Here is a 137,365-nt window from a genome sequence, read left to right as displayed (position 1 = left end):
ATGTGCATGACAGATTTTTTATTTCACCGAGGTGGGGTGGAGTGGTAATTTTGCACGCTCTTGTATCTAGGTGTAAGAGTCATGCGACCAGTCAACGCTCTTTTTCCTAATAAATAGGAATCGATTAACCATGGCATACGATAACAGTGTCAAAAATTGGTCTGTTTAGATAGTTAGCCTGTTTAAAGCCTGGTTACCTTGAGCTCGATTATGGTTCGTTAACCGATTGACTGAATAAAAACTATTCAGATAAGCCCAGTTACCTTGAGCTCATGGAGTCAAGCCTAACGATTTTTTTTAATTTAATATATATTGTTAAGTAGGGCAAAACTCATTTGAGTGGCAGTTCATCCTCATTTTGTCACGTGGAACCATGATGTGGCACATTTGATACATAATACAAAGTTTGGATTAGTCCCATCTTAGATTTCACAATCTAATTCAATCAAATACTCTAATATTTATTATGCATTCTCGTATATGTCCATGCAAACCTACAATACTCAAATAAATCCTATGTACACCTATTGTCTTGAATTTTCCTACCTCTAGTTTTGCCACTTGATAAAGTTTTATTTAGATTTAGATTTCACATGTGAGTATAGGATCTTATAGTATTTTTGTCCACAAAATTTGGGCTCACATCAAAGTTTCCTCATAATAGATATTTGGGCTATCTTGAAAAGTTTTATCGTGTTAAAAATTAGGGGGGAGGGTTTTTTTTTTTTTTTTTGGAATTGGAGAGCTTTAATAAGGGGGGGGGGGGGGATAGGGAATGGGGATAGGCCCCAAGGTGGTTTGATCTCATGACCTCTTATGTGAGGAATTGGTCTTTTGCCAACTGAACTGACCCCTTGGAGTAATTAGGGGAGAGGTTTTGTGCACGGCTGTGCTTTAAACTGTTGGATGGACATGATCGTGTAAAGTACATGACCCCTCATCCCCATCCAACAGTTGAAAGCACGATCGTATATCATACAAGGCTATGCACAAAACTTTTTATCTAAATATTATATAAAAGTATTAATGGGGGCAACAATACAGAATGCATGACACTTAAACATGGAAAAGGGGGTTGGGAAAGAAAAAGGATAAATCAAAACCATAGTTTGACTGAGCAAAACCGTGCAAGGAATTTAAACAACGAATAAAAAATAAGGGGAAGAAAAAACAATGCCTGGTTGCGTGGATCTTGTGTCCAAGCATAGGAGCATGTGAAATTATGGTCCTACCCTTAAAATAAAAAATCCCATCCATGTTGTTGTTCTTATATACGCTCTCATTTAGGCCCGTGCTGGTGCGGGACCACACAACCAGACATCAATCTCTTGTCCAAAACATAATTAGAGAGAGAATAATGCATTATGTACTATCAGAGGAAAGGCTTCTTGAACCGCTATCTAAATATCGGCCAAGTAAACCCCAATGTATCCTACTTACATATCAAATTTCAACCCAAATAGAATTTGTCAAATAGCAAAACAAAACTTTGAACATATAAGGACTGTGGGAGAATGCAATCGATATGCACAGACAACTATAAAATATAATGACACGTCGAAATACATGAGAGGGCATTAGGTCGAATCTAATTATAAAATTTGACACATGATTACTTCATAATATGTTCATTATTCAAATGGTTATTCGCTATAAATATTTGTCCACATGTCTCAAAATGGTGGATCATTCAGATAAGCTTATCTAAATGGAGCCATGAAAACAAACTATATTGTCCATCTAAAACTTGGCAAATTCTTTTGTGATATCGCCAATCCATTGTTTCATTGAAGTTTGCGACACTATTTACAAAAAAAAAAAAATACAAAAAAGTTTGGGAAAGACTTACGAATCATTATCCTCTACGGTTTGCTGATTGGTGCGGTTCCCTATTTCCTCTCACAAGAGGGGGTGTGGGACCCACCTGAGGTAGCTGACCAACACTCTGCTCGGGTGGGGTCCACTCCCCTCTTGTGAGAGGAACTAGGGAACCGCACCGGTCAGCAAACCGTAGAGGAAAAAAATTCAAGACTTACCTAGATTATTTTCATTTTTGGAAGCATGACCGATTCTCTTTAACTCTTGACTTGTCTTAAAGAAAACCAGGGACGATTTTAGTGAGTCAACTAAATCAAGCCTAGTTTTTCAACCATATTATTGTTTCTTTTATGGGTTAATTCACCAAACCCTTATTTTAAAGACCATGGAAAATTATCTTCCAAGTATATGAAACACAAGGGCATTTGTTTGTTCACAAGTCAAAATCTTTGTTTGGTATATTTATTTTTTCGGCTATTATAAATGTGAGTCTTAGTCAAAATTATGAACCACCATCAGCTAGATCTTGTTTGAAAACATATGTGGATCCAAATTTTGCTTACTTTCATTATCACAATTGTAAGTATTATCTTGTTTGTTGGGTGATGGGGAGCAAAGTCTTCTAATGCTAAATGGATCGTATAATATAAAATATATGGTTATCTTATTTATGACATATTTTTTTTAAACCAATGATTAGATTAGGGAAAATATCATCCTCCTCCCCTCTAAGTTTGCCTAATATCAATCAAATACCCAAGTTTTAAAAAATATCTACCCCCTCCCCTACTTTATAAAGATTATATCAACCGTACCCTAAGCATGTAACGGTATTAGTCTAACTTAGAGGGGAGGGGGAAGATTATTTTAGGGAAAATTTCCCGTACAATGCCAGATTACTATTTCCCTCTCATATGGTAAGGGGTTATATTTTTTTGGGTAATTTACACATAACACCCCTAAGGTTTAACGAAAGTATGATTTTCCCCTTTAATTTTGAAAAATTCTGCATACCTCTTGAGGTTTACAAACATTAACAAATAAACTCATTCTGTCAATTCATGACTATCAATGTTAAAATCCAAAGATAAAGTTATAAAAATACCCCTTCTAAAAAAACAAAAAACAAAACCTGCAACTCATCTTCCCCGATTTGGGGAAGATGAATTGCAGGTATCCTTCAGTCTTGAATGTGGTAGGGAAGGCATCTCTAACTGTTCAGCATATATTCCTATACAAATAAAAACCTGAGCCGTAAGGAAACTAGAAAGTGATAACCGCCTGAGGCCCTTGCATGACTGAACAATCGCTCCAAATCCTTCATCCAACTGCTGCAGAGGCTTAGGATCAGATAGGTTTGGCACAACGGTGGACAATCCGAAGCGGGTTACATTGGGACAGTTCTTCGCGACTGAAATTAGGGCTGCATTCATGTAACAAAGAATGAAGCTTCGGGCAACCCTTAGATATGATAATGAGGCCTTTTTCGTTTACAAGTGTATGTCCCGGCCCGTTCCCACCTTTGGGATTCAATGAAAACACCGTCAATTCCTACAGTTCTTTACAAGTAGAAGCTACAACTTTTAGCCCTTTGTTTCCAATATAATCCAATATCTGCAAAGGGGGCCTTCACAATACCCAAACCAAAACCCATTTCTACAAAGATTCCGATCAATGAAATCTATAGTTGGGAATTGGTGATTATGAGTCTCTTTTTTGGGATTTCAGGAACAGAAGGAGAAGAGGGTTGGGTGGCTTATGGATTTAGTTACCAACGAATTGACTGGAACAGAAGGCAGAGGTGGGTTGGCAGCCATGATTGGAGGTTGAGAGGGTATGAAATCGTTGCTGGGATTGAAACTTCAGTCAGTAGAGCTGTAGAGAAAGCACATGGGAAAAAGGTAGATTTGGGGAAGATCTCTCTCCCTTCTTCAACGTCGTTCTCTGCTTATATTTCCTTTGTTATTTAATGCTTAAATATCTCTCTCTCTCTCTCTCCTCTTCCTTGCTTCTCATCCGAAAAGGCAAAAAACATAGTTCTCTTCAAAACCCCTTTGCAGAAGAAGATTGACTGATCGAAAGCTCTCTTTCTGATCTAAGAGGATCTGAATTATCTGATAACGAAAAAATTATCTTTTTTTTGAATCATTCCATTTTTTGTAACTGGTTTTTTTTTTTCCTGGGGAAATTATACTATGACTTTTATGGTTCGCGGGGGAAACAGATTAATTGGCTTTGATAATTTTTGTTTTTGAAAACTATAAATTTTATTTCTTTAGTTGTATCTCATAAGGTTTAAAACCTAGGAATGAGTCGTAGAGTTTGTTTGTTTTTTTTTTTAAGGGGTATTTTTGTAACTTTATCCCTTGATTTTAATAGGATTAGTCATGAATTGACAGAATGAGTTTATTTGTTAACGTTTGTAAATCTCAAGGGTACGTAGAATTTTTCAAAACTGAAAGATAAAATCATATTTTCGTTAAACCTCAGGGATAATATGTGTAAATTACTTTATTTTCTCTCTCCTACTATAATTATATGGGTCCCATGTGGATGAATCTGTTATCACGTCACAATTGGTCTGACGTCCAAGTTCTCTCGCACTTTTTTTTTTTTTTTGTTAAACCCCTCTCGCCCTTCTGGTGTGGGTAAATCTCTCCTTGTTTTAGTTAGCAGATAGTTCTTTGAAAAATTCAATGGTTTGGGACAGTTCACCCTAGTATAGACATTTTAGTCAATGTCCACCATTTGACTATAATACACTAAAAGTTGAAGATATAGTATTTTTTTAGGGGATCTATTCAATAGTTGGGGAAACCATTTCTCAGAATATCTTTTTGTTCTCACTTTTTTTTTTTTTAAACTTCCCATAAGGAAGTGTCTTGTGTGGCCAAAATTATGTGGACAAGATCAATTCAAGTATTAATTTGGACCAAAATTATTATTATTATTATTATTTTGACTAAAAACGACTTCTCCATTATTGCATTTAAATGAGAAGAGTGTTATTATAATATTGAAAATTTGTTTGGAGAGGACAAAACTATTAGAAGCACAAAGGCCACACAACATTGTATAGATATAAATAACTAATAAAAAAGGAAATTTTGGCCATGGTGAACTATATAGTTGAAATGGACCATCAAAGTTTAAATTGAGTTTATCCAATGAATTTTCACACTATTTAATGCTCAAATTATCTATCCCGTGGCAAAGAAAAATCATGAGCTTATTGACATGCCCTAAGGTGTCAATAGCTTTGTAATCTTACATTTTTGCCCTTTGGTTATTCTCAAAAGTTATTTAACATAAGGATAAAAGATGAACAACTAAATGAAAGGTATCAAGTTTTAAAATTTAAATACACCAATAGAGGTGTCATTTAGACACTCTGAATATAAATTAAAATTTCTCTATTTTGTAAATACATTTAGGGAGAGGGTCCTATGAACAAGCTAAATAGGGGAGCACACCATTGCGATGCGATAAAACAGTTTCATACATAGAAGGGCAATGAGATCATTTCATGCAATGAACAAAAAGAAAGACATAGAGGTGCAAGCACACCCCGCTCCGTAGTGGCTAGAGAACCTTTTCCCATACATTTAATACATCAATAGTATTGAAAAAACAGGGGAAAAAGAAGATTGCTAGGCTTCGTGCCATCTGTGCCTAAACACAAGAAAGTTGAAGGTTGAAATGCCTACCCTTCTCCTTGTGAAAAGAAAAATCCCATCCCTGTTAGATATCTTTTTGTGCTCCCATTGGCCTCCATGCTGGTGCAGGAACCACACAGTTTGGCAGCAATCCCCCTCCCTATAACAAGTAAATTCCTTATAAGGGTAACCAGATTGTGTTTCAAAAAATTATTTCAATATTTTCCCTTGTGATTGTAAATCAGTAAATGTGATTATCTGTTGTTTTTGTTTATCTAATTATATTTAAAAAATAATTGTATAAGTATTTTACAATAAGGGTATAATCGGAATGGAAAAGAAATTTACATAGCCGACATTTTTTATTCGGCAAATATGAAATGGGGTTACATGTGATAACTGCACACAGGTTTCGGCGGTGGTTTGAGAGGGAGTTAAGAGTAACTCCCGGGAAAAGGCGCTTGGAACTTGGGTGTTGGGGTTCTTCGCCACTGTAGAGGAATTTTTCGCCGGAAAAAGTCTGTTTGATCGGAATAACCTCTACTTAGATATAAACATCTTTCGTTGCAGATTCATCGTTTTGTAAATGTGCTTATATATTGTTTGTTTATCAAGTTTCGTTGCGGATTCATTGAAGTAACCTCTTCGCACTTCTCATACAATCGATTAAGGAATTTTAGGATCACAAGCTTTCTTATCTGAGGAGCTCATTTGTCTGCGAATCTCCATCGAAGAGACGAAGTCGAGTATCTTTTTTACTCACCCCCGGAGCGCTGATAAATTTACTTTTTATAGCAGAAATTAGGATATGGAAGGTCCCGATCGAGTCGACGATCGAACATTTAGGGTTAATTTCAGCGGCGAGGGAGCGGCCGGGTTGCGTGAGAGAATCAAGGATAAGTTGAAAGAGTTTATGGGAGATTACACCGACGACATTCTTGTGGTATGTGTTCGCTTTTCTTTCTCTCTCTATCTTTTTCTATGCATCTATCCAATATATCGCCATTTCGGTTATACGAACTTTTGCTTTTTTGTTGAAATGAGAGTTCGAGTGTTTGATGGGATGGATGTTGTGGAATGTTAAGTTTTTGGGTTTAGAGAGGTTTTAGTTTATCGTATTGATGTTACTTTTGAGAGAAGTTGTCGGTTTGATTTCACCACTCACAGGAATTCACCCGGGGTTTCAGTAATCGGTATTGTTTCGGTTACTATTGCATCCATATAACGCGCGACAGACAGAGAAGACATCCAGCTCACGTGTCTGACATGCTAGCAGTAAATTAGCTCGCATTTCTCTCTCAGATTCGAAGTTCTTCTTCCCACTCATGAAGGAGATTTCACAAACTGGGTCAAGAAAACTGTTAAGGGGGTTAATAGATGCTCCTATAACTGTTATGGACATGTAAGCAGGCCTTCTGAATTGTAACACTTGAATCAGCTGTTCATATTTTAATCCTTAACTAGTGACTTTGCAGGCCTTCTGAATAGTAATGGTCTCCCATCCCCATTTAGGAAAATTGAACATGTAACACTTGAACTGAAAATTTTACTGCACTCTACACAAACATATGTGTGATACTAAGACTGAAAATTATATTGCTTTCTGAACGTCAATGCGTTACTATTTAGATTTGAGATCACTATAGGTGAAGTCTAATCTGTATAAGCTTCACAATTTGGGTTCTCAAAGGGTACATAGAAGGCCATAAATTTACTCATCCTGATTCTATGTCTGCTTGCGTGTGTTTTCTCCCTCCATCCTTTTTGACATCTATTCACTGATGGAGGTCTTTAGCTTCCAAAATCATTGTCCATGGATGTCTTTATGTCTTGAATCTTCTGTATTCTTGTACTCGCGTTCTAATGGTCAGAAGAAGAGCCTCAGCTATGAGGGTTGTAAATTGCAACAAATATTAGCAATAATAGTAGAAGAACAACATCGACAAAACTCAGCAATACCCACCTAATCGATGTCCTCTAGACAGCTCTATTCGAGGCCATACTTGAGACAAGGCCCAACCTTTGCATGTCTTTCCTCATTACTTCTACTAGGGTCATTATAGGCCTGCCCCTAGTTCTTTTAGGTCCTTCAATCTGAATCAAATCACTCCCTCGTACTAGTGCATCTCAAGGCCTCCGTTGGATATGACCATGCCGCCTCTAATGACTCTCTCGAAGCTTCTCATGTATAGGGGCTACCCTCAACTCAGCTCTAATCTGTTCATTCCTTACTTTATCCTTCTTAATCTTGATGTTTTTGCGCTGCTTCTTATAGAGGCTACTCCCAACTTGTCACATATCCATCTCAACATCCTCATCTCTGCCACACTTAGGTTATCTACGTGCTGCTTCTTAATTGCCCAGCAGTCCGCACCATACATAATGTTTTGGGGTGCATAACAACAACAACAACAACAACAACAACAACAACATCATAGCCCAACTAAATAGGGTCAGCCACATGGATCCTCCTTGCTCTCCAATCAGCTCTATTTGAAGTCATACATGGTACAAGGCTTAAGCTAAGCATGTCTTTTCTCACCACTTCTCCTATGGTTATTTTATATCTACCTCTGGCTCTTTTGGTTCCCTCAATTTAAATCAAGTCACTCCTTCGTACGGGGGCATCCAGAGGCCTTAGTTGAACATGGACATGCCACCTCAAACGACTCTGTCTAAGTTTATCATGGATCCGAGCTACTCCCAACCCAGCTCTAATATGGTCATTCGTTTATCCATCCTAGTTTCCCACTTATCCATTTTAGCATCCTCATCTCCGCTATGTGTAGTTTATTTATATGGCACTTCTTAACAGTCCAACATTCCGCACCATACATCATGGCTGGTTTAATGACAGTCCTATAAAATTTTCCTTTAAGCTTTAAAGGAATATGCCGATCGCACAAAACTCTGGACGCACCTCTCCACCAACAATCTTTGGTCTTCTTTTCTCTCGTTTTAGCTTTTTTATATATAGTTTTTTCCCCATCCTTTGAATTCAGATTATTATAGAGATCTTTATATTTCTTCGCCCTTGCTAAATAGTTGTCAAGGCATCCAGGTGCCTTGGTCGCTTAGTCGCCTAGACGCCGTGACAACTATGCCTTGCTTTCCCCACAATCTTCTTAGCTTAGTTTCTAGAGAGTTTGTATCTTTTTAGATCCTCTACCTCTTTAGACCTTTGCCATGTCTTAAAACAAGTTTTCTTAGCGATGTTGGTATTCAGCAATTGATCGCCAACTCCCCAACCTGAACTCTGTACTTTACTATGATGCATGTTTTTACTGAATTGAACCCTACTTGCATTCTGAAGTCTAAAACAGGCAAGTTGCCTCAAGTTGCTGGGATGGTTAACTAAATCCTATGCCCATCGGTGTCATGTTTTCACCAAAGAGGGATGAAGATGTTGGTATTCAGCAATTGATCGCCAAGAGAGTCTGTTACATATGTTTATAAGAAGATTGAAAAGCTGATTTTCAAAGAAAATAGTGGAACATTTAGCATTATTATTATATCAATTTCTCAATTTGCATTTGCAGGAATATGTCATCGTCTTACTGAGGAATGGCAAGCGCAAGGATGAGGCACAGAATGAGCTGAATGTATTTTTGGGGGATGACACCGATTCTTTTGTTTCATGGTAATTTCACTTCACTACATTCAGCTCATAAAACTATTGCTAGCTATAAGTTGTCATCACCTGCTGTGCTATCTCTTTGCAGGCTTTGGGACCATCTCTCTTCAAATTTGCATTTGTATGCTCAACCTTCATTATGTAATCAAGATGAAATTGTCAAAGCAAAACCAATATTTGGGGAAGATGTGGCGAGAAATGATTCTCAGCAGTTGGATTCTGAATATGGAAGAGAAAAATATACTATGGAGTCTAGAAGCCGGCGGAATAGGGAATGGAAAGGACTGGTGAGGGATGTGGATGAACCTCCTCCTCTTCGAAGCTCTGAGATTGAAAGTTTCCATCTAGAGGAGAAAATTCATCAAAAGTCTGGTCGTGTGAAAAGATCTCGTTCTCCCAGGCCTTCGGTCCGGGAAAAAAGGAGTCGGCAAGAAGAACGACATCAAACAAAGGTTAGAATTTCTATTATTTTCTTTTAGTGAACAGCGGTTATATGCTTTGTTCCTCATGATGTTCAACATTGCTTTTTTCATTAAATACCTTTCAAATCTTGGAAACTTTTACTGGTGAATGGATTCTAAGTAACTTTATGCCCAAGTTTTTGCTGATGTTTAAAAGGGTTTGGAGTTCTTACCTGAAAATGTCTCGACTTGGTTGTATTATGTATTTCTTTTTAAATAATTTTATGTGTTGTTTTAATTCTTTCAAACTTGCATAGTTTTTGTCACTGGAAGTTCTATGTATTTAATTTCCACTATCGTATCTAGGGAGTTCTATGTATTTAATTTCTAAAAGTAAAATAACTGAGTGTTTTTTTTTTGGGGGGGGGGGGGGGGTATGCCATATGCCTACTGTATGACCGGCATTATAACAAAATTACCTAATTATTTTACTTCAAAAAGGAAGATGATCTTCCCCCTCCCTTTCATTTCTTTGGGACTCAGACGTCCAAAATATAGGGGGAAAAAGAAGAAAATATGGGAGATTTGAGAAAAATCTGGAGAGGGTCCAGGGAAATGCCATTGAAGATTTTGACATTGAAAAGGTTTAGGATTTGAACTTTTAAGATCTTGATTCTTTGATTAAAAAATAAAATAAAATGGAGGTCGCGGATTGTGAAATCAAACTTTCAGAACCTAAAAGAACAATAAAGAAAAAAGATGGACATCTATCAAAATAGAAAATTAATAAATAAAGAAGTAAGATGGATGCAGACCACATGGTCCATCAATCGGTGGACTGATGGATGGTGATCTGAAAACGGAAATGCAGTTTCTTCAATTCATATGGACATCAGGATTTCAAAAGTCAAATATCTATTGCAAAACTAGGCCAGGCTCAAAAGACCCAGGACCCTTTCCTGATAGAATATTGAATGCGGGATGATAAGATCTAGGATTTAACTAATGAAAACAATAAAATTAGAGGTTGTAGATTGTATTGTTATACTTTTCCAGAATTACAAGGAGCAGCAATAAATGAATAAGATTCACTCAGACCACATGAGCGGCAGTTAGATGGAGTAGCACCCCAATGAACCAATAGATAGAGACTTGAAAATAACAATGGAACTTACGTGGAGATCAAGACACCAAAAAATGTTAATTACAAAACAAGACCAGACATAAAAGACCCAGGACTCTCTTTTAGCATCTACTTCTTTTAGGGATACAAAACAAATGAAAATCTCTCCCTTGAGACCGCAATAATCCTTGTTAGAATGTTCAACATAAAAAGTACAAAATTAACCCTCTGCACTCTAAGCTAGAAGGACTACAGACAATAAAAGAACAAATACTAATGACCCTTCATTACCAGCCTACTGCAGTGATCCTGGACATTGTTTAAGTGACTCTTTGGAAAAACATGAATGTGGCTTTATTGAACAAACCCAAATCATAGTAAAAACGTGATGCATTACGACAGGAACAATGAGTCCTCTTATGCGAAGGAGCATAAGCATTGCAGAGGCTTTGGAATTTTTGAGAAAAAATTTGTAGCACAAAGAGGGGGCGGGGTAATCGTCTGGGTAAGTGGGTTATGGATTTTACTCCTAGGTGAAGTCATAAATTTTAACTGGAATCACATGCTTGAAATCAACGAAAATACAATACATTCTGAAAATTCTCTTCAACTTTTTTGGGTTAATGACCAAGACTTCTGCCTTAGATCAAGCTTTGGTAGATGCTGGTTCAGTCCCCTGGTTGATCCTATAGCTTTAAAAAAAAACTGCCAAGACTCCTGCCATTCTTTGTTTCCCTGTTCCATATCCGCCTTCCCACTTGGCCAATCCAAAAGAGAGAAAAAAAGAAACAGAAATTTCATTTTGCTTCCCCTCCCCCCCCGCATGGTCTTATAAAAAGAAGAGAGATATTCACAGAGCTGAGAGGTATTAGTCTGAGATGGAGGTTCCAGGCTGAAAAATAACTTAGGGCATACACAAAATTGCTGAAGGGAATACCTGTAATGCAGCTTTGCTCTTAGCTACTGACTCATCTGATATGTTGGTTGTCTTGGCTTCAATTATTTGCACAAGATGTTAGTACTAGAAGTAAAACCATCAGCTTCTCTGATTAATATCAGTTACTTTACATTTCTGTTCTTCCACCCCCGCTGCCCAAACAAAATGCACTCCTTTGCATGGTGATTGTGTTCCAGTTTGGGAAGATCACCAGCATAAAAAACAATGAAAAAGAAATTTCTGGCTCATTCCATCTTTGTCTACTGAATTTTGGTTGAATATCATTTTTTTTGCACTATAATATTTCATGTTTCTTATTTATCCATGGGCTGGATGACTCCTATGCTGGTTGTTCAATTAAAGAGGTCCCTTCTAGATTTATGGTGTCAGAATTAGCTACTCCTGGTGATTAATGCTAGCTGATGAGAGGAATAATATTCTAGATGATCCAGACAAGTCCTCCCATTTCATGTTTAAGATCATCTGGTTGGGATGATGTTTGTGTAAGGAAATCTCCAGTGATTGGACATGCATGTGTTGTGCCATATGAAGAATGTAATTCCATGGATTCCTTCTTTAAAATTTGCAAGTGAGGCTTAGTGTTTGTTTGGCAATGTTCTTTTTAAGTATTTCTTTTGTTTTTTTGGAACAAAAAAGAACAGAAATGTGTTTGGTGACACGGGTTCATTTTTCTGTTCTTTTGTAGTGAACTGGATAAAAAGAACGGAAAAGAACAAATCTAAATTTGCATTTTTTTGTTTAAAAACGAAAGTGAAGGGACAAAAATGGAAAGCCCCCCCCTCCCGATACCCAACACTTGTCTCTTCACGTTTCTCCTCCTCTCCCAACTCTCTCTCATCTCAACCCACTCTGAAGGTGGTGGTGGTGCCGGTGGCTTCGAACCCCAAGACCCTCCCTGTTCCAGTTAGCTCCGGTGATTTGGTTCAACTCTCTGCTTCAAAATGATGAGCTTCTTCCACAGAACCAATGCCTCTCTTAAGCTCCTGTGAACAGTTCAATGACATGCAATTTCGGAAACTCCGAAAATTACAGTTCTGCTGAGGATGACCATAATTTTATCCCTTATAAGCTATATTACACGAGCCATGACTACAAAACACTTACCAAGAGCTCTTGTAAGACATTCTAATCAATTTTGTTTTGGCAAAACCATCTTGTTTCCTTGTTTCTACATGCAAAAGCAACTCTAGTTTTGATTTCATCATCTTTTGGTGATTAACAACCTACAATCAAGGATCGAAACCAGATTTTTGCAAGAAACAGTTGTCTATCAAAACTTTGATTTTTTTGCTCAAATATTGATTTTAGTTTGAAATTATAGAGGCATAAAATTAATGGGTCATACTATGAAATTATAGAGGGTGGGCCTTGGTGCTACGGTAAAGGTTGTCCATTGTGACCAAGTGGTCACAGGTTCAAGTCTGGAAACAGCCTCTTTGCAAAAGCAGGGGTAAGGGCTGCTTACATTATATGACCTTCCCTAGACCCCTCAGTGGCGGGAGCCTCGTGCACTGGGTATGCCTTTTTTTCCCCTTTATTATGAAATTATGGGAGAGAGTTATTGAAGCCCATTTGAGAAGAAAAACTGTTGCATTATATTGGCCAGAATACTGTGGGGGGTATTCTGGACTTTTTACTGTTTTAATCTTGTTTCTATTATGTGGGTTTAGTCGTGCATTGTAATTCTGTCCTCTATTTTCAATAATATAAATAAAAAGCTTGGGGTGATCATTAATTATCCAAGCATTCACTCCTAATTCTAATCTCTCAACATGGTATCAGAGCAGGCAGGGGTTAGGGTATCAAGTCCCCTTGGGAGCGGGCAGGTGTTAAAATTAGGGAATTTCCTTCCATTCTTGATTTACCCCCTCCTCCCTTTCAATCTCGATCTCTTCTTTCCACCCCCTCTTTTGTTTTGATCTTCTCTCTCCATCATTCTCCCACTAGGGCAGCACTGATGGGGTGATCGATAGATCCAGTTGCTGCCCCCCTTTTACCTCATCCTATGATACAGTTTTTTGATCGATAGGGACAAGCTCTTGCTGCCTGTGATATTTGCTTCTTCAGTTTTTTTGGATTGCTTCCACTTCTTGCCAAGGGACCAATCTACCTCATTGAAGACTCAAGAACTGCGGCAATATTTATTTCTTTGGCTCAGTTTCTATCTCCAACAAGATTGAAGATCTAGATCGATTTCTTTTCATCAAATCAGGGTTTTCTCCAAAGTCCAAAACCCTGACAAATATCAATCTAGGAGTTTTAGGTTTCCATTGGGGCTGGTTTTTGGAGGAGTACTTCAGTCCTATTAGAAGCATACTCGATCCAAGTTTCAGCTCTATCTGGTGTTTTTTTGTCAGCAATCAGCCCTCCATCGATTTCACAAAAATCAGGGTTTTTTTTAAAACCCTGAAAAAGTTGATCTCAAGGTTTTCTCTGTTAGATGCTGGTGGTTTTTTGAGACATCTCTCCCTATATTATAAGAGGATTCTCCACCAAATTTCAGCCCTTACCTTGAAGGGATTCTGGGGTTTCTCATCACACCAACTTCTCTATGATCATGGGTGACTCAACTAATTCTACTATAACTTCTGTTGGTGATGGCTAAGGCAAATCAGAGTTTCGTGCCTTTTCTACTAATCCAATCAAAGTAGATGGTTCTAATTACTTGCTTTGGTCTCGGTCTGCTTCCTTTGCCATTACTGGCCGTGGCCTTACTGGTCACATTAATGGCACCACTGTTATACCAATTGAGACGGTCATGCTCAAGAAAGATGCTTGCCAACAATGGTGTTCTCATGTCCTACCTGATTGGTTCTATGACTTCAGATCTGCAACATAATTTTCTTCTCCTTGATACAGCCTCTCAGATTTGGGCTGCTTGCAAGGAAACTTACGGGCAGCTTGGTAATGATGCCCAAGTATATGAATTCAGGCAAAAGGTCCTCCACACTACTTAGGGAGAATTTTCAGTTTCCAAATATTATGCTACTCTACGCAGTCTGTGGCATCAATTGGACAACTTCTCTGATTTCCACCCTACTACAGTTGCTGACATTGCTTCATATAAGAAGCATGTGGCAAGATCAGGGTGTATGATTTTTTGGCTGGTTTAAATGTGGAGTATGACCAGATTCGTGTTCAAGTATTAGGCCGTAAGCCTTTTCCCACACTTGAACAATCCTATGCCTTGGTGTCCTCTGAGGAAAACCGTAGGGCTGCTATGCTGCACCCACCTATTACTGACAGATCAGCCCTCAAGGCTGCTGCCCCGGCTACTCTTGCAGCTGTTGGCACTACTTCTCTTGGTGATTCTACTACAGGGACTGTTGTTTGTGAGTGCTGTCACAAACCTTACCACACCAAAGAGAAGTGTTGGAAACTTCATGGGAAACCAGCTGACTTTGAAGCAAAAAGGGCTGCCAAGACAATGACAAAGCTAAAGAACAAGGCTCATCACACTGAGACTGACACTACAGCCTCTGCTACTGACATTGGTCTATCCCGGGATGATCTACAGGGCATTCCTACGTGTGCTAAGGACTTGATTCTTCTTGCCTCTACTACATCTGCGTCACACCCAACACATTTGCTCCTTGAGTTCACACTTTGCCCGGTCGGGTATTCCATTTGGTGGTCATTGTGCTTCTGTAGCTTTCCATCTTTGGATCATAGATTCTGGAGCTATAGATCACATGATCGATTCCTCTAGCTTGTTCCATCGTTATTCTCCCACTTCTGGGAAAGACAAGGTCAAAGTAGCTGATGGTTCCCTTTCCTCCATATCTGGAAACGGAATCATCAACTGTATTTCTTCTCTTCCTTTGTCCTCTGTTTTACATATTCCTAATTTTACTACTAACCTTCTTTCTGCTAGTTGTATTACTCGTGATCTTAATTGCAAAGTAATGTTTTTTCCTTCCCATTGTGTTTTTTAGGATCTGGGCTCTGGGAAGACGATTGGATTGGGTAAAGTACATGGTGGATTATACCTGCTTGAAGATGGTCGTCCCTCTCCACCACCATTACCTTCTCCACTACCTTAGAACTCCTTGGTCTCTTCTGAACTTTACCAATGACACTGTAGATTAGGTCACCCTCCATTAGGAATTTTAACACATTTATTTCCTAGTCTGGTCACCCCATGTACTAAGAATGACTTTTTTTGTGAGGCTTGTGTTCTGGCCAAACAGACACGATCAACTTATTCTTTATCAAATAAAAGGAGTTCTTCTTGTTTTTAATTGGTGCATTATGATGTTTGGGGTCCTAGTCGTAAAACATCTATTTCTGGTTGCCAATGGTTTGTTTCTTTTATTAACTGTCACTCTAGGCACACATGGGTATATCTTTTACACATAAAAAATCAGGTTTTTGAGTGTTTTCGGCATTTTCATAAAATGGTCCAAACTCCGTTCCAGGCTACTCTCAAAATATTGAGAAGTGATAATGGAACCGAGTATAAAGAATCTCAATTTCAAAACTATCTAGCTAACCATGGTATTGTTCACCAGACCAGTTGTGTTGATACCCCTGCCCAGAATGGTGTGGCAGAAAGGAAAAACCGCCACTTGTTAGAGGTGGCCAGGGCTTTGATGTTTGCTAGACATGTCCCATCTCAGTATTGGGGAGATGCTGTCCTCACTGCTGCCTATCTCATCAATAGGCTACCTTCCCGGGTTCTTGACTCCTGTAGTCCAGCTGACGTTTTGCTGGGGAATTCCTCCTTTGTTGTTACTCCCAAGGTGTTTAGTTGTGTGTGTTAGAGATACAAAATCTCCAGGAAAACTTGAACCTAGGGCGTTACGTTATATTTTCTTGGATTATTCTCCAACCCAGAAGGGTTACAAGTGCTACCACCTACCTTCCCGCCGTACTTTGGTCAGTATGGATGTTATTTTTCATGAGACTGTTTCCTATTATTCTTCACCACCTCTTCAGGGGGAGAGTTCCAGTGAAGATGTGCTGTCCTTTTAGGTTCCTCCTCTTGAGGTTCCTCCTTTTCTAACCCCTACGGGTGCTTTCCAGCCACCTACGGGTGCTGCCCAGCCTCCTTTGACTGTTGCCCAATCTCCCTTGGCTGCTGCCCAGCCTCCTCTGGCTGTTCCCCCCTCATCCGAAGGGAGTAATTTACTAGGGGAGACCATGGCAAAGAGTGTTACTGATGTTCCTATTCAGGGGGAGTTGACTCTTGTCCAGAGAACTATTGGTGAGTTTCAGAAGAAGATTGACAATTCCAATATGATCACCTATAAAAAGGGAGCACCAAAAGGGGGCCAGCTTCAATCCACTGTAGCACCGATACCCATCCAGTTGCTGGCTCAAGATCCAGATTCTTCGGTCCCGTTTGGTAACACTCCTGGAGAGTGCTTCTAGTGTTCTTTTGTTCTACGGAAGTGCATATAGAGTAGAAATGCGTTTGGCACACATGCTCCAATCTTGTGTTCTCACGGACTGAACCGGCTCAAAAAACATGAAAAGATCAGGAATTGAGAAATACCAATTAGAAGCTTCTTCGATTCTTCAGCTCAACTTAAAGATTAAAAAGGGAAAAAATAGAGTTGTGTTCCCGATAAAACTCTTCTCTCACGCAAAACGCAAAACCCACAAAACCCTTCTCTCTCACGCTATACCCTTCTCTCACGACTGAAACCCTCTGCAACTCCATGGCTGAGCTCGTCTCCCTCTCCCTGCAACTCCATCGATTCATTCACAAGGTACGATCCCCTTCTCTGTGTGTGTGTGTGTGTGTGTGTGTGTGTAACGAACAATAGGGGTAACCTGCAAAAATCCCCTTTGTTCGGTTGAGATCCTCTGTAATTTTTTTCAATCTCCAATACATAGACTACATATTTTCTTCTTCTTCTTCTTTTCTGTATTTTATAATAGGATGATTATCCATATAATTCTGTCTTAATTCTTGAAGTCAAAACTGAAAACATCCTTCATGGGACCCATCATATATATCCATTTTCCCATGGAAAATAAACATCCTTCATGCTCATACTAATTGAATGACAGGGTGAGTTATATCCAGAGGACTGTCTTACAAGGTGAACTATTAGACTTTCTCTTTATTACCTTTTTTTTGTCTTTTCATCCACACATGATCAGATTCCCCCTAAAACCTGTGTGTGGTTGTCTAATAAATATATTTGGGGCCTTTTCCTGCTTCCATATTGTACATGGGCCAACTTCATCATCATCATCATCAATATTCATGGTAGCTATATTGTTGGTAGGCCCCTCTACTTGTGAAGAACGACATTAATTAATGAATGGTGGGGTTGTACTCTTTTTTTAAGATGATTCCTCCACTGCTCCCAATCCATTGTTTCAAGTTTCAAACACATTGCACAGATGGTTGGTTGGTGGTTTTACAGCTTCGAGCAACCCAAGTAATATAATCATAATTATTATGGATTAAGAATGAACATAATGGCATTTATGTAATTTTTTTTGTACAAAAGAAGTGATTTTGTAAAATGTTTGTCAAACATTGTTTCTGTTCTTTTTCTGTTCATGGAGCACTTTTGGAACAGTTTTACCAAACGCTGTTTCTCTTCCATGAGAGTATTCTTGCAGCAAGGAATTGAAAAAGAGCACTTCTATAAAAAGAACATTCTCCCAGAACGGAAGTGTTACCAAACGGGACCTTCCTCTCCTGGTAAGCCCTCTTCCTCCGACCTACCTATTGCTCATTGCAAAGGTACTAGGACTTACACTCTGCATCCCATATCTCGTTTTGTTTCTTATAGTTCTCTTTCTCCTTCTTTTCGTGCATTTGTATCTTCTCTTCCTCCTGTTTCCATTCCTAAAAATTGGCAGGAAGTATCTACAAATGGAAAGTGGAAGGCAGCAATGTTGGAAGAAATGAGAGCACTATACAAAAATAATACGTGGGATCTTGTGGCTCTTCCTCCAGGGGTAAAACCAGTTGGATGTAAATGGGTTTTTATGGTCAAACAGAAGGCAGATGGGACAGTGGATCGGTATAAGGCACGACTGGTTGCAAAGGGGTTCACTCAAACTTATGGAGTTGACTATCAGGAGACTTTTGCACCAGTGGCGAAACTAAACACTGTAAGGGTGTTATTATCTTGTGCGGTAAATCTTGGGTGGGATCTTCAGCAGTTGGATGTAAAGAATGCCTTCCTCCTTGGGGAGCTTGAGGAAGAGGTATACATGGATGTTCCACCAGGTTTCTCTGATAACAGGACCAGGGGCAAGATCTGTAAATTGAAGTGTGCTCTTTATGGTTTGAAGCAGTCACCTAGAGCGTGGTTTGGCAGGTTTCAGAAGGCTATGATTTCAGCAGGATATAAGCAAAGGAATGTTGATCATACTTTGTTCATCAGACGAGTTGGTGACAAAGTAACTATTCTCATAGTCTATGTGGATGATATTGTGGTCACTGGTAATGATGGTGATGCTATCAAGAAATTGAAGCACTTCCTTGGCTGTGAGTTTAAAGTAAAGGATCTGGGGACTCTAAAATATTTTCTAGGGATAGAAGTTGTTCAATCTTCAAAGGGCATATTCCTTTCTCAAAGGAAATATATCCTAAATCTATTGTCTGAGACTGGGTTGCTAGGTTGTCATCCTTCAGATACTCCTATGGAAGCTTCTACAAGACTTAGGGAGAAAGAGGGTGAACCTGTCGATAAAGGCCGTTATCAGCGATTAGTGAGCAAACTAATTTATCTCTCTCACACACGACCTGACATAGCCATTGCTGAAGTTTGGTGAGCTAGTTTATGCATGATCCTTATTCCTCTCACATGGAGGCAGTCCTTCATATTTTCCGATATTTGAAGTCTGCTCCAGGAAAATGAATTCTTCTCTCTCCCAATGGTCATTTGAAGGTTGAAGCGTATACTGATGCCGATTGGGCTGGCTCTACTGACAGAAAATCAATTTCTGGCTATTGTTCTTTTGTGGGTGGAAACCTTGTCACGTGGCGTAGCAAGAAGCAGAATGTTGTGGCAAGGTCCAGTGTTGAAACAGAGTTCCGTGCAATGGCATGAGGAATCTGTGAACTTTTGTGACTTAGAGGATTGTTGCAGGATATTGGTGTTGCTGTCCATCTTCTCATGATGCTTTATTGTGATAATAAAGCAGCCATTAGCATTGCTCATAACCCTGTCCAGTATGATCGTACTAAGCATGTTGAGGTTGACCGACATTTCATCAAGGAGAAGCTCAAAGTCGGACTCATCTGTGTTCCCTTTGTGAAGTCTGCTGATCAGTTAGCCGATGTGTTCACCAAGGGGCTAAGTGGTAAAGTGTTTCTTCCTATCTTAGTCAAATTGGGCATGCACGACATATATGCTCCAACTTGAGGGGGAGTGTTGGATTATATGGGCCAGAATACCGTGGGAGGTATTCTGGACTTTTTATTGTTTTATTCTTGTTTCTATTATGTGGGTTTAGTCCCACATTGCTTGCTTGTAATTCTGTCCTCTATTTTCAATATAAATAAAGAGTTTGGGGTGATCATTAATCATCCAAGCATTCACTCCTAATTCTAATCTCTCAACAGAAACTACTGTCTCTGATAACCAATTTGGATTTATGCCTGGTAGATCCACGATGGAAGCCATTTACTTACTCTGGAGGCACATGGAAAGATTTAGAGTTTGCAAGAAGGATCTCCATATGGTCTTTATTGATATAGAAAAAGCATATGACAGTCTCTAGAGAGTTAATATGACAAGTATTAGAGAAGAGAAGGGTGTCAAGTAAGTATGCAGATATAATTAAAGATATGTATGATGAGGGTGTGGTCAGTAGTGTGAGAATAGTGGGAGGTCAAGGGAGTGATTTCCCAATCTCAATTGGCTTACATCAAGGATCAACTCTAAGCCTTTATTTGTTTGCACTTATCATGGACGACTTAACCAGGAACATTCAAGAGGAGGTTCCGTGGTGTATGCTTTTTGCTAATGATATTGTTTTGTTGGATGAGACAAAAGCAGGGATTAACGCTAAGTTGGAGTTATGGAGATCAACCCTGGAATCAAGAGGTTTTAAGATAAGTAGCTCGAAGACGAAGTATATGGTGTGTAACTTTAGCTCTACTAAGACGGATAATGAAATGGTGAATATTGAGGAGAGAGAGATACCCCAAAGTGATTAGTTTAGATATCTAGGGTCAATCTTAAAAAAAGGAGGTGGTATACAGGATGATGTTTTACATATAATTAAAGTAGAATGGATGAAGTGGAGAGGTATGTCTAGAGTGTTGTGTGATTGTCATCTTCCTTTAGAACTTAAAGGAAAATTCTATAGGACAGTCATACGACCGGCTATTATATACGTGGCGGTATGCTGGGCAGTTAAGAAACGGGATGTAGATAAACTAAGTGTAGTCGAGATGAGGATGTTGAGATGGATGTGCAGTAAAACAAGGAAGGATATATAGTAAGGAATGAACATATTAGAGCTGAGTTGGGAGTTACCTTGATACTTGATAAGCTGCGAAAAAGTCGTTTGAGGTGGCATGGCCATGTTCAAAGGAGGCCTTGGGATACCCCCAGTTCGGAGGAGTTATTTGATCCAGATCGAAGGAACCAAAAGAGGTGGGGGGGGGGGCGAAAATGAGCCTAGGAGAAGTAGTGAGGAAAGATATGCATAGCTTAGGCCTTGTATAAAGTATGACCTCGAATAGAGATGAGTGGAGGGAAAGGATTCATGTAGCCGACCCCATTTAGGTGTGTTTTTGCTGGGTTGTTATTGAGGTTATTGTGTTCCTTACAACTTCCTTTCTTTGTACTTGTATTATGGATCCATGTAGCCAACCCCATTCATTTGGGATAAAGGCTTAGTTGTTGTTGTTGTTGTTTTTTTGCAACGAAACACTAGATTAGTGAAATCAACCTGAATGATTGTATCAAATTAGTGTTTTTTTTTGGGCAATGATATGTGTATGTAAATCCTAAATCTTCCCCAAACTGAAGAAGACATTTTTCTTTGGTATTAGTACATCTAAGAAACCTCATCCTTTATACATAATCAATTGAATGCTCTTGTCTTCTTGTACTTTGTTCTCCTCTTTGTACATTATATATTTTACATATTACTTATAATGTTTTATGCTTCAAAACTGTATTTCGCGTGTATTCTAAGCATTTCCACGTGTATCTTTAACATATCTTGTGTCTCTCTGATACAATACGATATGTCTCTTAAAATCATCTTTCCGATACGATACCCGATACAGATACTTTAAGCCTTTGTGGTGATCTCCCTGTAATCCTACTGTATTTGATTTGATGATTAACTATTCCCCTTTCTTTGGCAGGATCTCTCATTGCTTGAACATATAAAATAATGAAGATGATGGATGACAACTCCCCCTTTCCTTACCACCTACTCTTCTCTTTCCCATTGATTGAATGTATAAAATAGTAAAAGATGATTAATGAGGCGATGGACAAGTGACAGCGAAATGGGAGAGAGAAGTGGAAGAAGAAAGAAGTGTTTTTTTTAACCAAACACATTACTAACTTGCAGAAATTCTTTTTAATGACAGAAGCAAAAATAAATACTTCTGACTAAAAAAATACTTATATGGAACAGAAACGTTGCCAAATAGATCCTAAATAACCTTTTTCCTTCAATAGATTTTGTTTTTTAATATTACCATACAAGCTGCCCACATAGCCTTTTATAATTCAATAAACTTAGTAGGTAAACTTGCTTGAATTAGAATTGAAAATACTTATTTAATTCAATAAACTAATAGGTAAAACTAATAGTATTCGAATTAAAACTACTTCCATTTTTAGGGATACCTTGATGTTGTCAAGAAAAATGTTGTACTCTTTCTTTATTCATTTGGCATATTCTACTTGTTGGTCAAGTAAAAATAATTACTCTGTGCCTTGCATTACTAATTAATTTTCCTAATCTTCTATGAACTTCTGGCAGAGAGATGTAATTTCCCATTCATCTATTGATGCTCCTCGTCGGCTGCTTCAATTTGCCGTAAGAGAAGCAGTGGGTACTTTACGGCCATCAAATTCAAGAACAGAAGCATCTTCGAAGCGTCTTCGGTCTGTGGTTTCTACATCAACAGTAGATTCATTAACTGATGAGCAACCTCAGAGGATAAAATCCGTTGCTAGAGTGCCAAATGCTATGACAACTGCAATCAAAGCTGCAGCAGAAGCTGCCGAAGATGTAGTTAAGGTTAGATGTTCGGGGACTGTATTTGACCGCTTGGGTCATAGTATGGATGTATCACGGGTGACCGGCCAATCTCCAGAATTGAGGCCATCAAACATGATGGAAACAGATTTTGATCCGACTCCAGGCTTGACCCACTCAGATTATGTACAAAGAGATGAATACAGTGAACTCAATAGAAATATGGCAACACTGGACAGGGAAAAAGACTTGGCTTCTGATTCTGCATCGGATAATGATGGATATGAAGATATCAATGTTATGGGTCGTGGGGTCACAGATGCTTCTCAGACTGGCACCTCTGGTGGAAACAAGGAGGGAGAATCACTAACGGTACAGTACAGTGTAGCCAAGAACAAGGATGAGGTTGCAAGAAAAAAATGCTTGCAAGATCAGGATTCTCCTAACACGGTCACAAACGCATCTCGCAAGATTGTGAATATCTCTGTGAATGTAAACACATGGAAACCACCACATTACCAGGCACCAAGGGAGGTTGCAGAAGTCAAGAATCGTAAAGCTGTTCAGGAGGGTGAAGTGGTTGCAGGCAGACCTGGTGTGCAGCTCTCGAAGGAGAATAACAGCACTGTGGCTGGTAATGAACATGTAAGTTACATGTCCTTGCTTAGTTTAATCATCTGATTACCAGAATTTTGCGATGGATGGAATCCTTTCTATTAATTCCTTTTCTATTTAGATTTATATTTTAGCTTCATTTCCTACTTTCGTGCTTATTCTTTGTACTGGATTACTGAAGTTGTGCTGATGTCCCGATTGTTGACAGGAATCATCCGCTGCACATACTCAGCGGGAGTTTCAAAAGATTTTGTTTGCTACCCCTGGTAAGAATGGATGCTGTTGTTTCTGGAGCTGCTAATCATTGCATCTCTGCTGTGTAATTGATTTAAAAGTAGTGTATACTATTGATTACACCGTATATTTGTTTTTCATAGATTTCTTCATTACTAAACCCTGAATTCCTTATCACATGATATTCTTAATTTGGTTATGAATATTCTTCTGGTTATTGTTTAGTAACGTTTTCTCCTGCTGTTTTGCTGGTTCATATTCTTCAGGTCGTCCTTTGGAGGATGTTGAATCTCGAACCATCTTTGTTAGCAATGTAATTATTCTTGATTCCAAACTCAGTTTACCAGCATGGAAAGGGCATCTTCTTGATTTCTGATGTTTTGTTGCACTATTGTTGGTTTTTGTAGGTTCATTTTGCAGCCACCAAGGACACCCTTTCCCGGCATTTCAATAAATTTGGGGAAGTTCTAAAAGTTGTTATTGTGACTGATGCCACAACTGGACAACCAACAGGGTGAGTTTTTACATTTACTGTTTCCGATATATTTTTACTTCAGATTGTTTTGTAATATGATAGCTGAAACATTTTTTCTGAGCAGGTCTGCCTATGTGGAGTTCATGCGCAAAGAATCAGCTGAGAATTCCTTATCTCTGAATGGAACCTCTTTTCTGTCACGCATTCTGAAGGTATATATAAATAAATAAAAATAAAATTGGTAGAAGTACTTTTTGATCCATATGGGTGTGTTTACTATTGATAAAGAATTTCCATGTGTTTTTAGCACTGTTGTAAGGGTCATTAGGATGAGTGATTCTGATAGGTCCGGTCATCTTGACTGTAGTAAACCTTCATTAATAATAGGCTTCTCCTTGTCTTAGGGTGTGTGTATGAATACAACTGGGGTGTAACTGCATACAAAGGCATGTCTGGTCAATTTTATTTTTTGACATCTTTTATTATGCTGAACAAAGTTGTGTTCTATTTTCGCTGCTTGCAGGTTGTCAAGAGAAACTCCACCCATCAAGAAACTGCTCCCCTGATGACTTGGCCTCGCATGGCCCGGGCATCTCCATATGCTGCTAGGCTTGCAAGAGTTCCTTTCCCAAGGGGCATCCCCCGTTCATTCAGGACCCGTCCACTGATCAAATCTGGTGCCCGGAGCTTGCAGTGGAAGAGAAATGCCCAATCCACAACAGCTGGGGAGGGCAGTGCCAGTGTGCAGAATGGTGCCGCACCCCCCAACAACAATTTTCCATCTGCTACCCGGAGTCTTACCTACATTCGGACAGGTCCCAAGCCAGAAGGGAATTCTGCTCCTGCTCCTGCTTAATTTATCTCTGTTTTCTGTGCTGCACAAACTGAGCGGAATGTTATTTCCATAGAAACTGGTCAAAACAAGAAGACAATTATCTGGAGCCTCATTTTATCAAAACCAGTTGCCTGGAAGATTTATACCAGGTATGATTTGTGTGATTGCCGACATCGATAGGTATTATCCGATTTGGTGGTCACTGAAGGAGGATGTGTCAAAGGTGGTAATGGTTCTTTTCTTCTTTGCTTTCTTAGTTTTTCGGGTACGAGGGTGTGGTGGACAGATAAGTAAAGGGAGGGGTGGAGGGCTGGATAGTTTCCTTGTTCATTCTTTTGCTACGGGAGTGTTTTCTTGTGCAGAGAAATGTTGAAAGCTGTGTCGAGAGAAATATGTGAATATGGAGATAAGTGGTATCCTGGGCGTTGAAGAGCTTTGCTGCTTTTGTTATTCCATAGTTGCATAATTTTTTTAAAAATTTCAATTAAATGTTTGCTTTCACTTGCTTAGGGAAGGAGAAAAACAAAGCTACAAAAGAATTTCACTCTGATAGTTTTTGTTGCAGTTATTATTGTCATAATTTTCATTGTATATTCTTGCATTCATATTTCTGTGGGATATCAAATTTTTATCCAAGGAGCACATAGCCATAGAGTCACTTGGAGACTGCCATGTTGTTAGATAGAGCTTCAAAAATATTTTGTATATCAATGCCTAATGAAAAAGGTCAGATGACTCTGGTAATACTAGAAAAAAAATGTAAAGCAACTTTTTTTTTTGGTAAATAAATAAAAAATGTAAACAATGGGTGACAATTTTAACTAGATGGATATCTAGACAATGGTCTAGATTGGTCACATTTTGGATTTTTAGATTCAGATTCAATGATATATTCTTCCATTTGTTGGACATGGAATAGCTTGGACATTTTGTTCTCCTCATCACTTGGATGAATTTTACAGAATTTGCTTTCAAGGTCCAGTCTCTCCAATCAATTTTCAATTCCTTATTCTCCCATGTTGCAAGACTTTTTAGATTTCATACTTGCAACTTAGGAGTAGTGACATGGAATATCTTGGACATTTTTTCTGTGTCACTTTGATGATTTGTACAAAACTAGCTTAAGGATCCAATCATTAGATCTGAAGGCAGCATTTTTACATGTTGAACCAGTTGATACTTTGCTAGGGGGATTAGTTCCCAAATCAAGGTTAACATCTCCATCTTTATCAATAATAGGGTAAAACATCACCTTCAAGAAAGACTACATTGCAAAGACCAATGAGCATTTTTTTTCTTTCTTCCCCACCCCCTCCCCTCCCCCCTACAAGGAGAAAATTTATCTGCGAGAGGTCAAAAAAAAGGTGCAGATACTAAAACCGTAACATACTGAATACAAATTGTATTTTCAATACCGATACCATACAATTTGTATTCGGTATTAAAAATGATTTTTATTCAGTATCAAAAACGGTTTCTATTCGGTATCAAATATGTATTTGATATAGATACGGGCATTGTCACAATCAAAATTTCATGAAAAATATGGGTAACAGATTTGGTCAAAGATTAAAAATGATTAAAATTCATATTCAGCAGGAGTAATGTACCCAAGATGTAAGTTATAGAATTCCAGTAGAGTGTGGAGAAGGGGAAAGACGAATTCTAGATAAAATTTGGTACGGTTTAGCCTCGGTTTGGTATAAATTCGGTACAATATTGGTACATGCCGATGGTTTTGTCTTAAAAATCGATACCATACCATACCAAGAGAGATTTTTTCCATACCGAAACCATACTGAATTTGTACTGGTACTGTTTTATAAGATCGGTTTTGATTCTGATATCCGGTTTCGCTTCCAAATTGATACCCTTAGTTATAAGAGGCAACTAATCCTAGGGAAAAGAAGACTCCTCATAACCCTAGATATTGGAAAAGAAAAAAAACTCGTTTTAAAACAATATGAGCCGACACATTTCTAACTCTGCATACATAAAAAAAAACAACACAAAAATCAAGATTGCTGCAAACATTTGATATCTCTGAAAAACACGGGATGTTATATTGAATAGTCAAAAGGGGTTAATGGTGAATCCTTGTTGATCTTTGGCACACAAATAGAATCGTTAAGAAGGATTTGCACCAATACCTTCGGTTGCCTCAATGTTAAGAATCAAATTCTGAATTCTTAAGTAACCAAGGTAATTCTAAAATACCACTTTTTTTCCTCTGTTTTTTTCCTCTGTAATTGCTCTAAATGAAAACTACTAAATACAATTGAGATGGCAGGGGAGGGGGTGGTTGGACCATTTCCTAATTATTCTCTTATTTTTTATTCTTTTATATATATAAATTATGGGAAAAAGAAGTCTGTCCAAGAGTGTCACGCCACACTCCCACGAGTCTCTCTCTCTCTCCTCACCATATGAAAAGACATCTTAGAGAGATAGACACATGTGAGTGCTGGCGTAGTAAAGAAAACTACTTCCAATAAATTATTGTATTTAGAAACAATACACACCAATATCTTTGGTTGCTTTAGTGGTTACAATCTTAAGATGTTTTATCTTTGGAACCAGGGATCAAGTATTGGTACCTTAAAGTCCAATGCCAACCCTTCTAAAGAGATATTCTAAAATACCTTATTTTTTTCAATCCTGTCCCCATCCTTGTTTGCCACATCAGCATACAAGGAAGTGTCTCCTTCTTCACATGTGGTTGTGAACTTTTTCTTGTTTGCCACATCAACTTTTTTCTTTCGTTCTAAATTTAAAAAATTTTGGCGCATCTGATTAGCCATATTTATCCTAATAATGAACTCAAACCAAATGGAAATTATTGTGTCTAATCTAAAGTCTCTAGAGCTCCCTAAAGAGGTATTCTATTCAGGTCATGCTTAGTGTACCTAGCACTAGTTACATGGAGCTGCCACCGAATAATAAGGCTGACGATTTTGTCTTAATTGGAATGAGATCCAATCTTTGTACGATAAAGGTAATTTAGATAACCAAGATTTCACTTATGTTAGCTTCTTGTCAACATCATAATGGTATTTTGTGGTTTCTATGCCACATAAATGGTGAATGCTCCATGTAACCAACAATGGTTATGTAGAGATTAACCCTATTCTATGTCATATTTTTTAATTCATTCAATTTTATTTTTATTTTTATTTGTTTCACATTTCCGATCCATTGGTTACCAAAACACCTATGTTGTAGTTAAGAGTTTCTAATTTCCATGTTTAACACATCAATTATAGCTTCTAGCATAGTTGATTTTAAGAGAGAGAGAGAGAGAGGGATCCTCTGTTTTTTTTTTTTTTTGGGGGGGGGGGGGGGTGGCTCTTTTGGGTTTCTCTCTTTGCTTCTAGGAGGGAGGTTCAAAGAAGAATAGGTGTTTCACTAGGCTTGGGCTGGACCAACTTTAGCTTAAGCCAACATAGCTTATACAACCTATGAGAGGACTTTGGATGAATTATTTTGGAGACAAATTATTTGTTTTAGAGAGAATATACACCAATACCCTTGGTTGCTCCAATGGTCAAAACCTTTGTGTGGTATCTTAAAAACCAAGGATCAAATATTGGCATAGTGAAAACCCTCTTCTCTCAAAACCTCATAAGAGGTATTCTAAAATACCTCATTTTTTAAATCCGTAGAACATGTTTTTTTTTTTTTTTTTGGGTGCAATTCAAGGGCCCATCAACTCCATTAGGGCCCCACAAGGAGGCAAGGAGAGGACCCACAAGGGGTCAAATATGGTTCCCATAGGCTCCACTTCTTGGAAAACAAATAAATGTGGACTAGATGTCACCAAGGAGACTTGAAACACCGATCAAGCTCCTGACGCAGTTCTCCCAAAGGAGTAGCGAACCACCAGGGCAAGCCCTGGATCGACCGTAGAACATGTTTGGGTAAGCTTCAAGGTGGCTTCAATTCTAGGTGCAGATTGTTGATCAAAATTATATTATAAAGCTTAATATTGGATTCATCTGGTTTTTTTTTTTTTTCGTGCTAAAGTATTTTATCTGCAATATTTTTTATTGATGATTAATATCTGCAATATTACCCCATCATAATCCTTACCAAGATTTACAGGGAAATGAAAATCCTAGTAACAAAACCCCAAGGGGCAGCTCAGTTGGCAAAGGATGAGGCCTAAGGTATTCTAAAATACCTCATTTTTTTTAAAAAATGCCTTAGAGGATGTTTGGGTAAGCTTCGAGGTGGCTTCAATTCTAGGCACCTAGATTTTTTTGTAGGTGCAGATTGTTGATCAAAATAATACTATAAAGCCTAATATTGGATTCATCTGGTTTTTTTTTCTGCTGAAGTATAAATATCTGCAATAGTTTTTTTTGGTGAATAATATCTGCAATATTACTCCATCATAATCCTTACAAAGATTTACAGGGAAATGAAAATCCTAGTAACATAATCCCAAGGGGCAGCTTAGTTGGCAAGGGACGAGGCCTAAGGAAGCTGAAGGTGCAGGGAGCCCCAGTATCTCCCACCTCGTGGTGTTGCAGGGTCATGCACGAGCTTGGTCACGGTGCAGGCTTCAAGATTGGTTAACCCCGGTTTGATCCGACCGATTGACACCCCTAACATAATTAAGATGCTCAAAAAACCGCTCTTGTGGGTTTATGATGCTTTGAACGTAAAAAAAATCCTAAAAAGGGCCAGTTTCTTGTCACCCATGTTACGGAGAGAATCTTTTCACCCACCCTACTTGGAAAAAAGGACTGAAATTAAACCGGGATTGGGCGGCTGCAGATTTTGCTTTAAGGAAACTAGTACAAAAATACAACTGACTAGATGGACCAAAACCAGGCCGAACCAATAAAAAACACTTGTTTGTTTTCATTATTTTATATCTATATAAATGAAAAACATAAAAACTAACCGGTACCAACCCAATAACGGACTGATAAGAGCCTTGTAAGCCAACCCGATAAAAATCACAATTGAATCGGAAAGAGACTTTATCTCGTCTTAACGGTTAAACTTCGTTTGGGTTGATGCGAAATAACTTTCGGACCGACTACCCCAAGGGGTCAGCTCAGTTGGCAAAAGACCAACTCCTTAAATAAGAGATCATGAGTTCAAACCACCTTGGGGCCTATTCATAGGACCCCATCCCCTAATTCCCCCTCCCCCCTATTATACAAACTCTTAATCCAAAAAAACAAAACCTTCTTGACCGACTAAAACTGGTACAAACTGACCATTTGACGCCCTTAGAGTGGAAGAATAATAATGAACCCATGGTCCAAACATTTGGCTTGGTAAAAAAATGGAAACGAACGGTAAGGGTTTTAAACAGTGTAAAATGCCGAACGGTATGATAAAAGAAACAGAGAACGTCAAAAAAACTGGAAACAAGGGCAAAAAATGTCTAAAAAAGATGGGTGATGGGGGTGGGGCATTCTTTTAGGTAGTTTTGTAATACTCATCTTTATTTTGGTAACTTAGTTAAATAAAATATTAGATGGGTAATTTGGTAAAACCACATCTTAGTAATCTTATAATTTTCCCTATTTTTCTTTCTTATATATAAAAGGACCGAGTTTTCCTTGAGCCACAGTCAATGGGGTATCCATTAACCGAGGCCTTCGATCAATGTCCATAGGGATCATGCACAATAAGGGTAAATTTTTATGAACATTGATGGGATGGTGATCCTTCTTCAAAAAGAAAACGTCTTTCTACATAAATTATAGGAGTGAGTTGGGTATGCAACCAACTTTCGATAAGCTAACAGCATGTACCAATCATAGGGGTTGATACACGAGGACAATGAAGCCTTTTCTAAAGGAGGAGAGAGAATGACATATGTTGGGTGCTTTCGCAGCGTGCTCATCATTTCTAATAATTTTTTTCTTCTAAAAACAATACACATCAATACCTTTGGTTGTCTCAATGGTCAAAATCTTCAAGTGTTGTACCAAGAGAACCAAGGATCAAGTATTGGTACCACAAAAGCCATCAGCATAACCCTAAAAAAGAGGTATTCTAAAATACCTTAGGTTTTTTTTTTAAGGTGTCTTATTCGGGTCATGCTTAGTGTATAACCAATGCTCTTGGTTATATGTAGTTGCCACCGAATAATTTGATTGATAGTTTTGCCTTAATTGGGTTGATCTTTTGAACACAAATATATTTGTTTAGGAACGATTTGCGCCAATGCCTTTGGTTGCCTAATCAAACTTTCAATTCCTGCTCCTCAGTAAATGGGATCCCAATCACCATGGGTGGTGGAAAACTCGATCCATGATCAAAATATTAAGATGTTTTATCTTTGGAACTAGGAATCAAGTATTGGTACCTTAAAGTCCTATAATAACCCTTCCGAAGAGGTATGCTAAAATACCTGAAATTTTATTTTTATCCTCTGCCAACCTTGTTTTCCACATCAGCGCACAAGGAATTGTCTTTTTGTTCACATTTGGTAGTGAACTTTTGGCGCATCTGATAAGTCATATTATCATATTAATCTTAATTATGAACTCAAGCCAATTGGAAATTATTGTGTCGAAAGTCTCTAGATCCCTAAAGATGTATTCTATTTGGGTCTTGCTTAGTGTGACCAATCATTGGTTACATGAAACTAACGGTTTTGTCATATTGGAATGATGGTTTGATTCGATCTTTGTACAGTAGAGGATAATTTAGGTAATCGAGATTTCATACTTATATCAACTTTATATCAACGTCATAATAGTATTTTGTCGTTTCTATGCCACATAGGTGGTGAATTCTCCATGTGACTAGTTATAATTACATGGAGAGTAACTCTATTCTAAAATACCTCGTGTTTTTTCATTGACCTTTTTTTTATGTTTCACTTTCCCATTGGTTACCAATACACTTATGTTTTGGCTAGAAGTTTCTAGGTTCATTGTTTAACACATCAGTTGTAGCTTCTAACATTGTTGATTTTAAGAGAGATGAAAAGGGTGGGGCATTGTTTTAGGTAGTTTTGTGATGGACCAAGTTTGTTTTGGGTAACTTTGGTAAACAAAACATTAGGTGGGTAATTTGGTAAAATCAAATCTTAGTAATCTTATAATTAACCGAGGCCTTTGATCGATGTCCATAGAGGGATCATACACAATACGGAGTCTGTTTAACGATTTGTAAATAAGGATAAAATTTTATGAACATTGATGGGGTGGTGATCCTTCGCCGAAAAGAAAATTTCTTTATATATGAATTCTGGGAGAGGGTTGGGTATGCCGTCAACTTTCGGTAAGCGAACAACATACACCAATCATAGGGCTTGATACAGGAGGACAATGAAGTCTTTTCCAAAAGAGGAGAGAGGGTGACACATGTTGGCAGCATGCCCATCATTTTCCGATAAAAATTTTCTTCTAGAAACAATACACATCAATACCTTTGATTGCTTCAATGGTCAGAATCTTAAGTTGCTGGACTTAGAGAACCAAGGATCAAGTATTGGTACTATAGAACCACTTGTCACAACCCAAACAAGAGGTATTATAAAATACCTCATTTTTTTTACGTGCAGTTACCATTGAACAATCGTATTGATAGTTTTGCCTTAATTAGATTGACGGTTTGATTCGAACTATATTTAATAGAAGGTATTTTAGATAATCAAGATTTCATATTTACTCCACTTTTATGTCAATTTCGATCATAATGATGTTTTATAGTTTCTATGCCACGTAAATATTGAATATTTCATGTAATCAGCCATGTTATATCTTCTCTCATCCATGTTTACACATTAACACACAATAAATTATCAGTGGTTGTGAACTTTTTCTTGTTTGCCACATCAACTTTTTTCTTATGTTAAAAATTTTAAAAATTGTGACCCATCTCATTTGCCATATGAAAATTATTTGTGTCTAAAGTCTCTAGAGTTCCCTAAAGAGGTGTTCTATTCAGGTTATACTCAATGTAACCAAGCATTGGTTACATGTAGTTGTCACTGAATAATCAGATTGATAGTTTTGCCCTAATTGGAATGACAATTTGATTCGAACTTTGTATAGTAGAAGGTAATTTGGATAATCAAGATTTCAACTTTATGTCAACTTTATGTCAATGTCATAATGATGTTTTATCTTTTCTTTGCCATGTAAATGACCTAATCTACACGACTCTTGACCAAGTTTTTTAAAATTTTGACTCGATTCGAACAACTCAGCCCTTTCCAAATATGATTCTAAAATGCCTTGTTTTCTAATCAACTATTTTTTATGTTTCACTTTTCTATGAATTTTAAGTGAGTGGGTTCTTAGGTTTTTTTGGGGGTTTTCTTTTTTATTCAAGCTAGGTCTAGCCTAAGCCAACATGGCTTATACAACTTCATAATTGGACTTTGGATGAATTACTTTACCGGCAAATTGTTTGTTTTAATGCGATTAGAAATACCTTTGGTTACTCTTTTAAGGGTCAAATCCTTGTTGTTTGTTCCTTGGAAACCTGAGGATCAAGTATTGGTATGGTGGAAACCCTCTTCTCAAACCCTCTTAAGAGGTATTCTAAAATACCTCATTTTTTTAAAAATAAAAATCCTTAGAGCTTTTCCTTGTTTGCCATGTCAGCCCCCAATAAAATTGTCTCTTTCTTAATTATATGGAGTCGGTAGCTTATCCTTGTTTGCCACATCAGCATTTCCTATTTTATTTGCCACATCAGAATTTCCCTGGCATATCAAACATGGTACATTAATAATCAATCTTACTATTACTTATTTGTTCTCTCTGTCAATCTTAATGTTTTTTTTAGACAGAGAAGGCGGAGAAACCCATTGACATCCCATCCAAAAAATTTGGATACATTGAGTGTTTTTCGTAAAGGACTATTGATACTATCGCCACTACTACCACCACCACCACCACCACCATCGACATATTTGTTTTTTTTTTTTTTTCCTTCTGGGTATTTAATGATGTTTTGTAAATTTATGGAAGTTTCAGACGTAGAAATTGCTGGACAAAATAAACACGTTTTTTTGCCCAAAAATTTAGCTCAAGAACAAAAATACCAAAAGTTATTTTGTAAAATAGAAACATGATCCAGAAACAAAAGTGTTATCATACAGGACTCTAGTTCACGGTATCAGACATTTTCGAAACCAATACTAATAGTAATATGTATCAATTTGTGTCGGCCATATCGTGTGTTTTTGCCCTCAAAGAGACCGATGCTAATATTATTTTGACCATTTTACCCTTTTTCGTACTGTACAATCGATTTGGTATTGGTATTGGTATTGGTGTCAGCCGATCTGATACCAATTCCTAAAACCATTGATTCAGCTGATTTCAGATCGATTCAAATTAGATCGGAGTGAAATCCAAGACTTTGGATGGACAACATGAAAGGCAATTATTTAGTGATTGTTTGGGTAAGCTTCTATGTGGCTTCTCTTGTGTGGCAACAGGATTATAACATGGGATGGAAAGAACCCAATTTACAAATTTGTGAACCGTCACATTCCTAACAGAAACTGAGTGAGTTTCCCTTCAGCCACGGTGAATATTTTCTTTCATTGAGGTGGGTTCAGATACGCATAGAGGTATGGGAGGGTATTTTGGGGAAAATACTCAAATCTATGAGGGGTTTGCCAACCCTAGGATGGTGGGAATCTATACATCTGGTGGTGGAGAGAAACTTAGACCTAAAAGAAAACACAAAAATCAAGATTGACTCAAACATTTGAAATCTCTGAAAAATACAAAGATTTTATGTTGAGTAGTCAAAGGGGGTTAATGGTGAATCCTTTTGATCTTTTGAACACAAATATATTAGTTTAGGAATGATTTGCACCAATACCTTCGGTTGCTTATAAATTCTTAAGCCACCGAAGTATTCTAAATACATCTTCCCCCCTTGGGTTTTAGTACTAATTATGTTCCAAAATATCCTTCCGATACCCATTCCCACCCTCTCCCGCCCCTCGGTGAATGGAATCCCAATCACCGTGGGTGAAGGGAAACTCGGTTCATGGTTAAAATCTTAAGGTATTTTATCTTTGGAACTAGGGATCAAGTATTGGTACCTTAAAGTCCTATGATAACCCTTCTAAAGAGGTATTTATCCTCTCCCAACCTTGTTCGCTACATCAAGACACAAGGAATTGTTTCTTTATTCACACGTGGTAGTGAACTTTTCCTTGTTTGCCACATCGGTTTTTTTAGTTAGCAATAACAAAAACGACAATGGTAACAGAAGCGGCAAAAAAAAGAACAGAGAACGATAAAAAACGAAAACCCAATCTTAATCTGGGGCAAAAAATGTTTACAAAAAGATAGGTGATGAGGGTGGGGCATTATTTTGGATAGTTTTGTAATACCGATCTTTGTTTTGGGTCACTTAATTAAACAAAACATTAGGTAGGTTTATATATATATTAGGGAGAATGTTCTCTCTGCCAGGGGCGCAGGTTGCGCCCAGACACATGGGGGTGGGCACAATGATCATCCTACCCCCCTGAGTGACAGGCCCATGTGTTTGGGCACAACCTATGCTACGGCACAGAGAACATGAACCCTATATAGTATTTCTTTTAGAAACAATACACACCATTACCTTTGGTTGCCTCAATGGTCAAATTCAATGTGCTCCTTTGAGGACCAGGGATCAAGAATTGGTACCAAGACCATCAATAACCCTTAAAAGAGGTATTATAAAATACCTCAATTTTTTAATCATTTTCCACCCTTATTTGCCACATTAGTATAGAAGGAATTGTCTCTTTCACATGTGGTGGTTGTCAATTTTTTTGTTCTTTGCCGCATCAATTCTTTTCTTTTGTTAAAAATTTAAAATTTTCGATGCATCTAAGTAGTCATATTTATTCTAATAATGAAATTAAGTCAAATGAAAATTATTTGTGTTTAAAGTCTCTACAGCTCCCTAAGAAAGGTTCTATTCGGGTCATGCTTACTATAACCAAGCACTGGTTACATGGAACTATTCTAAAATGCCTCTCACTTATTTTTGGGCCAACTTTAGCCAAAGTCAACATGGGTTATACAACTATATAACCGGACTTTGGAGACAAATTGTTTGCTTTAGGATTTTTACATACCAATACCCTTGGTTGCTCTAATGGAAAAAACCTTTGTTGTGCTCCCTTGGATTCCAAGGATCTAGTATTGGTATAGGTGCTCTTCCACAAGCTGAGGTATTACATAATACCTCTTATTTATTTATTTGTTTTTTAATTCCTACGGATATTATTTTGACCATTTTACCCTATGTCCGGTATCACTTAGGTATTGAAATATCTGTTGGTCAATCCAATATTGATTCCTAAAACCCTGAATTTAGCTGATTCCTTGGAAACGGGTGGGATCAATCTGGAAACCGATATTGATGTTTACAAACCTGAAAATCCAAGCCCTAGGATGGACTATGTGAGGATCGAAACCGAAAAACTGATCAAAACAAAATCGAACCAATAAAAGACTTGTTTGTTTCATTGTTTTATATCTTATCTATATAAATGGAAAAAACAAAAAAATAAAATAAAATGGGTACCAACCCCATAAGAGCCTGGTAAACCAAATCGATAAAAAATTCCAATTGAATAAGATCGAAACCAAATCTCACTTTAACGGTTTAGCTTCGATTTTGGTCGCGATGCATGCAAAAAACTTTACAACTGCCTAGCTCAGTTGGTGAGCCGTGGTGCGCTTCATGCCCATGCTCACTAGGAGGTCTCGAGTTTGAGTCTCCTGGTTGGTACCTTATCCCCTCCCTGATTCGATCCCCCCTCTATTCAAAATATATATATAAAGCTCTCAATTCCGAAAAAAAAACTTTTGAAATGATCAAAATCAGAAAGAAACTGATCATTTCACACCCTTAGAGTCGAGCAGAAACTGACAATATGGGTTATAAACGACGTAAAACGTCAAACAATATGGTACCAAAAAAAGAGAGAGAGAGAGAACGGCAAAAAACCGGAAACCCAACCTTGGTTAGGGGAAAAAATGTTTGAAAAAGATAGATGACAAGGGTGAGGCATAGTTTTGGGTAGTTTGTAACTCTCATCTTTGTTTTGAGTAATTTAGTTAAACAAAACATTAGGGAGTAATCTTTTTTTTGGTAAGAATTAGAGGGGTAATCTGATAAACTCAATCCTAATAATCTTGTAATTTTCCTTATTTAAGTCAAATGAAAATTATATTGTATGTTTAAAGTCTCTAAACTTCCCTAAAGAGGTGTTTTATTCAGGTGATCAGTGTAACCAAACACTAGTTACATGGAACTATTGATCACCAAATAATTGGACTGATGATTTTGCCCTAATTGGAATGAGAGTTTGGTTCGATCTTTGTACAATAGAAGATAGTTTGGGTAATTGAAATTTTAGACTTACGTCGATTTCATATCAATGTCATAATGGTGTTTTGTCGTTTCTATACCATGTAAGTGTTGAATGCTTCTTACAACAGGCCATGGTCATATGGAGATTAAACCTATTTTAAATACCTTAGTGTTTTTTCAGTCACCATTTTTTTGGGAAAAAAAACCCTATGGGATGGGGTGGGGGAGTGTAGTGTTTGAGCCCAAACACTGGGGGGAGGGGGCCTGTCCCACCCCATGAAAAGCAAGATGTCGCCCATGTTGATGCTTTCACATATATTCCCATTGGCCCCCGCGCACTCGGGTGCCACACTTCCCCACAGGAAACACTACCCGTTTTTTGTATGTTTAAGTTTTCCATTGGTTACCAGTATAATTGTGGTTGTGGTTAAGAGTTTATAATTTCCTTGTTTATCCATCTCAGGTGTAGTTTGTAGCACAGCAGTGATTTTAAGTAAAAGTGGATTTCTAATTTTTTTTTGGGAAGAGGGAGTGGGGTGGGGGGGGGGGGGGATTGGTCTGATGGATTTATCTCTTCGAATCTAGGAGAGAAGTTCAAAGAAGAATAGGTGTTTCAGTGGGCTTGGACTGGACCAACTTTAGCTTAAGCCAACATGGTTTGACTTTGGATTAATTACTTTGGAGACAAAGTGTTTGTTTTAAGGAGATGAAAACTAATAGATACCAATTCTAACGAACCGATAAGAATAATAATGAACTTAAATCAAACAGAAATTATTTATGTCATGTCTCTAAAGTCTCTAGAATTCTCTAAAGAGGTGTTCTATTTTGGTCATGCTCAGTCTAACCAATGGAGCTGTGATCAAATAATACGGCTGATAATTTTGCCCTAATTAGAATGAGAGTTTGGTTCGATCTTTGTATAATAGAAGGCAATTTGGATATTCGAAATTTCACACTCTAATATCTGTTTTTTATTTGTTCTTGGAGAAAAGCATTGTTGGACTTCGATCTTCTCACTCGCTACCGAATGTAAAGTTGGCTGATCCATGCCCTCCCTTGAGTATACCTTTGCATTGTGCTTGTGCTATTACTGATGGTACGTGGTCTGCCAGTTCTTCTAAAGGCTGGCGTGGGGTTATTCTGTTCGATTCTTCAGGAGTCTTTATGGTAGCTCGTTGCAGGTTGTTTGTCCACTGAAGTGTGTGGAGTGTTGTTGTCATTGTTGGCAACGTATTCAGTCATATTGGTATTGTGGCAGCAGCTATTGGTGGTTTGGTAGAGTTGGAATGGTCAAACGGGCTTCTACATAGTATCAATGGTAGTTTGATCTTTTGGTAGAGTTACAGCGGTATCCAAGCATGGAGGATGACTATTTTCAGTATATGTGGTCCCTAAGAAGTGTGTGGCAAAGGCTTGAAGCAGCAGGTGAAGGTTTCGTACATCAAAAGTTGTGATTTCATAGGATTGCACAACAGGGTCCACTTTGAAGCTATTTTTGAAAGTGATAATGGCAGAACTGGGTGAAGGACTCTTCATAAGATTTGTAGTTCGTCGAGTTACGGTTCTAACGCAACTAGTCTCGTATCATTTGGACGTCGTATGAGGAAGTTACATGAATTTTTACATTGTTGCGCGAAAACGGAGCAAATCTGAAGAAGAACGATTTTTCCATACTTAGCCAAAATTTTGGCTTATTTTTTTAAGTGGTATACTTTAAACAGTATTTTCCCTTTAATTTGGTGAAGTTCCAGAATGTTTCGGACCATTGGATCAAGATCTATGGGTCGGATTCCAATTTAAAGGCATATAGTTGGGCAAAGAAGGGTTGGCGCTAGAGATGCTTGCGCCTAGCTTTTTAGTGGCTCGGCACATGGTTTATTATTCACGTGCGTCACACCATAGTGATTTAAGTTTTGGTGTATATACAAGGTTCTACTCCAGTGTAAGATTCATATGGTTCACATGCGATTGAGATTCCATTTAGTACATTCTAAGTGGTTGAAGTTATAAGCACAATCTTTGCAATAAGGTAAAAATGCGTTTTTCAAAAACTTGTTGACATCAGCATGACATCATTGAGAGAAAATAATGCTCTAGCAACGTCAAAATGGGTTTCATTATGTTCTGTTTGTCACGAAAAATCCTCTTATTTACGGATTTGTCATCTATTTCCTAATTCGGAGCATCCATCTTCGGAAAGGCATATCTCGGCCATCTGAACTCGGATTTGGGTGCTGCAAAGTGCGTTGAATTCACAGAGAGGAGAACGTCCTTGTAAGAAGAAAAATGTCAAAAATTGCTCAGATGGAGAGGTGTGCACGAATAACCAGGAAGGTGGTGTTTTCATGAGTTCCGTGCTTGCTGTGAGTTGTGCGACTTTTTGAGGACGTTCTAGAGGAGGTGCTTGCTGTGCTATTACCCTGAAAGAGATAATCCTCTTTAGTAAATCCCAATATTTTGTTCTTGGTTGTTGTCTTTGAGTTGAAAGCCTATGGAATCTTTCTAAGTCTTGTTGGCAAAATTTTTGGGAAGGGATTTACATTGTTGAATTTTTTATGTTATTGTAACTCTATCAAGTGGGGGCTTGCATAGAGATTGGGGTTGTTGCCCTCGTTTGTGTGGTTGCACAAACTGAAACAGGGATTGGAGTTCCTGAGTGATTGAAGTCACTAAAATTAGTTGAGTATCGTGCAATATACGAAACCCTGATTAGGGTATTGCACCGTGAATGTAGGCACATTGCTGAACCACGTTAAATACTATATCTCTTCTTTGCTATTTTTACATATGTGGATTAGAGTGTTATCTGACTGTAGAATGGGTGTGTTTACCTGGGAGGCCTAGCCAATTCATTGGTTGTGAGGCAAGGTAACACACGTATTGTAGACTAGTAAAATTGGGGTGCCCCAAGCCAGTCGGTGTGTGCACAGGGCTGTAAAACAGAGATACAGGGATTGCAGTGTTTGTGTTTCAGAGAGCAGTGATAAAGAACTATCATTCAAGTTGGAAAAATTTTTATAGTGACCCTAATTCACCCCTCCTCTCAGCGTCAACCTGGGATCATCACAGGTCATCTTTTGGATGTTCGACTTCTATGTTAGAGGCTTTAGCCATTCGCGATGTTGTTACTCTTGCCAGCAGTCTTCAGCTACCTCAGTTGCAGATTTGTTCTGATTGCCTCCCGATTTTCCTTGCGCTTTAGAGGTCGTTAGCCACTTTGGATTGCGCATCACAGTTAGTAGTTGATGATATTTTAGTTCTTTGTACTACTTTTTCCTTTGTTTTTTTTTCCATGTTTCCCGAGACTATGTCAAAGGGGTCATTTCCTTGCTATGGGGGTTTCTAGGTTTGATTTGTCTCGTTTTTGGTGGTCTAACTCACCTTCTGTCCTTGTAAATCTTCCATCCGGCCAGAGTTTCTCTGTTGCCGATTTCTTTTAGTAAAATTTTTCTTCGTCCTTGAACAAAAATAAAATAAAATTTCATGTTAACGTCATAATAGTATTTTATCGTTTCTATTCCATTAAGTGTTGAATGCTTCATCTCTAACCATGATCATATGGAGATTAAACTTATTTTAAATACCTTGTGTTTTTTAGGGACAAAGAACTCTATGAGAGAGTGTGAAACTTGCACTCAGACAAAGAGAGGGGAGAGGGGAATAACCGCCCCACCCCATGAAAAGTGAAATATTGCTCAAGTTGATACTTCCACATGTGCTTCCATGCGCAGAGGCCACACTCCCCTACAGGAAACATTACCCCTTTTTTATGTTTCACTTTTCCATTGGTTACCACTATAATTATGTTGTGGTTAAGGATTTCTAATTTCCTTGTTTAACCACCTCAGTTGTAGTTTCTAGCATTGCAGTGATTTTAAGTGAGTGGGTTTCTAGTCTTTTCCCTCCCCCCCTCCCCTTTTTGGTGTTCTATTTGAATCTAAGACAGAGTTTCAAAGACGAGTGGAGTGTTTCACAAGGCTTAGACTAGGCCAACTTTGGCCTAAGCCAACATGAGTTATATGATTTTTGGTGAATTACTTTGGAGACAAATTATTTGTTTTTGGAAGATAAAGTACCAATAACTTTGGTTGGTCTAATGGTTAACATTACCTGTTGCTACCTTGGAAACCAAGGTTCAAGTATTGGTGCCTCTTGGCCCCTCTTCTCTACAATTGCTCATAATAAGAGGTATTTTAAAATACCTCATTTTTACAATATATTATGGTGTAAATCCTCTCTAAACCCTTCATAACATGTATTCTAAAATACATATTTTATTAGGAAAAAAGAATGCTACTTGATCGCATGCAACACACAGCTCTTGGTGCCTCCTCTCTTTACCTCCTCATAATAAGAGGTATTCTAAAATACCTCATTTTTGTATTGTTATAATGTAAATTCTCTCTAAAACCCCTCATAACAGGTATTCTAAAATACCTATTTTATTAGGGAAATGACCATCTCTGTCTTAAAAAATCTTCTAAATTCTTTTTCCTATTTTATTATTAGGAAGTAGTTTTCTGTTAGAGAGTGTAGCCAGCGCTATCTCTCTCCTCCTATTTTAGGGAGATGTTTTTAGGAGAGATAGAATAACATGAGAGTGTTGGTGTAGGCACACTCCCGAATAGAGAACAATTATTTCCTTATTTTGTTTTGAAATTGGAGAGCTTTAATAGAGGGGGATTGGGGTGTGGATAGGCTCCAAAGTGGTTTGAACTCTTAACCTCTCACCCTAGGGGTAGCTCCCATTTTATTATTAATACTTTAGTTTAACTTTTTAAGCCTTCCACCGTTCCACGTGGCAAAAAAATTTCTTGCGTGATGGGTCTACTTCCGTGTGATGGTAGAATCTTTTGGATTCACGTTTTTTCCAACTGGAAAATTGGGAAATTTATTAGAAACTCCTCCGGCTTAATTAAAGTTTAAATGCCCCAAAAAACCCCCTCTCACCGAAGCATTACGGCGGGAGAAATGAAGAAAATGGCGGGAATGTTATTGCAGTAGTGAATCTATTAGAGTATAGATAGGAAAACCTTTGTTCTTTGTTTCATTGCGTATTTACACAGGAGTCATCGGATTTGTCTGTTTTACAGATCTTCTTTCTCTCCATAGAAATGGCGAAAAAGAAGAAATCTAGGGTTTCTGAAGAAAACAAAGAACACCAAACCCAAGAGGATGATGCAACCCAGTCTTCGACAAAACAGAAGAGCTTGTATGAGGTGATTCTATCTCCTTCCTTACATGGACTTGTCTCCTATACTGTATACTCTATACTACTGCAGCAGATAGTTTAATTTCTCTCTCTTTCTCGTGGAATTTTGATGCTTTCATTCGCCCTGAAGTTACGGGTCCGTGCCCTAGATTACCTGAAATGCCAAAATTCTCTGATTCATGCCTGAAGTTTTGATTTCTCTGTTGATATGTTCATAATCTGTAGACCTTTAGAGATGTTTTGGTGCTTACATCGATCGGAGAATGGGGCATATATAGTTTTGGTCAAAAATAGGTTTTGGTTTTGGAATTTAGAGGGTTTAACGGAAAAGGAGGCGCCCCATTTATCATGTTTGCTGATGGTTCTATGTTTGAATGCACGCATTCCAACTGATTTTCATTCCTAAATTGGCTGCACACAGTTTTCAGTGTAAGGTTGCAATTTTGTTACAATTCTGCAAATTATTTACAAATGAAAGGTGGGACAGAGTTGATGCATGATAAAATATACAAGTCTTATTCTTGTTGTGGATTATCCCAAAGGGTTATGTTTTAAGTCTACAACAACTCAGCCTTATCCCTACTAAATGGGTAAGCTACATGGATATTTCTCACCAATCAGCTCTATTCGAGGTCATAGTTGATACAAGGCCTAAGCGATGCATGTCTTTCCTCATCATTTCTCCTAGGGTTGTTCAATTTTGCACTTATCGTAATATATGTAAATTGAGGTTCTGATGCTTATTCACAACATCTTCTAAGATTAATGACCGGGATATTTATGCCTACGATAGTCTTTTGTGGTGGACAATTAATCTTGAAAGGGTGTATGCCTGTTGTAACCATCTCCCCTCCTAAAACTTACTGTAATTGCCAAATATTTTGTGCTTCATTTCTTCTTGGGGAAGTTGTAGATTCCAATTTGTTACAGAGCGAGAGATGGACATTACTAACCTATGCCTTTGTAGATTCTTGGGGTGGAGAGGACAGCATCTAAACAGGAAATAAAGAAAGCGTATTACAAATTGGCATTGCGTCTTCATCCGGATAAGAATCCTGATGATGAGGTGAAACTTCACCTTCTAATGATGTTATGTGTTAACTGTTGCATGTGGGGTTAATTTTATTTTGTAATTGTACCTTGTTTTCTGCTTATAGGAAGCCAAAGAGAAATTTCAGCAACTCCAAAAAGTGATATCAATTCTTGGAGATGAAGAGAAAAAGGCACTTTACGATCAGACTGGTTGTGTTGATGATGCTGTGAGTGGCTTCATAAATTATGTCCATTGTGGCATCCGTGTAACTAGTCTTTGATTTTCTGCAAATTAAATATATTGTTTTTGTGTATCTGGTTTGATTACCAGGACCTTGTTGGAGACGTTGCTCAAAATCTACATGAATATTTCAAAACAATGTACAAGGAGGTAACACCATTTTTATTTGTTTGAGAGAAACCGCAGAATCTGGTTAAGTTATTACTCTCAGGATTTTCTGGGTGCACGAGGTAGAAGTACTTGTTTTCATCACTTGCAGGTCACTGAGGCTGATATTGAAGAGTTTGAAGTGAACTACAGAGGATCGGATTCAGAGGTGAAGGATTTGAAGGATCTCTATCAGAAATACTTGGGTAATATGAACAGGTATAAGGGTATGATGCAGTCCTTTGCCATGTTTTGTTTTGCAGGGTATTGATATTCAAAGTGTTTCTTTTCCAACAGGCTTTTCTGTTCAATGCTCTGTTCGGATCCTACGCTGGATTCACATCGATTCAAGGATATCCTGGATGCTGCAATAGCAGCTGGTATGGGTTTTAAAAACCTCTCTTGGCCACACTCTTTTTTCTACCCATCCTTTTATGAAACATCCAATTCTTAGGTGTTGTTTATTCATTTCTGGATGCTTTGAAAGAGGCATAGCTAACAGTTAAACCACTTCTATCTGTTCTCTACAGAAGAGCTGAAGGAAACCAAAGCCTATCGCAAGTGGGCGCAGAAAGTTTCTGAAACACCACCACCTACTAATCCTCTTAAACGGAGGAGAAAGTGAGTCTAGCATCGATTCTCTGTTCATATGTTTTTTAGCTATTAAATTGTCTGAACTAGAATATCTTTGGAAAGCAGATCGAAAGAACAGGCAGGTGCAGATCTATTTTCTGTCATTTCTCAGCGCCGAAGCCAGAGGAAAGAACAGTTCGATTCTATGTTCTCTTCATTGGTGGCAAAATACAATGGGGGTCCGTCGAATCCTGAACCCACTGAAGAAGAATTTGAGGCTGCAAAGGAAAGGATTGAAAGTCGAAAGTCAACAAAAAAAGCAAGACGCAAGTGAACAACCAGTAACAGTCTGTAGGAGTACCTTATGCTCTAGGGAAATGTGTAATTTCTGTTGTTCTCATGAGAAACTACCCATTGTTTAAATTATCTTTCTGACAACATGGGCAGACATTTTTGTTTTTGTGCTTTCTTTGTTACATAGATGTCTTATTACAGTTCATGCTCCCATAATCCTCACTTTGGTACTGCTTGCTCCTTAAATGTAAGGGGCTGCCCACAATCTTTATTATCTCTTAGAAACTACATAATCTAATAGACCAGAATTGAATAGAATTAAAGCTAAATCTACTGGGGGTCAAAAAACAGAATTGAGGGGTTTATTTTTTTTTGGGGAGGGGGGGGGGGGTGGGTGGGGGAGGGGGAGTAGACATATGTAAGAGGTCACTGCCTATTAAATTTGTGGGTTTGGGAGAGAGGTCAGCAAGAAGTCAAGAAGTGATTCAGAGGGGTGCTTCACCTGGAATTCTGCATTTTCATCAGGGACTTGGGGATGATAATTAGGTCCATGGGGGAAGAGGTTGACAAGAAGTTAAGCAAGGGAACCAGTAGGCAAGCCTTGGCACAATGCATAAGTTGCTTACTGCAACCATGAGGTTGCGGATTCAAGTCATGGAAACAACTTCTCTGTGAAGCGGGGGTTAAGACTGAACATTTGCTCCTCCTAGACTCTGTAGTAGTGGTAGCCTCATGCATTGGGATCTTAATTAGTTGATCTGATCCCGATTCTTATAACCGTGATGAGCATTTAGTTCAAAGAAAAAATATTAGATACAAAATGTAAAGGACATTTTCATGTGAACAGTTTGCAACCAGATGGCCTCAGCCAAAGTTGAATGGAAGGAAAGTCATCTAATGGAAAACTTTATGGGTCAAAGAAATTATGTTTTTTCATGGTTGGTTTTTGAATTAAAATTAGGCAGTAGAATTCAATTTGAATAGATAATAGACATAAATTAAATTATAATATAATTAGAATTCAATTTTAAGGACCGAGTTTCCCTCCACCCACGGTCCCATTCACCGTAGGGCGGGAGAGAGTGATAAAGGGTATCATGAAGGTATTTTGAAACATACAAAACCCTAAGAGGGGTTTGTGAACAGTAGGATGCTGGGTGAACCGTATCTCTATGGGTAGAGGAAAACTTTGTTCAAATTTTAATAATAAAATAAATAATAATGATAAATAAAATAATAAATAATAAAGAACTTAATTAAATAACTAGAGTAGATTCAATTAATTATTATTATTAATATAGAAATATCCAAAAGATTTGCAAGATGTCTCGTTTTGCAAATTCCAATTCAGTGGTTTATTTTTTATCCAATTGGACACATCTTGGATGAGCAACAACAAGAGAACGATTAAGTTAAAGAGGATGGTGAACCAAAATCCATAAAAGACTTAAGTGCTTAACTAATTAACCACTTAATCAATATATTAATATTTGATTAATAGAAAAATTTTATTGTAACCAAGTAACTAGTTTTTTTTTTTTTTTTTTTTGGATAAGGCTATTCACCCAAAAAAAAAAATAGTAATTAGGTGTACTTAATTTGTCATTTGCTTTGGCAATAAAAAAGAGATGTATCGCACGTGTGATAGGGATGTTGGAATATTTGCTCAACTAATTAGGTGTGGAACGATGGAACATTTGGTATCCAAATTGATAATAAAGAACATGTGGAATTAATTTATAGAGAGCATGGTTTGGCTACATCTTGTACTCTCAAGCCGTTAGATTACAATCAAGAAGCAACATCCATATTACATATATGCCTCTTAGATTCCAATCCAACCGTTGACATCTTTGATAGTGCCTATAGATGTCGTAGTCTACCATACTGTCCTTAAAATAAATTTGTAGAATGCCGTTCTTTATAATTATTAGAAAAAAGGACAGGCATGACATTAGCGGTATATGTCTTCTCATAATTTTTATTTTTTTACTCAATAATTATGTGGGTTTCTAATAATAAATCAATTTCCACCGAAATACACTCTTTTCCTCCCTCTAAAACCCCGCTTGGGCATCGATCATTTTCTAAACTATTATTATTATTATTATTATTATTATTAAAAAACAAAGATAAGAAGTGAGCAGATTGCTTAGGCCCTTATAGGAAGTAAACAAAAAAGTAGGGGGAGGGGGATGGTGTGGCTTAATCATTAATCGTTGAATTAATTTTTTTAAAAAAGTGATTTAAAATTTAGGATGACACATACCTTCCATCTAACTCTACTTTGCACCTTTTTCTAATGTTCACATTAAGAAAAGGCAAAAAGTTTCGTATATAGCCGTGTATGGTGCATGGTTATGTTTGCAATCATTGGATAGGGATGAGGGATCGTATAATGTATATGATCATATTCATCCAATGGTTGAAAACACGACCATGCAATGTCTTATAATAGTTAAAAAGATAAAAAACTAAATGTGAAAGAGGGAATTTGGGCTCCTACCCTTTGAGTCTCTATTAGTTTATTAAAACTGCCGACAAATCCAAAAGCTGCTTAGGATTCTAATGATGGATTGTATCTAAAACTACAATTAACACACTAATACTAATTTAAAAATCAGATTTTTTTGTTTTGACATTTTCCCTTGATTTTCTTTAAAAAAAAACGTGGAACCCCCAACTTGTCCAATTTTATGGTTGAGGCTAAGGGTAAACCCTGGTTACACTAACCCACCCCATAGACTTGTGTAACAGGAGATCACAGAGGTTAGATCTGGGCACCTCATGACATTGCACCGTGTCCTTTACCGGCCAAGCTAACCTCCATAGACTCAGGTTTATTTTAACACTTTAACCCCCCCCCCCCCACCCAATTAGTACCATACCATTGGTACAAAATCAGCCGAATATCAGGATCAGCCTATGCTAATATAGATATGAATCACTTGATACAGTCAATTACGAATCACTTGATACGGTCAATTCGATACACCATGGGTAAAACTGTAAAGAATACCTCCTTCGCCGGTGGGCGAAATAAAAATCGCTCTAAAAATTGTAGCTGAGATGAAGATACTAATCATATGCATCAAATAAATTAGAAAGGAAAAAAATATCTCAAAAATGTAGCCCGGGAAATTCTGAGTCAGTATAAATGTATAATGATTTCCAAGGAATCTGGAAGGCCAAGCAAAGTCCAACTTTAAGGCACTGGCTAGAGTGGTCTCCAACATACCTTTCGACCAACTTACTCAACCTTTCCTCTTTTTATGCTTTCCATTCCCTCAATCTCTCCTCGCTTCTATCCCTCTCTCAATTAAGAAAAAGAATTTTCAGTAAAGACGAGCTTATGTAATTAGAGCCCTTGATTTGGTAATTTCTTTTGCCCTTCCCTCTTCCTTGGAATTCTTGTTTCCTTCATCTAATTATATGTTCTCTGCTTATTTGTAATGTTTATTTTTTTTTGGGTGGTGAGTATTTTGATGAATAAATGTGGAATTTAATGTTCTGAAACTCTGAGGTGTCGGTTCATGGTTATTTCATGATTTCATGAACTTAAATTTTCTCTGTCTTGATCTGACTGCCCTTAGATATTCATTTAATGCTGTTCGTTAATGAAATTAAAGCAGAAAAGGGTGAAGAAAGGAAAAAAAAGCTTTGGGGGTTGTTGCAAATACTTACAATTGACATTGAAGCTGGGTTTGGGTTTTGTGCTTGAAGGGTTTTGAGTTTGGTTTCTCTGAGGATTCGTTGAAGGTGCTTCTGATGGAGACGATGAGCGACGAAGAATCAAAATCAAAGATGGAAGAGTATGAAGTGATTGAGCAGATTGGAAGGGGAGCTTTTGGGGCGGCATTTCTCGTCCTCCACAAGACTCAGAAAAAAAGGTAAAAAAGAAAAGAAAAAAAGATTGAATTAATTGCCTCAAGAGTATGAGATTTGGGATAATCTCTGCTACTGTTTCTCACTTTTTCCTTTCAAAGTTTTGTTTGCTCTTCATCAGGTCTCTCTCTTTCTTCCACTCTCATTTACTGAAACTTATCAGTTACCTTTTAAAAAAATATTAAAAAAAAAAAAAAAACTGAGAGAAACTTCCTCTGTTTTCCATTTCAGACATTATTCATAATGCAGTTTTTGCTCTTTTTGAGAGAACATTCTCCCTACATGTATAGGCTGGTGATCCACACATTATCGGTGTGGGATGGAATCTCCCACGCTAAGCTAATGGGAGTACAGGGAGGTACCTAGTTTATACACACCGACAATGTGTACAGTCTTATTCTTATGTTTTATTAGATAGGGTTCTTTGAGTAAGCAGTATAGAAGAACGCACCAATAAAATGCGAAGAAATGATAGATAGAGTGAGACTGATCACCAAGCAGCATTTTTTTGTCCATTTATATATTTATAATATAATTGATTGATGTTCACTGTGTGATAAATTCTTTACAATTTATAGGTACGTTTTAAAGAAGATCCGTTTGGCTAAGCAAACGGAGAAGTTCAAGCGCACAGCTCATCAAGAGGTTTGTTTTTGTAAAGCCTTACCCTTTTTTGTTTAATTTTTTAAAGATTAAGATTTCTTTAAACTAATCCTTTTTAATGATTAAACGGGGGGGAAAATGTTTTTTTTTTTTTAATTTAGTAATGGAATTTAAGCATTCATTCATTTGAGCCATTCAATTTTTCCATTCGAATGGAAGATGAATTATAAATTCATAGACTGATAGGCCATCATTGTTACCACAAAGAAATAAAAAAAATGTTGTGAAGAAGGTTCTCCACTAAGCGGGGGGTAAGGCTGTGTACATTTGTCCCTCCCAAATCTTGCAGTAGCCAGAGCTTTTGCACTGGGATGGTCTTGTGAGATGGTTTTCTGAGCAAGTGGGAATATAGGAGTGCAACAATGAGGTAATTTCATGTGAGAAAGAGGGATGAGTGAAGAAGGTGCTAGTGTACCCTCCCCAGCAGCTCATAGAACCTTTTCCTATAAAAGTGTATAAGCTAACAGCAAGACCCACTGTTTCAAAAATCGGAATCGGAATCGGAATCAGTTGAACGGTTGATTTGGACCAGAATCAGCGACGATCAATCCTATCTGGAGTGACTGATTATAGTGTTTTTGGGATTAGATCGCATGGTTTTCAGATATGATGGGCTGATTCTGTTCGGCATGGACCAATTCGACCTTGAATCCGAGTTTAAGATCCTTGCCAAGACCCCCTTGGTTTTTGAACAAAGCTTCAAATGGCTCTCTTCTCCTTACTATGTTTAAACATCTTAAAAACCTGAAACTACCATCAACATGCTTAGATCATGGAGTTAAGAATCAAGACCATACACAGATTAGAGTTTAAGGTGAAACAGAAAACATAATTGCCCTGTTTATCCACTTAATGCTTAAACTCAGCTGAGTTATCTTGGTATTGAGAACAGATTCGGTAGTGGCACCCGATCCCTGAGTCCAATAAATCTTTGGCTTAAACTAATTGATTGAACTTTATAAAAGCAATCTTTAGATTTTGTTTATTTTCAAGTAAAAACCACATAAAAAGGATAATTTCTGGGTAAATCAATATAAAAGACAAGATTTTATTTGAAGATTTTCCTTTTCCATGATGTCTACCCGAATACAAATGAAGAAAAAAAATCCTTTTATGTTGAAGACTTTATGTTATTTCTAGAAAAAGGGTTTTTTTTTAAAACATTCCAGAACTCTTATAAATATGAGCAACAGATACTTTTTGTCAAATTATATGCCAAGTTAGTACCATCTCAGTTTTATCCAGCAAATCCATGGGGTTTAATCCACTATTCTCAATAATTTATTTATTTTGCAGATGGACTTGATCTCAAAACTGAAAAACCCATACATCGTGGAGTATAAAGATGCTTGGGTGGAAAAGGTAGAATCTTAGCAATGTGCAGTATATTGCTTAGCACATAGCAGAAGTAGAAACTAAAAGAGTGAACATGGCCAATAATAATTCTTATGTATCTAGATGTGAAAATTGTAAGGAAAAATAAAATCATTCCAAACAATTCTATTATAGATTCCAAGTTCCTTGCGAAGTTAATCTGGGTTTATTTTTACATATACAGGAATGCTGTGTTTGCATAGTGACAAGCTACTGTGAAGCTGGAGACATGTAGGTCATTCTGCCTCGATTTTTTTCTTTCTTTCTTTACTCCTTTTCGGGGCGTGGAATCATGAGAACGTGCACCGACTTATCTTAAATTTTTTATGATCAGGGCTGAGATGATAAAGAAAGCTAGAGAAAAATTTTTCCCTGAGAAGGTGAAGATCAAGGAAGACAGTGACTTGAATTTCCACTTCTTGCTGTCAATGCTAACACCTGTTGTTACTTGTGTTAACTTTTTTGTTATCCAGAAGCTCTGCAAATGGCTGACCCAGTTGTTGCTTGCCGTGGACTATCTGCACTCCAACAGGGTCCTCCACAGGGATCTGAAGGTATATATACTCTCAGTCTCTCACACTAGTTGGGAAGAAAAGTTCAGCGATGAATCATTTTAACACATGGTTTCTGTGATTCTCAGTGCTCCAACATATTTCTAACAAAAGACAATGACATCCGCCTCGGTAAGAAGGCATTCTCTCTTTCCTCCCCGCCCTCTTCTTTATAAAATACAACCCAGATTTGGCTTAGTTTTGCTTACATATATTAGTGTTGGAATCTTCTATGTAGTAAGCAATCTTTAGACATGTGGTTCTGCAGGTGACTTTGGACTTGCGAAATTGCTGAGTGCAGATGACCTTGCTTCCTCGGTATGTCTGTCTCTCCCCTCCCATCAGTAGTTCTATTACAAATCATGTGAAAAATGTAACATTTAAATGCTTTTCAGAGATAAATTCTGACCATGAGTTCCCATAAACCACCAGCATGTAAATTCCTCTGTGGTGGATGTATCTCCTAGCTGATTCACATGGACATTTCTTGCTGCCCCCCTATCTATCTCAATTATATCTAGAACCTCCTAGCTATTATTCTGAGTGTAGATGCCCATACATGCATATTGATTATCCTCCCAGCTAGGTTCGGACAAGAACCAGAACCATGTGGGTATTTGGAAGTGCTTGGACTGCATCAAAGTGCCTAATCATCGCGCTGATTGGTTCATTGCCTCCATCCTCCTGTCAGCCACATTGGGTTTTCATTCCACTTTAGCCTATTCCTTATCCTTTTCCCAAAGATGTGGACTTTACTATTCTTGGAACCAATATCTCTAACCAAGACCATAAGCCTGTGTAGTGGGTTGGGATGAAATGACAGCAGGTCTCCTAGAAGACATCTGTTCAAGTGCTTCTTCAGTTCCAGTCTCTCTGTTTTTCGAAACATAAATTTCAATAGTTGCAATGTTAATAGACACCATGATAGCAGGATACTGTTAAAAACATACATTTTGCTTCCTATATACTGTAATCCGCCTTTATAGTGTCCAAATCTTTGACAGAGCTCTGCACCATGTATATGATTTTCTTTGTAACAACATTTGCCAGATGGTTATTAATGGAAGTTATCAAGCTCCTAATGAGTTTTTGTTTAAGCTTGCAAATGCTAATGGTGAACACAACTGCTTGTACAAACAAATTTATGGTGTATATCTTATGTAGGTTGTGGGAACTCCAAACTACATGTGCCCTGAGCTCCTTGCAGATATTCCTTATGGCTACAAGTCAGATATTTGGTCACTAGGTGAAAACTATGGTTGCATGCTTCTATTTTCATTCTCTAGATATGGCAACTCATGGATGCCTGGTGGCTTCCTAGAAATGACATTTTGCTACTTTATCAGGTTGCTGTATGTTTGAAATTGCTGCACATCAGCCTGCATTCAGGGCTCCTGTAAGTCTAGACTGCATTAGATTTCTCAGTTCTCCAAGTTTCTGTTTGTGGTTTAGAAAAAATCACATCTTAGTTTCTCATGGAACTAAAGCAAAACAAATTTATTAATAACTAAGATGTACAGGATATGGCTGGATTAATCAACAAGATAAACAGATCCTCCATTTCCCCACTCCCTCCTGTGTACTCCTCTACATTGTAAGTCTCTTGGTCCCCAAAATCATCATTATTCTTGGTAACCTTTCAACGAGTAAAAACTTTTGTTTCAATTAATAGGTCAATTGACATTGATGGCTTTCTGCAATACAGGAAACGGTTAATCAAGAGCATGCTGAGAAAGAACCCAGAACATAGACCAACCGTGAGTTCAAAGCATTTTATCTTATCACTTTGTTGCCATCACTGATTCTGATACATACATTTCTCCTTTTATAATGTAATAGGCTGCAGAGCTGTTGAGGCATCCCCACTTGCAACCATATCTGACTGAATGCTGTGACCCGTCTCCTGTTTTTCTTCCTGTAAAAACTGCAAATAACTCGGGGGATAAACCAACTCAAAACCAATCTTCTAGTAGGTCTAATGCTGGAAAGGACGGCAAAGGCAGAGAGTCCAAAAAAGATGCACCAAGAGAGATGATAAGTATTAGGGAGATTGTCGCAAACACTGATGTCTGGCAAAGAAATCTACAAGACATAGATAACACAGACACCAGAAAGGTTGACCCTACAAGCTGTCCTGAGGAAAAATCTCACAACAATGGGAGTCTGCAAGGAGGTAGTAGTGACAGTGAGATGACTGCACATAGTGGAGATCAAGTCAATGCCAAATGTTTCCAACAAATGGAAACCACTGACACAGAAAGCACCTCACTGAGTACAGCAATTAGTAATAAAAAAGATGAACACTGGGAGGATCCCTCTCCCGGACATTCCCTGTTAGCAGAAGACGTTGATATGAAGACAAAGGGAGTTATCACGGAGGATGCATCGACACAATGTGCCTCAGAGAATCTTGGGCTGGAGCATATAGAGGGTGAGGATACAAAACCAAATAACATGCCCAGAGGAGCATCATCCATTGCAGTTTCTATAGGTCCAGTTGCATCTCAAGATGACGAAACATTATCATCAGCTAGGGAAAATGTTAGCCATAACACAGACGTAGCAACACATATCTGCTCTTTGAAGCAAGTGGAAAAACTTGACCACTCTCCACCGTGTGCTCCCCCAGACTTCACGTCATCGGGTAGCACATTCAGTGAGGATGATGCAGGGCCAAAGCCAGTGAAACATGTCCACCATGAGAAAGAAGGAAATGGTATCATCCATGAAATAAATTGGGTTACCAACGACATGTCGCTGATGAGTACATTAACTGCTCCAAATGGTGATGATACAAAGGCTGAGTTGGATAATCACAGCCGGCAAAGAGCTGATGCTCTTGAGTCCCTGTTAGAGCTATGTGCCCAATTACTTAAACAGGATAGGATTGAGGAACTTGCGGGCGTGCTGAGACCATTTGGAGGAGAAGTTGTATCATCCAGAGAAACAGCAATTTGGTTGACAAAGAGCCTAATGACTGCACAGAAATTTAGTGGGGCAACCTATAACCCAAAGCCTGATACCTGAGACTGTACTTTAATATATGTATCAGTGCCGCCACACACAATAGATTTTGGATTTTTGAATTAGACAACTATTACCTGCAATGTATCCCACATTTTCACCCCAACCCAGAGCTGGTTTGTTGTAATTTGTAAAGTTCTTTGTGTTGTATTTTCTGTTGATTTGGAGGTTCTTGATTTGCTCACTGAAGCTGAAGCAATTGTGTTGCAAGAAATCATTCTACAACTTGAACTGAAGTCCAGAAAGTATTATATCTTTTGAATTGAAAAGAAGACGTTATTAGTAAAATTGGGCAAAGAGATATATTGTAATTTACAATGTAAACTCTTTATAATAATTCATGTTGATACCGCAGTATACAGTAACCCAGCCGACATGCCTACAGCACAAATCAAGGAAACACTACGTACTCGCACAAAGAAGATATTAACATTTTTAGTTATCTGAAGACATAGAGTCAGAATCTGCAACCGTCCTTGTTCTTCCATCTTCCTAAAGAAACACATTGGCTTCAGTGATCGCCGCAAGAGGAATGCCAAAGAGAAGGGGAAAGCAAGAGCCACAAGACTCTGAATTGAGACCTCTGTAATTGGGGAAGATCGAGTAATGTAAGAGATCCAAGCTCCACAGCCGAGCTGGACAAGACCCAGAAGAGCAACGGTTCTGCTTAAATCAAAGATGCTCCTCATAAGTCCTTCTAACACTTGTCTGGTCTCATTAGCAAGAGCAGAGAGATCGCGCTCAACCGTTGGGCTTTGGATCTCTTGGTTTTTGAATTCAGAGTTCTGACTAGGGTATTTGATTTTCTCCGAGTTCGTATCATCAGAAGGTGTTGAGAAAAATCTGAGTCCAGTAATAGGGTCTCTTGGTATCTCCGTCAAATGACGAGAGGGGTTGAACTTAGTTGCAGAGCTTGAGTAAAATCTGAAGAAACTTGGATCATTGTTCAGGGGTTTCTCTAATGGCGCCTTAAGGGACTTACAAGGCGCGGTAGAATCAAAGAGAGAAGTAATCAAATGGGATCGACCAGATATAGGGCTCGAGTAGTCTGGTACGGAGAGCTTTCTGCCTCTGAAATGGGTGTCAGAGGGAGAGCAAGAAGCGGAGGTAAAAGGCTTAGAGGAAGAGTGACAGGGTCTGATAAGCTTTGTTGTGAATCTGCGAACGATGAAGGTAGCCATTGTTGTTGGGCTCTTCCTTCTTCTTCTTCTTCGGTGGCTCTTCTTCCGTTTTTTATAAGGATGTCCGGAGTCCCGGAGGGAACGTGGGTTTGGAAAACCAGGTGCGCAATTACTTTCCCTGAAAAACCCGGTGGCTGCGAGCGAGACTGCGGCTGCCGCCCCTAACATGTTTGATCCTTGATGTCTCTTGAAATATATGACCATGCAGGGAGCACGGCGATGCCAATGCCGATACTAATTACCGATGCCTCAGTTCTTCAATCTCGACTCGAGACTTAATAGATGCTATCGTCATCCATGTTTTGGGAGAAAAAGAACGTTACCTGGTTGCAATTTGGATTCCCTCTGCTGCCCGGCAGCACAGGCAGGGCGTGGATCTTATCCGGGCAGCTTGCTCGAGCAGTGGGTGGGGCAATCGTTTTGCCCCTGCCTGTGCAAGGTTGTACGAGGGTACGACGGTCACACGGCTGCTTCGATAACAAAAGATCATGATCTTACCTGGTTGCGTGGCTCCTGCGATGAGACATAAAATTGTGTGAGAATATTGTGTTGCCTTCGTGAAAAGGTAAAAATTCTGTCCAAAATCATATTTGTGCGTACGTTTTCATTGGCCAATGCATACATGCAGACTTTAGGGGTTTTGTGAACCGTAAGATGGTGATTTTTTTTTTTTTTTTTTTTTTTTTGTTAGTAAAAACAATTTATTAACGATGAAACAAAGTTTTGATAAATCTACAAAGAGAGGTAAAGAAATACAAGGAGGGGGGGATTCATTCTATAAACAATGCAACTGAGAGGCATCACCAATGGATGCTAGTTAATCAGCAACTCCGTTCGCTTCTGTGCTGAGGGGTGTGCCTGAAAAGAACTATTGCAAATAATGGGAATGATGACCAGCAGTCATTGACTAAAGCCGAAATCCTCCAAGGAATGATGTTGAATTTGCGAGTGAGGATATCAATGACCAGCAGATTATTACTCTCGATGATCAAAGAGGATATGGTCATATTTAAAGCAGTAATTAAAGCATGTCTGACCGTCAAAGTTTCTGCAACCAACGCATAATTGAAGCCAATTCCCAAACAAAAGCAGCAAAGGAACGACGAGGTGTGGAATCTGCATATTCCGCCAATACGTACGATGGGGGCTGACCGGCTGAACCTTCATTCTACGGTGAAATGAAACCGTCCTAATGTATGCATCTTACCTCTTTAGTTTTCAAGAACCTTCTTCCTACAAACTTCAAATCTTATTTTATTGGACCGAATTTTCCCTTCTTCACCCATGTTATCATTGATTGGCCTTAGATGGGGTGCCATAGACTTGTGAAGGGTATTTCAGATATTCAACAAATAAGGGAGGGGGAGACAAGGAGTACTAATAACCTTGGATTCGTAAGTGTTTCCTTCCTTCATTCACGGTTAAAAATTAAGACGAAATTTTGCTGTTATACTTGTAACAGGAATGTTCCTGGTACAAGGCTGGCAGTCAATCCGAATTTTAAAACCCGATCATGCCAAAGAGATCTTTTTTATTTTAAGTAACTCATAGATAAAGAGGAATATGGAAAGACATTTACAACAATGAATCTATATATACTATATTACAGAAGCAGAGCCGGTGTGGAAAAAAATAAAATAAAATAAGTGCAACCACTCGTATCTTGGCCGGAGAAGGAGAAATCGCCGGAGAAACACAATAAAATCTGGCAGAAATATAATAGATAAGCTCACTACAGGAAAAAGCCGAGGATACAGAACAGGAGGGAGAATCCAACAACAGCACCCGACACCGACGAAACACAGGCCAATCCGGAATCCATCGACTGTGTTGGAGCAATCTCCTGAGCACTCACTGCAACAGCCGAGAGAACCACTACCATTAACATCAGAATTGACGCAGAGGAGATCTTCACCAACGCCATCATTGCCACCGACTGGAAGGAATAGAAGAATGACGCCGACGACGAGGAGAGGGAAAGGGCAAGGGGGTTGGGTTATACTTTATAGATCGAGGACGTACGATTCGCAACGGGAACAAAATTAAACTGGAGTTGGTGGGTCCTACTAATAGTCCTACAAGTGTGACACGTGGCAAGGCAGCTTAGAGAGAGTTTGGCAGACTGGCGCTGTCTCGACTGATTGAAGTGCGACGCGTGTGAGTGTGAGATGGCAATTAATAGGTATCTTAGCGTGAAGGGAAAAACACTTGAGAAAGAAAGTATTACCGAATTACCTCTTGAAAACAACAGTGTTTCTCACTCTGAAAGGGAAATATGGTTTTCCTTCCTTCCTCTATCGGGAAAGCTGGAGACAGCTTGACTTGCACAAGTGGGACCCACATCCGATACAGCCATCACAAACTGTTTCTGATTAGTCATGGGAATTGACGGTGGGATTACTGTGACGAAAGCCATTCCTATACGGTCGCTTAGTTTTTTTGGACATTTTATCTCCTGGACACGCTTGATCACAGTTTTAAGAATCAGTATCGGGCAGGGGATCGGTCCGGATCGACTTGTGTCGAACAGATTTGCTTATGGCTTTTAAAGAAATTCTGGGCAATCCGATACTGACTCCTCATACTGTACATGTTCTAGAGGGTTCCTTTTAGATTTAGTACAATGGTCATCATGTCAATGGGCATTCTTGTAATTCTCATGTTTGGACTCAGATATAGACATCAGGGCGGGGTACACTATCATCTCTGTGTCTATATCTCCCCTTTTTATATGAAATGACTTTACTGTCTTTTAATGTACGATACTATTTTGTCATACCTCATTGGTGTATGCTTGCTTAGAGAACAATCTCCCTTAATGTATAGTTTGTGGGGTTGTATCGATACATTGTTTGTGTGTGTTGGCATCTCCTATGCCAAACTAATGGGACAAGGAAGAGTCTCACATGTTACGGAGAAGAGAGAATATCAGAGATTATGAAAGGGTATATAGTATTTACGGTGTATATATAATTTCCCCATGTCCTTAAAATGGTTAGGTCAAATGTTCAATTATAAAATTGGCTGAAATTAATCTGTTGATTTCTGGACATTCATAAAGAGACGAGAAAAGGAATGCTAACCGGTGTTCTATGTGGGCATGTACTTGTGCCCAGACACAAACGGTGCGAAAAGACTGCCACATCCTCCTGGAAAGGTCCAAGGGTGCAGCGTACACGCCACTCACAGCACCAGTTAGCATTCCTTTTCCCTAAAGAGATTTAGAGGTAATGGGTTAGGTTTTTATGTTTTGCCAAAAATAAAAAATTAATCTTATCAATTTTTTGACACTGCAATGCCTACTACTCTATTAGTGATGGGAAAAAAATCCTCTCCAATTTCCCAGAAGTGCAATGTGGGGCAGTTCGGCGTTGAGAGCTCGACACCTAGCAAGCACGACATCCAATGATGCCGAGCTCGAGAAGAAAAAAAAAAAAAAGACTCAATCGACCTTGGATTGTTGGATGTCATGACCATCAGATGCCGACCTTTCAAACCCGAACTGCATTGCACTCGACGATCAAGGAATTGGAGAGGATTCTAATCCCTAATGATGCCAGAAGATGGGATTGAGCGCCAAAGGGGTCACCCTTGGGGGGTGGGGAAGGGGTGATGTAAGTCACACACCGGTGCACACTCAAAGTTGACTAATCCTTTTAAATTTTGGGTTCAAGTTCGATTGTTGTTGACCTGAACATAAATTGGATAAGACTGGATCTGGCCCATTGCTACCCCTACGGCCTAACCAAGAGGTATTTTTTGGAGGCCCAAAAATCGAGCACGGATCGTGTCTAGTACAAGTACAGTCCAAGACCCTTGGGGGTCACTCACATGGAATTCACTGTGGAACTCAAACAAGGAGAGGATTCCATGTAGATGGTCTTGGAGGGCCTTGGACGGTACTTGTACAAAGACATGATCCGACCTCCCAAAAATCTATGGGTGCCAATGTTAATGGGGCCTAATTTTGTGGACACATCAATGGATGGATAATTGAAAAATACAAAAGAGAAATGCCAATATTGAGAGGTAAATATCGTTAATTTGAGCTTGAAATTTATATAAAATAAAATTTTAGATTTTAGATTTGAGAAATCCTAATCATTCCCTAAATATCCAACGGTAGCAGCCTTGGATAGAGAAAATGAAGAATTATAGACGAAAAAAATTCATTTATTCCATAACAAACAAAAAATAAATGGACACAAGTACAACCCTTCTTCCTCACAACAAACTAGTAAAACAAGAAATGAATTAGAGAGGAGACACGACAATTAAACCAAGAAAAAAAAGTACCTGGAATTGCAAAAACTAATCCATTATTGCTCTTTCTCTTTCCCATTTTTTTTTTTTAAATGGGTTTACTGCAAGTAGAAGGTAAGGAAAGAAAGGACTGAAGCCCCGACCATGGTTCCAACAAGGGGCAATCCCACTGTTGCGGCATTGGTCGGTGCAGGTGCAGGTGCCGGTGACTCGTCATGATGAGCCATGACTGCACTCATGGAGGCAGCGGCGACGATGACGACGCAGGCGATCTTCCTCATGTCCATGATAGATGTGTTCGGCAAATAAAAACCTCTAAAAAGAAGGAATTATCACCGAACTAGGTTTGCAGATGAGGAAGAGAAGGTTATGATAGATCAGCTATTTAGCTCTCCTTCTGAGTTCTTGGGTTGAGTCAGGTCAGGTATTTATGGGGAATGGTTTGTGACTACTTTGGTGGAGTTTGTTGTTCAATTCAATCTGTTATGAGAAAAAGAGTGGTTAATTCTACACGTATTAAATTTTGCATTAAAAAAGGGTAAGATAGTTGCAAATTTATGGAGGTGAACTCATGGTGGGAGCACCTAGGTTGTAGGAACTTTTCCACTACCCGAGCTCGCAGCCAAAGAAATAGAATCTTAAATGGTATTTTGAAAAAGGGCTCATGTTCTCTCTCCGCAACGTAGGCTATGCTGAGACACATGGACTTGGCACTCAAGAGGATAGGGTGGTCATTGAGCCCACCCCCATCTACCTGCACCCACGGCATGGATAACACTCTCCCTTTGAAAAATACTAAAACTTAGAAAGGTATTTGTGAACCCAAAGAGAAAGTGAATTATTTCGAAGTTGGAAGGGTATTTTGAAAAATACTAAAGGGCTATTTGTGAAGTATCTATTCTTATTCCATCTTAGTATTGGTCCAAGTGGCCCATAAAAAAGAATAAGCCCAAGCCCATAACAAAAAATATGTCATATAAAAAAAAGGGATCGGCCCATAAAGACACATCCACACCCTGCACTAACTTGTCCCAGCCATATATAATTTATGGGAAGCAGTTTTTTGTCTGGGAGTACGCCACACGCCAGCACTCCCATGTGTCTACCTCTCTCTTCCTCAAAACAAGGGGATAGAGGTGTCTTTTCAAATGGAGAGGAGAGAGATAGACTCATGGGAGTGTTGGCATAGGCCACACTCCCAGATAGAGAACTTTCTCCCATAATTTATATACACACCTCTCCACTTGCAATGTGAGACTAAAGCAAAGATGGGGTGGAGATTCTGTTTGGTTGGTTCTCGCCATGTGGGGTAGTACCCCCACATGGGCTTGCACTCTAAAGTTTTTTCTTTTCCTAACTACAAAATTTGAGAACTGGTCACATGCATGATTAAAATAAGGACAAAACATTCCTCTAGGATGTTGATAGTAGATTGTATACAAAATCACACTTTTTGAGCCAAAAGCATGTTGAGCATATTACCATTTGGAGAAAGCTTTCCTTCACCATGCAATGAAGTTTTACCACACCATCCTAGAGTTCATAAACCCTTGTGGGGTCTTATGTTTTTGAAAATATCCTCATACCTTTCCGTGCACATCTGAAACCCTGCGGTGAATAAATTTTCATTTACCGTGGCTGAAGGAAAAATCGGTTCTCACAAATTTTAAATCATGAATTGTAAGCTTTTTGTCGCAGAGGATTGTAGTTAGTTCATTATGGCAATAATAGTTCAAAGCATCCATGGCCTGATGGCCATGAACAACTTGTCCGTTCTTTTTGTCTGAGAAAGAATATGGAGCTTCGGGAGGTGGGGTCACATGATAGTGGAACAAGATAAGGAAGGTGTACATGGTGTTGATTACTTGTAGATGGTTTTAGGTGGGAGACTCTTTCCCTATTATATTTCTCCACGACTAATTAATGAATGTCACCATGTTAGGTACTTAACTAATACTTCAAATGCTCAAGAGTTGATGAAACGTATTAAATCAAGCCCTTTAATCTATCCTATATTAGAGTATTAGACTGATCCACTCTAATGCTCATACATTATATCAACCCCCATTAGACACATAACAGACCACCACTATCCCTAAGGTTTCTTCCTGACAATATGTAGTCATTTCTTGATGGCTTTTACTCTATTTTTGTGTAGCCTTTTTTGTGACTCAAACCCATGATGTGGTGTCTGGCTTTGATACCAAATGTTAGGTAATTGACCAATACGCCAAAAGCTCTAGAAATTAATGAAACACGTTAAGTCAAGCCCTTTAACTTATTCATACTAGACTGACCCACACTAACACCCATAAACTAGATCGAGTCCCATTAGACACATAACACATCATATATTTGGTTATCATTTCACTAAATGTTGTAAATGGACCAATTCAATTACTTATACAATTTATATTGGAAAAAGTTTTCCTCAACCTCACGCGAGAAGGTTCACCACACCATTATAAGGTTTACAAACCCCTATAGGGTTTTAGTATGTTCCTTAAAATACACTCCCCATGGTCAAGAGATTCCCCTTCACCATGGCTTAAAGAAATCTCAGTCGTTTTATATTCTCATGTGACCGTACTTTGATTCTTTGTAGGAAAATGAAACAATAGCATAAGCTATCATGGAAGGCCAAATGAATATTTTAATACTCAACTGGTATCAAATGCAAAGATATTTTTTAGGGAGAGGGTTCCCTCCGACCTCTATGTGCAATTTTGGTCGTTGGAGGGGGTGGGGTAATTACAGAAAACACTTAAAATAGGGGGTACTTTAGGGATTTCCAAGGGGGTGCTATAATAAAATGGATGGGGGCGTGCAAAAGCGATTGGGAACTAGCGTCATGGGGATCTTTTCCCCTTATTTTTAGGAAGTGTCTGAATGATATATCTATAGGCGTATTTAGAACTGGAAACGGGGTGTCAAAACCTAGCCCGAACCGGTAAAATCGATCAAAACCGATCGACCGAAAAGAACCTTATCGGATTGGTTTTGGACTGGGGTATGACAGGATCAATTGAAAACCGGACAACACCAAACTAGCCGATATCCAGACCAAATGCCGAACCGAATGAAACAGATAAAAAAAAACATTGAGTATGAGGTTATGAATAAGTGAATTGATTATCCATTGATTTCAATATTAATGAGAAAATTTCAGGTTGTAAGAGGAGTTGTTATAAATCAATGAGTATGATGTTATGAATATGAAAATTAATATGTAACAATGCTTCCATTAATCTCCTTGTTCACTATACAAAATTAGTTGGACATTTAAATGAATGATTTGATAGTAAATTCATGATTTTGTGATTTCAATACTAGTTATCTTCTTATCAATTGATTTCAATATTAGTTGTCTTCTCCATATAATGATAAGATTTGATTTGTAACAATGATTCGCTACAAACTCTATTCATCCATTGATTTTCTTTGCAATTCATTCATCTTGTTTTGATTACAACATGAACACATCAATTCAATTTTCTTATTTTGGTTGTTTACTTGTTTGACTTGTAAAGATGATTTAAAGTGTTTGTACCAAATCTTTCATCAATATAAGTTATAAATATAAAATTTTATTATGATTTAAGCCCGAAAACAAATCGTCTAACTCGACATTAACCTGATGCTAAAAAACTAAAGTAAACCGAGATTAATTGGCGTCATTTGTGATAATGATGGTTTGGGGTTTGACAGCTCACGTTCGAGGCACTCCTCCCGTATGCCATACATGACATGGACCCCTTTGATTACTCTCTTAATTTCCAAGAAGTGGAGCCCTATGGTACCCATATGTTGATCCCTTCTGGGTCTTGTCCTACTTGTCTCCTCTCCCCTACCTCCCCTAGTGGGGACCTTGCATTAAAAAATAAAAAAATAAAAACATAAAAAAATAAATGTAGAGACTTGTACTTGATATTTTTTTTGGTAAGATAGACACTTTACTTGATAGCAGTTTTGAAAACGATAGATTGATCGAAATTATTGTTGTGGGGCCAGGCCTATTTTGTCCAACCCAAGACCCATGTGCCCATCACTTAAACCGTCAAGGGGTTAAGCCGGTGGATTTTTTTGAGAAAGCCAAAATTTGTTTTTTATTAATTTTTTTTCTTTCTTTCGGCTTTGGTTCATGGCGGTGAGTTCTCCAGAGAAGAACCAACCAAAAAAAAAGAATAGAGAAAAAGAGAAAAAAAGAAAATGAGAGAACGAGAGAAAGACAGAAAAGAAGAAGGAAGAAGGAAGAAGGAAGAAGGAAGAAGGAGACGGAAAGGAGCAGGGAATTTGGGATTGGCTTTGGAGTCTTGGTGTTTCTACTACAATTTGGAGACCTCTTCAAAGCAAAGAGACTTTATAAGAAATGATGTTTGTGGTGAGGACTTGGTTTGGTTTCTTGTGAGATAATTTCTATTATATTGTCTCCAATTATTTGTACATCTCAAGTTTGGACAAGAACTTAAAAGAATCATCGTACTCCTATTTTTCTCATAATGAATTGGTACAATATTTGCCCTGTGATTTTTTCTTCTACACTGGAGGGTTTTTCCACATAAAATTCTTGGTGTTGATTGTGTGATTGTTTGCTTGCAATTTTATTTCTTTTATGTGCTTGGCTATATTTGTTCGGTAATTTTTTATTAGATTATTATATTTCTCAATACACACTAGACAAGTAAGTTTGATTAATCCCAACAATTATTTAAGAAGATGGATGGAGCCAAGCATTTATCATCCTGCATGCCTAGCTCCTAAGTACATCTTTAGTTAAGTAGTAATACAAATGCCAAGGCGTGGGCCGGGGTACATATGAAAACAAAGAGGTACGTACCCTAAACTTATTGGAATTAAATTGGGAATTAATTAACATTAATCAATCTCCATAATACAAACTAATTAATTAACTTCCTTGGCCGGTAGTCGGTGCCTTGGGTGATGATGAAAAACTTACATGTGAATGTGAGTTTTATAGAATTCCATGACCCAATGGTTAACACAAGCAATTAATTTGAAACCAATAAATCCAGCTCCCTTTGACAACATTTCAAACTCTCTCTCTGTCCTTTCTTTTCCTCCAGCGTGTTGAGCCAACATAATCAAGTCTAATCGGAAACAGGCTTTTGCATCAACAGTGGTCTCAGGAGCTATTGGAAGAACCCTATCTATCACTACCACTTTTCCATCATCTGCTAATGCTTCATAACAAATTTTCAATAACTTCAAGCAATCTTTATCACCCCAATTGTGAAGTACACCCTACATACACACACACATATATATATATATATATATATATATATATATATGTTATGGTTGAGAGAGGATCATCAGAAGGAGGAAGGAAAAAAAAAAAAAACAGAAGAAGAGAGTGTATTGATGAAAACCCATATCAGCTATAACACCTTTAGAAGAATGATGTCTCCTGCTGGAACACTAACAAACATATCTCCACCTACATGCTCCACACCTACAATTAATTAATTAAATCATCTATTAATTAGATCAACATATATACAAATATATAGTGAAAAAATTAATAATGATTTAGGGAATCAATTGAAGAGAGGAAGAATATAATATAATATATACCAGGATAAGTTGGTGCATTGTGTATCACATGAGGCATATCAAAGTTGATGCCCTTAATTTTAGGGTACTTGGAAGTGATTAACTCAAGTGCAGCTCCAATCCCACCACCCACATCAACTACTACTTTTGCATTCTCAAGACCTTTGTATTTCTCAAGGATTACATTCATGGTTTTCATGGTTCCCTTTAGCATTGCTGTATTGAATGACTCATTGAAATTTGGGTCTGTAGCAGCATAGTCATACACAGAGATGCCATTTGCCTTGTCAAATGGAGTCCCTCCTTCCAATACCGCATCTTTCAAGTGGTGCCTATACTCAACAATCCAGATTATATATATCACAAAATAAAAAATAAAAAAACCAAACAAAATTGTTATTTCTTGGCAAAGTTGAGGAGGTCTCAACCATTACTTCAAAGTTTAAAACTCTAGATCGAATACAATAATTTGGATACTCTACTGTCGAGCTGCCTCATCCTGTTTTGTTGTGCAAACATAGCAAGACAGGAAATGACCGTCTTACCCCCACTCGGACAAGGGGTTGGGCTGAAACTTATCACATGGATAAGATCGATATGTGGACAACAACTTCACAAAATCTAAGTGATGAATATTTAAACTATTAGCTATGTGGTAGATATATATTAGTCATTAAGAGAATGGATCTAGGCAACCATTAATGTTCACATGGCTCAGCCATCTGCAAAGGATTGAAGATCACCACTTTGGATTGGCTTTCTTCTTGTATCCTCCTTGGATCTCCCTTTCAGCTTGTTTCAGCTGTACGGATCAGGATTGAGGTATTGTTATTGGTATCGATATTCGGCCAAAATAATGGAAAAGTACCAATTTTAAGGATCGGGTCTCCATATCGGCTTGGATCAGTCAAAAAAAAAAAATTTACAATTTTTAAAAAATTCAGAAAAAATGGGGGAAAAAAAGTGAAATAATGGACAAAATAAGAAATAAACTTGCAATAAAAATGTAAAAATCTTCGAAATAGTTTTCAAAACAGTTTTTTTTTTTATAAAAAAAAGAGAGCAAATTACTTATGATCCGGATCATGTCGGATCAGGCGATCTAGATCCAGTACCAATTCCCATCTCAGGATCGGCCAAGGATCAACATCGGCCTCAATCGATACCAAGCCAATCCGATACTGATACCTCAATCCATAGGACAAAATTCCGATACTGATACCTCAATCCATGGGACAAAATTTTGCAGCTGCCTTCATGCAAAGAAACGAAATCTAAAAGGATAGTTTGAAAAATATTAAAACCTAGGAGGGTATTTTAGAACCCAAAGGGGAGGTGGATAATTCCATTTTTTTTTGGCTGCAAGCCCAGCAAAAGGATTTCCTCCTAGCCCCACCTACAAAATTACTAGCTCACCCCTGTTTTTGGGGTGGTTTCCAAGTGCTAGACCCTCCAGCTCCCGCCACGGTTGGAGGAGAGCCAGATCCACAAGCCCGAGTAGTAGCAAAATTATTTGCTAATCCTGTTGGAGGTCGTGTTTGGCGTGTTGGTCAAGTGCTCACTTGCATAACACTTGGTCACGGGTGCAAGTCCTAGAAACAGCCTCTTTGGAAACAAGGGTAAGGTTGCGTACATTTGACCTTTCCCAGACCCTGCTAAAACGGGAGCCTTGTGCAATGGGTACAACCTTTTATAAAAGGTCATGCTTGGTGCGTTGGTCAAGTGCTCAGTTGCTGAATGTTTGGTCATGGGTTCAAGTCATGGAAACAGTTTCTCTAAAAATAGGGGTAAGGTTGCGTACAGTAAACCCTCCCCAGACCTTGCTAAACGCAGGAGCCTTGTGCACTGGGTACGACCCATGGTAAGGATAGGCTGTTGATTTTGTTGTGGGGGCTTTCTCTCTATTTTTTTCATGTTCTTTCCTCCATATGTTTTTGGGTGAGGGGAATTGAAGGGGGATTGGAAGTAGCTTACCAGCTCTGAAGGAAGACCTTGTGATTTAAGGCCTTCAAGAGGCCAGCAAATGGTGCATCATTATTTGCAAGAAAATAAGTAGAGACCGGTGCCAAGCCATAGAGCCTTTCAACACGGCCGTCTTCATGGGTAACAAGAGAGCAAGTGAGCATGGAGTAACTGGCTAGAAGCCTCATGATACGATCAACCATCTCTGGGGCATCTGGGTTCTCTGTTTGGAGCTGAGATGCTATCACTGAAGGGGAAAGCTGAGCATCTGGACCAGCTCTAGCTATTATCTCTAGCAGATCTAACTCCATAGCAGCTTTGAAAACCATAGGAAGGACTACAGCACTTGGCATTTCCATGGCCAAAATTATGGATGTTTTGGGCTGATTATTATCATCTGTGGAAGCAGCTGCCATTTTTCAAAAACTTTAAAGTCTCTTCTTCTTGCTTACTAGTTTTTGCTTATGAAAGCTGCAGGTATAGCCACCTGAAACATTACAATATATATAGATCGAAGCTGAGTTCCATTAAAATTGAAGGTAGCTATCCTAACCTAAATCATGGGGAGCCACCCAATTGTCAACACTCCACTTTATGAGCTAGTTAGTGTACGTACGTGCGAGCAATCCATTGAATACATGGTCACACTTGCCTTTGCATAAATTTGTGTACATTTATTTCATACCAATATTTTCCTTCCACGTGTCCTCTTTTAAATAGGGATGTAAACAGATGGGATACGGACATTACCAAAAACAAAAAAAAAAAAAACAGATGGGATACGGATAGGATGTGGATAAGATTTAGATTGATTAGACGTGATACCCCTCTCTCTCTCTCGCTCTCTCGCTCTCTCGCTCTCTCGCTCTCTCTCTTTCTTGTCTTGGATTCTTTCCGTCATTGTTTAAAAAAGAATAGAAATGAATGATTCCAAAGAATCAAATAAATGCCAGAAACCACTCTAGAATATAATACCAAACAGTCAAAACACAAAGAAACCACTCTAGAATATAATACCAAACAGTCAAAACACAAAGGAAGAAGTGGAGAGAGAGAGAGAGTGTGTGAGAGTCGTAGAAGATTCAAGGAGGTCGGATTTGGCTCCTGTCCTACAGTGGTGGCGGGAGCTGAAGCGTCCAACACCCCCTTAAGATGCTGCCATGTGGACTGAGTAGGATCTAACGGTCAAAATCAAAAGCAGCATTTTTAAGGCATTTAACCCATTGTTAGTCGGGTCACTCTCTAAAATCGAAAGGACCCATCCCTTCCTCTAACCTCCAGCTTTTGCGAAACGAGAAGACCTCATCAGAGCATCCTCGTTCCTCACCACCATTACTCATCTTCTTCAAGGGATCCGGCGAGGGTAACCATATATCGACAAAATGCTAGGTAATGTGAACGATCTTATTTGAGTGGCAAAACCCACATTGTCTTCCAAACACCGCAAAAACCCTAGAAAAATTCTCTCTTGAATGCAATAACGAAGGAAGTAGAAGAAGAAAAAGAATGGTTGAGATGTCGAATCTCCCAGTCGATATAATCAAGGATATCCTTTTAAGGCTACCCGTGAAGTCCCTGGTTCGATTCAGGTGCGTATCCAAAGATTGGCGATGTTTGTGTAGTGATGATTCTTTTCTTCACCACTCTATACCACAATCGATTCACAGAGAAAAATCCTTCTCTCATCTTAACTGATGGAACAACCTCTTACACAATAGAGGACAATTGATGTGAAAAACTTGATTTACCTTTCTTGTTTACCAAATTGGGGAATTTCCAGTATGAAATCGCAATCTTGGGTTCGTGCAATGGGTTGTTATGTTTTTCTTTGTCAGCACCGCTTTTGAAGATTCATTACGGAGACTCCATATACCTGTTAAATCCAACCACTCGAGAACTCAAGAAGCTACAGTGATTGAAGCTTTCCAACTTTGGGAATTTTGGAATGGAAACCCTTTTGCAGTTCTTGGAATTGGACACATCCATGGCCTCGATCGTCAGAAACCAAAACAAGAAGAAGAGAAACAAAACCAGGAATCCATTCGTGCGAAAGGGAAATGTACAGACAAGATTGTAAGGAGAGAAGGGGAAAAAAATTGAAATCCATGGGACTGATTTAGATATTCTCTCAGATTTCATGTCTTTCTTCTCAGATGGGTAACAATTACAGTAACAGTGGTATCACCATGACCAATTCGTTTCCTCCGTCGGATTCAAAAGAAAAAGAGTTTGACAATTTAAAAATCAGAGAAGAAAAATAGGAAAAAAACAAGAAACGTAAATCTGTAAAAGGATCGATCATCAATCTCCATTTGTTCTACCTCTTGTCTTTTCCTCTCTTTGTAATTTCGATTACTTCATCCATCCGGGCTGATCAACCTTATGCCGATACATTTACAGTCTTTCTCTGCGGATGGCAAAAATCTTGAGTGGGTAATGGCGGTGAGGAACAGAGAGGATGCTTGATGAGGTATTCTCGTTTCGCAGGAGCTGGAGGTTAGAGGAAGGGATGGATTCTTTCGGGTTAGAGAGTGACCCGACTAACAATGAATTAAATGACTTAAAAATGTTCCTTTTGCTTTAGATCGTTGGATACTGTTCAGTCCACATGGCAGCATCTTAAGGGGGGTGTTGAACGCTCCAGCTCTCACCACTGCAGAACAAGAGCCAAATCCTTTTTTATAAGAAACACCACCTCCTTTAACGATCAATTTGGTCCATGTTATTCCACATGGTTTTGATGAAGACATCATGCAGCTGAAAGAGAGTATGTGCCTATTTGGGTACAAGTTAGTCCGATTCCGGCCGAGGCATTCTCCTATGATGCCATAAAACAAGCTGTCTCTTGTGTTGGGAGAATCATCTCTTTATATTTGGAGTCGGATTTGGCACTGCCCGAGTTAAATTACTAATCAAATGGAGACGTCAGTTGTGCATGCATTCAAAAATCAGGTCCTGTCGTGGAGTCTTATCTTCAGTGGATTTAAAGTATGAGGAATTCAAAGTTTGTGGGCGCTGTGGCCGGTTATGTCATGACATTGGGTCCTGTCCCTCTATTTTTGGACCATCAAGTTCTTCTTCTACCAGTGATCTATCTGTTGGGATGTTTGATCAGGCCATTTACTGTTCGTCTATTGGTGAATTTTACTGGGTTATTGGAGGACCATAATATAACACAAAATAATACTGTTATTGTGACTGAGTCAGATTCTTCTCCTGAGACGTTGACTCCTTTACCTGTGATTACTGGCCCAGTGTTATTGGAGGGGAATATTTCTATGGAATGGGAGGGTGCGACCGGTCCTCTGGATTCAATGGTGGCCCCCACTTCTGATGGCGTAAAAGAGATCCTACCTGAACCAAGCCTGGTCCCCGTGGAACCCTTTGAGCCTTTACCCAACCTGTCACCTTCAGACTCCAATGATGATTCATTCATTAACGCACTGCTCACCGATCCCAGAACTGATTCGCTTTCGGCTGATGTCCTACCTGCTGTGCTTAGCGGGTTTGATTCACTGGAACCTACTGGTTCGGCTCATATGTACCCACCACCTTTACCTCTAGATCTGGACCCACAGTTTTGTATTTCCCCTTGCCCTGTTCTTGGTCCCTTCTCCCCTAACCTGGCTGAGTTCTCTGCGGATATTCATCTGCATTAGGTTGTAGCAAAAAAGAGAAAGCTATCCCTTCCCCCTCTTTCCTCATCCATTTCCTCTGATATTGCCTCTATGAAGCTGCTCTTGGACCATTATCTGGCATCCACTACAGACCCTTCTGCTTTTCTCCATTTTTTTTTCTACTTGGTTTGAGGAGGCATCTGCTTGGTATTCTGTTGGTATTGGCTTGTCAGATTATCACTTTTCTCCTGGCCTGGCACCTGGCACTACTCGGGAAGCTCAATCACTGAATCCGGTGCACCTCTTAACTGTATTTGTTGATTTCTTTAATTATTCATGCGTTCTATTTATTTGTCTTTTCTGTGTTTCTGTTAGTATATGGATCCTTAATCGTCGTGCTTTGGCTAGAACCTTTTCTCCTTGGCGGTATAAATTTTGTATGTCTACAGCTTTCTGCCACTACAAGAAAAAGCATTTTTGGCGACGGTAAAAATGTTTACCGTAGCCAAATATATATTTATAGCAACAGTAGTTTACCATTCATCGCCTTATTTAATTTATAGCAACGGTAATATATAATTCGTCGCCCAATATGAGTTATAGCAACGGTAATATATAATCCGTCGCCCAATATGATTTACAACTACATGCACCAATATAGAGTCGCCAAATTTCATTTAGGATGACGAAAAATATATTGGCGTCGCAAAAAAATATTTAATACAACGGTAATTCTATAACCGTTACGAAAAATACGATTTGTAGCAACAACATAATACAAACCGTTGTGTTATATTATTTTGACCAACGGTTTTATAAGAACCGTCGCCTTAAATCACTTAAGGCATAAGGGATTGTATTTATTTTGGCCAACGGTTTTACAAGAACCGTCGCCTTATATCAATTTTGGCCAACGGTTGTACAAGAACCATCGCCTTATATCACTTAGGGCAACGGATTATTTTTTACTGTAAGAGATTGTATTTATTTTTTTGGTCTTTCAACATTCCCGCTCTTCTACCAAAAAAAAAAAAACATTCCCGCTCGTGGTTTCTCTTCTCTATCTGTCCCTCTCGATCTATCTGGCTTTTGAAGAAATCTACTTCACTTTTACGTTTTCCCTTTATCCTTTATTTAATGTGTGTAAAACTTAATCTGCAATTCACTACTTTACTTTTACTTTGTTCATCACCTTTCTTCTTTTTGATAATGCCTTTTCTCCCCAACTGGGGAGATGAGGTGCAAGTTGCAGAAGTGGGCTTATGAATTCTTGTTTTTTATGGGGTGGAAAAAGCCATGTTTGGGAAAGATTGGGAGAGCCTGAAGGTCACTTGCAATCCAATCCACTGGCCACCCAAAGCTGTAAAAAATGGATTTTTATAGGAGGAACAGCAGAGGAGATATTCTCTTCTTCGTTCTTAGTTGCATGTGAGTCCAGCTCTGTTTTATGATCCAACCATTAGTTTTAGTGATCAAATGCTTTGAGTAATTCATTTTTAAAGAAAATTGAGGAAGAAGGTGCCAAATTCATAGTTGGTTATTAAATGAAGGGTTTCTACTGCAAATCAGTTGGGGCACCCCAACCAACAATTTATTCTTCAACGGCTCTAGTAATTAGATGTCATGGAACAAGCAGGGAAATGGTTGGGGTTGAGTTGGATTGGATTGGATTGGATGGTGGAGAATTTCATGGTGATGGGAACATGTGGGTATGGTGAGTGTGTGAGTGTGTAGAGGCAGGAAGGGCTGGGGTGAGTGTGTGAGTGTGTAGGGGCAGCAAGGGTTGGGGTGAGTGTGTGAGTGTGTATAGGGGCAGCAAGGGGTGGAGGTGAGTGTGTGGGTGTGTCTGTAGGGGCAGCAAGGGGTGGGGGTGAGTGTGTGACTGTGTAGGGGCAGCAAGGGCTGGGGTGAGTGTGTATAGGGGCAGCAAGGGGTGGGGGTGAGTGTGTGAGTGTGTGATTGTATGTAGGGGCAACAAGGGCTGGGGGTGAGTGTGTGGGTTCATAAATACCCCTCCTAAAGATGATTAACAGACTCGGTACACAATGTGTACTTGATCAGCAAGGGGGCTGCATTATATGTGCTTGTGATGTCTTTTATGGAAAAGAGGTTTGCATTATATGTGCTTGAGATTAGGAAGTAAAGGTGAGTGAATAGGGGGTGGGTTTGGGAGCTGAGAAATAGATCATAGATGGGGTCAGAGACTTTAGAAAGGAAATAAAAGAAATTCTGTCCTCCACTCTTCTTCGCAGAGTTTCTAGGTTATTTAACTTGTAACTCAGTTACAAGATCCAAGAAGCTATATATTAGACTGGGAGCCTGGTCCAAGTTAATTGATTTTGCAAGTCAAATCCATTTCATGGGTTGGCATGCTTTATCGCCCACACCCTTGTTGTTGAAGGTGGACACCTCCATATTAATCTCTTGTGTATGATTTTATTTCCAAAGGACCCATCTAGTTCAACTTGTATTTCCCCCTCTCTCACTGAGTCACTGCAGCTTGCCCTCTTAAATTTTCAAAGAAGAAAACAAAGGCCCATATAACCTGCAGCAATGTTTGAACAGTCATCACAAAGGCTACAGTTATTTTTGTACAGTTTCATACTATAGCCTTCACAAGAGGACACAAGTCACACAACCAATGCATTTACTGAACCTGCTCTTTCAAAGGGACCAATGAAGTTAGAGAGAGAGAGAGAGGCCTGAGTTCCTGACTTAACCTTTAATAAGCCTGCTCTAGCACCAGAAAGAGTTAAGAAGGACAGTGAATGAGGAAAGGTATAGACTAGAAGAGAATATCAAATTTGTCTGGCCAGGGTACACAGCATTCAACCCTTGCACTTGTCCCATTATTTTAATTAACTCTTCTTCTCTTTCTCCTTCTAGAGTAATACTGAGCATGGAAGTCAAAAGTAGGTGAAATTTTTGAAGTGATTGAACACCAATATATGGTTGACAAGTTTGTGCCCTTTTCCTTGACAATGATCTACTTTATAAGGACTCTTAAAGAGTCATAACAATTCTCCAAAACATTTATATTTGACAAAAGACAACCTTTAAGGGAAAGGAATTTTCTACAATTGAACAAACTTGGATGATGACTTGACAACATGGACCATGATTATTTGTTGAGGTTCCAAACATGGTAGAGGTAGTCCTAAGCAAGTTCAAGAATGCAGAAGGATGGGTTCCTTGTAGATTCCAAATTGAAGTGGCAAAGAAGAATCAAAATATGTGATAGGGTGGTAATGAAGAAAAGTGAACTTTTATAGTACTACCAAAAAAAAAAATTCAAAATTCAAAACTATAACTTGTAAACACTTTTTCTTTTTTCTCCCTTTTAGGGCTTGCAGATTACCACGAAGCAAGAGAGAAGAGCTCTAGGGCTGAGTAAGTATAGCTCCTCAATTCTTTGATCAATGCACTTGTGTCTAGCTTTCTATTTGTGATCTCATCGTTGAACTTTTGTCTTGACCATATTATTTCTTCATGTTAGTGGATGACAAGGAGATATGCAAAATGACATTTAATATTAAGGATTTTTTCTTTTTAGCAGTTACACGTGGAAACTATGTCTAGGAGTTGGATTGGAAGTTCAAGGGATGCATCTGTTCCATTGCCATGTAAAGGGGATGTTGGTAATAACTGCTTGAATACATACCTTTATCTTCTTTGAGTGCATTTTGGTTCTTTCTCCATTGTGCTTTCTCTCTATTGCAAAAGTAAAGAATTGTTTAGATTCCAAATTTACTAAAGGGCGTACCTAGTGCATGAGGCTCCCGCCATTGCTGGGTTTGGGGATGGTCATAATGTACGCAACCTTACACCCGCTTTGCAGATAGGCTGTTTCTGGACTTGAACCCGCGACCACAAGGTTGCAATGGAGCAACCTTATTTACTGTTGGATAAAAAATTCCATTCCTCTGAGCGTCTAACTAGGTTGGCTTTTGTTATCCAATAGACATCCTTCTTTTCGTGCATAATGATTGATGTTGCTTCTGTACTAGGTATGTATCCACTGAATATAATGAAATGCATGGGCAAGTCAGCCCTATATGTTTGTATTTCTCGAAGCTTCTTCTATAGTAATGGGGCTGTTGTGCTATTTAGCTCTGGATAATAGATTTTATATGTAATATATTTTGCATTCAGATGACCTACTTGCAAGTCCGTCTGAAGTTTAATTTTATCTTCTTGCAAACTTGCATTGAAGCTCTTAGGAGTTCATTCTAGTATACAATTTTCGGATAATTCTATTAATGTTTTTCGTTTTCCCTTGGTGAGTGATCTTTGCTTATCTCTCATTATTTGCATGCACTGTGTTTGCTCGTGTGTGTTACAAAGCGGTTTTTAATCTCTGCATTATGTTTGTCTCAGTTACAAAATGTTCAGGAAACTGTGATTTATTTTAAGAAAATTTTAATGTTGTCAATGCTTGTCAACTTATTAAACAGCAACCCATGTTTGATTCATAGTTATTGGCTACATGGGAAATCAAGTAAGAAGCAAAGCTTGTCTTTCTAATGGTTAAAACTTTTCCAGGAAGCACCTCCAAGATGGGATCAAGAGAGGCTTTGAAAGGTTTCCTAAGAAATTTATGAAGACTTAAAGTGATTAATGGTGAAAACAGAACATTCTTGAACATTTCTTGTCTCATGAATGCAGCTTATGTCTTAAGTCTCTATCGACCTTGGTGGAAAGAGATGTTGAATGAAAGAATTGGAAAATGTGGCACACCCTGCTACAAGAGTAATTTGCATTCCCCTGTTCATGCTCTTGGTATTAATCAGTTCTTTAAGTGACATGCAGCACCACCTTCCCCAAGCGATCCTGGAGTGAAGAAAGTTGCAGACAAATTAGCAAGTTTTGTACCAAAAAATGGAAGGCAGTTTGAGCACATTACTCATCAAAGAAATCCTGGAGATACACCTTTTAAGTAAGTTTCCTATGATTATGTGTTTAATCCCTGAATGCTACAAGATAATTCTTCTATTGTTGCTCTAATCATCTACCTTATTTGTATTTTTAAATGGTCACTGTGTAAAATCTCCTTGTTGTTTGTATTGGAAATTGTGCTTGAACTTACTGTATTTGTGCTTGTCACTATATGCCGCATGGTTCTATAACTTCATCTAGCAATTTTATCCATGATAAACTTAGAGAGAATCGTTTGAGATGGTATGGCCATGTCCAACGGAGGCCTTCCGGGGATCCAGTTCGGAGGGGAGCGACATGATCCTGATTGAGGGAACCAAAAGAACTAGAGGTAGGCCTAAGATAACCTTAGGAGAAGTAGTGAAGAAAGACATGCTTAGCTTAGGCCTTGCCCCGAGTATGACCTCTAATAGAGCTGATTGGAGATCAAAGATCCATGCGGTCAGTTGGTCTTTATTGTGTGTTGCCGTTGTTTGTATCCACCCCTCTTAGAGACCTAGTGCAGAGTGTTGGGTAGTTAAGAAGCGGTACGTAGTTAAGAAGGGTCGATACCTTAGAGATTTGTGTCGATGTTGTTTGCCCCCCCCTCTCCTTTTTTACTTCTTTTTACCTTTTTTTTCTCTTATAGGATCCATGTAGCCGACCCTATTAAGTTGGGATAATGCTTGGATGTTGTTGTTGTTCCTTTTGCGATTATTGCGTCTTCAGTACCATCTTTAATTGCTTTTGATTTCTAAATAGAGTCACTGTTGAAGGAAATGCCTTGCTGAGGACTTGATTCTTCTGTTACTTGTGGTTAACTGGTCATTTCCAAATAGATGTGAAAGTGAACAGAATGCTTAATTTTACGAAGTTTAAGAGTCCAGTATATTACAGGTGCATTTGGAAAAGAGCTTAGCAATATCCACAATAGTAGTTGTAGAAATTAGTTGAATACATAAAGCAGTTGGGCTATGATGCCCTCAAGATGGGTAGTTAATGGCCTTGATTACATCAAATGTTTGTTCAAAACTGGCTTCTTCTGTGTTTCTTCTTTCCTTTTTCTTCTCTTTTCTTTTTTTTAGTTGGAATGGTTGAGGTGGGATATTCAGCTTGCTTATGAAAGCAAAGTTAATCCTTGATCCTTCTATTTGTAAGTAGTCGGATACTTGGGCGTGGTTTTTGTCATTGGTGCAGAGTTAGTTGGAATGTTGGCAGCCAAACTTGTCTTGGATGGAAATGGATCGATTTTGAAGTGGATATGCTAATATCTGGAATTAGCATATCCAATATTTGAATTTGTCTTGTATCTGATGTATATTTATGTCAAGTATACGGATTTGATTCTGGATATTCAAATCCTAATGTGCTACTCTCTGTTTTCTTGTTTGCGAATATAAGTTGTTCGATAGAAATATATGAAGTAATGAAGGCTAGCGTGACAGAATAAGAGACAGATGAATCTGAGTGCACTTGGGAGCAGCACCAGCAAGTCAAAAGATGATGGAAGCCAGAAGGTCAATTGGATGCTTTTGTTAGTGAACAAAGACAACTTATGGTAACTTTAAATAATTGATATAGCTAAAGTTGGTAATGGTAGATGTACAAGGGAAGAGCTGGAAAAGAATTGGGTTGACTTGTGAGGAAACAATAGTAATTATGAGTTAACCTGTGATATAGAATGGAAAAGTGGAATTGCAAGACATTGCCTCGCTATGAGCTTACATTCAAAATTTTGTCATCTTCCAAGTTCAATTGGATAAGCTATCATATATTGGATTTTACTGTTTTCATATTTTGATTCATCTTAGCTGTCCTATGTAGTTACATTGAATAAGCTATCATTGGATCTTTTACTGTTTTTCATCTTTTGATTCATCCTTGCTGTCCTATGGTAGTTACATTGGATAAGGTATCATTGGATCTTTTACTGTTTTCATCTTTTGATATGATTTTGAATCATATTACCTATTAGATTTTTTGCACACAAGTCAATGACAAGGAGGCTGCTTGTTGAGTTGTAATGAATTTGTAGTATCAAGACTAGTCTAAGCTATAAGAGATTAAAGCTAGTCATACAAAGCTTTCAATTTTCAGTGCAGATAGATGGATGAAGCTTTGTCATTTTATTCTGAAATTTAGTTTTAATGGTACATTGACTCTTAATTGGTACAGTGATACAATCAGATTGGCTTAGAACTGAAGATGGATTTCTCATATTGATGGGTTCCCACACCAGAGATTGCTATGACCAAACCTTTCTTGGATGGCCGGTCTAGGAGATCTCTTGAGAGTTGATTCCCAAGCTGGTGATGTTGTCTTGAAACTACTGTACGTCGCACCATTTTGATCCATTGAATGAGTTTTGCAAAATAAACCCAGTTGATGTTTGATGAGGAGTGCAAAGTCTATGAAGGTAATACAGTGTAATTAGAGTCATGAGTTCTTTTGATTATGATTGTATTACTTTTTTGAAGTGAAGTGTAAGAAATGTATTCTTATTTGGATGTATGGTTAATTTTATTTTTTTCATATGGACTAGTATATTAATGTAATTACAGGAAATATACTGATTTTAAATTAATTTTTTTTTGTTATCTCAGTTTTGGCAACGGTTTTTTTTATACCGTTGCCAAAAAGCCTTACCATATCGCCCTTAGCGACGGTTTTTTTCTTTTTTTACAACGGTTAATATCGTTGTTAAAAATATGGTTTTCTGCAACAGTATGTTTTATTTTGTCGCCATACTATTATCTTCGGCCACGGTTTATTATTAACCGTTGCTAAAGAATGGTTTAGGGCAACGGTATTATTTTAACCGTCGCCAATTACATTTTTCCCAACGGAACCCCTTATTCCGTCTCCTAATTTTGGCTGCGCCATTTATGCCAACGGTGATTGCAACGGCTCAGAAAATCGTTGCCAACATATTTAGCAACGGATTTGGATTTTTGGCAACGAAAAAAAACCGTCGCCAAAAATGAGTTTTCTTGAAGTGTGCCTTGTGTCTTTTATCATCATGCTTTTCCTATCTTGGAATATCAGAGGGTTAAGTAACAAATTTACTCATAAATGTGTCCGGCTTCATGTTAAAAAACATTCTCCAGACTTTATTTTTCTTTGTAAAACTAAATGCATTGAACATTCTTCTGCTTGTGTCACAAAAATTTTGCCTGCTTATAATTCCTGCTGTTCTATTAGTAGTACAGGAACCAAAGGTAGGGAAGGAGGTTTATGGGTGTTATCTAAACCACATTTTACAATACTTGCCACAAAGTCTCTTCAACACTTTATAGCATTAAAAATTTTAGACAGATTTGATAGGGTTTTCTGGGTAATCTTTATTTATGCCCCTCCGCATGTTGGACCTCGTGCGATTTTATGGGAAGAACTGTATTCATTCTTACGCAGTTGGATAGTTTCTTCTGCATTATTGGAGACTTCAATGAGATCTTAGGGCCAGAAGAGAAAATGGGCAATTCTGTGTTTAAACAGTCGACTGCTTCTCTCAAACTTTCATCTCTCATTTCTGATCTAGCGCTTGATGAAATAAAGTTTAAGGGATCACGGTTCACTAGGACAAACAAGCAGAAGCCTCCTCACCTGCTTAAGGAATGTCTGGATCGTGTTTTTGGCTGCCAATCCTGGCTAGCAACATTTCCTAAGGCCACCATCACTAAACTTTCACTGATTGGCTTTGACCATAACCCTATCCTTCTGTCTACTGATGGGAACCGTCCGACGTACAAGAAATTATTTCACTTTCAAGATGCCTGGACTTACCAACTTGACTTTCCCAGTTTCTGCCAAACCGTTTGGCACAATCTCTACAACAATCCTTTTCATATTAAATTGTCCACCTTATCTAATGCGCTTCGGCGTTGGAATAGAGAGGTGTTTGGACACGTGTCCAATTTGCAATTTTCACTGACAGAACAGTTTTTACACCTCTCTGAGAGTTCGTGTCCAGATCAAGCTTCGCTTCACCATACCTCAACTCAACTTAATTGGCTTTTCCAGGCAGAGGAGGTCTTTTGGATGTAGAAATCCAGACAGGTTTATATTCGAGATGGTGATAAAAACACCAGGTTTTATCACTCTATTTGTAAATTCAATTTGCGGCATCGACGCATTGAGATGTTGATTGATGACAATGAGAATCATGTTGAGGATCCTAAATTGATGGCTCAATTGTTTGCTAGCCATTTGGGTACGATTTTTACCACGTCTAATCCACTGGATGCTTCTTTTGTTGAATGTCTGTTTCCCTCGGTTTTGCAGGAACAGGACCAATCTATTCTCACAAATTTGCCTTCTCGGGGGAAATAAAAAAGGTTATCTTCTCCTTTGGTCCGTTCAAGGCGCCTGGACCTGAAGGCTTCCAGGCTGTTTTTTTCCATAAGTTTTGGGACCTGATTAATCAGGATTTATTCTCTCTCGTTTCTGAATTTTTTCTTAATGCACATATTCCCACTGGCCTTAACCATACTCTTATTTGCATGATTCTTAAAACCCCCACTTCATCCAAGGTAGGAGATTTTAGGCCTATTAGCTTATGTAATGTTACCTACAAGATTCTCTCAAAACTTATTGCTAATAGACTTAAATCGTTGCTGTCCAATATCATTTCTCCGTTCCAAGCCGCCTTTCTTCCTGGGTGACAAATTTCTGATAACATTATTATGGCCCATCAGATTTTCTATTTTTTTAAGCATTCTCACAGCAAAACTGGCTATGTGGCTATTAAAATCAACATGTCCAAAGCCTATGATAAACTCGAGTGGGGCCTTATTCTTTCTCTCTTTGATTTTCTCAGGTTTGGTGACCATTGGAAGAATCTCATCTTTGCTCTCATTTCAACCACCTCTTTCTCCATCAAGATGGATGGCAGCCCTTTTGGTATGTTCCATGCGTCCAGAGGCTTGCGTCAGGGGTGCCCTCTTAGCCCCTATCTTTTTATTATCGCAATGGAAGTGTTATCTCGCCTTTTTGCTGTCTATAGAGACTTGAACCTTTTTCATGGCATCAAGATTGCTCGGACGGCGCCTGAAATCACTCATATGTTATTTGTTGATGATATTTTTGTTTTTTTCCGGGCTACTTATGAAGATCTATCAACGGTTAAGGCCATTCTGGACCTCTTCTCTGATATTTCGGGGCAAGAAATTAACTATTCGAAAAGTGGATTGCATTTTAGTGGATCTGTACCTGTTTCCACCAGAAAGTACCTTGGGGGAAGTGATAGGAATTAAGGAAATGTCTCCAAACTCTACATACTTGGGTAGTAATCTCTTTCCTTGCAGATCTAATAAGGTTAAGGATTTCAACACTATAGTTACCAAAATGTAGAACAAACTTTCAACTTGGAAGTCTCACCTCTTATCCTATGCAGGTCGCAGAGTTTTGATTCAATCCGTCCTTGCATCAACTCCTGCTAATCTTATGAATTGCTTCCTTTTTTCAAGTACAATTTGCAGGAATATTGATTCCATTTGTCTAAAGTTCTGGCTCGGGAACAAGCAGGGTCGCAAAAATGTAACTCCAATATCTTGGGATAAAGTGTGTCGTCCCAAATTGCAAGGAGGGCTGGGGTTTCGCAAGGCTGAGATCCATAACAAGGTCCTATTGCTAAAGCTTGGATGGAGGGTGATTACCCAACCACAATCCTTATGGGCACAGATTATTAAGGCCAAATATTTCCCTTATACTTCCTTTTTTGATCCATCCACTAGATCTAAGAGAGGATCCTCAATATGGAATAGTATTGCTCATATGATCCCTAGTCTTGAGAAAATGGTAATCAGGAAGATTGGAAATGGTAAGGATACGTTCTTTTGGATTGATAGATGGAATCCATCCTTTTCTTCCTGCTTAACTAATTTGGCACTGAGCTCTTTGTCTGATCGTGATAAAAGGACCACGGTCGCTCGGATTTTGGGAGAGGAAAGCAACTCTTCCAATTATCCCCGATCCTTGCTGCCTGCTCATATGCACCCTTTGATTTTTAATGTAAATTTACTTACGTCTGATGACAAATGGTGGTGCATTTTTCATAAAAATGGCATCTTTAACACTCAAACTACTACTAAATTTCTGCTCGTTTCTCCAGGTTCCAAAAATAATGTTTATACCTCTTGGTGGAATGTTTTTTCGGAAACTCAAAATTCATCCTAAATTTAAGATGTTCTTCTGGCGTGTGATACATGCAAGACTTCTAGTCAAGGCTTCTCTTTCCAAATGGACACAGCTCGATCCCACTTGTGCGTTCTGTGGCAAATGCATCAAATCTTACTGGCATCTCTTCCTATCTTGCGACTGGGTCAAACACATCTGGGTGGTTGGCCCTCTGGGTTTACGCACTGAATTTCTGGCTTATGATTCCATAAGTGATTTTTGTGTTCGGTTCTATTCTTCCAAAAAACTAGACAAAGTTTCAATCTCTTGGTTTTTTGAGGTGTTTATTATTATGTGTTACTATGTTTGGAACGCCCGAAATAAAGTGTTATTCAATTCCGAAAAACCGAATGCTTTGGGGGTCTTGTGTCGGGTTTCACTTTGGCTGTCAGAACTAGATTTGCAACCTTTCCCCTCCTCACCCAATTCTGTACCTAAGGATTCTTGTTCTTTTTATGCTGAAAGTTTTTGGATACCCATTCATAAATTTGCATATCTGATCTTATTGTGTGCAGGACTCCGGACCCCAGGGATAAGACTGGCAGGTTGGGCGTACTTGGTTTTGTTAGATGGAAGGTTTTTGTTTTTTGGTGCAGGACAGATTTTGACTTCTAAGGATTGGGATCCAGAATTGTACAGTATCAAGGCGGGTCTCGACCATGCACATGGTCTAGGCTTACAAATCAGAGAGATTTGGTGCTCTAACTCACAGATAGTTTCTGTTCTTCCATCACCTACTAACACTACGTGGCCATGGTTATATATCCAGGACCTTTTGTATATATGTAATAGTGCGCAAGATGTCGTTCTTACCAACTTTAAGCATCCTGTTTGTTTGGACATTGTGCGTAACCTAGCAGCGTACGCATAGGGTTTTAAGCTATGATAGGTTTTCGCTGTACTATGCTTTCTTTTATCATTAAAAAAAAAAAAAAGAATAGAAAAAAATCTTCCCTTCATCCACATATGATAAATGACACTTAGGGTATCTAATGTTTGTAGAAAATGAAAGGGTAATTTACACATACCACCCCTGAGATTAGACAAAAGTATGATTTTAGCCCCCCAGTTTTGGAAAATTCTACGTACCCCCTGTGGTTTACAAACGTTACCAAATACACCTATTTCATCAGTTCATGACTAACAGTGTTAAAAACATGGGGTGAAATGACAAAATTGCCCTTGCAAAGGGAAAAAAAAACCTACTATTCATCTTCCTCAAATCGATTGGGGAAGATGAGTTGCAGGTATCCTAAAACTCAGTAATTTACTTACTGACTCAGAGCAAGGGAATGATGGTGATGTCGCCGGTGGACATCGGAAGACCTACCTTTGTTCTGTTTCATGGTCTGACCGGTGGTCTCCTTCTTCCTGTTCTAACCCTAGTTCCAACCCCAAACAATTACAGCGTTTCAGCAATAAGGCTCGGGCTTCCCTTCCTCCCCTACAATCCCTTTCCATGTCTCGCTGTCTCGTAGAAGAGTGGCCCAGGCCTGGCTCTGATGACCTCGGTCATTGGCCCCACCACCTACTCCCAGGTTTATAGTTTGTTACATCACACATTTTAGCACCCTATTCCGTTAACTGCACGGATCCTTCTCCTCTTTTCCTTAAAAATCACCTCTCCTGCTCTTCACTCCTCCCAACTCACTAAATAATAAGAAGTCACTCACTGTAGGGCCCAAACTGCTTCATTCTTGAACATCTTATTAAACTATACTTGTCTCCATACTTACTATAGTTTTCCTTCCTTCCTGCATTTACTCTCTCTCTGTCTCTCTCCTATGAATTATTATTTTGTTTTGGATTGATCATATAGGGTTCTGACGACGTCTTTAAGAGAAGAGAAGAGAAGAGAAGATGTGGAGGTTAAAGATTGCAGAGGGAGGGAACCCATATCTGTACAGCATCAACAACTACGTTGGAAGACAAACTTGCAGAGGGAGTGTCACTGATAGGTGGAGTGTCTCCCGAGTATTTCAAGAACGATCTCGTCTACAAGACCTTGTGGCTGCAAGACAGCCCCTCCGAGGACATCACCAGTATCCTCTACGATGTTTTCGATTATTTCAAAGATGTACGTGAGCAGGGAGGGCGTGTTCTCGTTCACTGCTGCCAGGGGGTCTCCCGCTCCACCTCCTTGGTCATCGCCTACCTTATGTGGAGGGACGGCCAGAGCCTTAAGGATGCGTTCCAGTTTGTGAAGGCTGCTCGTGGGATCACAAACCCAAACATGGGCTTCGCCTGCCAGTTCTTGCAGTGCCAGAAGAGGGTTCACGCCGTGCCGGCCAGCCCTAACTCTGTGCTTCGGATGTACCGGATGGCCCCCACTCTTCCTACGATTCCCTCCACTTGGTTCCCAAAATGTTGAATCATTCGAGCGCACTCGGCCTCGATTCTCGTGGGGCTTTCATCGTTCATGTACCTTAGGTGATTTACATCTGGGTCGGAAAGAAATATTGTACTCAGGTAATGTTGAATCACGCCAGCGCTGCTGCGTCTCAGGTCGTGCGTTACGAGAGAACTCAAGGACCCATTGTGAACATCGATGAGGGCAAAGAGCCCTCAGAGTTTTGGGATGCCCTCGCCAATTGCCCTCTCCTTGCCGAGGATTTTGATAGAGTGGGGAAGGGCAAAGATGCAAAAGAAGGAAAGGATCAGGTTGCAGCGACTATCAGTCTTGGTGTTGGTAACAAGAAGGTGAACGAATATGATGTTGAACGAAGGTAGGTCTTCCGATGTCCACCGGCAACATCACCATCATTCCCTGGCTCTGAGTCAGTGAGTAAATTACTGAGTTTCAGGATACCTGCAACTCATCTTCCCCAATTGATTTGGGGAAGATGAGTTGTAGGTTTTTTCTTTTCTTTGCAAGGGTAATTTTGTCATTTCACATCATGTTTTTAACACTGTTAGTCATGAACTGACGGAATGGGTATATTTGTTAACATTAGTAAACCTCAACGGGATACGTAGAATTTTCCAAAACAGGGAGGTAAAATCATACTTTCATCAAACCTCAGGGGTGGTATGTGTAAATTAAGAAACAATCAAGGTATTTAGACCTTAACAACTTCTTTTAGTTGCCCTTTATCTTAATACTAAAAAGTTCTTAAGATAAGAGTATAAAAGGGTTTTTAAAAAAAATTACTAAAGGGCCAAAAAATAAGGCTACAAATTATTTGATACCTCCTTGAAGGGTGTCAATAAGAAAACCCTTTTTTATATACTCTCATGCAACAATACTATGGTTTTTTGTACGAAAATGAAACAAAAGAATCTATTATGCAAGACTAAACAAACATTTTAATACTCAATTGGTATCAAATGCAAAGAGTTCACTTCATAGTAGTTTTCAAAACAATAAATGGAAATTATTTAAGATGGAGCCACGCATTTCTGCAAATGCCAAGCGGTTCATATGAAAACAAAGGGGTCCCGTGTAGTTAAGAGTTATATTGGGATCGAACAATCCCTTATAAACTAACACCGGAGTGGACCTTGGTGGTGAAAAACCTAAAAACTTATTGGGAAGCAGTTTTTTGTATGGGAGTATGGACTCCGCCAGCACTCCCATGAGTCTATCTCTCTTCCTTAAAATATGACAGATGTGTCTTTTCACATGGGGAAGAGAGAGATATAGTCATGGGAGTGCTGGCATAGGCCACACTCCCGGACAGAGATCTTTTTCCCAAACTTAGAAGTGGCTTTTATACAATTTTATGACCCATTAGGTAAAAGCACAACAAAAGCACAACAAACTAATTTAAAAGCAGTAAAGCCAGCCCCCTTTGCCAAGATTTCAAACTCTCTCTCTGTCCTTTTCCTTCCTCCAATAACCAACATAAACATGTCTCCTTGGAACATGGATTTTGCATCGAAAGTGGTCTCAGGAGCTAGTGGAAGAACACTCTCAATCACAACCACTTTTCCATGCTCTGGTAATGCTTCATAGCAATTTTTCAGTATCTTCAAGCAATCATCATCACCCCAATTGTGAAGTACAGCCTACAATTATACATTGAGACGAGCTAGGTCAAAAAAAAAATTAACATATAGTAAGAAGAAAAAACATATACATAGGGAGAAAGAACACTACTTGGTTGCGTGTGGTGGGTGACCCTTATATCTAGACACAAGGCTGTGTGAAAGGACTGCCACACCCCATGGAAAGGCAGAAATCCTTGGGAGCATGAGGATCATTTCGCACGGTCTTGTGTCTGGGCACGGGAATTGTGCACCACACATGATCAGATAACGTTCTTGTTGTAACCAACCATGGTTACAATAATATTGCAACCTTACTTGTTTTTTTTTTTTTTTTTTTTTGCCTCTTGTCTTATTTTCAAAAATCATTTACTATAGAGATAAAAAGAGGTTTTTAAATAGGATGAGGCGCGCTACATTAAATGACTTTCAATTTTTTTTAAAAACCCTTTTAACTTTTGCGTTAAATAACTTTTGAAAATGAAACAAGGGGTAAACCTAATTGGTGACAACAAAATGTATGTATTTTTCTCATATATGTTCTACTTAATATGCAATCTAACCTTTACTAAAATGAGATCTCCTGTGGGAACGCTTACAAACATATCTCCACCGATATGCTGCACACCTACAATTAAAATCATCTATCATACCTATATGCTTAATTAAATGAAAAAAAAGATAATGATTAATTAGGGAAGAGATGAAATAATGTATACCAGGATAAGTTGGTGCATTTTGTACCACATGAGGTACATCGAAGTTAATGCCCTTAATGTTAGGGTACTTGGAAGTGATCAACTCAAGTGAAGCTCCGATCCCACCACCCACATCAACTACTACTTTGGCATTATCCAAACCTTTATATTTCTCAAGTAATTTCCTCATGGTTTGGATGGTTCCTTTTGGCATTACTGTATTGAAAGAATCATTAAAACTTGGGTGTGTAGAAGTATAGTTGTACACAGAGATGCTATTGGCCTTGTTAAATGGAGTTCCTCCTTCCAAAACTGCATCTTTTAATTGGTTCCTATATTGAATAATCCAGTATATCAATCAATATCAAGATTTAATTGAAAACAAAACAAATCGATGCTATGTAGTAAAGCTTCATCCAAGCTAACCCTTTATGGTCAGGAATCCTTTTAATTTCATCGCTTCTCTCTTTCTCTCTCTCTCTCTCTCTTGTTGGGGTTCACGCAGAAGGCGGAAAAAATATTCCCACATCATCAAGATTTAATTGAAAACAAAACAAATCCATGCTATGTAGTAAAGCTTCATCCAAGCTAACCCTTTATGGTCAGGAATCCCTTTAATTTCATTGCTTCTCTCTTTCTCTCTCTCTCTCTCTCTTGTTGGGGTTCACGCAGAAGGCGAAAAAAATATTCCCACATCAGATATAAATTGGGATGTGGGTGGGTTGGGTGCACCCTCTTCTTAATGATCGAAATAGTTTTTGAAGATGAGTTCTACCCAAGTCCATAACAAATGGTATTGCTCCTGTGTGGAGGGGGGGAGATGAGAAAGATCACGGTAACTCTTACGTGGAGGGAAAGATTTTTGGTAGGGGTTTCATGATCGAATTCTACCCAATTGTTAAGAAGAGGAAGAAGCTTGCCGGCTTTGGAGGAAGAGGTTCTGATTGAAGACCTTCAAGTAATCAATAAATGGTCCATCATGATTTTTGAGAAAATAAGTGGAGACAGGTGTCAAGCCATAGAGCCTCCCTATACTCTCTCCATTTCTTGATCCATTATTTTCTATTATTTCCACCTTGAGAGTGCAATAAGTGGCACTCCCAAATCCAACGATCCACATTTAAAACCCTCAAATTAACCAAGAGTTAACCCTGGTTGGTGTAACCCAGGGACTAACCAGGTTTGGTAACCAAACCCACCCTTAAACTGTGGTTAACTCAACCCTATTCCCACTATTGTCTCTCTCCTCTCGATTCTCTCTCCTCTCTACCTCTGCAACCTGCGTGCGAGAGGGACGAGAGTCTGCCGGAATTCAAAATCGGAGAGGATATTTTGTTCCCTCTAGATCTGCAACCTGTAATCGCTTTCCTATCGGAGAAGCTCTCTTCTCGGATCATAGTTTCTCCGCGAAATCCTCTTCAAAATCGGACCGCTCTCTCTCTTTCATAGTTAGCTTCAATTTAGCTGCCCATTCTATAAGACTACCTAACCGTTTGTTTGGTCGGGTCTTAATCGGTCCTTTGAGGGTTATGTCCTCGAAGTCAAGCAAGATTGAGAGATCATATAATAATTTATCAAAAAATAAAATAAAATATTCTGCATGGTCAAAATAGCTATTGAGGAGCAAAGAGTTAATTACTAATGATGAATTGGATATATAGCAGTTACATAAAAAATACGTGGAGTGCTAGCCCTAGTAGGCCTGATTGGTTCAATTCGGTTCTCTTGCAGTTGTGGCGGGACCTGGAGGATCCATCCCAGCAACAATAGGGGTGTTTGGGTCTTTCATAGGTGGGCCTCGATCCCTATGAAATTACCAAAACTCTCCTGTTTTTACTGGGCTAGAACCTCCATCTCCTGCTACGGCCGGAGGAGAGCAAGGTCCTAACTGGTTAGCCCAATGATCACCGACTGAGATTGATCAATAAACAACTGTTAATACTCAACTATTATTGAATGCAAAGATTTTTTGTAGGGAGTGGGTTCCCTAGCTTCGACCTCTATATGCAATTTCGGGTGTTGGAGGGGGGTTAATTACAGAAAACACTTAAAATAGGGGTGTATTGGGGATTTCCAAGGGAGTGGTACAGTAAAATGGGTGGGGGCGTGCAAAGCCGGTTGGGACACTAGCATCATGGGAATCTTTTCGCCCTATTTTTGGGGAGTGTCTAAATGACACCTCTACAGGTGTATTTAGAACTTTGAACTAGGGGTGTTAAAACCTAGTTTGAACCGGTAAAACAAACCGAATCAAACCTAATCGGATTGGTTTTGGACTAGGGTATGATGGGATTGGCTGAAAATCGGACCGCACCAAACTGACTGATATCCAGACCGAAAACCAAACTGAATGAAACCGATAAAAAAGGCACTGAGTATGAGGTTATGACTAGGTAAATTGATTCCAATATTAGTGAGAATTTTTTTTATTGGAAGGGGTGTTGTTATAAATCAATGAATATGAAGGTTTTTTTTTTTTTTGGTAAACAGAGTATGAAGTTATGAAGAGGAAAATTTACATGTACCAATGTTTCCATTGATGTCCTTTGTTCACTATACAAAATTAGTTGGACATTTAAATGAATGATTAATTTGATAGTACGACGTTGATTTTGTGATTTCAATATTAATTATCTTCTCATCTTATAATGATAAGATTTGATTTGTAATAATGATTCGCTACAAACTCTATTTATCTATTGATTTCCCTTGCAATTCATTCATCTTGTTCATATTACAAAGTGAACACATCAACTCAATTTCCTTATTCTTGGTTGATTATTTGTTTTATTTGGAAGGTTATAATTTAAAGTGTTTTTATCAAATCTTTCTTCAATTTAAGTTATAAATATAAAATTTCATTATGGTTTAAGCTCGAAAACAAATTGATCGAAACCAATATTAACCCGATGCTAAAAAAACTAAAATAAACCGAGGTTGGCATCATTCGTGATAGTGATGGCATGGGGTTCGACATCTCACATTCGAGGCACTCCTCCCGTATGCCATGCTTGACATGGACCCCTTTACTCTCTTAATTTCCAAGAAATGGAGCCCTATGGGTACCATATGTCGATCCCTTGTGGGTCTTGTCTTTGCCTCCTCTTCCCCCTAGTGGGGACCTTGCACCAAAAAAATAAAATATTGAGACTTTACTTGATAATAGTTTTGAAAACAATAAATGGATCGAAATTATTTAAGATCATGGAGCCAAGCATATATCATCTTGCATGCCTCCTAAGTACATCTTTAAGTACTGCAAATTAATGCCAAGGGGTAGTGGGTACATATGAAATCAAAGAGGTACCCGACACTTATTGGAATTAAATTGGGAATTAACAGTCAATCAATCCCCATAATACAAACTAAGTTCCTCGGTGAAAAACTTAAATGTGACTTTTATAGAATTCCATGACCCATTGGTTATAAACACAACAAACTAATTTCAAACCAATGAACCCAGCTCCCTTTGCCAAGATTTCAAACTCTCTCTCTGTCCTTTCCTTTCCTCCAGTGTGTTGAACCAACATAAACAAGTCTAATCTGAACATGGCTTTTGCATCAACAGTGGTCTCAGGAGCTAGAGGAAGAACCCTATCTATCACCACCACTTTTCCATTTTCTGGTAATGCTTCATAACATTTTTTCAATAACTTCAAGCAATCTTCATCACCCCAATTGTGAAGTACCACCTAAAATGATTGAGAGGATCATCATCAAGAGGGAAAAAAAAATAAGGCCAAATGTTCTCTGTGCCAGGGGAGTAGCGCCCAGACATATGGGGTAGATGAAATGACCACCCTGCCCCCCTTGAATGGCAGACCCATGTGTCTGACTGGACGCAGACTGTGTTGCGGCATAAAGAACATCAGCCCAAAAAATAATAATCAGAAGAAGAAGAGAATGAAAACCCATATCTATATAACCTTTAGAAGAATGATATCTCCGGCTGGAACACTAACAAACATATCTCCACCTACATGCTCCACACCTACAATTAATTAAATCATCTATTAATTAAATCAACATATATATAAATAGTGAAAAAATAAAGATTTACGGAATGAATTGAAGAGAGTGAAGAATATACCAGGATAAGTTGGTGCATTGTGTACCACATGAGGCAAATCAAAGTTAATGCCCTTAATTTTAGGGTACTTGGAAGTGATTAACTCAAGTGCAGCTCCAATCCCACCACCCACATCAACCACTACTTTTGCATTCTCAAGACCTTTGTATTTCTCAAGGATTACATTCATGGTTTTCATGGTTCCCTTTAGCATTGCTGTATTGAATGACTCATTGAAATTTGGGTCTGTAGCAGCATAGTCATACACAGAGATGCCATTCGCCTTGACAAATGGAGTCCCTCCTTCCAATACTGCATCTTTCAAGTGGTGCCTATACTCAACAATCCAGTCTTTATATATATATATATATATATATAGATATATATATATATCAATTGTTATTTCTTGGAAAACTTGAGGAGGTCTTAACCATTACTTCAAGGTTTATAACTCTAGATCGAAGACAACAATTTGGATCCTCTATTGTCGAGCTGCCTCGTTCTGTTTTGCTACGCAAATATAGTAAGGCAGGAAATGATCGTCTTACCCCCACTCGGGCAAAGGGTTGGGCTGAAACTTATCACATGGATAAGATATTATGGACAACAACTTTACAAAATCTAGGTGACAAATATTTAAACTACTAACTATGTGGTAGATGTATATTAGTCATTAAGAGAATGGATCTAGGCAACCATTAATGTTCGCATGGCTCATCTTCAAAGGATTAAAGCTAGATCACCACTTTGGATTGGCTTTCTTCTTATATCCTCTCTGGATCTCCCTTTCAGCTTGTCTCAGCTGTACGGATCAGGGATCGAGGTATAGGTATTGGTATCGGTCTGGATCGGCTGAAAAATGTAAAAGTAAAAAATTTAAGGATCGGTCCCTACATCATCGTAGATCTGTCAATAAATAATAAAAAAATATCTTATAATTTTAAAATTTTCAGAAAATGGACCAAAAAAAAAAAAGATAAAAAGATGAAATAATGGACAAAATAAGAAACAAACTTACAATAGAAATGTAAAAATCTTAGAAATAGTTTACAAAATAGTTTTTTGTTGTTAAAATTTTTTTTTGTTTGGGTGAAAAAAATCCACAAAAAAAAAAAAAAAACACCAAATTACTTGTGGTCTGGATCGTGTCAGATCGGGCGATCCAGATCCGATACCAATCCGATGGCAGATACTAATTCCCATTTCAGGATCGGCCAAGGATCGACATCGGCCTCAATCGATACCAAGAGCGAAATTATTTCCTAATCTGAATTCGATCTGCATTCGAATCCATTTAGAGGACGGTATCCATATTCGATCAGAAAATATCCAGATGCGATCACATCTGAACCGAATCCAAGCCGAATCCGATCCGATCCGTTAACACCCCTAATGTCTAGAAGCAGCTTACCAGCTCTGAAGGAAGACCTTGTGATTTAAGGCCTTCAAGAGGCCAGCAAATGGTGCATCATTATTTGCAAGAAAATGAGTAGAGACTGGTGCCAAGCCATAGAGCCTTTCAACACGGCCGTCTTCATGGGTAACAAGAGAGCAAGTGAGCATGGAGTAGCTGGCTAGAAGCCTCATGATGCGATCAACCATCTCAGGGGCATCTGGGTTCTGTGTTTGGAGCTGAGATGCAATCATTGAAGGGGAAAGCTGAGCATCTGGACCATCTCTAGCTATTATCTCTAGCAGATCTAACTCCATAGCAGCTTTGAAAACCATAGGAAAGACTACAGCACTTGGCATTTCCATGGCCAAAATGGTGGATGGTTTGGGCTGATTATTCTCATCTGTGGAAGCAGCTGCCATTTTTCAAAAACTTTCAAGTCTCTTCTTCTTGCCAACTAGTTTTTGCTTATGAAAGCTGCAGGTATAGCCAGCTGAAACATTACAATATATAGATCGAAGCTGAGTTCCATTATAATGTCGAGCCACCTAATTGTCAACTCTTCCACTTCATGAGCGAGTTAGGTTAGAACTGTATAGTATGCGTGCAATCCGTCGAATATATGGTCACAGTATTGCCTTGCTTGGGACTTGGGAGTCATCGAGCAAACCGTCGAACACATGGTCACAATTCATCCCTTCTGGAACCTGGCCAAATTAAATCCCACTACATAAAATAAAATACAATGCAAAGATCGAGTTGATCACCCTAAGTGTTTCATTCTGGGCTTATCTACAAGCTACCTCACTTATCCACACCCTAGATGTGGGTCCCACACCCCTATAGAGGTGTGGGTTCAGCTGGGCTTATCTACAAGCTACCTCACTTATCCACACCCTAGATGTGGGTCCCACACCCCTATAGAGGTGTGGGTTCAGATCTGTCCCCACCCATCCCATGTAGGTAGCAAATCTGAACTCTACACTGACCCTTTTTAGTGGGGCAAGCCTGGAAGTAGTGGTAAGTAGTCCCAACTCCCAAGGACTTTCTATACCTCCATCACTCTCTCTTACCCACCACACACATCTACGCACATGACATGGCTCCTTTTCTAATTAGGGATGTAAATTGATCGGATGGATACAGATCAGATGTGATCGGATTCCCATTTTTCGATACCTGTTTACATCCTTACTTCTAATCTAATCTCTCTTTCTCTCTTGTCCCGTCTTGGATTCTTCCCTTCATCAATTTCTTCTTTCGATTCGGTCATGTTTTATCATTGTCACATTTTTTTTGGGGGTAAAGATTATAGTTACATTTCATATACCTTATGTTTAGGGGTGAAACAGGTCGGGTTTTTTAAAATCCCAGTCCAACCTTGACTCCTCTTAATTCAGCCCATGCACAACCCTGCCCTGAGGTCGAGTCGAGTTATCTCAGCTCAGGCCCGGCCAACCTTGTCGAGCTCAGCTAGCCTAACCTAACCCGGTCTTGATTGACCCTGATCGGAGCGAGCTGGGCTGGGTTGGCCCCCTTTTTTTTTTTTGTCATTTGCGTCCTATATAAGTCCAATTTTACCCCTCTTCCCACTACCTTCACTGCTATCTTTCCTGTTTCCTTTTTCTGCTCCTTGCCTTCATCGCCATCGACAGGGGAGAGTGAGAGCAGTAGAGGCGCAAACTCTAATGGCAACGAGCAGTAGAGGGCTCTAGCTAGCTTCCTCGCCTCCTGCGTCATCTACCTGTCGTTTCATTTGAATTCTGAAGAGAAGTTCCGGCAGGCATGACCTGACGTGACCATCACCTTAACCAATAAATCTAGCTCCTTTTGACAAGTTTTCAAACTGCTTGTGTCCTTTTCTTTCCTTCAAGGAATTGAGTCAACAAAAACAACTGTAGTTGGAATATTTGTTCTATAGCAATTTTTTAAATAACTTCAAGCAATAATAATCGCCCCAATTGTGAAGCACCCCCTACATTTAAATGTTTTGAGGAGAAGGTGAAAAAATTTAATGGGAAAAAGAAGGATGCCAGGTTGACTCCTGTGTCGGAGGTCAATGGGAGCACACACATATATAATCTTGTATGCCTGTGCTCCCATTGGCCTCCGACTTTGCGACCCTCCCCCTAAAATTAATATATAGTAAAAAGAGAAAACCTATATAATATATGAGAAATAGAATTGTGGGGGAGTGTGAGTCCTACGCCTAGACACAAAGGGGGGCAAAATGACCACCCCACCACCCATGAAAAGTAGAAATGCCTGCCATTATAATGGAATCTACTCTATGTGGATCACACAGAGTGGATTCCATATGAACGATTGTGAGCTATTCTTGTACGGTACGTGAACATGATCCTGGTTCATTGTCAAATTCCCTTCTTCTTTGTACGAAAATAAAAGAAAAGAATCTATCATGCATGCAAGACCAAATGAACATTTTAATACTCAACTGATATCAAATGCAAAGACTTTACTTGATAATAGTTTTGAAAACTTAGAAGTGGTTTTTGTACAATTCTATGACCCATTGGGTAAAAGCACAACAAACTAATTTAAAATCAGTAAAACCAGCCCCCTTTGCCAAGATTTCAAACTCTCTCTCTGTCCTTTCCCTTCCTCCAATAACCAACATAAACATGTCTCGTTGGAACATGGCTTTTGCATCGAAAGTGGTCTCTGGAGCTAGTGGAAGAACCCTGTCAATCACAACCACTTTTCCATGATCTGGTAATGCTTCATAGCAATTTTTCAATATCTTCAAGCAATCATCATCACCCCAATTGTGAAGTACAGCCTACAATTATATATTGAGAGGAACTAGGTTAAAAAACAAAATTAACATATAGTACGAAGAGAAAACACACCCCTAGAGAGAGAGAGAGAGAGAGAGAGAGAGAACGCTACCTAATCGAGTGCAGTGCACGGCTCCTATGTTTAGACACAGGGCTATGTGAAAAGACCGTCACACCCCTATGAAAAGATAGAAATCCCTAGGGGCATGATGATCATTTTGTGTGGCTCTGTATCGTAGGGACTGCGCATGACATGTGACCAGGTAGTGTTCTCTTCCCATATATATAATCTTGTTTTAATCATTATAAACTTAGGTTTTTGCCTCTTGTCTTATTTTCAAAAGTCATTTTTTTTTTGGGTAATAATCTCAAAAGTCTTTTAGTGCAGGGATAAAAACGAATATTCAAATAGAAAAATGCTACACTAAATGACTTCCAATTTTTTTTATTAAAAAAAAAAACCCTTTCTACTTTTGCACTAAATAATTTGTTAGTTCATCTACTTGGTGACAACAAAATGTACACATTTTCTCATATATATTCTGTTTAATATGCAATCTAACCTTTACTAAAATGAGATCTCCTATTGGAACGCTTACAAACATATCTCCACCGATATGCTGCACACCTACACAATTAAAATCATATATCATACCTATATGCTTAATTAATTAAAGGGAGAATGTTCTCTGTGCAGCAGCGCAGCATGCGCCCAGGCACATGGGCAGCATGTGCAGGAGGGCAGGGTGGTCATTCCACCCACCCCCATGTGCCTAGGCATAGGCTGCGCTGCGACACAGAGAACAACGCCCCTATCATAACTTTAAAAACAAAAATTCAATATATATACATTTAGAAAAATAATGATAATGATTTGGGGAAGAGATGAATTAATGGATACCAGGATAAGCTGGTGCATTTTGTACCACATGAGGTAAATCGAAGTTAATGCCCTTAATGTTAGGGTACTTGGAAGTGACTAATTCAAGTGAAGCTCCGATTCCACCACCCACATCAACTACTACTTTGGCATTATCGAAACCTTTATATTTCTCAAGTAATTCCCTCATGGTTTGGATGGTTCCCTTTAGCATTGCTGTATTGAAAGACTCATTAAAACTTGGGTGTGTTGAAGCATAGTTGTACACAGAGATGCTATTGGCCTTGTTAAATGGAGTTCCTCCTTCCAAAATTGCATCTTTTAACTGGTTCCTATATTGAATAATCCAGCATATCAATCAATATGAAGACTTGTTAAAACATATAAAAACTAATGACACTTATTTAATGGAAAACAAAACAAATCCATGCCCCGGAGGTGGGTCTCAACTTATTTTGTTGGACTAAGTTTCCTTCCACCCATAGAGGATGATTCACCCACCATCTTAGGGTTCACAAATCCCTTTCTAAGGTTTTAATATATTCCAAAATACCCTCTTCATACCGAATCCGGATCAGCTACCCACATTGGGACGGTGGGGACAGATCTGACCCCTCCATGGGGCATGGGTCCCACACCCCCATGGAGGGTTCAGATCTGTCTCCACCCGTCTCCATGTGGGTGGCAAATCTGAACTCATTGATACCATTTTCCGTCCTCTCCCACCCTTACAGTCAATGGAATCCCATTCAACATGGGTGGAGGGAAACTCGGTCCTATTTTGTAAGTAAATATAAAACAAAGTCGATTTTACTTGTTTTGTAATTCTTTGTCTTATTTCATAGACATAAGAAATTGTCTCAAAAAAAAATTCCTTTTCTACATCTCTTTGTTATGTGTTTAATGGGGAAAAGGATTTTGTCCGGTCATGGCGGAAGCTAGATCGCCTAGCCCCACTAAACGACAAAAAAAATAGGGGTGGGGTGGTCATTTCACAGGTGGATCCCACCTGAGTCCCACATGTGAAATGACCACCCCACCCCTGTTTTTTCTGTCGTTTAGCGGAGTTGGACGATTCAGCTCCCACCACGGTTAGACAGGAGCCAGGTCCGTTTAATGGGGGTCCATTTTAGTGTATGGATGCTAGATTGGGCAAGCCTAGTATGGGATAAGTTAAAAGATTTAATTTAACAAGTTCCATCAGCTATGGAGCTTTTGGTGTATCGATCAAATACCTAACAAGTCTCTGTCAACTCTTAAGAAGGGGAGGAAGCTTACCAGCTGTGGAGGAAGAGGTCCTGATTGAAGACCGTCAAGTAATCAGTAAATGGGTTATCATGATTTTTGAGAAAATAAGTGGAAACAGGTGCCAAGCCATAGAGCCTTTCAACACGGCCGTCATCATGGGTAACAAGAGAGCAAGTGAGGATGGAGTAGCTGGCTAGAAGCCTCATGATACGATCAACCATCTCAGGGGCTTCTGGGTTCTGTGTTTGGAGCTGAGATGTTATCACTGAAGGAGAAAGCTGAGCATCTGGGCCAGCTCTAGCTATTATCTCTAGCAGATCCAGTTCTACAGCAGCTTTGAAAACCATAGGAAGGACTACAAAGCCTGGGATTTCCATGGCCAAAACTCGAGCATCGTCGGCATTGAAGTAAACGCTGGATTTTTTGGGCTGATTCTCTGTGGAGGCCATTGTTGGAACTTGGAAGTTTTCTGCACGGAAAAGGGAAAACTCTTATTGCTCACTAGCTTACTAATTTGCTAATAGGTATTTCCAGAGAGAGAGAGAGAGGTTACATATATAATCAAGAATCTGATTTTAAGTTGTCACTTGTATTAAAGAAAAGGAAAATTTTATCAAAACCCATTTCAATTCTAACCTAACCATCCGTTGTGAAGACAGCTACTGGTCTTCTTTATTTTTTTGGTAAAAATCCAGCTACTGATCAATGTCCTAATCCCAACGCCCATTCGCAAATGGGTTGTTGGGCAAGGCGTGTACCTGCATTCAACGCAGTCCAGCACGAAAAGACCAATGTATCTCTTTATAATTAGAAAGGCCAAAACACCAAAAGTGTACCGATCTTTTCGCTTGAGATTGTGTCTACAGGTGCACACTGAGGCACGACACCGATTAGGTTAGAGTTCTTTCTCCCAAAGAATTATTAGGTAGAAAATGAGGATCCGATTCCTCTACTTCCACCTACTCAGTATTGCTGTGCACCCCCACACACAAGCACGGTGGAAAGTACTGTTTTACCCCTGTTCAGGCAAAACGCTTGGACACGGGTAAGGCAATATATTCCGCCTTGCTCCCACACACGACAGTAGGGGCAGACGGAAGTAGTGGCGTCGAATTCAGAAAACGAACCTTCAAATAGCAAATATTTGTTTATTTGGTTTGCCCTCAATTATTTCTACTTTTGCCTTGTGGAACCCAAATCCCAATTAAGCCTACGTCGGTTTTTTTCTTAATTGCGATCACTTTCCTATACTTAATCTATATTTACTCAAAGTTTCCTATTCATAACTTCTTTTTAGATTCCTCTAAAACATGAAACTTCTATCTTTTTTTACCCTTGATATTTTAAAAACCCCAAATAACCCTGTACCCTCTCCTTTTCTTCCGTATCCTCCTTCCGACAACCCACTATTGCCCACATGGTTTAACGTATCGGTATCGTATCACTGTACATATAGGTTTTGCTAGTTATCGATACCGATATTGTGTCGATAGCACAATACGAACAAAGGGTAAAAGAATTTAAAAAAAAAAAACTCATTTTTAAAGGAGAATCAGCCGATCTAGATCGATATATCGATATTGTATCGATTTTACAGGTTACCGATAGATACCCATTCTGATACCTTGCACTAAAACCATGATTGTCCAACCACAACGTATATACCATGTCCTGTGATTGTAAAACTTTTTGGCATTAAAAGAAGCAGTGATACGCTTGAAACCATGGATACGAAATTACGAATCTAAGGGGAGAGATAGGAATTGAGACGATTGAGGCCCAAAGGGTTGATGTAGCAACGGCTGAGATGACCTGACTGACAACACTGATACCCTTATCGGTGCGTACCGGTGCAAGCAGAGAGTGTTGTGTTTATATTTGAATTTTTGTTACAAACATATTTACAATAAAACTCTATCCATTGTAGAGTTGGGATAACACTGAAGCAATTTGAAAATAGGGACAAACGTGCACTCGTAACAGCCACGGTCTGGTTCTGTGATAGTTGGGTTGGGTGGCAGTGGGTTGTTGAAAGAAGGATGCAGGTAGAAAGGAGAGAATACAGGGGTAATTTGGAGTTTTTAAAATATCAGGGGGTTTTTTTTGAAATAAAAGAAGTCAGTAAATTTTTTTAGTTGGGTAAACCTGAAGGCTTTCGATCTTTCTCACTCTCATTTGTTAAGAATTAGTCGGGTTGGATGGAATTGAAATATCTACAAGATCTGAATCACAATTTGTATCGATTAAATAAATCATTGGATTCATAAAGTGACACAACATCAGCCAACCTCATCATATATTGGATTCCTCCCAAATCTGCTTGATAATTTTGTTTTCAACATTGCTGAATCTCTTTCCAGAAGATGGTTGTCTCTTTCTCTCTCTCCTAAATCAGTCGGACTTGATCCCCTAACTCAGTCTGAGTTGGTATACATAGAATCAAATCTAATTGGAATTAGCTCCAAATTTAAGGGTGCAAAGTTTGGCCCTTAGTGCCTGCCTTGAGTTCGAAGAGGTCTTGGGTTGAGAAACTTTGGCCCTAAGGGTGGATCATGGTTGAAAATTTCTAGCCCTAAGTGAGGGATGGATTGTGCCAGGATTAAGGCCTCAGACTGAGCCCAGACCGACCCAACTGGATCGTGTCTTTTACTTCATGGTCTTTCTTTTTTTTTTTGTTCTTCTTTTTGACCTGTCCTCAGGGTCGGGCTGGGCTGATCTTGATTGGCACTAACCATAGGGACAGAGAGATGTACGAATTTTTCTAGCCCTAAGTCAGGATCAGGCTAAACCTAGGCGCAACTAGAAGGACTCAGGGTTGGACTAGGATTTTAAAAGGCCCGGTCCAACCCAACCCTCTTGCAGCTCTAGTCCCAATCAATCGCGAGTGGACTCCATGGATCCAAGTCTAAAAATCATAAAAACACTACCCCACTTGTCTAGTAGAACAATAAACCTATATCATGGTGTCCAAAATTTACATATTAACCCCCCACCACCCACGAAAAAAAAAAAAAATAATTCTCTTTCATAATTAGCTTCAAGTTAGCTGCCTATTCTTACAGGACTACGTAACCATTTGTCTTTACAATAAATAAATAAATAAATAAAAACCTAACCGTTTGTCTTTACCAAAAATAAATAAATAAATAAAAACCTAATCGTTTGTCTGGTAGGGTCTTAATCGGCCCTACACTTTTGAGGGTTATGTCATTAAAGTAAGCAAGATTGAGAGATCATATAATAACTGGTCAGGCGGTTAGTTATCATACCTGGGTCTACCTTGGTTATTCTAAGACACAGGTGAGTAGTCTACATGGTGTTTATAAAAAAATAAAAAAAATTAGTCTATATGGGTCAAAATAGCTACATGGAGTGCTAGCCCTGGTAGGCCTGATTGGTTTAATTCGGCTCTCCTCCAGCCGTGGCGGGAACTGGAAGATCCAGCTCACCAAAAAACATGGCTGTTTGGGTTTTTTCATACGTGGGCCTCCTTATGAAATCCTCCCCCCCTTCCCTCGGTATTTGTTGGGCTAGATCCTCCAGCTCTCACCATGACCATAGGAGAGCCAGGTCCTAACTGGTTAGCCCAATGATCACCGATTGAGATCGATCGATAAACAACCGTTTTATAAACATTTAAACTCAATTATAATTCATTTATAGTTCAATTAACTAATTAACCTATTCAAAGTTTGATATCGATATGGTATAGGTACAGTCGTACTGATCGATGGTATATTAGACAAATTTACATTGTTTTAAAAAAAAAAAAATAAGTTTTTTAACTATTTTACCCTTTGTTTATATCGTTTCACTGATACAATATCAACACGATATCAGGATCATTGACTAAATTGAATGATACGATTCAGATACCTCAAAGGCTGTACGGCCGCAGAAGAGGAACCAAATTGTGATTTTAGTCCAATTGCCAGTAACCCAATTATACACCAATAATCGATTGACCAAATAAAAGCATGTCCACGTACTAACTTACGAAACCTAATTACCTAAACGGTAATGATGTTCTACCCCAAAAATAAAAATAAAAAAACGGTTATGATGCGGAAAATTAAAATTAATGGGAACATATAACAGATCCACATTACCAAAAAAAAAAAAAAAGGGGAACATATAAGATCCTGCCGTTCACCGAAAAAAAAAAAATTTACCTTGCCGATTTTATCCGGCTGACAGTCATAGTCCCAAGGGCATTTCAATTATGCAGCCATCTTTCCAGAGTATGGCTGCACGTCTTGGATCCATGGTTCAAGGAATCATTACCGGATCGATCATATCAGTCAATTTGTATCGTTATCGGTAGATTTCGATACGATACTAGTCCACGGGTACTGATTAAGGGTAAAAATATAAATAAAACTGATTTTTATTGAAATTTAGAAAAAAGCCATTTGATCCAGACCGATATAGGCCAATCCGGATCGATGTACCGATATCGATTAAGATTACTAAAACCCTGGTTGGATCTTATGGATTTCAGCTCTTTCTGATTCTTTTGCTATTCTCATATGGGCTTTATAGAAGAAAGAACGCGACCTAGTCACATGCGGCCCATGACCCCTATACCTAGACACAGGTGGCACAAAATGACTGTTGCATCCCCATGAAAACATGGTAATCGATAGGGGTGAAACGGTTATTTCGCGCGGTCATGTGTTTGGGCTTAGGGGCCGTGCACAAAAGATTATCTCCTCCAATTCCCTACCTAGCTCAGTTCCCCAGTTCTTCTAATAGGGGGTGGTGGGCCTGACCCAAGCAGAATGTTCGGATAGGGGTAAGGTGGTCATTCCAGCCTTCCCTTGTTAGAGGAACTTGGGAACTAGGCCGGGCAGGGAATTGAAGGAGATAAAGATCCGCCACACACTAACGTGACCAGGTTGCCTTCTCTTTCTTGGGCTTTATTTTGTTTTATTTTATTTTTTTACATGGGCTTTTGTAGTGAGCATCAGATAAGAAAAGGCAAAAACAGAAAACGTGTTGTTTTTTATATTGTATTGACTTGATGAATGTTTAATCTCTGTTATAAGGAATTTTCTTATTGCCATACTTTAAGGTTTCAAATGAGTTTTTTGCCCTACTTAAATTTTTACATTTTCAGTACAACCAAAACAAAATATTTCAACGAGGTAACCATTGTATTTTAACATGTAAAATGTGCAAGATAATGATAATTTTTTCTATATTAAAAAATAAAAAAAATTTTAAAAATAAACAAATTGGACTGGCAGTAATCGGGCTATAATTGGACTTCAAACTGGGTAACTGATAAATTGGGTTTTAAATAGTCCATAAACGGGCTAATCTGGCTATAAACGGTCAGTTATCGGTGCTGGTTGATTTTGGTCTTGTGTTCATTCGACTACAGCCAAGCATTGTTACCTACCCTTTGCATAATTTGACTAAGCCTGACACTGGACAGTTTACTAACCGAATTGAACGATCCAGTGTCAGGCTTTCACCAATAGGACCCGATCGGGCCTATTAATGTGGGCCAGCATTTGACACTCTTACTTACTTGTAAACAGTCAATTTACTACTTGTTCATATGAATTCAAAATTTTAAAAAAAAATAATTTGAAGAGAGAAATAGACACATAAATCAATCATTGTATTATCATGGTTTTTTTTTCCCATCATGACACAATGATTGATTATGTGTTTTCTTTCATCAAAAAAAAAAAAAAAAAAAAGATTGATTATGTGTGTCTCTCTCTCCTCAAATTTTAAAAAAAAAATTTGGAATTTTCTTTTCTTTTATATCTATTAACCTAAATGTAGATCAGGGTTTCTGTTTACGTCGCTTGAATGCGGTTCATCTTTTCAGCCTCCACTGCTAGTGATTTTATTAAGCCAACTGAAAAACGGATGCATGGCTCAATTTGCTTTTGCCCAATTTCATTGTTGATGAAGTGAAGACTGATCACCTTTATCCGTTGAAGCAAATGGTAAAGCTATGAGCCTTTAGTCACCATCAATTCTTACTTATTAGGTGGGGATTGCTTGTTGACTTCCTTGTATACAATCCTTAAAGCTCTACTCTTCTTCGGCTCTCTGTTGAGCTTCAGTTTCGGAACCGACCTAGCCTATCAATCTAAGCGAAGACAGATTTCAATGAGCAATAGGGGATTGGTCTGAGGAGGAATACTCGCTTGCTCAACCAACGAGATCAAGAGCCCTAGTTTGCTAGCGCACTCTTAAATAGAAAAGGCCTTACTATGCAAAGAAAAGCCTTATGTGTTGTTGCATCCATATCACTATTGGGACCCTCATTGAGTCTCACAAAGGTTGGAGCATTCAATGTCTTTTCCCTCCCCTCCCAAACATGTGGCAGTTTCTTCAGTTTGATTTTCCCTCCTTGGGGATCAGATCATCCGTATCATACAAAAATAAACTCCAAATAAGTTATATCTTTCTCTTTGAATGAGATCACATTCCAACTACGATTTCATTAGATACCTTACAACTAGAATCTCTCTTTGTTTTATTATTCTCCATATAAGTGTCACCAATGAGTTCTAATTTTTTGAAACAAAATGAATTTAATTTTGATGCATGAATAAAACTAGCAAGTAGGAATAAAAGTTTCCTAGCATAATATTAAATTAATAATATATATAATTTTTTTCCTTAGAAAAGTATAATCAAAATTGAGTCTTCAAAATATCCAACAAAATTGCTTGAGAATTAGTAAATTCTATAAAATAACTTAATAAGAAGAATGAATTTTCTAGAAAACTATTCCAATTAAATAACAACTGATTATTTTGAAAGAGTCATCTCTAGTAATATCTGTTCTTTTACACAAATATGCAAACCTACCATTATCGATTGAAGTTTATAAAATCTTCATAGCTATATCTTACCCATATCTTTTTAAGGAAGTAACGTAACAACTTTCAAAAACAATTAATCTCTAATGGAAAAGGAACATTAGTCTAAATCAACAAAATATTTGGCCGGACCAAAATCCAGTGATAAAAGAAAGTCACCAAGGTTGGTTACAACAAGATTATAATTTTACTTTTTTGTCCTATTAATATGACACATTTCTTATGTTTTTTTTTTCTCCTGAGGGTGAATCATGTCATATCACATTGACAATGACAATTATTGATAGTTTCAATTTATTTCAAAAATTCTTTACCAATAAAAAAACTTATTTCAAAAATATATTCCTATTTTTAACTTAAATAACTTTGAGAATAAGACAAAAAACAATTAAAAGAATGTTCAATTTCTCACTTCACCAACTTGGTGACAATAAGATGCACTCATTTAATTTATAACGTGGAAAAAACATCTTATCTTGCCCATATCTTTCATCTTTCTTTTTCGGTCTCTTAGAAAGTTTCTTTCAACTTAAATCATTTTTTTTTGTAAAACTTTCAGCTTAAATCTAAGTACAACTAGATTGAGAGCAAAAAGCACAATAATATAAAGCATGAAATGAGACATACATCTTACCCTAAAAAATGAAATGAAAGATATAATGCAAACCAGCTTATTCAAATTGTGTCTTTTCTAATTTTCTGTTTGTAAGCCTATCATGCAAACTGCCTCTTAAAAAAACCAGAGCATGCAAATTGCTTTTATTTTCCTTGCTTGACAGCCATACAAATTCCGTATGTTAATCAAGCAACACCTTTTCCAAGGAGACTTAGTTCGATCTCTAAGATAGATTGTATGTTTCTTGCAACTATTATTTATACGGACCGAGCTTCCTTTCACCCACGGTGAAGAAAGAATCTCCCTCATCTCGATCTGTCATCATATCAATCTCAATTGATGGTACAATAATGGGTGGAAGTTTATGATGACCAAGAGTCAAATCACCGGTGATAAAAGGATTCTTCCTTCTATGCGGTTACCATTTTGTGGATCGTTTTATGTTAAAAAATTATTAAATAATAAAAAATATTTCTCATAAAATACACTCCACCCCTGTTAACCTTCTTACCTGTTAATGTTAATGTTAATGTCTTTTTTTAGCCCTTTTTGGAACCAATTTTGGGCTGGGGGTGGGGGAGTACATATATTAATGTCAATACCGTGTACATAAAAGAAAAACCTTTTATTTTTAAAAAAAAAAGAAAGAAAGAAAAAGACCGAGTTTTCCTTAAGCCATGGTCACCAACTTCATATGCTTGCTAGAGGGTATTTTAGGAAATATACTAAAATCCTATAGGGGTTTATGAACCCTAGGATTCCTTCAAGACACTCTCCCATGTTCTTTGTAGGGTCCAAACCCCATTAAAAAAAAAAAACTTATAAATAGCTTCTCTACTAACCCCAACTTTGCATAATCAGATTTCAGGCAAAAGCCCATTCTTCTGCTCTTTCTCTCTCTATCTGATCCTCATCACCCTTTTCATAGAGATTCATCATCTGTACGTGTTTTCTTAAACTATTAGCAATGGAGAGAATCAGTGCTTCCTTCATGGCCACCTTTCTCCTTTGTATGATCTCGATGTTCGCCGTGGCCTCCGCGATAGCGCCGGTAGGAGCGCCTCCACTCACCCCAGGAAACGGAGCTGTTACTGGATTGCCCATCTCCGGTGCTGTTATCTGCTCTTCCCTCTTTTTGTCTCTCTTCTTTCTCTTGAAGCACTAAAACTTTCGAGATGATATATACAAATGGTGGGTCTTGCATGCTCATGTTCGATCATTTCTGTTGGATGGGGTGAATAATTTAATTCTACAGCCCAGATTTAATTTCCTTCTTTTCTTTCTTTCTCTTCCAATAATTGTTTGTTAATCTTCTATTTCATCACCTTAATTATATACCTACATATTAACTTCCATTATATGTATCAGCCATTGTTTTTAATATAAATAAATGTATTTGTGAGTGGTTTCTGTGTTATCCATTTATTGTCATCTATTGAATAATTTTGGGATTGAATTCTATCAATGTCTCTTGACATTGATTTGTCACTTTTGAGATATATTGGCGGCAAAGTTAATTTGTGCAAAGCATTAGTGAGGATCCTTTAACTACAAGGAGTTAGGGCAGTTGGTTTGGAGGGGACATTAGACTCCGTCTCAGGAAGCGAGGTCTCATGATCAAATCAATCTTCATCGCTACATAATTTCTTGGGGCCACCTTCCTAAGGCTCACTAGGGCATAGAAGCTCCCAGTTCGTGTGTGGCGCAGGATTTACATTTTAAGACCCTTTCAACAATATATTGAAAAGTTTGTTATAAGAGACGTCTCAGAGATAATATTATAGCGATGCTAGATACGGTTAAGATATGTTTTAATACGCATGGATCAACATTCTTATGATAAATGCAAAAAAAGAAAAAAAAAAGGTTTTATGTGTTTTGTACAATAAATAATAAATAAATAAAGGAAAATTTTCATGGACACCCCCTAAAAATATCCAATATCTCAGAAATTTACCATATTTGGTCAAAATATCACAGACACCCCCTATTTTTATGAATTTGTTTCAATTTAATCCACTCCGTTAGTCTCTGCAGTTAAGTGTCTGTTAACTTTTTTTAAATGATGAAATTACCCTTATCACCCCTTTACCAAAAAAAAAAAAAATTACCCTTACCACAGGGTGAACTTCCCATAATACCCTTAAAGGTAAAACACAACTCTCTTCCATTGTTTTCGTTGGGCACACCATATGAGTCCCTAATCTGATCAAAGGGGGAGATCTGGAAATGGGTCAAAATAAGAAGATGGCGTCGATTGCCTGTAGAAGTTCCCTGTTCTTGCCGTAGGAGAACTGGAAATAGATCAGACCAAATTGGTGGGGTTCTTGAAGTTTCGTTGTTAGAGCGCCTTATAATTGGTCTTATTTATTAAGCGACTGAGAACCCAACCCTCCTCTCTCTCCAGCGGCGGCAACCTCTCCTCTCTGCAACTTCATCTTTTAATTGCAGGTTCTTTTCTAGTAAGTGATCGTTAACACCGAAACCCTTCCAGGAGAAGTTATGACTATTTCAAGAGATGTCAATCTTCACCCCAGATCTCCATGAGCTGCGGCAGAGACCACGCATGGTGAGAAGTCTTAGGAGCATTACAATCTATCTAGCCATCAGTAATTAAAACAATCAATAAATGATTCCAAGAAGTTGAGAAATACACAAGTCGATGTTCCAATGATAATCAGAAACATTTTGCTTCTAGTCAAGTATGCGGCAAACGACGAAGAACCTATTTTTTAATGTTATGAAGAAAAAAATCATCACCAATCAAAGCCCAAAATACCCAGTAATCATGAATTTCACGGCGAAAAAAGTGTAGGAAATTAGGGCAAACTAGTAATCTCGATTTCTGTTCTTGAAGAATTTGATCTTACATAAAAAACTACACCACCACCACCAAGAAACAGCTTCGCAGAAAGAAAAGAAAACCCTAATTTCAATTCCTCCTTTTCATGGCTGGAGAGTATATATACACAAAGATCTGATCTCCAAAAAAGAAAAAAGGGTAAATGAAACAAAGAAAACAAAAAAAAGATAAGCAAAAAGAGAGAAGATTAGAGGAAATCAGTAGAGAAAGAGCAGAGGAGCTCTTCAAGGTCTCTAGTTTCATCTCCATCTTTCAACGCTTCAAGAACTCGTTTGAAGACGAGGACACCACAGGGGATCGTAAGCATGCCTTTCTGCTCGTAACCATACTCCTGAGCTGATTTCTTGAGTAGTTCAACGAAGCTCTGGTGATGCAAGAACTGACCACGAATCGCTCCATCTCTTCACCGACGTACACAGTAGATCATAGATGCCCTTGAGGAACGCCTGATCAGCGATCTCTGGCGTTTCTGAACGATTCGTACCGGCGATTTCATGAGGCGGTTCGTGATTCCGAACGGGGAAGACAGTACTGCGAGGAAGTTGCAGAGAGGAGAGGTTGCCGCCACAGGAGAGAGCAGAGAGTTGGGTTTATTGAAATTATTAAGGGGTAAAATGGATATTTCACGTTTGGGTACTAACTGTCGCTTAACGTTTAGGGTGTCTGTGACATTTTGACCAAGTATAATAAGTTTCTGAGATATTAGACACTTTTAGGAGGGTGTCAGTAAAATTTTCCCATAAATAAATAATGATATCCAGCCAATGTCAAGTTATCTCTGTTTTCTCAACATCTATGCGATTCAAATCTTCATTAACAAGTACAATAGCAAACTCACTAGTAAATAAAAAGAAGAATTAATCAGACAATTAATATTTAACTATAAATATAACTATGTATATGACTATTAATAATAAGTACTTAGTAACATTTACCCCCCCCCCGCCAAAAAAAAAGTACTTAGCAACATACATAATTATATACTTTGGACAAAAAATCATTCAATATAATCCAAATCTGGATCAGTTGTCCAATTTACTTAGATGTGATACTTGGCAAAAACAAACAAGAAAAATCATGTTTCAAACAAAAGAAGAAAATTAGCGTACTTCAACCGACGGCTTTAATGCTCGATCTCTACTTTGTTAACCTTGCTCACATAAATCCATACATGAAATGGAACGAATGAGTAGGGGTGTCAATCGGTCGGGCTAGGTTGGTCCTAGCCGGGTCTCATTGTGCTTGAAGCCTGCACCGTGACCCCTACTAAGCACCGTGACCCCTACTAATGAGTGTGCAACGTTTTTTCTTTTTTTGATAGAAGAGTGTGCAACTTCACTTTTAAGAGAATTTACACCCCCCAACAAAAATTAAACTTCACTTTTGAGAAAATATACATTATTTTAAACTAATTTAATGGAATAAACAAATCACTTATTTGAAGCATAATTGGTAGTAATTACGGGTGTCGGTCAGTTTGTTCTGGTTTTGATCGGGCTGAACTGATTTTAGGCTGGTAAACCATACCATTTTGAATTGGCATTGTGCACAACTTTTTTTCCAAATAAAATAAGGTTATTTTATTTGTTTCTAAGTTTCTATATATGACACCTCTATAGGTGTATTTAGAATTTGACACTTTTTAAATGTCCTCTAGTCTTATTTTCAAAAGTTTTTTAACTTAAGGATATAAAAAAAGTGTTAAAAATAATTCAAAAGTAAGATATCATTATGTTATTACCAAAAGGTGCCATTATCATACACATTTCATAGGTTTACATGTAAAATGACTATATTTATCTTCATTAGAAAAAAAAAATTTATGCATTGTATTAAAAGGGCAAAAAAATAAGAGTACAAATAATTTAACATCTTGTGGACGTCAATATGAATTTTTTTTTTTAAAAAATAATTGTGCTCCACATAAAAAGGGCAAAAAAAATACATAAAATTATAAATTATTTAACACCGGGAGAACCTGAGAGGTATCAATAATTAAATCTCTTTTGGTAAAGAGTTTAAAAAAAGAAGTGGAGAGGTCAACAACCGCCACCACCACCACCACCACCACAGCCACCGCCACCACCACCACCGCCACAGCCACCGCCTCCATCACCACCACCACAACCACCGCCTCCATCACCACCGCCACCACCACCACAGCCACCGCCACCACCACCACCGCCACAGCCACCGCCTCCATCACCACCACCACAACCACCGCCTCCATCACCACCGCCACCACCTCTACGGCGTTTACGGGGTCCATCTGAAGAATCACCACAGACAAATACTATCATAGAGATCATAGAGAGAGACACCACAACCAAGCAAAACAAAAACAGGCCTCCTCCTGAGATGTGAAACATAGGAGCACCTCCGTTGTCATTCAATCCAACAACAAATGCCCGAGCCATGGTCACTCTAATATTTCTGTTTCACCAACCTTAGTTGTATAATATTGATGAAGAGTGGTACATAAAGACTATCCACACACATACATATATATATATATATAGGCTACGAATTAGAATAATATATGGCAAAAAGCTTCCTTCTTTGATATTTCGGTCTTCCATCTTCCATAGGCTCCTTTGCGTGGGGGTTTACGTGCCCTCCAAGGATGATTGAGTGACTCAGTCTAAACCTTGAACCTATCAAATTTTTGAGAAGTCTCTTTCTCTCTCTTTTCTTCCCGTACTACTTTACTTTTCACTTGCTCTATTACTCTGTAATCTATATAAGCAACTTCCTTGCAACTGCAGGGTTCAATTTCAATTCTCCTCTTTCAAAGTCAGATTCCAATTTTCCAAACAGAAAGTTCACAGTAGGTGACAGTCCGTTTTTTTTTTTGGTCTTATACGGTTCTCACTTATCAATTCGGATACGACTCAAGAAATCAAGACATCATAATCGGCACCAGTTGATTCTTATCCAATTCGTTTTCTTTCTTGTTATTTCTATTCAACCAAACACAGCATGGAGGTTGGAATCAGAATTTTAAAACTTGGAATCGGGGGCCAGAATCAGACCTGTTTGTGATCAAAATCCTAGATCAAACACTGGATTGACCAGAAAATCTTAAAATTTTAAGAATAAAAAATATGAAAAGAAAACTAGAAAAATTCTAGAAAACATATATTTAAAAGATTCATTTGTTTGTAACAATACTTTATATATCCCTCAACACAAGTGATTTCAATTTTATTTCACATAAAATTCATTTTTTGTACTTAAAACTACAAATCCTAACGGCGAGTTGGATTGATCATAAGAGAAATTTTACTAGCATATAAATTTACTGATATTCTCATGCCTTCAACTTCATTTCTGATTCCTCAAAACTAGTGAATTTTTTATCTTTCATTCTCCCTTCACCTTTTTAAATGGTCAAATGGACCCACAAAAGGAGTGGATTCATGTGAGTGGTCCTGAAGAACCTTGGACGGTATTTGTATAAGGACAAGATCCCCCAACCTAACCCTCACCTATCCTTGCCCCACCCTAAGACCTTATTAGGGCATTGGAATGCCCATCACATGGTGCATGCTATACGGGAAAAAAATTATATAGATGAAATCATCAAGCTGTCCACCGCTGCACATCTTCCAAACTACCAACTTGATGAAGAGGCTGCCAAGCTGGATCAAGTTCTCATACAAGAATCATTCTCGTATGCCCTTAGACATACAATTGGAATCCAACAGAGTGAGTAGATTCCATCTGTGCATCTAACGGCGTACGAGAACCTCCTTGATGAGAGCCTAACACCTCCAACATCCTCTTCATCGTCTTGCTCTGTGTATAGGTACTATCCCACTTACTATTAACCATTAACAGTAATTTCCTCAAATTAAGTGATAGATCTTTGTGTTAATTAATTATGGATTAGTGTACTAAAGTAAAGACATGGGACACCACTTGGAAGCACACAAGTTAACAAACTTGTCATTGATCAACTAATATTAAAGGGTTTAGACTTTGATGGGTAGGGTGGGGCTGGGCCGATGGGTGGGGTTGCAGGCCTAATTGATGTTTGGATGCCAAGAAAAGAAGAGGAAAAAAAGCATAATAAGACAATAATTATGATGAAATAATTATTGATTTATGTGTCTAAAATTCAAATCTTTTTTGAAAATTTATTTTTTTTTCTTTTTCTTGGCTTCCCTAAGGCTGTGTTTATTGAATAGAAATGGATAGAAATGAAAAGAAAAAAAATAAATTATTGATATTTGTTTGCCAAAGAAAAGTAAAAAATATGAATACAGAAAAAAAGGGGACGGGAGAGAGGGTAGTTATGTGAGGTGGTTTGCAAGGTTTTAAAATCAGCAATTGTTGACGGAATCGGTCCCTGCCGATTTTGATTCAGAATGGATTGAAATCGATCGGAATCAATGCAACAAAACCCTTGAAACGGCCTGAAAGATTAGAAATCCGGGGAACTTTGGCATGAATATTCCGATTCATAACGGAAAAAAATTGGAATCAATCTCGATAAATTCCTGATCCAATTAACCTACTTTTGAGCTGAACCCTAAGTTTATGTCATTGATTTTCATCATTCATGTCGAGGTGGGTTTCATGTATGAGAGAGTGAGAGAGAAGGATTCTATATTGTTTAATGGCTCGCAAGCTCACACAAGGCAGCAGAAGAAAGGTTGACGTTTGTGAGTTCCGTATGTGTCCAGCTAGGGTTTCTGTATTTTCAGTTCTTCTCTTACCAAAATTAAGGCACAGGAGTAGAATCAGTCACAAGAGGATGGCTACATGCTCCAACTAGTTTTTTATTTTTTTGTTTATAGTTCTTCGGAAAATGATCTCTACTTGGTGGTGTTTCCTAAGCCCTCTCACAGGGCACCGTGAGATGATGCCTCTGTCCCACCATAGATATCCAGACGTGCTCACCCATTGGCCCGAACACTTATGTAGAGAACATGCGACCAAGTAGAGTTCTTTCATATATTGGTTTCTTGCTTACAAATTTCATTCCACATTTTTCTTATCTGTTTCAAGAAAGAAATCAATAGATACATACACCGAAATCACAAAATTTTGATTTCTTGCTTGCAAATTTCTTTCCACATTATTCTTATATGTTTCAAGAAAGTAATCAACAGATACGTACACCCAAATCACAAGATATAAAAGAAGTTCAAATTATTTGAAACCTAGTGGGCTGTGGGTATCAATAGGAAAATCACTTAAAAAAAAAATTGAGTATAACATAAAAAGGACAAAAAAATAAAATTACAAATTATTTAACTCCCATGAAGAGGACAATAATAAAATCTCTTTGGATAAAGAGATTAAGAGAGAGGTGGAGAGGTCAACAACCGCCACCACCACCACAGCCACCACCACCACCACAACCACCACCACCGCCACCTCCACCACCACCACCACCACCACCACAACCACCACCACCTCCACAGCCACCACCACCGCCTCTACCTCTACCAGGTCCATCCGAAGAATCACCACAGGCAAATAATATCATAGAAATCATAGAGAGAGACATCACAATCAAACAAAACAAAAACAGGCCTCCTGAAATGTGAAAGATAGGAGCATTTCCATTGTCACTCAACGCAACAGCAAATGCCCGAGCCATATAAAAAAGATATAATTAATTGTAATAATATTTCTTTTTCGATCAACAAGCGGCTGAGGTGTGTGAGTATTTATATAGGCTGCTATCAGTTGGAATTTCTGGGAAGCTTCCTTCATTCATAATTTCACTCTTCCCATACTCTTCCCATCTGGCCGGAGAGTATGACCAATAACTAATTATGGGAAGCTGCTTTCATTGATTTCTCAGTTTTCCATAGGCTGCTCCGTGCCACTTGTAAAAGATAAGAAGAATTGGGTGAGGACAAAGTAACGAAAGACATTTTAGCCACTAAGAGGATCGAGTGGCTAGTTAGAAAGAAGGTATATGAAGTTATATGGAGTTTGAAATTGTCAAACCAATTCAAAAACCAAAAGTTTATTGCCGTATTCTTAAAATTCAAATAATGTATTTCTTAACATCTCTAATGGGATCCGGCTTCTCTCCAGGGAGCTCAGCGCCCAGGGGGTGCCCAAGGGGCATCTAAGAATTGACCTGTGCCACACACATCTTGGCACATGCCTAGGGATGTGTGTGGCACAACCCAACGGCTAGATGCTCCCTGGACGTGTTAGGCTCCCAGGAGCTCGAGGAGCTCAATTCCCTCTAATGGGGATTGAGGTTCAACTCTCAAATCTGAACCCGTCACTCTCTCCCTATTCGCTTAACTTGATACTACCTCAATGCTGTCATGTGTATACCTCCAATATTTAAGGTTGAAACTCAATCTAACTGAAGAACCTGCTATGGGAGTCCAGTTCATCTGCATGTACGTGTGAGAGGTAACCATCTGTCCCATTTTTTACCATTTACAAGGGGAGGAGTGGTATTAATGGAAACAAAAAAGACAAGTGGTTATCTCTCACATGTACGTTCACCTGCACGTATGTGCAGAGAATTGTTATCCCCTCCAATTCGCTGCCCCCTCCAATTCCTCTAATTCCTCACATGGGTGCGGAGATGACCACCTTACCCCTTGCCCAAGGACACTGCCCAAGGTGGGGTCCACTCCTCCTATTAGAAGAATTGGAGGAATTGGAGATTCCCACAAAGTGAAGGTGATAATTATTTACGTGCAGATGATCCATTCTCGGGCTGTGGGGGGGGGGTGTACGCAAAAGAAGAAGAGGAAGCAAACAGAAGATGGCGGTTTCAGATAAAATTTGATTTATGTTTTACCCTAAACTAAAGGGTAAAATTGGACTAAAAAATAACTGACAGTTGAAAGTATTCCAACACGATTGTTTGTTAAATTAGGTTTAGTCTTAAATTTTATCCCTCTCAGTCACACACAGGTGAGGTTGGTTCCCATCCTCGTACGAGAACGTACGAGAATAGGTTTCAACCGTCCAGATGGCATCCACCAATGGGATCTTTACACCACCTATGCTTAAGTCTCTCTCTCTCTCTCTCTCTCTCTCTCTCTCTCTCTCTCTCTCTCTCTCTCACTCAGACGACATATACCTGATTAACTTTTCAACGAGGAGATTACTTCTCTCCCACTCTAAAATTAAATAAGAAACTTCGTTGCAAGTACAGTACAGGGTTCAATTTCAATTCTCTTCTCTAGATTCATGGTTTTTGTTGTCAATTTTCCAATCACAAATTGACCGTACGAAATAGTCCTGCAATTTGGGTTTGAGAGCGTGAGAGAGATACTCTTCTTTACCTTCTGTTATACGGTTCTAAGTAGTCAATTTTAAACATAAGAAAATATGAAAAAGAAAAATAGAAAATGCAGAAAACAAAATTTTAAGTTATACCCGTTGATTATGGTTGCTACTTTGGACTTTGGATCATAGTTCGTAATCTCGGATCGGATCGGCTGACATTGACTGGATCGGATTGAAACCAATCTGGCAAGTTATTTCTAGATCGTTCCCAAGATCAATCAACTCAATTGGATCGGCCAATCCGATCTGATATTTGTCTTTTCCTTTGGTATTTATTTTGGGGATTTTGATCGCTTTTTTGAATTGTTGATCAATCCATACCGAGTTTTAGTATTTTATAATATTTTTTATCGATCCAAGCCCAATCCAGTAAAACTTGGATTGTCATTTTTTACCGATACAAGTCGATTCTGACCGATTTGGATAGGTATTGGATCGATATCGACATTGACCTATCCCGAGTCTAATAGCTGGATTACGAACCTTGTTTTGGATATACAAAGAGCAATCAGGAGGGTAGATGCACGGGGAATGACCAAAGGACTTCAAGAAGCAAGATGGTTAGAAGCCACAACCAGGATTATTATCCTCTCCAATTCCTTATAGCTCAGCAGTGCGGTAGTGCTAGTGTGGATGTCCAACACGTGGCAGCTCGGACATCCAATGGTCTGAGATCAACATAGTCAATGAGCTTTATGCTGGAGTTAGATTTTGGCCGGCAATGTCTCATTGGTTCGTGTGTCAAGACGCATTCATATAGGTCTTGCTTGAAGAATAACTCCAGCAATGTGTATTTCGGCCTGTGCTTCAGAAGACATTCTTTATATTTAGAGTTGATATTATGTTATCAATATCATCATTTTTATATCTTTCTTCTTTTTGGTGGAAAATCCGTTCTCCAATGTGTCAGCACACAGGCTCTCATTGATTGCTGCACCCGACATGGTCTCTACGTCCTACATAGAGAACATAGAACACTCCCTCTTAACTAAATAGAAGTATGGGTATTACAAAACTATATATCCAAAACAGTGTCATTCCCTCAATCTGGTATATTGCTTTTTTATTTTTGCTCTCATTTCTTACTTCCGTCTCCAATGACCACACCTTGTTTATCTTCCAAATGCCCGCCCCTGAGGCTGAACAGCAGTCTCTAAAGAAGGAGCCAAGCTCTTTTTGAGAAATTTAGGGATGATGCCATGTGGGAAACCATTGCCCAAGAGAGAGAGATGTTAAGCACAAACTGAAACTCAATTTTTAGTAATCTTATAATTTCGAAGATATTTAGATAATTTAGTTAAGGGGCAATTACTATCAATACCCTACACTTAGCCTATATTTATTAAAACTATCCTACCTTAAACATCTTTTCTGAAACTACCCTGCTTTTAAACTTTTACATCTCCTTCTACCTTCATGTTTTTAAATACCCAGATTGCCCTTCCTTTTCACCTAGTAACCTACTAATCTATTTAACCTATCATGCTTCTTCTATTTTAAAAAATGAAACACCCACCCACTTTTTCTCTCTCCCATTTTTTTTTTTTTTTCTTTCTTTAATCTCTCTATTTAATTAATTTTTTATTCAACATTTCATCCTCATCGTTCTTCTTCGAACAGATTGACCTGATCCTCACCGTGATCCAATTCTTCTCCTTTGTCCCCATAATCACTATGTCGTCATGCATTTTTTTAAAGTAAACAATGAAATGCCACCACCACCGCCTCCAGCCATCACCACCACCACAGTCACCGCCTCCGTAATAACCACCTCGACGACGGCGTTTACGGGATTTATTCGAAGAATGACCACATGCAAATACTATCATAGAAATCATAGAGAGAGACATCACAATCAAGCAAAACAAAAACATGCCTCCTGAAATATGAAACATGGGAGCACCTCCATTGTCATTCACTGCAACAGCAAATGCACGAGCCATACTTGTAATAATATTTCTTTGTCGATCAACAAGCAGCCGAGCTGTGTGAGTATTTATATAGGCTGCTATCAGTTGGAATTTCTGGCAAGCTTCTTTCATTCATAATTTCACTCTTCCCATACTCTTCCCATCTGGAGAGTATGACCAATAACTAACTATGGGAAGCTGCTTTCAATGATTTCTCAGCTTTCCATAGGTTGCTCCGTGCCCCTCGTAAAAGATAAGAAGAATTGGGTGAGGACAAAATAGCGGAAGACGTTTTAGCCACTATTAGCCACATGTTGGAAACTCAATCACCTAGAACACACATACCAAAAATAGAAGATTACAATACTATGTCATACTATGTATAAAAGGTTGGGAGAGATAATGTAGAGGATTGCATGGGATTACATGCTTGATACTCAAGGAATGGAAGATATGGAAAGAAATCGGGCATGATCGGATATGATGAGATATGGTCTGATAGTTAGAAAGAAGGTTTATGAAGTTATATTATGAAGTTATATGGAGTTTGAACTTGTCAAACCAATTCAAAAATCAAAAGTTTATTTCCGTATTCTTAAAATTCAAATAATGTTTTTCTTAACATCTCTAATGGGATCCAGCTCCTCTCCAGGGAGCTCAGTGCCCAGGGGGCATCCAAGGGTTGGCCTGTGCCACACACATCTCGGTGCATGCCTAGGGATGTGTGTCACACAGCCCAACAGTTGACTGCTCCTTGGACCTGTTAGGCTCCCTGGAGAGGAGCTCAAACTCTCAAGTCTGAACCCGTCACTCTCTCTCTATTCGCTTAACCTGAAACTGCCTCAATGCTGTCATGTGTATAGCTCTAATATTTAAGGTTGAAACTCAATCTAACTGAAGAACCTGCTGTGGGAGTCTAGTTCCTCTACATGTACGTGTGAGAGGTAACCATATGTCCCATTTTTTACTATTTACAAGGAGAGGAGTGGTATTAATGGAAACAAAAAAGATAAGTGGTTACCTCTTACATATACGTTCACCTACATGTACGTGCAGATGATCCATTCTTGGGCAGTGGGGAGGGGTAGTAGTGCATGGTGAGGAAGGGGGTGTACGCAAAAGAAGAAGAGGAAGCAAACAGAAGATGGCGGTTTCTGATAAAGTTTGATTTATGTTTTAAGGGGCAATTACTATCACTATCCTACACTTAGCCTATATTTACTAAAACTATCCTATCTTAAACTTCTTTTCTAATACTACCCTACTTTTAAACTTTTACATCTCCTTCTACCCTCATGTTTTTAAATACCCAGATTGCCCTTCCTTTTCTCCTACTAACCTGTTAATCTATTTAACCTCTCCCATTCATCTTCTACGTTTTAATTTTTTTTGTCATTAAAATGGTAAAAAATGAAAGAATCCACCCACTTCTTCTCCCTCCCGTTTTTTACTCCATTCGGTTTTTTTTTTGTGTTTTCTTCAATTTCTCTATGTAATTAATTTTTTATTCAACATTTCATCCTCTTCGTTCTTCTTCGAAGTTCAAACATATCATGGTTCTAAGTATCGGTATCGTATCGCCCATATCGGGCGATGCGTACTTGTTTTGCTAGTCACCGTTACCAATAACATGTCGATACCATATCGATAGCACGATATGGACAAGGGGTAAAATGGTCAAAAATTCATTTTTTACGGAAATTTAGGGGTAATTTTGCCCGATACTGCCGATCCAGGCCGATACTGTATCGGTTTCGTATTGGTTTTGCAGGTTATCGATACCCGTTCCAATACCGTGCGTCGACTCTCTTCAAAGCACCCCACTTCTTCTCTCTCTTTTCTTGTTTTTATTTAATTTACTTTTTATTATTTTTGAAGAGAGTTGATCTGTTCTATGGGTTTAGTGCACGGTATCAGAACGAGTATCGGTAACCTGCAAAATTGATACTATACCGATACGGTATCCGCCTGGATTGGTTGTATCGGGCAAAATTACCCCTGCATCTCCTTAAAAAATGAGTTTTCTGACCATTTTACCTCTTGTTTGTACCATGCTACCGATACGGTATCGACACGGTATTGGTATTGGTGACTAGCAAAACTGATACGTATTGTCCGATAGGATACTGATACTTAGAACCATGATCTATTCGAAGAAGAACAATGAGAATGAAATATTGAATATAAAATTAATAAAATAGAAAATTTGAAGAAAAAACAAAAAAAAAAACCGAATGGAATAAAAAACAAGAGAGAGAAGAAGTGGGTGGGTGCTTTCATTTTTTACTATTTTAATAAATAAATAAATAAGTAAAAAGTAGAAGATGAATGGTAGGTTAAATAGATTAGCAGGTTACTAGGTGATAAGGAAGGGCAATCTGGGTATTTAAAAATATGAGGGTAAAAGGAGATGCAAAAGTATAAAAGTAGGATAGTATCAGAAAAGAAGTTTAAGGTAGGGTAGTTTTAATAAATATAGGCTAAGTGTAGGGTAGCGTTAGTAATTGCCCCATGTTTTAAACTAAACTAAAGGGTAAAATTGGACTAAAAAATAATTGACGTCGAAAGTTTTCCAACACGATTTTTTGTTAAATTAAATTTAGTCTTAAATTTTATCCCTCTCATACACACGGTTTTCGTACGAGAACGGACGAGAATAGGTTCCAGCCGTCCAGATGGCATCCACCACTGGAATCTCTACAGCACCTATGCTTAAGTGTCTCTCACTCTGAAGTCTGAAGACTCTGAACCCGTCACAGACTCTCTCTCTCTCTCTCATACCACATATACCTGATTAACTTCTCAACGAGGAGATTACTTCTCTCCCACTCCAAAATTAAATAAGAAATTGACCGTATGAAATAGTCATGCAACTTGGGTTTGAGAGAGAGGAATTTTTATCCGTTGCTGTAATGTATTGTGCGGTGCAGCAGCGGTCATGTGTGCACAGCAGAATGTTAGAATTTTAGTTCTAATAAAATTCTATATGGACATAATTAAATCCCTAAACCAGGCTAATTAGGTTTTTGGTCTAATAAAGTGGGGTCATTAAGTTATATTAGAAGTCTAATGTGGACTGGCTTAGTGTGGGCCAGATAGATTCCTATTGGGACTGTGATGAGTCAGACCCTATAAGGATTACTATATAAGGAGAGCTAGGTCCCCCCCTCTACCCATCACAACTTATTATTCTCATTTGCTATTGAGGAGTGCATTCTTGAAAGAGAGGGAGATATTCAGTGTTCGTCGTCTCTGCGCATTCGGTATTCTCATCAGGCCAGTTACTTTGGGAATAGAGGGGAAGCACCTAGATCTTTGTTCTTTATTTTCCGCTGCAATCATCATCACTATGGATGCGAAACAAGGTTGGTGGTTCTATCCCTATTTTCTATTATTTATTTGATTGTGTTCTTGAACGCCCTATGGAGATCCTGACTTTTGGGATTTTGTCCCTATTCGGATCGATTTAGACTAACAAGTGGTATCAGAGCCTCCATAGATCCGTTCTTGAACCTATATGGATTCAAAATAATAGAACATAATAAGGGAATCGAAAATTTTTCGATTCGAATCAAGGTTTTTAGGATTTTTTCCAGTTTTCCAAAAGCCCGTACGGACACTGGCATTCTGCTGATTTTTTTAGCCGGCGAAAACAGAATCTGATCACATGGGGGCGTAGAGCTCAAAAAATCAGAATTTTCGGTGGGTGGATCACCGACCGCCGGCTGCCGGACAAGCTCTCATGGGCCGGCGACAGCCGCGGGTGATCTTTAATCGCTGGCAGAAGGTTTATAAAAAAAAAAAAGGGATATGGGTTTTGCTATCGTGTGCCTGGCAGTATTTTCTGGGCAATGCTAACGTGCGGCACTCGGTTCGGGCCGACCCGGTTTATGACCCGAAAACCAGACCCATTGACCCGGCTAATGACCCATTTTGGTTGACCCAAACACGATTGGACCGGGTCTGAACCGGTTCACTTGAACCGGGGTTGAACCAAATTGCTTTGGTTTGACTTTTCAGACCGGTTTGACCAGTACAGTCAATCGGATTTGGACCTGAACTTTGACCGGGCTTTCTGGGGGCTACGAGACTCCGTTTGGGGTCCCGTTTTTTGCGTTGGCTCTGTTTTTCTGTGCTCTACATAGTGATGCCCTATGTTTTGATCAGATATGAATATTTTAAATATTTTTGGTATTCTTTTGATGTATGTCCTTTTATATAATTTATCGATTCGTTCTATTAGGAACCGAACCAATTTCTGAATTGCTGGAATACCTACCTTGATGAACAGTATTATTATTATTTTTATGTTAATTTTAAGACATTTAAAGCCCCTTTGTCATAAATTATAAAATAACACATTGTTTAAAGGATGTAAGTAATTTTGAAAAATCCCGAAAGAGGGTTTCATGTTTTCGACAGGATGCAGCCGCCAAAGCGACCTTCCTTGTTGGATTTGTGAAACACCGGTCTTATACAGCTGTGGGATGTCTTTCAACTCTGATGTGTGGTCATACACCCAAAGGTGGTGGTCATGTATTGGTACTTGAAGGGGTACATATACAGTATGCATGTGAATAGGTTGACCCTAGAATTCTGCACACCCAAAGGTGGTGGATTTTGAAAGTTGAGCTGTATTCCCATTGCCACTGGTATTTAGGGATTTTTACAATTGCATATTGAGAATTCAGCCCAAAGGTGTTTTCACAATGATGTGTGTAAAATTCTCATTAGCTTATAACGGTTTCAAGCTGTACTTGCATCATTTTAATTATTATACTGTTCATTGTTTAAATTTTCAGCCACCTTCTTTGTCAATAATAACATGGTTCCTATTGAGCTCCTCACTGGGTCAAACTTTAAGAAGTGGAAAGAGGACATTATGTTTGCTATGGAAATGGCAGATGTACACACGTCCCTTGTTATGGATACACCAATGGAACTAATTGCTGATAGTACTAAGGATGAAAAGTCTGTGCATGCTGCATGGCAAAAGAGTAATCGACTCAGTATACTGTCCATAAAGAGGTCGATACCGGAACACCTAAAAAGTGGTCTGCCTGAGAAATGTACTGCCAGGGAATTGCTAGATGCAATTTTCAAGAGATACAAAGTTTCATCGAATGCTGAGATTGGGATACTTCTGCAAGGGTTATTTAATATGGAATATGATGGTTCTGGGGGTGTTAGGGATTACATTATTAGGATGGTTGATTACCAAACTAAACTCAAGGCCTTAGACATTCTTCTTCCAGATGCTCTAATTGTCCATCAAGCCTTAAATACCCTACCTTCTGAATTTGGCATCATAAAAACCAACTACATTTCCCAAGATGGAGTCTGGAGCATTAATGACCTAATTTCTAGGGTTGTGTCTGAGGAAGAGAAACTAAAGAAAGAGAAAAAGCCTACTGCCCTGTTTACTTCCAAAGCCCGTAAGAGTAAAAAGTCTAAAAACCATACTCATAAGTTTGCCAATAAACAGTTCGATCAGACTAACAATTTGGGACCCAAGAAAGACTCTTTGAAGAAAGAGAGTAATCGCTGTTTCTTTTCCAAGAAGAAGGGTCACATGAAGAAGGACTGCGACAAATACAAGGCTTGGTTACTCAAGCCCAAGCAACCATCAGGTAATGATTCTTTGGCTTTTGTTTGTGAATCCAATCTATCAGAAGCCCCATCCAGTTCTTGGTGGCTAGATAGTGGTGCAACTAACCATGTTACTTTTACCATACAGGGGTTCATAAACCGGAGGAGGCCAAACGAGGATGAATCAAGGCTGGTCGTGGGAAATGATGGACATTCTTACGTAGAGTTTATGGGAGATGTCATTTTATTATTAGATTCTGGTTTTAAATTGACTTTAAAGAACACTTTTTATGTACCGTCCTTTAGGCGGAATTTAATTTCGGTTTCAGTTTTGGACATTAGTGGTTTCTATTTAGAAATAAAGAATACTATGGTTAATTTATTTTTTAATTCAACTAAAGTTGGTTCCTACTTTATGTCCAACGGATTGTACAGATTGTGTTTGTCTCCCACTGATATCTACGTCTCCTGTAATGTTGAAAGCGTTGTTTCTAAAAGACTCTTACCTAAAGAACGGTCTTTCACATTATGGCATAAGAGGCTAGGTCATATTTCTAAGGCAAGAGTGGAAAGGCTGATAAAGTCTGACATCCTGCCTACTCTAGAAACTGATCTAGAAACTTGTGTAGACTGTTGTAAGGGAAAGATGACCAAAATAAAGAAGAAAACTGCAGTCCGTAGTTCTGACCTGTTAGAGGTCATTTACACTGACATCAGTGGTCCCTATTCAGCCACATTGTGTAAAAAATTTTACTTCATCACTTTTACAGACGACTATTCCCGATATAGATACCTGTACTTAATTAAAGAAAAGTCTGAATCTCTTGACAAGTTCAAGATTTTTAGGACTGAAGTTGAGAAACAGTTAGGGAAAGTTATTAAAATTGTTAGATCTGATCATGGGGGTGAGTATTATGGCAGACATGGCGATGCTGGACAGCTTAAGGGCTCGTTTGCCAAATACCTTGAGGACTCTGGAATAGTTAGTCAGTTTACTATGCCAGGAAGTCCTGAACAAAATGGGGTCGCCGAAAGGCGTAACCGTACCCTTATGGACATGGTGAGGAGTATAGTTAGAAAGACAAATTTACCTAAGTTCTTATGGGGTGAAGCCTTGAAAACTGCTCTTTATATCCTTAATCGTGTACCTACCAAAGCCGCTCCTCTTACACCTTTTGAGTTGTGGACCGGCCGTAAACCCAGTTTAAACCATCTTAGAGTTTGGGGGTGCCCTGCAGAAGTGAAGTTGTATAATCCGACTTTAAACAAGTTGGATCCCAAGACTACTCGTTGCTACTTTGTCGCTACCCGAGATCATTCGAAGGGATATAAATTTTATAATCCCTAGGGAGGCACTAGGATTGTGGAGTCACAGGCAAGAAGTTTACGGAATTTGATGTGGCGAAAAGAATGACTGTTCTCGGATCGTTCAAGATAGTCACATGGTTAGTACATCGGTACCTATTCTTCTACCTATTCGACGATGTGGGGCATCTTGTGCCATTGGTTACACTCTTTGGAGTTCGGGAGCCTGATATTGATACCGTCCCCGACATTCATGTAGCACCTGATGAGATTCCTCTTATTCAGGATGCGGTTGAGGATCCTATCATTGATGCAGTTCCAGCTGAGATTCCTCAGATTCAGGTTGAGGCAGTAGTGGCACCATTACGGAGATCCATCAGGGAGAGAAGGTCGGCTATGTCACCTATCTATGAGGTCTATCTGGGAGAACATGACTATGACATTGGTTGTGTGGTCGATCTAGTTACTTATTCAGGTGTTGTTTCTAGTCTTCAGTCAGATTTGTGGATAGATGCGATGAGAGATGAAATGCAATCGATGAAACATAATGATGTTTGGGAGCTGGTTGATTTACCTAAAGGTTGTAAGTCCATTGGTTGCAAATAGGTGTATAAAACCAAAAGAGATTCCAAAGGAAAAATTGAGAGGTTTAAAGCCAGACTGGTAGCCAAGGGATTCACTCAGAGAGAGGGAGTAGACTACAATGGAACCTTTTCTCCAGTTTCCTCGAAGGATTCTTTTAGGGTGATCATGGCATTGGTAGCTCATTTTGATATGGAGCTGCATCAGATGGATGTTAAAACAAATTTTCTTAATGGTAATCTTGATGAGAAGTCTATATGGTTCAGCCTGAGGGTTTTGCAGTGGATGATTCAGGTCATCTTGTGTGTAGACTCAAGAAGTTTATCTACGGTCTCAAACAAGCTTCTAGGCATTGGTATATGAAATTTGACAGTGTTGTGACTTTGTTTGGTTTTATGGAAAACAAAGTGGATCAGTGTATATATCACAAGGTCAGTTGGAGCAAATTCTATTTTCTCATTCTGTATGTGGATGACATCCTGCTTGCAAGCAGTGACCTAGGGATGTTGCATAATACAAAGCAACTTTTATCTAGGGAATTTAACATGAAGGACCTTGGTGAGGCCTCTTTTGTTCTTGGGATTGAGATCCATAGGGATCGTTCTCGCCGTTTATTAAGTCTTTCTCAGAGGGCTTATGTTGATCGTGTTCTGGAGAGGTTCAGTATGCTGGATTGTAAACCTGGGAATGGTCCTATTCTCAAGGGTGACAAACTGAGTTCGATACAGTGCCCGAAAAATGAAGCTGAGAGGGATGAAATGAAGAAGGTACCTTATGCTAGCGCACTTGGTAGTATCATGTATGCTCAGGTCTGTACCAGACCGAATATTGCTTTTGTCACGGGACTTCTTGGCAGGTATCAATCAGATCCTGGTCTTAGCCACTGGGTTGCTGCCAAGAAAGTATTGAGGTACTTGAAGGGGACAAGAGATTATATGCTGACTTACAGACACGTTCCTGAACTCAAGCTAGTGGGGTATACAGACTCTGACTTTGCTGGCTGTGAGCATGACAGGAAATCCACATCAGGTTATGTTTTCTTGATGGCAGGAGGGGCAGTATCATGGAAGAGTAAAAAGAAGACATTGGTGACCACTTCGACTATGCAGGCAGAGTTTGTAGCATGCTATGGGGCTGCTACTCAGGCTATTTGGCTCAGAAATCTCATAAAAGAGTTGACTATTGTAGATTTTGTGGATAGACCCATCCAGATATACTGTGATAACAGCTCTGCTATGTTAGTTATAAACAACAATAAAGGACTTAGAGGGTCTAAACATATAAATGTCAAGTATTTGACCATAAAGGAGAGAGTACAGGAAGGTGACATTACAGTGGAACATATTAGTACAGATGATATGGTTGCAGATCCCCTAACCAAAGGTCTTCGCCTTTGTGTTTTTGAGAGACATGTCATGAGCATGGGCTTAGTTGCATCATGGGATGTGGTTAGTTAGTGGGAGTTTGTTTTATTTTACTTCATTGTAATTTAAAGTTTCTTTTCATCTGTATTTTTACCTTACGGTAAACTTTGATTTATATATATATCAGGTGTCATTGCATGCAGTTTCTTTTAAACACATGAGTGTTTTATTTATTGATATGATGTATATATTTCTGATTTTAAAGTCTTAAGGAATGTGTTAACCTTAAGCAAAGCTGGGGCATTAAGTTGTTAGCCTAAAGGTATGTCTTGTAACACATAAAGTATAACTCAAGTTATTTCTGATGAGACATACAGATTCGTTAGAATCACAAAGTTTATTTCTCTAGTGAGCCTGTGCCACTTAAAGAAGAGAAATTTTGGACTGATAAACGGATAATACATAAGGAATCACTACGTGAGTATTATTTCATTGCCACACTACCACATTGCATCCATGTTAGTAGAGTTGAAGGCTCTCGTGACCATGGAAAGCTCTGTGTCGCTTGATCATAGATGCAGTTACCGCCATGATTCGGTGTCTAAAACTCTATGAGATAGGATTGACTTTCTAATATGACCTCTAGACCAATTTATTTTAAAAATTGTGCACATAAAGTTTTCTTAAAGAGTTGTTAGCCTGTGATTTGTTTTGGTCAAAACTGTTTTTAAATCCTTTTAAAAAATAAAGAATTTAATGTAAGTCCAAGTGGGAGAATGTTAGAATTTTAGTTCTACTAAAATTCTATATGGACATAATTAAATCCCTAAACCAGGCTAATTAGGGTTTTGGTCTAATAAAGTGGGGTCATTAAGTTATATTAGAAGTCTAATGTGGACTGGCTTAGTGTGGGCCAGATAGATTCCTATTGGGACTGTGATGAGTTAGACCCTATAGGGATTACTATATAAGGAGAGCTAGGTCCCCCCTCTACCCATCACAACTTATTATTCTCAATTGCTATTGAGGAGTGCATTCTTGAAAAAGAGGGAGATATTCAGTGTTCGTCGTCCCTGCGCATTCGGTATTCTCATCAGGCCAGTTACTTTGGGAATAGAGGGGAAGCACCCAGATCTTTGTTCTTTATTTTTCGTTGCAATCATCATCACTATGGATGCGAAACAAGGTTGGTGGTTCTATCCCTATTTTCTATTATTTATTTGATTGTGTCCTTGAACGCCCTATGGAGATCCTGGCTTTTGGGATTTTGTCCCTATTCGAATCGATTTAGACTAATAGGCTCCACTGTGCACATATGGCCGCTGCTACACTGCACGATGCGCATTGCAAAGCTCCAGTTACAACAACAGATAAAGGTCCGAGAGAGAGAGAGAGAGAGAGAGAGAGAGAGAGAGAGAGAGAGAGAGAGACTCTTCTAAGTAGTCAATTTCCTACATGATTCAAGAAATCTAGACGTTCGAATCGGCACCAGAATTTGCAGTCGATTCTGAATTCTGATTCAATTCCTTTTCTTTTATTTTTCTTGTTTATCCATTTCTATTCAATCTAACACAGCACATAAGCTGTGTGAAAGATGGGATGAGCACCTCCATTGTCACTCACTGCAACAGTAAATGTCCCTCGAGCCATACTTGTAATTATATTTGTGTGTCACCAAGCTTACTTGTGTAAGATTGATGGGTCTGAAGACTGACCATCCACACGTATATATAGTGTATCAGTTGAAATATCTGGTAAGCTTCCATCATTCATATTTCGATCTTCCTTTCCGTGCCCTCAAAGGATGACTTAGTTGGGACCTCTCTCTCTCTCTCTCTCTCTCTATTAGAAACATCCTTGCAAGTACAGAGTTAGTAGTACAGAGTTAGTGAGTGGTAGCAGCGCAAGCTACCCCATAAACGTTACACGCACACCTTAAACACACACTGAAATCTACACCGTTGAAAATTTTAGTTTCAATCTTAACTGTTGAATAAGTAATGTCACTCAACCTCCTCACTGTTACTGCAGGTTTCATCCCCAACCTCCCCCACCCTTCCCTGCAACTACCGCCCCGGCCCGCCCTTCCGTGCAACCATGCACCCTCTCTTATTCCTTCCCTATCAATTTTTTTTTGTTTGCTCAACCTGTTATTCCTCCGTATTTTACCGGAGTTTGCCCCACCTCGATCAGCTCCTCTGCAAAGAAGACGAAGAAGAAACGCAAGTATAGAATTTTTTTTTTTGAGTTTTGGGACGGAGAAGGAAAAACAATCACTGAAAAATACACCATTATAGGGGTTGCAGAGTTCACCCAAAAAAAGGGAGTTGCCAATTATTATTAATTTATATGTCTATTATCTCTTCTGAAATTCAAACTTTTTTTTTGGAATGGATAGAAATGAAAAGCTAAAACACTCTTGAAAAGAAATGAAAAATGAAAATTCTTGCTATTTGTTTGCCAAAGTAAAGTTAAATATAAAGATACATAAAAATGGGACGAGAGAGGGGGTATCCAACTAATCCAAGGTGGTTTTTGGCTTTATGCAGGTTTTAAAGTCAGCAATTGTTGACGGAATCAGTCCCTGTCAATTCTGAATTCAGAATGATCAAAATCGACTTCAATCAATCCAAAAAACAACCCAGGAATCGGCTTGAAACGGTAGAAATCGGAGGAACTTAGGCATGAATATTTCGATTCAGAACGGAAAAAATTTGGAATCAGTCTTGACCATTTCCCGAATCCAACTAGGATTTTCTATATTTACATGCTCCAACTAGTTTTTTTTATTTTTTTCGTTTATTGTTCTCTCATATATTGATTTCTTGCATAAAAATGTTCTTCCCCATTTTTCATCTATTTAAAGAAAGAAATCAATAGATACATGCACAGAAGTCACAAATAAAAAAGATATTTAAATTATTTTGACACCTTGTGGGCATCAATAAGAAAATTACTTAAAAAAAAAGAAAGAAATTTACACATACCACCCCTGAGGTTTGACGAAAGGATATTTTCACCTCTCAGTTTTGAAAAATTCTGCGTTGTAAACGGTAACAAATAAGTCCATTCCGTTAATTCATGACTAACAGTGTTAGAAACATAGGATGAAATGATAAAATTACCCATGCAAAGAAAAAAAAAACCTGCAACTCATCTTCCCCAAATCGATTGGGGAGATGAGTTGCAGGTATCCTGAAAATCTTTCAAAATCCTTCCACGATCCTTGCTATTTTCTTTTTTGAATTTTTATATTAAAGAGGTTGCAACAACAGAATAAGAAATTCTGCCTCCATCATCAATCAATCAATCAATCCTCTTCTTCTTGGTGGAAGCGAAGGTGTTTACCTTTCGGAGTGGGCAAACCCTTCAAACGCAGGACTCCAGGTGAAATACCGGAAACACAGACCTCCTCTGCTCCTTCAATCTCGTCATCCTCGTTGTACACGAACCGGGTATGCTTACCCTTGAACTCAGGCAGCATTCTCTTCTCCTGAACTTTCAAGAGAAGAGTCTACCCAGTTCTCTCGTTTTTTTTTTATCTATAATGGTTCAGGATCAAAGCAACCAGAAACAATAATAACAGAGAAGAAGAAGAACAAGAGAGAGGATGAATTACAGTGTTTTTCATGGTATCGGTGGTCACAAAATCTGAGTTATCACCTCGGACAGACACAGGTAAACAATCAGAGAAGAGGCTTCTGTTCACATTCCGTTCAACAATCAAATCACGACCAATACCTTCCTCCAAACCCTAGAAACCCTGACTCTAGGGTTGCACACAAACGGCGCCACTTCTGTTTCTTCTATTAACTCTCATCCCTATTCATTAGTAGCATCTCTCACATGATCCTTGCCCAAATCATACAGTGGATGACTCCTACCTTTGGCAAAGCTCATAACCTAATTAACAATTATCTGTTACTAGAAAAAATCCTGATTCACTTCCCTTTGGCATTTTTCAACTTTTGATTCTCTCTGCGTGTTTTTATTTTAATTGAATCCCAATACAGGTATATGCAAAAGCAAAGGAATGTGCAGAGGTTACTTCGGATGAGAACTTTGCAATCGAACTTGGACACTTTACAATATCTATGGATATGTCAATCAAAATCAGACCAAGGCGATGGGGTAATCGATTTGGATCAATCCAGCAGTCCTAGGCGACAACAAATCTGGAATTTATGATGTTCCCTACCTGCAACTCGTCTTCCCTAGTTGGGGAAAATGAGTTGCAGGTTTTTTTTTTTGTTTTTTGTTTCTTGCAAGGGCTTTTTCGTCAGTTCACTTTAAATTTTTAACAATGTTAGTCATAAACTGACGGAATGGGCTTATTTGTTATCGTTTGCAAATCTTAGGGGGGTACGCAGAAATTTTCAAAACTAGGGTTTGAAAATATCCTTTCCTCAAACCTCAGGGTGGTATGTGTAAATTTTCCAAAAAAAAATTAAGTATCACATAATAAGAACAAAAAAGTAAAATTACAAATTATTTAAAACAGTGAATGGTGGCAATAATAAAATCTCTTTTGCCAGACAAAAGGGCAGGATTTACAACAAATGCCGGTAGTCTAATCCACCAAACAAAAGAAAGTGTAACAAGGAAGCCCTTTTTGCTAAAGTGTGAGCTTCCTTAATAAGAGTTTGCGGAATATACAAAAATGGACCTTTATCCTTAGAGGTTCGTTAATCGGTACGATTGTGTAATTCCTCTTATATGGGGGTTGAAATGATCATTCCATCCCTTGACCGAACACACTAGCCGGGTGAGATCCAACCCCTTTTTATTAGAGGCACTAGGAAATCATACCGGACAGGAAAACCGCATGTGATAAAAATTCTACAAAAACACAGAATTAACAAAACTACTCGAAAGAGATAAAATGTCTGAGGCTAAAACTGGGGTAGCCCAATCAAGAATTCAAAAGCGTAGAAAAGCAAAAACATCATACTATTATCTCCATTTGTGGGACCGTTATGGATAAGGAGGAATCCCTGTTAGAGCGTGTTTGGAAGATCAGAAAAGAAAAAGCAAACCGTATAGATTATGTACGATTTCATACGGATTTCAATTTTTGTTTAAAATCCCCTAATCAGTATAGCTTTCGTACGTCTGACTGTTATATGAAAAACTCGAAAGGAAAACCCCCGATCAAAACCACACCAAATCCACGGTTGGTAAAACCAAACTTCTTTTACTGACACGCCTAATCTGGATTTACTTACAGACTGTTTGTTTATAGTTGATATTGCTTCTAATGTCCTATTCCTGTGCATAAGTGATATGTATATAGGGTATGCTCGTTCACTTGCTAAGGCAGCAGTGATATGTAACTAGGATATTACCCCTTGACCGTATTGTGCTATCGATACGGTATCGACACAATATCGATATAGGCGACTAGCAAAATTGATACGAACGATATGATACCGATAGTTAGAACCATGTTTTCAGGAGTATGATTTCCTCTTTATATGATTAGAAATATTGTAAAAGAAATCCTTTTATTTTGTTATTTGATTCTAAATTGAATCACACCTTTTAATTACCCCTTTGTATTATTACTAAGGGTTTTTAAGATAGCGATATAAAAAATGTTTTCAAAATTAATTTAAAAGTGAAGTATCATTATGTTGTCATGTTTTTTTTTTTTGAATTTTTTTCCTCTTAGGTTTTCTGCTTGATCAGGTTCTTAGGTTTCTCTCATAAGGAAGGCAGAAATGACGACCTCACCCCACCCGAGCAGTGTGTTCGGGTAGGGAGTGAGGTGATCATTTTCGATCTCCTATGAGAGGAACCTACGAACTTGACCGGGCAAGGAACCTGAGAGGACTTAAGTAAATGAACATATGAAATGGCAATAATATTCTTATTAGAAAAAGAAATTGTGTATCATATTAAAAGGGATAAACCTGAGATTACAAATTATTTAACATCGTGAAGTAAACTTAGAATAAAATGTCAATAATAAAATCTCTGTAAGTAATCAGATTATGAGAGAGGTGGAAATGTCAACATTAATTACCACCACCACAGCCACCGCCACCACCGCCACCACCACCACCACAGCCACCGCCACCACTACCACCTCCATCACCACCACCGCCTCCATCAACACAGCCACCACCTCCAAAATCACCACCTGAACGACGGTGTTTACGTGGTTTATTCGAAGAATGATGACCACAGGCAAATACTATCATAGAAATCATAGAGAGAGACATCACAATCAAGCAAAACAAAAACAGGCCTCCTGAAATGTGAAACATGGGAGCACCTTCTCCATTGTCATTCACTGCAACAGCAAATGCACGAGCCATACTCGTAATAATATTTGAAGCTTATAATATATGTTGTGTAAGATTGAAGGGTGTGTAGACCATCCACACGTATATATAGGCTATGATCAGTTGGAATATCTGGTAAGCTCTTCATTCATTTTTTATTTTGGCTGCTCATAAGCTTCCTTCATCCATATTTTATTTTGGCTGGTGATAAACTTCCTTCATTCATATTTGGGTCTTCCGTCGGCTGCTGCGTGGGGGTTTACTTGCCCTCAAAGCATAAGTTTGAACCTCTCTCTCTCTCTCTCAATAATCTTAATTTTCTCTCATTCAAAGTCACAAATCTCTCTCTCTCTCTCCTCAAAATAAGAAACATTCTTGCATGTAAAGAGTTGAATCTCAATTTAATAAAGTTTTAATAAAAAGAGATAAATGATTGTGTGAGCCAAACTTATAAAATAAAATAGAATATACGAACCACCACCGTTGTTTATCAACTGAAGGAGTAGTTGCCGAATTGACAGGGGAATTGAACTCCTCTCTCTCTCTCTCTCTAAATAATTTTAATTTTCTCTCATTCAAAGTCAAATCTCTCTCTCTCTCTCTCTCCTCAAAATAAAAAACAACCTTGCACGTACAGAGTTAAATCTCAATTTTCTCTTATTCAAAGTCAAAATGTTGACCGTAAATAACAGTCATGTAATTTGGTTGTCAGTTTTCTAATATGAAAGTGTATGGTACGTGCGACTCTTCTTTTCAATTCCGTCGATTCTAATCCAATTCCTATCTGAATCCTTCTGTTCAACATCTGTTTTGATTTTGAAGAAGTCTGAAAGGAAGAATTCCATTTGGGTATCAACATAGATGCAGCTCAAAGTCTGAAGAATTTTTAATAAACATGAATTGGTTCGGTTTGTCACCTAAAGAGATAGATCAATCCTATTCATTGTGAAAGTAAATTAGGGTTACGATAGTATTATAAATACTATGATCTTGGATCGTTGCAACATAGAGCCGTAGAAGACTTAGATCTAAGTTGTGATTATTGAATATTCGAAAAAAAATTTCTTGATTATTTTTCATCAACATGCGAACAGTATAAGATATGCCCATTCTGGTCATTTCTGAGTTTCTTAAGTTCCAAACTCTTTTGATTGGGGAAGCACTTGCAGTCCAATTACAAAGATCTCATATCATTCCGGGGTCCTCCCCTGAAAGTTCCCGACCCCTTGCTTTGCATCCCCAATTATTGCACAATTTTCAGCTCTTATCATCCTACTTTGAAAGAATGTCATTTCTTTCATATTTCTAGAGAGTCAAACAGTACAACTAACTCCTTATCCCAAAAGGCTTTGTCTTTAACGAACAAGACAGTGTAGCATATTTCCATCCGTTGGCTCCAAGACTTCGTAATTTGGATGCCTCGGCTTTGCTGCTTATATCTTTTCAATAGATTTGTTTCTTATCGAAAAATAAATAAATAAATAAAAGAATCCTTCTGTTCAGCCAATAATCAACTAATCAGAAAATTTTCTGATGAATCTACTTATAGGATCAGGGTTGAAATTAGGATTTTAAAACCAAAGTGCAAGATGGATACTTATTGGCAACTAGATCGGCATCTGGGTCACATGAACATAGCTCATTCACCGGTTTAACATATGGAAATTATTGGGTTGTGGGCAATGTTGCGTGTGGAAATCTCCGATGCTTGGTTCGCCCATAGATGAGCCTGCAAAGACCAAGTGATGAGCACAAGAGAGCCGGTGTGGCTCCGGCCTAGGACTCTCCGATGCTAAAGTTAGATCACCAGTGCAACAGCGTAACTGCTAGTAAAAGTGAGATGATGAATGGTGCTCCATACCTGGGTATTTATAGAGTGAGGATGAGATGAGGCGGTTGGGAGAGTCCTAGTATGGTAGGAGTCCTTCTTTTGGAAGGCTCTCTCGCGTAGAGCGGAGTGGAGAGCTATTTTCGGGGTCGGACTCTTATTAAGGTAAGAGTCCATGTAAATTGTGATTTCGTATTGCGCTGGGATCGTGGCTCGATCCTTATCCTGTGATTCTCGGGATGTGCTGACGTGGCCCCGCGATCCCCGGTGGGGCGCTATGGTAGCCTTTGTGGAGGAGGGCTCTGCCTAGGAGGTCGGCCTGGTAGGTCGGTCTTGGCAGTCACCTCGGCCTGGGAGGTCGGTCTGAGAGGTCGGCCTGGGAGGTCGGCCTGAGAGGTCGGCCTGTTAGGTCGGTCTTGGCAGTCAGCTCGGCCTAGGATGTCCTGTGTATGCTCGATCAGGAGTTTATGGCTGACTTGTGTGAGCTCAGCCTCGGCTTCGGCTTCAGTGCTCGGCCTCGGCTTCAGTGCTCGATCTCGGCCTCGGCTTCAATGTTCGGCCTCGGCTTCAATGCTCGGCCTTGGCCTCGGTCTCAGTGCTCGGCCTCGGCCCCGACTGACTTGTGCGAGCTCGGCCTCGGCCTCGGCTTCAGTGCTCGGCCTCTGCTTTAGTGCTTGGCCTCGGCTTTAGTGCTCGGTCTCAGCCTCGACTTCAATGCTCGGCCTCGGCTTCAGTGCTCGGCCTCGGCCCTGGCTGACTTGTGCAAGCTCGGCCTCGGCCTCGGCTTCAGTGTTCGATCTCGGCCTCGGCTTCAGTGTTCGATTTCGGCCTCCGCTTCAGTGCTCGGCCTCGGCCTCGGATTCAGTTCCAGTATGTTTACGTGGTAGCTTTTGGTTGGTTGGGGGATTTTATGACACATCAGCCAAAGTGTAAGGTGGGTAATTTACACTGCTTTAGGTGAAGTGAGACAATACGAAACGGAAAAATGTTACAAAAATGTAAGTGACGATGGAGTGATACCATAAAAAATGTAGGTGGCGGAGTGATACAATTTTGTTGCAAAGGAAGGTTAGTAGTACGCAAGGCATCTAGATTTCAAAGATCCAACAACCAAGGAGAGGACACAGGCTAAAGTGTCTTACTAGTCAAAGACAAAGCTTTCCGGGAGTGAGCAACAACATTTGTTTCCCTAAACATAAAGGAAAATTGACAAGCTGAAAATTGGGTAGCCGTTGCTCGGATATCATGAATGATATTCGAGATATGGAGAGGACAGGGAGCATTGGGTCTCTATACAATTTTGATCAGTTCTAAATTATTTGATTTCGCAATGACCTGTGGGTACCCCTTCTCAAACGTCGTCATATTGCTTGCTCAAACCGCCATACTTTCTCCTTTAAAAATATCCCCAAAAAAATATAGGATCCGAGACTGAATATAAGGGAGCTCCAACAAGGCTTTTAAAGATAAAGTCGATACCTCCATTAGAAGAGTTCAGAGGTATTGAAGCATTCCCATTGATTTTGATGAAGCCAGGAGGAGGTCAGGTCCAAGGGCAACGAGAGTGAGTTCCTTAAGTAGAGGATTGACAGTGTTTGTTTGCTTTGATAAACTACCCAAAATTCCTCAAATGCGCATGATGCTATGCTAAAGACTTCGGTTGGGGACCCCTCATAATTTTTTTTAGGGACAATTTCTTAGATCTACTAGATAAGAATGAAAATTACAAAATGAGTAGGTTTTAAATTTGTTTTACATCCACAATTTTCCATTTTGAAAAGATTTACTCAATCCCCAAAGTTGGTTAGTACTCATGCCACACAAGAATAAAATAAAAGCAAATTATCAAATTGCCCCAACCTCATGAAATTGTTCTTTAGACTAGGGTACGATGGCCGTTGTAGATGATATTTTAGTTTTATCTCATTTTTTTTACCTATGTTTCCTTTGCTTTAGTTTCAAGTTCTATTCTACGTGAGGCCCACCTTTTAGCTACAGGTGCCACCTGTTTCTTTCTATCCCATTTCTGGTGGCTTTCTCCCCCCTCCTCTGTTTATAATCCTTTAGTCCAAGATTATACCACGACGGTGATCCATAATAAAATTGTAGATTCTGACAAAAAAAATAATATTAAATGTAAAACAAATTTGAAACCTATTTATCTTGTAATTTCTGTTCTTTTTTTTTTTTTTGGGTGAATGTAATTTCTGTTCTTATCTGGTGGATCTAAGAAACTCTCTCATTTTTTTAAGTGATTTGAATACACAAGAGATTGGGAGGGTAATTTAGTAAATTAAAATCCATTTTTGAGTCATCTTGTATTCCAAGAGGATATCTTTTCCAATTCCCATCATAGTTGGAAAACTAGGTTTTTTGACTCGACGACTCGCCTTTTAGAAAACCTGGTCAAATCGAGTCATATTTTTTTATTGTTAAAAAAAATAATAAATGCAACATTATTATGGATTGGATGATAAAGACTCCAATATGGAGAGAAAGAGAGATGGCTTCTTTTCATTTATATACTGAATTGACAATTTCCAAGCACAGAGAGAGAGAGAGAGACGGCGTCTTTTAATTTATATACTGAATTATAAATGCTATATGACAAGAGAGAGAGAGACGGCGTCTTTTAATTTATATACTGAATTATAAATGCTATATGACAATTTCCAAGAAGAGAGAGAGAGAGAGAGAGAGAGATCCAAAACGTTAGTTTTGCTAAGCATTTTTGGATGTTGTTGTTTTACACATTTAGTTTTACATTTATTAGTTGTTACTTATTATATTTATTGATATATTCATTCATAATCAAGTAGTATTTATATTTAAAAATAAAGTCAAGTAGCATTTATGTATTTAAAAATTGACAAGACTCGTCTAGTTAAAAATGACTCAGTTAAAAACCAAGTCTTGCTTGACTCGGGCAAATCAATACTGAGTTGTGTCATTTTTTACCTTGGCCAAGCCTACATGACTCTTAATTAGGTTTTTCAAAATTTTGACCCGACTTGGCTGACTCGACCAAATCAAAACTTGATTTTCCAATTATGATTCCCATTGGAAAATAGACTTGCCCATCATAATTACATACATACATTTGTTATCTTTCTTGGAAACTTTTTGGGGGTTGGAAAATTAGGTCGGCACACATGATCGCTGGAAGACATGTTAATGGTTTTGGGGTGGAGAAGATTGGTATTAGGCGGTTCCTTGGAAATCAAGGTTCAGGTAAGCGGAATCGGCAACTGGGTCGGCATCAATTGATTTCGATTCTGACAGTTGAGATTGGCCTCAATCGATTCTGATTCTGAGTCTGATAGCCTGAATCGATCTAAACCATAGAAACCCTCCCTCTATGATTAGTTAATTCGGATGGATAAGAGTTAGGATCGGATTCGGTTTCTACCAATTTTGAATCCGGTTTCTAAAACCCTGTCAAAAATTATTTTGGAAATAAGAAAATTGGTATTTTTTTTTATTTTTATTTTTATTTTTTGGTAAATAGAAAATTAGTATATTGTATGGCGTCATTGTTGGATCCTTTGGGTTCCTCATTTTCCTCCTTTAATCTTAGTTTTAAAACTACACTAATGTTCTACTTAATTTATGGAAGTTAAATTATCAACTAGTGGAATTGAACTCTCAAATTTTAGTTATTAGGACTTCAAAAAATATCAAGTACGTAAATTCTTCATTAAATCATAATTGAGGTGAATCATCAAAACTACCTAGCTAGTTAATTATCCTCAAAATAGATCATTCTTGTCCACATGGTATGAAAATCACTCACTAACACAGTTAACGTCACTCATTTTTAACGGTTACAATGTTGAAGGCAGGGTTTCAAGAATCGAAATCAGATCGGTCTCTAATTGACCGAACTTGTTCCCTATTCCAATTGATTCACAGCG

The 137,365-nt window shown here is 38.6% G+C and overlaps 7 protein-coding genes and 2 long non-coding RNA genes across 14 annotated transcripts; 4 read left to right on the top strand and 5 right to left on the bottom strand.

Annotated features, from left to right (window-relative positions):
• The first annotated feature begins 5,975 nt into the window (after positions 1-5,975).
• LOC122641706 (nucleolin 1-like) lies at positions 5,976-25,329 on the top strand. 3 transcript variants are annotated; one of them, XM_043834993.1, is made up of 10 exons: positions 5,976-6,417; positions 9,014-9,114; positions 9,197-9,560; positions 22,520-23,383; positions 23,562-23,619; positions 23,839-23,900; positions 23,995-24,101; positions 24,187-24,274; positions 24,586-24,919; positions 24,959-25,329. In XM_043834993.1, the coding sequence occupies exons 1-9, from the start codon at positions 6,283-6,285 to the stop codon at positions 24,916-24,918; spliced, it is 2,112 nt and encodes a 703-aa protein (XP_043690928.1). In that variant the 5' UTR covers positions 5,976-6,282; the 3' UTR covers position 24,919; positions 24,959-25,329. The 3 variants fall into 3 exon arrangements, with proteins under 3 accessions (XP_043690928.1, XP_043690927.1, XP_043690929.1); XM_043834992.1 differs by having other exon boundaries at positions 6,048-6,417; positions 24,586-25,329; XM_043834994.1 differs by lacking the exon at positions 5,976-6,417 and adding an exon at positions 6,755-6,876 and having other exon boundaries at positions 24,586-25,329.
• A 16,833-nt stretch (positions 25,330-42,162) lies between these two features.
• Positions 42,163-45,045, top strand: LOC122641547 (chaperone protein dnaJ 6-like). Of its 2 annotated transcripts, none has more exons than XM_043834815.1 (8): positions 42,163-42,440; positions 43,401-43,499; positions 43,591-43,692; positions 43,797-43,856; positions 43,966-44,072; positions 44,151-44,233; positions 44,384-44,471; positions 44,544-45,045. In XM_043834815.1, exons 1-8 carry the CDS (start codon positions 42,336-42,338, stop codon positions 44,758-44,760), a joined length of 861 nt encoding a protein of 286 aa, XP_043690750.1. In that variant the 5' UTR covers positions 42,163-42,335; the 3' UTR covers positions 44,761-45,045. The 2 variants fall into 2 exon arrangements, with proteins under 2 accessions (XP_043690750.1, XP_043690751.1); XM_043834816.1 differs by having other exon boundaries at positions 42,166-42,440; positions 44,384-44,474; positions 44,553-45,045.
• Positions 45,046-48,103: 3,058 nt separating this feature from the next.
• On the top strand, positions 48,104-54,386 carry LOC122642700 (serine/threonine-protein kinase Nek6-like). Of its 3 annotated transcripts, XM_043836256.1 has the most exons (13): positions 48,107-48,610; positions 49,184-49,250; positions 50,565-50,630; positions 50,827-50,873; positions 50,977-51,022; positions 51,116-51,196; positions 51,283-51,325; positions 51,462-51,511; positions 52,358-52,439; positions 52,540-52,589; positions 52,714-52,787; positions 52,899-52,950; positions 53,033-54,386. In XM_043836256.1, exons 1-13 carry the CDS (start codon positions 48,489-48,491, stop codon positions 54,218-54,220), a joined length of 1,968 nt encoding a protein of 655 aa, XP_043692191.1. In that variant the 5' UTR covers positions 48,107-48,488; the 3' UTR covers positions 54,221-54,386. The 3 variants fall into 3 exon arrangements, with proteins under 3 accessions (XP_043692192.1, XP_043692191.1, XP_043692193.1); XM_043836257.1 differs by lacking the exon at positions 50,565-50,630 and having other exon boundaries at positions 48,104-48,610; XM_043836258.1 differs by lacking the exons at positions 48,107-48,610; positions 49,184-49,250; positions 50,565-50,630; positions 50,827-50,873 and having other exon boundaries at positions 51,283-51,412; positions 51,446-51,511.
• Positions 54,357-55,542, bottom strand: LOC122642702. The gene has a single exon (XM_043836259.1). It carries the CDS (start codon positions 55,396-55,398, stop codon positions 54,556-54,558), a length of 843 nt encoding a protein of 280 aa, XP_043692194.1. The 5' UTR covers positions 55,399-55,542; the 3' UTR covers positions 54,357-54,555.
• Positions 55,543-59,759: 4,217 nt separating this feature from the next.
• Positions 59,760-92,471, bottom strand: LOC122643818 (caffeic acid 3-O-methyltransferase-like). Its single transcript, XM_043837395.1, has 6 exons — positions 92,068-92,471; positions 90,678-90,988; positions 90,514-90,578; positions 85,818-85,910; positions 64,619-64,830; positions 59,760-59,976 (listed from the first exon to the last, which is right to left on the bottom strand). Exons 1-6 carry the CDS (start codon positions 92,469-92,471, stop codon positions 59,760-59,762), a joined length of 1,302 nt encoding a protein of 433 aa, XP_043693330.1.
• LOC122642579 lies at positions 65,626-75,342 on the bottom strand. The gene is made up of 3 exons (XR_006330064.1): positions 75,212-75,342; positions 69,310-69,322; positions 65,626-65,637 (listed from the first exon to the last, which is right to left on the bottom strand). It is a non-coding gene; the product is annotated as an uncharacterized LOC122642579 (long non-coding RNA).
• LOC122642578 lies at positions 74,409-75,685 on the top strand. The gene is made up of 2 exons (XR_006330063.1): positions 74,409-74,452; positions 75,480-75,685. It is a non-coding gene; the product is annotated as an uncharacterized LOC122642578 (long non-coding RNA).
• A 2,073-nt stretch (positions 92,472-94,544) lies between the features above and the next one.
• LOC122643817 (caffeic acid 3-O-methyltransferase 2-like) lies at positions 94,545-96,082 on the bottom strand (the record flags this gene model as incomplete). The annotated part of the gene is made up of 3 exons (XM_043837394.1): positions 94,545-94,849; positions 95,411-95,475; positions 95,749-96,082. Coding segments are annotated over 3 exons (699 nt in total), but the record flags the coding sequence as incomplete, so codon positions are not given.
• A 919-nt stretch (positions 96,083-97,001) lies between these two features.
• LOC122643816 (caffeic acid 3-O-methyltransferase-like) lies at positions 97,002-97,473 on the bottom strand. The gene has a single exon (XM_043837393.1). The coding sequence runs from the start codon at positions 97,422-97,424 to the stop codon at positions 97,002-97,004; it is 423 nt and encodes a 140-aa protein (XP_043693328.1). The 5' UTR covers positions 97,425-97,473.
• Positions 97,474-137,365: the final 39,892 nt, after the last annotated feature.

The sequence above is a fragment of the Telopea speciosissima genome, chromosome 10 (assembly GCF_018873765.1).
Source record: "Telopea speciosissima isolate NSW1024214 ecotype Mountain lineage chromosome 10, Tspe_v1, whole genome shotgun sequence".
NCBI lineage: Eukaryota > Viridiplantae > Streptophyta > Magnoliopsida > Proteales > Proteaceae > Telopea > Telopea speciosissima.
Note: the sequence above shows the minus strand (reverse complement) of the source record. Positions and strands in the feature narration are given on the sequence as shown.

What these genes read in the sequence shown, in the direction of transcription:
- LOC122641706 (XM_043834993.1), top strand. Translation starts at nt 6,283, where the DNA reads ATGGAAGGTCCCGATCGAGTCGACGATCGAACATTTAGGGTTAATTTC. An exon ending in CTGTGGCTGGTAATGAACAT is followed by an intron (nt 23,384 to 23,561) that starts GTAAGTTACATG and finishes GATTGTTGACAG; the next exon opens with GAATCATCCGCTGCACATAC. An exon ending in TTCTGTCACGCATTCTGAAG is followed by an intron (nt 24,275 to 24,585) that starts GTATATATAAAT and finishes CGCTGCTTGCAG; the next exon opens with GTTGTCAAGAGAAACTCCAC.
- LOC122641547 (XM_043834815.1), top strand. Translation starts at nt 42,336, where the DNA reads ATGGCGAAAAAGAAGAAATCTAGGGTTTCTGAAGAAAACAAAGAACAC. An exon ending in ATAAGAATCCTGATGATGAG is followed by an intron (nt 43,500 to 43,590) that starts GTGAAACTTCAC and finishes TTCTGCTTATAG; the next exon opens with GAAGCCAAAGAGAAATTTCA. An exon ending in AATCCTCTTAAACGGAGGAG is followed by an intron (nt 44,472 to 44,543) that starts AAAGTGAGTCTA and finishes TAGAATATCTTT; the next exon opens with GGAAAGCAGATCGAAAGAAC.
- LOC122642700 (XM_043836256.1), top strand. Translation starts at nt 48,489, where the DNA reads ATGGAGACGATGAGCGACGAAGAATCAAAATCAAAGATGGAAGAGTAT. An exon ending in AGCGCACAGCTCATCAAGAG is followed by an intron (nt 49,251 to 50,564) that starts GTTTGTTTTTGT and finishes TTTATTTTGCAG; the next exon opens with ATGGACTTGATCTCAAAACT. An exon ending in TCCTCCACAGGGATCTGAAG is followed by an intron (nt 51,197 to 51,282) that starts GTATATATACTC and finishes TGTGATTCTCAG; the next exon opens with TGCTCCAACATATTTCTAAC.
- LOC122642702 (XM_043836259.1), bottom strand. Translation starts at nt 55,398, where the DNA reads ATGGCTACCTTCATCGTTCGCAGATTCACAACAAAGCTTATCAGACCC.
- LOC122643818 (XM_043837395.1), bottom strand. Translation starts at nt 92,471, where the DNA reads ATGGCAGCTGCTTCCACAGATGAGAATAATCAGCCCAAACCATCCACC. An exon ending in GAGATATCATTCTTCTAAAG is followed by an intron (nt 85,911 to 90,513) that starts GTTATATAGATA and finishes GTATAATTGTAG; the next exon opens with GCTGTACTTCACAATTGGGG. An exon ending in TATAAAACTCACATTCACAT is followed by an intron (nt 59,977 to 64,618) that starts GTAAGTTTTTCA and finishes CCTTCTTTTTAG; the next exon opens with AGGTTTTTATTTGCCGAACA.
- LOC122643816 (XM_043837393.1), bottom strand. Translation starts at nt 97,424, where the DNA reads ATGGCCTCCACAGAGAATCAGCCCAAAAAATCCAGCGTTTACTTCAAT.